Below are 141,768 nucleotides of genomic sequence, written 5' to 3'. Positions count from 1 at the left end.
TCTGCATAGCGAAGTCATGGAGGTGATTTGTGGGACTCTGTCCTGTCCTGGTAAGGCCCCCTGTTCGGTCGTAATATCTGTTTTGAAATTCTGTGTGTCTTTATTTAATGAACTCGAATATTCCGGTGTACAGATAACCTTGTATGGACAGCCATCTATTCTCTCTGAACACAGATCTCTAGTTATGTCCTCCTAAACAATGGTCCAATTCGCTGGAATTTTTCACTAAAATTTTCCCCAAGTGCCAACACAGCATAGCTGAGCTCCATTGAGTTTCTAATGTAGCTCACTAGGTGCAACATTGGGCATTCTGGGCTTTGGGAAGACACGTCCGAATATTCCCTCTTAGTTTATCCTTTTTCCTAGACCTGGAGCAGAGTGGTGGCAGTGCATCCTACTATTTGGGGGAGAGGAGGACTGTTTTAAGACTGGGGTAGCCAACATGGTGTGCTCCACAGAGTTTCGGACTCTCACTCCCATAAGTGGTGACCATTATCCATGCTGACTGGGGCTGATGGGAATGGGATTCCAACAAGCTCTGGAGAGCACCATGTTGTTATAGGGAAAGGGACTCAGACGGCAAGAAAAGCCTTCCCTATATCTGCACATTTCCTATATTTCAACACTTCAAGTCCACTTCTTCCGGGGTAGTACAAGATTTGTAGGAAAGTGGACTTGGCCAGTGCAGAGCCACCCTCCCGTAGGTTTTCTACGTGTGTGTGTGTTTGTGCACATACCCACCACATTTTTTCACACTTTAAGAGTTGCAGGAAATACAAATACACCCGAGAACAATCTTAAGAGTCCCAGAAGCCTGACTCAACAGCCCTGCCATAGTTCATTGCCCAACTAATCCAGGAAAGTCTGCTCTGACTGGCAGCACATGTGAGGTCTCCCTCTGTGGTCCTCTAATTGCTGCAGTGTGGGATTGATCTTGGGACCTTCTCCTTGCAATCGACTTGCTCTGCCACTGAAGGATAAAGCCTTCCTTTTTCATTTTCTCACTTCACTTGCTCCAAAGAGTTCAGAAGAGAATACCCGTGGTTGTTCTATTTACCTGTACAACCTTGTATGCTAGACAGAAAGACAGTGATTGGCCCAGGACCACCCAATGGGATTAACCTCTGACTGGGAGCTGAACCCAGATCACCGTGGTCCAAATCCAGCAGTCTGTATCACTCCAATTGTCAGGGAATGCCAGACAACAGAGACTGTTCAACCTGGGGTAACCTCCGCCTCTCATCTAAGTCCTGTCAATTCTTCCTTTATCACAAAAGTTATTTGGGATTGTTCAGTGATTTGAGGATCCATTTCTTCCCTAATGGTCTTATCAGTTTCTCTCTTCTTTGCAGAAGATGACAAGTGGAAAGCCAAGAAGAAGGGAGAACTATGTGGAAAAGAGAGACGGGAAAGAGACAGATCTGAACAGAGAAGGAAGCCTGAAGCAGAAGAGGAAAGGAGGAATCAATCTTGCACTTCTCAGGGCTACCATAAAACTTCCATCCGAGAAAAAAGTGATAAAAGAAGCAAAGGAAGTAAATATTGTGGTTATGTGAAAAGTCTCGGTTCCAAAAGAAAATGGAAAGCCCATGACAAAAATCAGAAAGGGGAGAAACGAAATAAACGCCTGGAATGTGGAAAGGGCTTCAGTAGAAGTTCCTCTCTCACTTTGCATCGAAGAATTCACACTGGGGATAAACCATATAAGTGCTTAGAATGTGGAAAAAGCTTCACTGGGAAGGTATCTCTCATTGCCCACCAAACAATTCACACTGGGGAGAAACCATACAAGTGCTTAGAATGTGGAAAAAGTTTCAGCTGGAAGGTATCTCTCACTACCCATCAACGAATTCACACTGGGGGAAAACCATATAAATGCTTTGAATGTGGAAAGAACTTGAGTACCAAGAGAAGTCTCACTTCCCATCAAACAATTCACACTGGGGAGAAACCATATAAGTGCTTAGAATGTAGAAAAAGTTTCAGCTGGAAGGCATCTCTCACTACCCATCAAAGAATTCACACCGGGGGGAAACCATATAAATGCTTTGATTGTGGAAAGAACTTGAGCAGCACAAAAAGTCTCACTTTGCATCAAATGATTCACACTGGGGATAAACCATATAAGTGCTTAGAATGCGGAAAAAGCTTCACTGGGAAGGTATCTCTCACTGCCCATCAAACAATTCACACTGGAGAGAAACCATATAAGTGCTTAGAATGTGGAAAAGGTTTCAGCTGGAAGGTATGTCTCACTACCCATCAAAGAATTCACAGTGGGGGGAATCCATATAAATGCTTTGAATGTGGAAAGAACTTAAGTAGCAAGAGAAGTCTCACTTCCCATCAAACAATTCACACTGGAGAGAAACCATATAAGTGCTTAGAATGTGGGAAAAGTTTCAGCTGGAAGGTATCTCTCACTACCCATCAAAGAATTCACACTGGGGGGAAACCATATAAATGCTCAGAATGTGGAAAGAACTTGAGTACCAAGAAAAGTCTCACTTTCCATCAAACAATTCACACTGGGGAGAAACCATACAAGTGCTTAGAATGTGGGAAAAGTTTCAGCTTAAAGGTATCTCTCACTACCCATCAAAGAATTCACACTGGGGGGAAACCATATAAATGCTCAGAATGTGGAAAGAACTTGAGTACCAAGAAAAGTCTCACTTCCCATCAAAGTATTCACACTGGGAAGAAACCATATCAATGCTCAGAATGTGGAAAGAACTTGAGTAGCAAGAAAATTCTTACTTCTCATCAAAAAATTCACACTGGGAAGAAATCATATCAATGCTCAGAATGTGGAAAGAACTTGAGTAGCAAGAATATTCTCACTTCCCATCAAAGAATTCACACCGGGGAGAAACCATATAAGTGCTTAGAATGTGGAAAAAGCTTCAGCTTCAAGGAATACCTCATTGCCCATCAAAGAATTCACACTGGGGAGAAACCATATAAGTGCTTAGAATGTGGGAAAAGCTTCAGGTGGAAGGTATCTCTCACTGCCCATGAAACAACTCACACTGGGGAGAAACCATATAAGTGTTTAGAATGTGGAAAGAACTTGAGTAGTAAGAAAAGTCTCAGTTCCCATCAAAGAATTCACACCGGGGAGAAAAAGCCTCACTAGGAAGGTTTCTCTCTCCATCAAACAATTCACACCGGGTAGACACCATTTAAATGCCTGGAATGTGGAAAGAACTTCAGTAGAAATTCCCATCTCACTGCCCATCAAAGAATTCACACTAGGAAGAAACCATATAAGTGCTTCGAATGTGGAAAGAGCTTCAGGTGGAAAATCCAACTCGCTTCCCATCAAAGACGTCACACTGGGGAAAAAACATATCAGTGCTTAGAATGTGGAAAAAGCTTCACGTGCAAGAAAAATCTTAACTTCCCATTAAAAAATTCACACAGGGAAGAAACCATAAAAAATGCCTGGAACGTGGAACGGGTGACATGCCTAGAATGTGGAAATGGTGTGGTCTGTATAATCAGAGTAGTAGGCAGGGCTGTGGAGTCGGAGTTGTGGAGTCGGAGTCGGAAGCAATTGTGGGTAGAGTCGGAGTCGGTAGAAATGTACCGACTCCGACTTCAAAATAAATTTTGATTGACAGATTTTTTAAAATATAAATTCAAAATGTCAGAGAAGCTTCCCATGAAGTCAGCTGTAGTTGAGCATTTCACCATAACTCAAGATGGAAAACATTTTGTGTGTCAGTGTATGACACAGGACCCAGATGAAGACAAATGCTGTGATGCCAAGATCAGCGCATATTCAGGCAGCGATAAAAATGCTCCTATGAGAGCTTCCAATTTAAAAAGACATTTACAGCCCTTTCCAGGGCTGTGGAGTTGGAAGCAATTCTGGGTGGAGTCGGACAGTAGAAAAATAGAGGAGTTGGAGCCAAAGGTTTGGCATACCGACTCCACAGCCCTGGTAGTGGGCCCAGGAAATGCTCCCATTGTTCTTGACAGACGTGCTGTGGACTACAGCAAGAAGCTCACAGACCATTTGTAGTCCACAGACCACAGTTTGGGAACCCTGTTCTAAAAGATAAAAATAAGGACTTCTACCAATAAGATATTTGGGTCTGTTGAGGTGTAGTGGGCTGGCAGGCAAAACCTAGCGAATAGCTGCCTGTAGGCATGGGGGGGCCTGTATTCCCCCCCCCCCAGCCTTGGGCTTCAAGAAGAGTCTAGCATTTAGCTTCTTCCTAGCAGCTTGGAAAATGGGATCAAATTGATGGTCAATGTCAGCAGTTAGCTCAGAGCTAGCACCTGGTACCTTATCTAAGATTGCTAACGATTCCCTGTAGCAGTTAGATGCCTTGCCAAGGATCAATTATGCCTATGCTGTGTGATGCTGAGAAAGTGCTTCGTTTAACCAAATGCTCTGAGATCATGCTCTGTAGCAATTAATTACTCACTGCTGTGTCTGTAAACAAGTATCCTATATAACCTTTGCTGGTAGCCCAGTTCGGGGTTCAGACTGGTCAGCGTTTGTGCAGTCTGTTCCATGTTTTGGATACACGTGTATGCTGAAAGTTACTCAATAAACTCCTTTTAAGCAAACCTGGATCTTGCATATCAGTATCCCAGCAACCTGGAAGCCCATGGCCGGGGCAGACATGAGGCTAGCATCATGGCTCCTGCTGCAAAATGTATGCTATGTAAATACTGGCAGTTAATTAAAGGTATTATCGTGAGCCATGCTAGCAGGGGGTGGATCGATGAGCTGGAGGGGTGTGAGGAAGACTTGGACTGGGACTTTCCAGTCAGGGAAGGATTCAGCGAGGGGAAGGGCACTGAAGCACCCCCGCTGTGGACTTTGATGGGTCACCTCCAGTGGTCCCAGACACACACACCCCAACCACCAGATTGGCCGCACACTCCTCCACCTGATGCAGCGCCTCTACCCATGTCACTGCCAGACAGCTCTCCTCCCATAGAGGGAGACGACAGGATAGAGACTGAGGCCCCGACTTTGCCCCAGTCCAGGAGGCAAATGCGGCGGGAGAGTCAACAAACCCAGCCCAGCTTACGCACACTTCTTCAGCCATTTCTCGGGGTCACACAAGGATGTTATTGTCTAATCTTCAACTGGGTGAGAGGGAAGGGTTAGTTGTTGAGTCAACGTCTTAATGCTGCCAACTTGTGCCTAGTTAGGTAGAGAGGGATGCTGAGTTCTGAGTAAGTCATAGGTAGGTTCATGAAGTACACTGAATGGAAACTTTTACTTCAATAAAACAAAAAAGTACAGCGATGTCTGAGTTTTTCAAGTTCGGGCAGGACGCATGTCAGGATCCTCTAGTTAAAGGCTTTTGCAGAGCAGCCACTGTGAAAGACAAGGTAATCCATTCTGATTTAAGTTGTTACAGGAGTAGATCTACCACTAGGGGAAACTTTAAATGTTGGAAATGTCCATGCTGCTGCTCCACACCATTACAAGTAAAACTGTACATTCACCGTAATGGTGGAGGGAAATTTATTTTAAACAGTTACACCAGCTGTCAGTCTTTACTCATACCAGCATCATGGAAGGCCCATTAGCTACACATTCTGTAGATTGGAAACATACTCCAGAAAAGCTAAATAGTTTAGCCATAGAACAAATCCATATGTCTTCTTACAAAGGGCAAGATTTGCATCTACCATTACCTGTTTAAACTCTAAATCCAACCACTCATTGAGAAGTTTGAGTTTTCCTCCTATTGTATAGCATCTATTTGTAACTTTATCATGATGAATCATCTTTTAAAAAATTCTTTGATTCATTATATATATTAGTCTTTCAGGAAGTTGAGTTTATTCTGTTGTTCCCTGAGAGGAGGTATTTGTGTGAAAGTTTTAATTGTGGTAAGTGCAATAACTGGCTATTATTTATATGTTTGTAGCCTAATGATGCTAGATGGTTAACTGTGTATTGTTCTTAATAGTTTAAATTACTGTAGAAGATGAATTGGAGAGATTTTACACAGAAGTACAGGAAGAAATTGAACTCACACCAAAACAAGATATGATGGTAATCATGGGGGACTGGAATGCAAAAGTAGGAGACTATGAATTGTGGGGAAATGGGGCTTAGGAGACAGAAATGAAGCAAGAGAAAGACTTACTGAATTCTGTGAAGCCAATAATTTGTTTCTTGCAAACATTTTTTCAACAACCAAAAAGACGACTGTACATGTAGACATCACCAAATGGTCAATATAGGAATCAAATTGATCATATAACTGGTAGCAGAAGATGGAGAAGTTCCATACTTTCTGCGAAAACAAGACCAGGAGCAGACTGCGGTACAGATCATGAACTGGTCGTATCAAAAATCAGAGTAAAGCTAAAGAAGACCAAAAAAGCAATCATAATGCCAAAGTACAATTTAAATAACATCCCAGAAGCATATAAAGATCAAATAAGAAATAGATTTGAGGCTTTAAACTTAGTTGACAGAGAACAAGAAGAACTATGGATTGAAGTCAGAGACATGATCAGGGAAGAATGCAGAAAGACAATACCTCTAGTTAAAAAGAGAGAAAGACCTCAATGGATGACTGAAGAAACTCTTAAAATGGTTAAAGAGAGAAGGAAAGCAAAAGCAAAAGGAGACAGAAACAGTCAGAACCCTAAATGCAACAATACCCAGATGAAATAAAAGGAAGATGGAAGCAATACACTGAAGAACTCTATAAAAGAGATGCCAGGATGACAGATTCATTCACGGAGGCACAGAAATTTTAGAATGCGAGGTGAAAGCTGCTCTTCAAATACTTGGAAGAAACAAATCACCGGGAACAGATGGCATGCCAATAGAGTTGCTACAAGCTACTGAGACTGAATCTGTCCAAATTTTGACAAATATTTGTCAAGAAATATGGAAAACTAAACAATGGTCTACAGACTGGAAGCATTCCATATACATCCCAATTCCAAAGAAAGGGGATCCCAGGGAATGCAGTAATTATCAAACTATTGCCCTAATATCCCATGCAAGTAAAGTAATGCTCAAGATTCTACAACAAAGGCTTTTACCATATATGGAGCGAGAAATGCCAGATGCCCAAGCTGGATTTAGAAAGGGAAGAGGCACCAGAGATCACATCGCAAACATACGTTGGATAATGGAACGGAGCAAGGAATTTCAGAAGAAAATCACCCTGTGCTTTGTAGATTACAGCAAATCCTTTGACTGTGTAGATCATGAAAAACTATGGAATGCTTTAAAAGAAATGGGGGTGCCACAGCATCTGATTGTCCTGATGCACAACCTATACTCTGGACAAGAGGCTACTGTAAAGACAGAATATGGAGAAACCAATTGGTTCCCCATCGGAAAGGGTGTGAGACAGGGGTGTATTTTATCACCCTATTTGTTTAATCTGTACGCAGAACATATCATACGGAGTGCAGGATTGGCCCAAGATGAAGGAGGTGTGAAAATTGGAGGGAGAAATATCAATAATTTAAGATATGCAGATGATACCATACTACTAGCAGAAACTAGTAATGATTTGAAACAAATACTTATGAAAGTTAAAGAGGAAAGCGCAAAAGCAGGACTGCAGCTGAATGTCAAAAAGACTAAAGTAATGACAACAGAAGATTTATGTAACTTTACAGTTGACAATGAGGACATTGAACTTGTCAAGGATTGTCAATACCTTGGCACAGTCATTAAGCAAAATGGAGACAATAGTCAAGAAATCAGAAGAAGGCTAGGACTGGGGAGGGCAGCGGTGAGAGAACTAGAAAAGGTCCTCAAATGCAAAGAGGTATCACTGAACACTAAAGTCAGGATCATTCAGACCATGGTATTCCCGATCTCTATGTATGGATGTGAAGGTTGGACAGTGAAAAAAGCAGATAAGAGAAAAATCAACTCATTTGAAATGTGGTGTTGGAGGAGAGCTTTGTGCATACCATGGACTGTGAAAAAGACAAATAATGGGTGTTAGAACAAATTAAACCAGAACTGTCACTAGAAGCTAAAATAATGAAATTGAGGTTATCATACATTGGACACATAATGAGAAGACCTGATTCACTAGAAAAGACAATAATGCTGGGAAAAACAGAAGGGAGCAGAAAAAGAGGAAGGCCAAACAAGAGATGGATTGATTCCATAAAGGAAGCCACAGACCTGAACTTACAAGATCTGAACAGTGTAGTTCACGACAGATGCTCTTGGAGGTTGCTGATTCATAGAGTCGCCCATAAGTCGCAGTAGACTTGATGGTACATAACAACAACACTTGCTGTAAACCGCCCAGAGAGCTTCGACTATGGGGCAGTATATAAATGTAATAAATAAATAAATATTGTACAGCTGAGAAATCATCTAAAAGCATCTCCGTATAAAAAAGTACCGACTAGAGAAGCACAACAGGGACTTATTTCTTCAAGAGAGAATTGTTATCAATCCTCCCCAGGACAGCTGATAAAATTTATAGATAGGATTGGAAAAGACCAGAAGAAGCTGAAATAGATTGTTCTAGAGTTTCTTAATTTGGACTTACTTCGCTTGCTGTTGTTTCATAGGAATATATTCACATTGATAGTATTCCTATGAAACAATAGCAATAACAATAATACAAGTCCAAATCAAGAAATGGCAAAACAATCTATTTCAGCTTCTAGTCTTTTCCAGTTTTGAGTACAATGGAACCTTTTCTTATCCTTTGGGTCTTGTTATTGCTTATATTTTGACGTTTCACATTGCCTGGCTCAGTGGACTAAGTAAGCAGATGGAATCAGAGTTCATTCCCTTTTATTAATTACCCTTTGCAGGACAGCCATTGCATAAAATGGAGATTTAAGGGCAGGGTCATCCCTCAATAGGAGGCATGCTGTTTCTCAGGCTTTCAGAACATCCTTTTGGACTTTGTAGTGAAGCCCTACCCTGGGCCTGACTCTCTTGCCTTCCCACAGAGGGCTGGTTCTTTTTCTGTTTCAACTTAGAGAAATTTTTTTTAGAAAAAATTAAGTGACAAAAGTAGCTGAATTGACTTGGCCTTCAGATTGCATTCCTCTTCCAGAACAACTCCAGCTTAGAGTCTTCTCTTAGAGCTCCCTCATGTTTTTGAGGGGTGGGGAGTTTTGAGGAGAAGCCAAATCTCCAGGGAGGGGCTGCAGGTGGCTTAGTGGCTAGAGCAGCTGCTTGGCATGCAGAAGGTCCCAGGCTCAGTCCCCAATGCTATCTCCAGGTAGGGCTGGGAAATACTGAAACCCTGGAGAGTTGCTGCTAGTCAGTGCAGCCAGCACTGAGCTAGATGGATCCCAAAGGTCTGTACAGGGCAGGAGCTCCATGTCTTCCTCTGTTCAGTGTAATGCCTCCTTCTTCCTTGGCTCCCCCTTTGAAAGATCATCTGGGTGCCTGTCTTCGTAAGGGTTAAAATAAACAAAACCAGTTTGCTAGAGAGGAAGGATGTAGGAGGAGGATGGGGGGCATCTGTACCCTTCAAAGGGAAAGCGCATCCTCTCCTCCCAATGTCATTTTTAGCCTGGCTCTTCCCTTGGAGGAAAAAACAGCTCCAGTTCACTTCTCTCTCCCAAGGGCGGCTGTATCATGGCCCCTTCTGGGGTCTGGTGAGTCCCTCCTCCCTGATTGTGCATTGGGGCAAAGTGGAGTCCCTCTGGGGCAACTGCAGAGGAGGAACTGCAAGGCAGGGGAGCGAGGAGGGAGCTGGGAGACCCCTGAGTGTGGGAGGGAAGACCCAGATTGCAGACCCAGCCAGTGAAGGCAGAGAAAAGGCTGGAGCAATAGCAAGGGAGACCCTCACCCCACCCCATACAGACCTAGTCAGTAAAACGTGCAGATAATGGTGGTAGACTGCAGCTGGATGGAGAGGTGGTGTGGTTGTCTCTGGCTGAGGAGTCTGAGTAATAACCGATATACAAAGGAAAAAAAGGGAAGAAAAAAGATAGGCAAGGCCTTGATACAATGAGTGAAATCATGGGGGCAGAGATCATACTGCAAATGGGTGGTGAGTTGGATGGGAGTAGTTTTGGGTGGGAAGTGAAACTTCCATGTATAGAAACAGTGTAGCAGACCTCAGTGTGTTAAATGACATGAACTGGATTCCTATACAGGAAGGGAATTCTGGGGGGGGGGGTTTCCCCCGAAGCATTGCATGGGCTGCCCCCTCTGAAATCCTGTGAGCCCTCTCCGCCTTTGCACATTTGGTTGAAGGGTTTTCCCAGGGCCACAGGTGAGGGTGCATAGGAGGCCAGATGATCCATCCAAATCAGGGCGGAGAGCTTCCCCCCCACACACACACAAGGCTAGGACACCACTTTGAATTAAGGGGGAATTGAATGTATGCCTGTGAATGGCCCCATTACTCAAACACTGACTGGTGTTATCAGTCCTCCTGGTTGACACACATGTGCCCATCCAGACAGGCATCCCCTGAGACACAGAAGGGGCTTTTTAAGAGTGAATAGGAAGTGCTACTGAAAACTGTCAATCGTTTCATCAAAGGAATCAGACTAGGAAGTACCAGAGTACCCTCAATACAAGGCATACTGTGTGGAGTCTCAGGCTTTCAGAGCATCATTTTAGACTTCATAGCAAAACCATACGCTGGATATGAGTCTCTTGGTCTCCTGTGGAGAACTTTTTTTTCTTTCTGTTTTAACTGAGTTTAACCTTTAACTGACAAAAGTAGCTGAACTGTCTTCCAGATGGTCACAGATATCACCACGTCTTCCCTCCTCACGCAAGCAAATCTAACTTTAGAGTCTTCCCTGTCAGCTCCCTCATACTTTTCAGGGATTCGGAGTCTTGAGCCCCCAGGAGAGGCCAAACCCTCAGGGAGGGGCCACAGCTCAGTGGGTAGAGCAGCTGCTTTGTTCAGTCCCAAAAGACATCTCCAGGTAGGGCTGGGACTAGGAAAGACTCCTTGTCTGAAACAGTTGAGAGCTGCTACCAGTCAGTGCAGACAGCACTGAGCTAAATGAGCCCCAATGCTCTGACTCAGGACAGGGCAAGAGCTGCATGTCTTCCTGTGTTCTGTGCAAGGGATTTTGGCAGGACAGCCACTCCTGGGAAGATTCACTACTGTCCCAAACCTTCTCCATTTGGTGAATATGGCTCTGACTGTGGTTCGGTGGAGCCCCAGAGCCTTAGAAATGGCTTTGTAACCCTTTCCAGACTGATATGCATCAACACCTGTTTTCCGGAGGCGTTCAGGAATTTCTTTTGATCGTGGCACGATGTGGCTTTGGAACCTGTGTGCTGGCAACTTCAATCTGATGGCAAAGGCCAAAGTTAGTCAGATTTATATTGGGCAGGGCTGGCCCAAATCAGGCCTGATTGTTTACCAAGGTATTCAAACACCTAGCCACACTAATCACTTTCATTGGGTTGGGTTTTTAGGGGGCAATTACTTTTTGACACTGGGGCATTGAGTGTTGCCTAACTTTCTTTAATAAATAAATATCAAAATTTTGTGTTGTTCACTCAGCTTCCCTTTTTTCTAATGTTAGGTTTTGGTTCAAGATCTGACAACATTCAGTGACAAAAATATGCAATGCAGAAAATCAGACAGGGGACAAATACTTTGTCATGGCACTGTATATGGAGTGAGAAATGCCAGTTGCCCAAGCTGGATTTAGAAAGGGAAGAGGTACCAGAGATCATACTGCAAACATACGTTGAATAACAGAACGGAGCAAGGAATTTCAGAGGAAAATCACCCTATGCTTTATAGATTACAGCAAAGCCCTTGATTGTGTAGATAACTATGGAATGTTTTAAAAGAAATGGGGTGCCACAGCATCTGATGGTTCTGATGCGCAACCTATGCTCTGGACAAGAGACTACTGTAAGGAGAAAATATGGAGAAATGATTGGTTCATCTGTAAACAAATTCTCAGATTCATTATATGTTTTGGTATTTCAGGAAGTTGTGTTTATTCTGTTGTTCCCTGAGAGGGGATATTTGTGTGAAAGTTTTCACACTCACTTGTAGTAAGTGCAATAACTGGCTATTATTTATATGCTTGTAGCATGATGATGCTAGATGGCTAATAGTGTATTGCAATTTAGTATGTGATACATTCCTAATGAAACAACAGTAACTAATACAAGTCCAAATTAAGAAGCAGTAGTGGTGTAGTGGTTAAGGTGTTGGACTATGACCTGGGAGACCAGGGTTTGAATCCCCACATAGCCATGAAGCTCGCTGGGTGACCTTGGGCCAGTCACTGCCTCTCAGCCTCATGAAAACCCTATTCATAGGGTCGCCATAAGTCAGAATCAACTTGAAGGCAGTACATTTACATTTAGAACAATCCATTTCAGCTTCTTGTTCAATTTGTAACCTTTTTTTATCCTTTGGGTCTTCTTATTGTTTATATTTTGACAGCTAGGCATTCAACATTGCCTGGCTCAGTGTAGTAAATAAGCAGATGGAATTAGAGTTCACTTCCTTCTATTAATTCCTTTTCACAGGACCGCCATTGCATCAAATTCAGATGTAAGGGCAGAGTCATCCCTCAGCCATCCCAGATGGTTTTTCAGGCTTTCAGAGCATCTTTTTGGACTCTCTTGCCTTCCCACAGAGGGCTGGTTTTTTTTCTGTTCTGACTGAACTTAAATTTCTCCAAGTGACAAAAGTAGCTGAACTGACTTGGCCTTCAGATAGAGTCACTGATGCCCTCCCATCTTCCCTTTTCAGGGAATCAGCTCCAGCTCAGAGCCTTCTCTGCCAGCTCCCTCAAACTATTCAGGGGTGGGGAGTCTTGAGCAGAGGCCAAACCCCCAGGGAGGCCCAGTGGATAGAGCAGCTGCTGTGCATGCAAAGGTCCCAGGGACAGTCCTGAAAGGCATCTCCAGGTAGGGCTGGGAGTGGGAGAGACTCCTTTTTTGAAACCGTTGAGAGCTGCTGCCAGTCAGTGCAGCCAGTACTGAACTAGATGGACCCCAGTGCTCCGAGTCAGTACAGGGCAGGAGTTCCCCGTCTTTCTCTGCTCTTTGCAATGCCTCTTTCCTCCGCTTTGGGAGATCATCACGCTGATTGACTTCGTGAGGGTTAAAATATAGAAATGAGATTCCTAGACAGCAGGAGGAGGAGGTGCGGGAGCCTTCAAGGAAAATGCGGCTCCTTTCCTCTGATGTCACTTCCTGCCTGGCTCCTCCCTTGAAGTAATGGGGGGCCCTGGTCAAGCTCTGCAGTTTGATCCGCCGTTAAACACCAGCAGCAGCGCTGCAGCGTTGGTGGCCCCTTCTGGGGTCTGGTAAGCCCCTTCTCCCCCGTTGGGCATTTGGGCGAAGGGGAGTCCCAGGGCTACTGAGGAGGGTGCAGAGGAGGAACTGTAAGGCGGGGGGGGCGAGGAGGGGGCTGGGAGACCCCTGAGTGGGGAGAGATGCTCCAGATTGGAGCCCCCATCGGTGAAGGGAGAGAACAGGCTGGAAGGCCCACAACTGCAAGGGAGACCCTCCTCCGTTGAGGATAAGAGCAGAGCTTTCTTTTCCCCTCCTCATTGAGTCCAACCCTAGTTAGTGAGAAGTGCATGTAATGGTGGTAGACTGCAGCTGGATGGAGAGGTGGTGTGCATTTCTCTGGTCAACGAGTCTGCATAATAACAGATGGACAAAGCAAATAAAACGGAAGAAAAAAGATAGAGAAGCCCTTGGTACAATGAGTGAGATGTTTATTTATTTATTTATTAAATTTCTATACCGCCCCATAGCTGCAGCTCTCTGGGCGGTTCACAACAAGCAAGACAACAAAATACAATTAAAACCATGTTGGGGGCAGGAATCATATTGCAAATGGGTGGGGCGTATGAAGGGAGTACTTTTGGATGGAAAGTGGAGCTTCCATATACAGAAGCAGTGTACAATATTCCTGGACAGGAAGGGATTTCCGGGGCCTGGGAAAGCTCTGAGGGGGGGGGAGATCCCCCAGTTTGCATCCACAGCCGCTGAAGGGAGAGAAGAGGCTGGAGCAATAGCAAGGGAGACCCTCGCTCCATATGGAGGTGGACCGTGTTCAGATTGACCCTTCAGGATCCCCCATCACAACATTCACCAAGTTTGTGTAATAACCGGTGGGCAAAGCAAATGAAATGGAAGAAAAAAGGCCTTGGAACAATGAGTGAAACCTTGTCACTGGGGATCATATTGTAGGTGGGTAGTGCATGTGACGAGAGTACTTCTGGGTGGAAAGTGGAGCTTCCTTATACAGAAGCAGTATACCAGACCTAGTGTGTTAAACAATCTCAATTTGATTCCTAGACAGAAAGGGAATTCCGGGAGGGGAGTTGTATCCCTGAGAGCAAAAGCACCTCTGTTTAAAGTCACTTGCATTCTCACATGGGGGAAAGTACCTGCTGTTTCCCCCCAAGCACTGCATGGGCTGCCCCTGTGAAAGTTTGTGAGACCCCTCTGCCTTTGCACATTTGGTTGAAGGGTTCTCCTGGGGCCACAGGTAAGGGCGCACAGGAGGCCTGTTCAGCTGATGCATCCAAATCAGGGACAGGAGCTTCGCCGCCCCCCCCCCCCAGCTCTCTGCAAGGCTAGGACACAACTTTGAATTAAGGGGGGACTGAAAGTAAGCCTATGAATGCCCCCATTACTCACACACTGACTGATCATATTATACAGCCACGGAGGTGGCTGTATACTATAGCCAGCATGGATTTTTCACATTCCGCAGACTTAAATTGAAAATACCCCCATGCCATTCTGATGCTTCCCATAAGCTCATTACAAAACAAAACCTTACAAAACGTATAGTCCTGAACTCAGAAACGCTTGCTTAACAACCCTGTCAATTTTCATGGCGATACACAAAACAGTCAGAGAGAAAAGAGAGAGTTCAGAGTCTAAAAAGAGAGAAAATAGCTCCAGAGCCATATTGGACTTTTTTCTGTCAGAGTTCTCCTAATCTGTTGAAATTCATTAAAAATCATCCCGTTCACAGAGTACCTGTAATCCTATTACTAACCTTGCCCCATACTCTGACCTTCATATTCTGCAGTTTAAAAGATGCCTGGCTGATTTTTAATTAATTTAAGAAATTTTGGCTTGAAGCCAATGATAACACGGGGCATGCTTAGTAAGAACCAACTGTCAGTGTTCTAAAAGCCAGACACAGCTGCTGGGCTTGCCTAATCAGGGGGCCCCACCCACACCAGATTTCATTTCATGTGTCACAGTCATGCCTTCCCCCAGAGAATTCTGGGAAGTGTAGTTTGTGAAGGGTGCTGAGAGGAGACTCCTATTCCTCTGACAGAGTCTGTGAGAGGAACAGGGCATCTCCTAGCAACTCTGAGCACCCTTCACTAACTACACTTCCCAGGATTCTTTGGGAGAAGCCATGACTGCCTAAAGTGAAATAAAGGCCTGGTGTGGATGTGGCCAGGGACAGCTTTGGTTTACATTTGGGTGAGAGACTACATGTGCCTTTTGTAGAATAAAAAGGTGGGGGGAAACACTGAAAAATGATACTGTTAACAAAGTTTTCCTTTTGGAAAGGAAAGGTGCTTCCCCTCTGCCCAGAGCCCGGCCACCCAATCTCCTCCCCTCTCCCTCCTTCTACCCTCCCTGCCCCTCCCACAGGTCAGTGTTGGACTACGACCTGGAATACCATGGTTCGAATCCCCACACAGCCATGAAGCTCCCTGAGTCACCTTGGGCCAGTCACTGCCTCTCAACCTCAGAGGAAGGCCATGGTAAACCCCCTCTGAATACCGTTTACCATGAAAACCCTCTTCATAGGGTCGCCATAAGTTGGGATCGACTTGAAGGCAGTCCATTTCCATCTTCAAACATGATTGCACAGAAATAAATCCCATTGAACTCAAAAAGTATGCATATGATCAAACCCACTCTCCCTTCTCCCTCCTATACCCTCCCTCTTGACCCTTCCCTCCCCCTTCCTTTGCCCTTCCCTCCCCATCCCCTTCCAGTCTCCTTCGTCTCCTTCCTCCTCCCCATGGTAAGTTTTACCTATCTTAAGCATGATTGCACAGGAGTAAATACGATTGAACTCTATAAGCATGCAAATGATCAAACCTGCCCTCCCCCTTCCTTTGCCCTCCTCCAATCCTCTCCTTCCCCATCCCCTTCCTCCTCCTCCATGGTCAGTTTTTCCTGTCCTAACCATGACTGCATAAGAGTAAATCCCGTTGAACTCAATATGCATGCAAATAATCAGACCTGCCTTTTCCCTCCTTCCCTTCTCCTCTCCCTTCTCTCCCTTCCTCCTCCCCTCCCCTCTTCCTTCTTCCTCCTCCCCTGCCCACTCTAGCCCTCCCTCCCTCCCCCCCCCGGTTCAGTTTTACCTATCCTAGGCATGATTGCAGGGGAGTAAATCCCACTGAACTCAATAAACATGCAAATAATCAAATCTGTCCTTCTCCCCTCCCCCTCCTGCCTGCTCCCATCCCCCTTCTCCCCTCTGCCCTCCCTGCCTTTCCTCCTCTTCCTCCTCCTCCCTTCCCCATCCCCATCCCCTGTGGTCAGTTTCCCCTATCCTAAGCATGATTGCAAGAGAGAAATCCCACTTAACTCAATAAGCATGCAAATGATCAATCCATTATCAGCAAACTTGCACAGGATCCCATTTATTACCTCCCGGATTAAAAAGCAGAGAAATTCACTAATAGGCAAACAACCTTGCGGTTGCATATGGTGAGTGGTGGCAACACCTGCAATCAGCCCAGATAATAGAAAGAAAACGTGCTGTGCTGATCTTGTTTTAGCAGGGAGGAAGCAACAAGACAGTTGATATAGTTCAGATGGTCACTTTAAATATGTCTGATTTACTTTGCAATTTTAGTGAAGTTTCCTATAGTAAAACATTCTTCTTTGCTTCTGTTTCTGTGAATACGTGAAGTACAACACTTTGCAACACTAAGAAAAAGTTCCAAAAACAATTGTGGAATAATGGCACTGACTGTTCTGCAGAATAGTTTCCAATGGACATCAGGAGTGTCTCAGTTTGCACAAGATTAAAACAGTGGGAGGTGAAATATATTCTAGCAAAATTCTAGGTGTGCTCTACGTTTTTAATTGACCATGCCCACCTTGCCTTAAATGAAGTGGTTGAAACATAGCAGGCTGAAAACATGCATCCTCTTTTTTCCAACAGCTAGAGTCGTTGCTGAAGTAGCAACATATTGTAATCAGTCTGATTTTACATTAAACTGCAGTTTCAGATTCAACTGTTAATGCACGCAAAATTAAAAAAAACATAACCTCCAATCTGAAACACAAAAGGCTGTCTTCACCATCATATGACATTGACCAATAAAAAGGCTTTGAAATTAATAAAAATAAATTTGACACAGATTTCTAGGATGAATAATGAGGGAAATAAAATTTTCTAGATTAGATTCTGTGTAGAAACATTAGTAACCCAGGAAAGAAGCGAAGTAAGAAGAACACCAACAAACATACACAAATATAATTCTCCAACTTTGGAGATGGTAAGTTGCCACCACTCACGATATGCTCAGAGGAACATGTTACCAAATTTTTCCAAGCTACACAGCAAGTGGACTGGACTGTGAAAGACCAACCCAAATTGTGTTTGCACTTTGACAAATTTGTAGGGCAGTACAATGTCTCAGAGGAGGTCAGGTCTCCTGCTCCCCTGGTGCATTCACTATAGCTGCCCAATTTCCCTGCTTTTAAAAGTTGGATAGAAATATCTGTGGGCTATAGGTACGTTCTTAAACCGCAAGGTTTTTTGCACATTAATGAATTAGTCCTCCTGGTTGACACGCATGTGCCCATCCAGACATTTATCCCCTGGGATACAGAAGGGACCTTTTAAGAGTGAATAGAGCTACTGAAAACTGGCAATCTTTTCATCGAATGAATCAAACGACTGAAAGTAAGCCACTGTGTTTTACTAAAAGGGTAAAGGTGAAGAGAGCAATCCAAATGCCACAGGGCAGGGCAACCACCACCCGCATCCATTTCCCATCACTCATGCCGGCTGAGGTGAAGGTAAACTTAGTCCCTCCTTAATTTAGGATGACAATCCCAAAAATGTAGATTCTTTGCTTTCTTTCCCCACATTACACCCAAAGATCTTTCTATTTCCTTATCACGACTCCCAAGAACTGCAGAGTTTCAATTTAATTTAATAAGCAACAGTATAGCTCACGTTTCACTCTGAAAGGGGACAGTTCAAAAGATAAGCAAATCTATCTGTGGATCAAAGTAATAACATATTCATTCAATATTAAACCAAAATTCTGTATTCCGGGAGAGGCTTGGAAAAGTTCAGAGAAAAGTTAGGGAGTATAGGATCTTATATTAAATTAGACAATTGTTCCATCTAGATCAGTATTGTCCGCACTGACTGGCAGCGTCTCTCCAGGATTACAGGCAGGGAGTCTTTCCCAGCCCTACCTGGAGATTCAAAGTGGGACCTTCTGTGTACAAAGCAGCAGCTCTACCACTTGAGCTACAGCCTGTCCTCTGAAAGCTTGTTTAATTAAGAATAAGGGGGTAATGAGGATGATGCTGGTCCCTGGGGCCCTTTGGAGCTGCTGTCAGAGATGTGTCAGCCATCCAGGGATCCATCTTCAAAGGAAGACATAGGCCCCATCATTGGGTTTTTATCAAAGGTTATATGGTAGAAACAATAATCCTCATATTTGACTATTCTTACCCAGCACCTTTCCTGCTCTGCAAGCCTTCGGCCTGGGCATAGTGATCCCTGTTTGGCTTCGCTCATAGAATAAGTGGACCTGCTCCTTCTGAACGTGGCCTCAGAAGGCAATTCCCAGAAGCAGAGAAGGGATGAGGACCCCATGAAAGGCCAAGAGATCAAATATGGAACAGCAAGACCCAGCTACTCCTGAAGCAGGGCTTGGCCCTGATGCCATCAAGACTGAGACCCATGCGGAGGAATTCCTGGGGGAAAATGTGCAGAAGATCTTGGGGGAGAATCCCCTCAGCTCAGATGTGCAGCGCCAGCAGTTCCGGCGTTTCCGTTACCAGGAGGCTGAGGGGCCCCGAGAGGCTTGCAGCCGACTCCACCTTCTTTGCCGTGAGTGGCTGAAGCCAGAGCGGCATGCAAAGAACCAGATCGTGGACAAGGTGATCCTGGAGCAGTTCCTGGCTGTCCTGCCCCCAGAGATGGAGAGCTGGGTGAGGGAATGTGGGGCTGAGACGAGTTCCCAGGCAGTGGCCCTGGCAGAAGGTTTCCTCCTGAGCCGGGCAGAGGACGAGAAGCAGGCAGAGCAGCAGGTGAGAGGGCTTCATGTAGAACAGGGATAGCCAATGTGGTGCCTTCCAGATACTGAAGTAAAAGTCCTATAATCGCTGACCATTGTATTGGCTGAGGCTGATTTGAATTGGAGTCCATTTCCATCTGAAGGGCACAGTGTTGGCTACCCCGATATCAAGTGTTTTGCCTCTCTCCTTCCTTTTCTATATCAAATACTCCTCTGAGTTTTCCCTCTCTCAGTCCTCTTTTAATCCTCATCCCCATTATGTGACTTGAGTTCTTATTATGCTGTTTCAGGAAAAGGGTCTCTATGCAGAAATAGGAACGGATTTCCCTGAGGCAGAGAGGACTCCATCGGACCACAGCCACAGGCTTCTGGGTAAGGATGTATGGGCCATATCTCCATTTGGTCTTTCTCTGTTGATTTTGACTCCTTTACTATTTTCTCTGAGAGCCAATGTGTAGTGGTTAAGGTGTTGGACTATGACCTGTGAGCCCAGGGTTCAAGTCCCCACACTCCCATGAAGATCACTTGGTGATCTCAGGCCAGTCACTGCCTCTCAGCCCCAGAGGAAGGCAATCATAAACCTCCTATTCATAGGGTCACCATAGGTCGGAAACGACTGGAAGGAAGTCCATTTCCATTTTCCACTCATGTCTCCAGCCTTTTCCACATCTCAGAAATGCTCCTACTTACATCATGATTTTTTACGTGGGAACCATCACTTTGATTTCCGGCCTAGAGCTCAAATGAGAAGAGATGTTTTATCACACAACTGAAACATAAACTGTGAATAAATACCTGAAACTCGCTCAGCTGATAAGACCTTCATGTAGTTAGACCTATATATTTTAACTTCTAAGAATAGCATACTGTATATTACAGGCTTTTGGGCCCATTTTCTTTCTCACAGGTGATGGAATCATATCAGCAAGACCTAGTAAACCATTTCCCCTTTCTGGTGGAGGAGAAGCTCTTGCTATCGCCCCAGATCAGGTAGGGGAAAGACTCAGAAGTGGGTGCCTCTCTGTTCCTGAGTCTGAATGAATTTCCCACCAACTCTTTGCGTCTCCCAAAGCCATCCTCAACAAAAGCTGTGAATGCCATTTAAGAAGGTTTCTCTCCTTAGAACAATGACCAGCCACCTCACCTTAACTATGTTTTCCATGTAGGTAGCAGATAATCTTTTTGCTTTCTGTGAAGACAAAATGTATTGTTTCTCTTTTAGGATCCAGTGTCTTTGGAGGATGTGGCTGTGAATTTCACAGAAGAGGAGTGGGCTTTGCTGAATCCTGACCAGAGAGCTCTACATAGCGAAGTCATGGGGGGGATTTGTGGGACTCTGTCCTATCTTGGTAAGGCCCCCTGTTCAGACGTAACTTGTTTTGTTGTTGTAGTTATGTGCATTCAGGTCGATTACGACTTATGGCGACCCTATGAATCAGTGACCTCCAATAGCATCATCAACCACCCTGTTCAGATCTTGTAAGGGCAGGTCTGTGGCTTCCTTTCTGGAATCAATCCATCTCTTGTTTGGCCTTCCTCTTTTTCTACTCCCTTCTGTTTTTCCCAGCATTATTGTCTTTTCTAGTGAATCATGTCTTCTCATTATGTGTCCAAAGTATAACTCAGTTTCATCATTTTAGCTTCTAGTGACAGTTCTAATTAGTTCTAACACCCAATTATTTTTCTTTTTGTGGTCCATGGTATGCGCAAAGCTCTCCTCCAACACCACATTTCAAATGAGTTGATCTTTCTCTTATTTGCTTTTGTAACTGTCCAACTTTCACATCCATACATAGAGATCGGAAATACCATGGTCTGAATGATCCTGACTTTAGTGTTGAGTGATACATCTTTGCATTTGAGGACCTTTTCTAGTTCTCTCACAGGTGCCCTCCCCAGTCCTAGCCTTCTTCTGATTTTCTTGACTATTGTCTCCATTTTGGTTAATGACTGTGCCGAGGTATTGATAATCCTTGATAAGTTAAATGTCCTCATTGTCAAATTTAAAGTTACATAAATCTTCCGTTGTCATTACTTTAGTCTTTTTGACGTTCAGCTGTAGTCCTGCTTTTGTGCTTTCCTCTTTCACTTTCATCAGCATTCGTTTCAAATCATTACTGGTTTCTGCTAGTAATATGGTATCGTCTGCATATCTTAAATTATTGATATTTCTCCCTCCAATTTTCACACCTCCTTCATCTTGGTCCATTCCCGCTTTCCATATGACATATTCTGCGTACAGATTAAACAAATAGGGTGATAAGATACACCCCTGTCTCACACCCTTTCCAATGGAGAACCAATTGGTTTCTTCATATTCTGTCCTTACGGTAGCCTCTTGTCCAGAGTACAGGTTAGGCATCAGGACAATCAGATGCTGTAGCACCCACATTTCTTTTAAAGCATTCCATAATTTTATGATCTACACAGTCAAAGACTTTGCTGTAATCTATAAAGCACAGGCTGATTTTCTTATGAAATTCCTTGGTCCTTTCCAGTATCCAATGTATGTTTGCAATATGATCTCTGGTGCCTCTTCGCTTTCTAAATCCAGCTTGGACATCTGGCATCCTAGGCTTAATAGACAATATAAAAACTGACAGATCACCGGGCCCGGATGGCATCCACCCGAGAGTTCTCAAAGACCTCAAATGTGAAATTGCTGATCTGCTAACTAAAATATGTAACTTGTCCCTCAGGTGCTCCTCCGTGCCTGAGGACTGGAAAATGGCCAATGTAACACCAATCTTCAAAAAGGGATCCAGGAGGGATCCCGGAAATTACAGGCCAGTTAGCTTAACTTCTATCCCTGGAAAACTGGTAGAAAGTATTATTAAAGCTAGATTAACTAAGCACATAGAAGAACAAGCCTTGCTGAAGCAGAGCCAGCATGGCTTCTGCAAGGGAAAGTCCTGTCTCAGTAACCTATTAGAATTCTTTGAGAGTGTCAACAAGCATATAGATAGAGGTGATCCAGTGGACATAGTGTACTTAGACTTTCAAAAAGCGTTTGACAAGGTACCTCACCAAAGGCTTCTGAGGAAGCTTAGCAGTCATGGAATAAGAGGAGAGGTCCTCTTGTGGATAAGAAATTGGTTAGAAAGCAGAGAGTAGGAATAAATGGACAGTTCTCCCAATGGAGGGCTGTAGAAAGGATCGGTATTGGGACCTGTACTTTTCAACTTGTTCATTAATGACCTAGAATTAGGAGTGAGCAGTGAAGTGGCCATGTTTGTTGACGATACTAAATTGTTCAGGGTCGTTAAAACAAAAAGGGATTGCGAAGAGCTCCAAAAAGACCTCTCCAAACTGAGTGAATGGGCGGAAAAATGCAATTCAATATAAACAAGTGTAAAATTATGCATATTGGAGCAAAAAATCTGAATTTCACATATACGCTCATGGGGTCTGAACTGGCGGTGACCGACCAGGAGAGAGACCTCGGGGTTGGAGTGGACAGCACGATGAAAATGTCGACCAAGTGTGCGGCAGCTGTGAAAAAGGCAAATTCCATGCTAGCGATAATTAGGAAAGGTATTGAAAATAAAACAGCCGATATCATAATGCCATTGTATAAATCTATGGTGCGGCCACATTTGGAATACTGTGTATGGTTCTGGTCTCCTCATCTCAAAAAGGATATTATAGAGTTGGAAAAGGTTCAGAAGAGGGCAACCAGAATGATCAAGGGGATGGAGCGACTCCCTTATGAGGAAAGGTTGCAGCATTTGGGGCTTTTTAGTTTAGAGAAGAGGCGGGTCAGAGGAGACATGATAGAAGTGTATAAAATTATGCGTGGTGTTGAGAAAGTGGATAGAGAAAAGTTCTTCTCCCTCTCTCATAATACTAGAACTCGTGGACATTCAAAGAAGCTGAATGTTGGAAGATTCAGGACAGACAAAAGGAAGTACTTTACTCAGAGCACAGTTAAACTATGGGATTTGCTCCCACAGGACGCAGTAATGGCCACCAGCTTGGATGGCTTTAAAAGATTAGACAAATTCATGGCGGACAGGGCTATCAATGGCTACTGGCCATGATGGCTGTGCTCTGCCACCCTAGTCAGAGGCAATATGTTTCTGAAAACGAGTTGCCGGAAGCCTCAGGAGGGTAGAGTGCTCTTGCACTCAGGTCCTGCTTGCGGGCTTCCCCCAAGCATCTGGTTGGCCACTGTGAGAACAGGATGCTGGACTAGATGAGCCACTGGCCTGATCCAGCAGGCTCTTCTTATGTTCTTATTTCTCGCTCCATATATGGTAAAAGCCTTTGTTGTAGAATCTTGAGCATTACTTTACTTGCATGTGATATTAAGGCAATAGTTTAATAATTACTGCATTCCCTGGGATCCCCTCTCTTTGGAATTGGGATGTATATTGAACGCTTCCAGTCTGTGGGCCATTGTTTAGTTTTCCATATTTGTTGACAATTATCAGTTTCAGTAGTTTGTAGCAACTCTATTGGTATGCCATCTGTTCCTGATGATTTGTTTCTTCCAAGTATTTTAAGAGCAGCTTTCACCTCACATTCTAAAATATCTGGTTCTTCATCATAAGGTTCCTCCATGTAATTTGTTGTGCCTTCAAGTCGATCACGACTTATGGCAACCCTATGAATCATCCTCCAATAGCATCTGTTATAAATCACCCTGTTAAGATCTTGTAAGTTCAGGTCTGTGGCTTCCTTCATGGAATCAAACCATCTCTTGGTTGGTCTTCCTCTTTTTCTATTCCCTTCTGTTTTTCCCAGCATTATTGTCTTTTCTAGTGAATCATGTCTTCCCATTCTGTGTCTAAAGTATGATAACCTCAGTTTCATCATTTTAGCTTGTAGTGGTAGTTCTCGTTTAATTTGTTCTAATACCCAATTATTTGTCTTTTAGGTGGTCCATGGTATCGGTCATAGTATTCTGTTTTCAAATTCCATATTTCTATATTTAATGAACCTGAATATTCTGATATACTGCCACCTATTTCAACTGGGATTCTTAATCTTCTCCAGATAAACTTCTATGACAGCCATCTATTCTCTCTGAACACAGATCTCTAGTTATGCCCTTCTAAAACGATGGTCAAATTCAGTGGAATTTCTCACTAAAATTTTTCCCCAAGTGCTAACACAGCATAGCTGAAATCCATTTGAGTTTCTACTATAGTCCACTAGGTGCAACATTGGGCATTTTGGGCTTTGGGAAGACACATCCAAAGCTCTCCTCTTAGTTTATCCTTTTTCCTAGACATGGAGCAGAGTGGTGGCAGTGCATCCTACTCTTTGGGGGAGAGGAGGACTGTTTTAAGACTGGGGTAGCTATCATGGTGTGCTCCACAGATTGCTGGACTCTCACTCCCATAAGCGGTGACCATTGTCCACGCTGACTGGGGCTGATGGGAATGGGATTCCAACAAGTTCTGGAGAACACCACGTTGTTATGGGGAAAGGGACTCAGACGGTAAGAAAAGCCTTCCCTGTATCTGCACATTTCCTATATTTCAACACTTGAAGTCCATTTCTTCCAGGCTAATACAAGATTTGCTGTCTTTTTTTTGGGAGGGGGAGGAGGAACCCTTGTAGGAAAAGGGACTTGGCCACTGCAGAGCCGCCCCTCCCGCAATTTCTCCACATATGAGTGTGTGTTTGTGTGCATACCCTTCCACCCACATTTTTTCACACTTCCTAAATTTCAGCATTCCAAGCCCTCTTCTTGCACCCTAGTAGAATTTGTCTATTTTTATTGATTTAAAACATGTACATCTCCATTTTATTCTAAACAAAAATTCATAAGGTGTATAAAGAAATGGTTAGAGATCAATACAAGATGCTAGAATCACAACATAATCAAAACAGCAGTACATGAATCAGCACAAAGAAACTTTAAGAGTCACAAGAAATACAAATATAGATGAGAACAATGTTAGAATCCCAGAGGTCTGACTCAGCAGCCCTGCTATAGTCATTGGCCAACTAATCCAGGAGTATTTGCTCTGATTGGCAGCACATCTGAGGGCTCTTTCTGAGGTCCTTTAACTGCTGAAGTGGGGGATTCGCTTTGGGACCTTCTCCTTGCAGTGGACTTTCTCTGCCACTGAAGGATGGAGCCTCCCCTTTTCATTCTCTCACTTCACTTGCTCCAGAGTTCAGAAGAGAATATCTGCAGTTGCTTTATTTACCTTGTCAACTTTGTAGGCTAGGCCGAATGAGAGTGATTGGCCCAGGACCACCCAATGGGATTAACCTCTGACTGGGAGCTGAACCCAGATCACCGTGGTCCAAATCCAGCAGTCTGTATCACTCCAATTGTCAGGGAATGCCAGACAACAGAGACTGTTCAACCTGGGGTAAGATCCGTCTCCCATCTAAGTCCTGTCAATTCTTCCTTTATCACAAAAGTTATTTGGGATTGTTCAGTGATTTCAGGATCCATTTCTTCCCTCATGGTCTTATCAGTTTCTCTCTTCCTTGCAGAAGGTGATGAATGGAAAGCCAAGAGGAAGGGAGAACTATGTGGGCAAGAGAGACGGGAAAGAGACAGATCTGAAAAGAGGGAAGAGCAGAGAAGGAAACCTGAAGCAGAAGAGAAAAGGAGGGATAAACCTTGCACTTCTCAGGGCAGTGGCTACCATAAAACTGCCATCCGAGAAAAAACAGATCAAGGAAGAAAAAGAAATAAATATTTTGGTTGTTGGAAAAGTCTGAATTCTAAAAGAAAATGTAAAGCCCACTACAAAAACCAAAAAAAGGAGAAACCATATCAATGTTTGGAATGTGAAAGGAGGTTTAGCTGCAAGGCAAGTCTCATTTTGCATCAAAGAATTCACACTGGGGAGAAACCATATAAGTGCCTAGAATGTGGAAAGAGCTTCAGATGGAAAACCCAACTCACTTCCCATCAAAGTATTCACACCGGAGAGAAACCATATAAATGCTTGGAATGCGGAGAGAGCTTCAGCTGGAATCACCAATTCAATTCCCATCAAAGTATTCACACCGGGGAGAAACCATTTAAGTGCTTAGAATGTGGAAAGAGCTTCAGATGGAAATATCAGCTCACTTCCCATCAACGTATTCACACTGGGGAGGAAGCATATAAGTGCTTAGAATGTGGAGAGAGCTTCGGTCAGAAGAGAAATCTGACTTGCCATCAAAGAATTCACACTGGAGAAGAACCATATAAGTGCTTAGAATGTGGAAAGAGCTTCATTTGGAAACAGCAACTCACTGCCCATCAAAGTAATCACACTGGGGAGGAACAGTATAAATGCTTGGAATGTGGAAAGAGCTTCAGTTGGAAAAATCTACTCACTTCCCATAAAAGTATTCACACTGGAGGGGAACCATATAAGTGCTTGGAATGTGGAAAGGGCTTCCGTCAGAAGAGACATCTGACTTGCCATCAAAGAATTCACACCGGAGAGAAACCATATAAGTGCTTAGAATGTGGAAAGAGCTTCTCCTGGAAACATCAACTCACTGCCCACCGAAGAATTCACACCAGGGAGAAACCATATAAATGCTTAGAATGTGGAAAGAGCTTCAGCAGGAAAGAACCACTCAATGACCATCAAAGAATTCACACTGGGGAGAAACCATATAAATGCTTAGAATGTGGAAAGAGCTTCCGTCAGAAGATAAATCTGACTTCCCATCAAAGAATTCACACTGGGGAGAAGCCATATAAGTGCTTAGAATGTGGAAAGAGCTTCAGTAGGAAAGACCAACTCACTGCCCATCAAAGTAAACACACTGGGGAGAAACCATATAAATGCTTGGAATGTGGAAAGAGCTTCAGCTGGAAACAGAGTCTCACTGCCCATCAAAGTATTCACACTGGGGAGAAGCCATATGAATGCCTGGAATGTGGAAAGGGCTTCAGCAGCAAAGAAGCACTCACTTCCCATCAAAGTATTCACACTGGGGAGAAACCATATAAGTGTTTAGAATGTGGAAAGAACTTCCGTCAGAAGACAAATCTGACTTCCCATCAAAGTATTCACACTGGGGAGAAACCACATAAGTGTTTAGAATGTGAAAAGAGTTTCCGTCAGAAGACAAATCTGACTTCCCATCAAAGAATTCACACTGGAGAAGGACCATATAAGTGCTTAGAATGTGGAAAGAACTTCGGTTGGAAACACCACCTCACTGCCCATCAGAGTATTCTCTGTGGGCAGAAGCTGTATAAATGCTTGGAATGTGGAAAGAGCTTCACTAGAAATTCCTCTCTCACTTTGCATCAAAGAATTCACACAAGGGAGAAACCATAGAACTGCTTGGAATGTGGGAAGAGCTTCAGAAGTAGCACAAGTCTCTATTGTCGTGAAAGATTTCAGAAAAGGGGAAACCATATTATGAGTGTAGAACAGGGGGCTGCCAACCTGTTGCCTGTGTTTTGGAGGCCTGTGAAGACCTTCAGTAGCGTCCCCCAACGCCCCTGCACTCTGGGATGTTAGAGAAGAGATCCTGGCCTTCCTCTGTGTGATCCTGGTCCCTCTCCTCTTTTCAGATGACACTGCCCTCATGCAGAACCTATCTGCCCTTTCTTTGTAGAGTGAGTTTGGATTTTCCCAATCTTGTGGGAAAATCCTAAAATAAAAATACAAATTCAATCCACTGCTCCCTTGTTGGTGCTGCTGGTTGCATTCTCTTCAGTTGAGGTGGAACCAGAAAGAGTTATGAACTATTAATATTAAGGGGCCTGAGTTTGTCATGTCCATTAATTTTAATGGTCCACTCTGAGGTGAAAGTTGGGTGCAACCCACATACTATGTTTTGACCCTTTTCTGCACACCTGTGTTATTTGCCCCAGCTCAGTCAGCTTTCCTGTACTGAGCAGGATGGATGCTGGTAGATGTTAGATTGCATGCATTGCTGGGGAGGAGAGTATACACACACACACAAAGAGAACTCAAGTGATTTCTCCTCCTCTGTAAACTCCAACCAGCATGTTGGTGGGGGCAAGCCTTGCCCTCCAGCACGACAATAATACGTTACTAAGAAATTCTGTACAGTTTGAAGACAAGCCGTGAGCGCTTCGCTGGTGGAGCTCACTGTTGTTTTTCCACATGAACTGGGTGGGAGGGGACATTGGCGGGAACTAGCGTGTCTCACTCTGGATGAACCTAGGCAGACTGGGGCGAAACCATATAAATGCCTGGAAGATGGAAAGAGGTTCAGTACAAATTCCTTTCTCACTGCTCATCAAAGAATAGTAGAGTTGGAAGGGGCCTACAAGGCCATCGAGTCCAACCCCCTGCTCAATGCAGGAATCCAAATCAAAGCATTCCCGACAGATGGCTGTCCAGCTGCCTCTTGAATGCCTCCAGTGTCGGAGAGCCCACTACCTCTCTAGGTCATTGGTTCCATTGTCGTATGGCTCTAACAGTTAGGAATTTTTTCCTGATGTTCAGTCTTAATCCGGCTTCCTGCAACTTGAGCCCATTATTCCGTGTCCTGCACTCTGGAACGATCGAGAAGAGATCCCGGCCCTCCTCTATGTGACAACCATTTATGTACTTGAAGAACGCTATCACATCTCCCCTCAGTCTTCTCTTCTCCAGGCTAAACATGCCCAATTCTTTCAGTCTCTCCTCATAGGGCTTTGTTTCCAGGCTCCTGATCATCTTTGTTGCCCTCCTCTGAACCCGTTCCAGTTTGTCTGCATCCTTCTTGAATGTGGAGACCAGAACTGGAAGCAGTAAGCAGTCCTACCTTTCACTCTTTATAGTAATAGGGTCCTTTAATCTCTTTAAAGTTATGAATGGGTTAGGATATTAATGATTAATGCTGCCACGCACCCAAGTAATTCTGTAATGCATTTCTATTCTTTCTCTCAATAAAATCAAGCTTTGCTTTATTTTGGTTTGGACCTGCATTTCTTGGGGAAAATATAGATACACCATTTAGGCACATTTCAGGACAAAGCGTTTGTTTTATCCCTAGCAAGAGATCCCCTCTCAAGGAGGTGTGTTTCATGGGACATGAGGGTGGCAAATTCACACACTCAGGTTCCCAAGAGCACGTGTTGTAAAAGTGGTTGGAAGGGAATCCATGCCCTTCAAAGAAATGTTCCTCTCCCTCCAATGTCACTTCCTGTCTGGCAATAGCACGGGAGAACCTCACCCTGTAAGGAGATGGCCCATGTTGAGCTGACCCTATCGGGATCCCCCATCACAACATCCACCATCAGGGAGCGGAGCTTCCTTCCCCTCTCCTCTTGAAAATGAATCGTACTTAGTGAGATGTACAAATAATGGTGGTAGACTGCAGCTGGATGGAGAGGTGGGGTGTTTTTATCTGGCTGAGGAATCTGCATAACAACCAATGGGCGAAGAGAAGAGATAGGCAAGGCCTTGGTACAATGAGTGAAATCTTGGGGCAGGGATCATATTGCAAATGCATGCTGTTTGATGGGAGTAGGTTTGGGTGGGAAGTGGAGCTTTCCTATACAGAAGCAGTGTGTCAGATCTCAGAGTGCTGAATGACCAGAACTTGATTCCCAGAGAGGAAAGGAATTTGAGGGTGGGAGGGGTCTGTGTACCCCAAAGCAAAAGCACCTCTGTCCAAAGCCCCTTCCTGCCAGGGTCCTAACTTGAGGGAACGTAGCTGCTGTTTGCCCCAAGTGCGGCATGGGTGGCCCCCTCTGAAATCTCATGAATCCCCTTCCCCTTTGTGCATTTGGCTGAAGGGTTTTCCCAGGGCTGCAGGGGAGGGCTGATAGGAAGCCTGTTCAGCTGATCCATCCCAATCCAGGAGGGGACCCTTTTCCTTTCCTCTCTTGGCAAGGCCAAGACACCCTGCAGTGAGTGAGGAGAGAGTGAAAGTAGGTCTTGAATGCCCCCATTACTCACACACTAACTGGTTTTATCACTTGTCATGAGCCAGGCTAGGAGGGGGCAGATGGACGAGGGAGAAACATGATGAGGAACCCGGAGAGGGAGCAAGTGGAGGGGTGGACTCACAGGGTGCCCCAACTCCTGTCTTTGACAGCTCAGCCCCCTCAGCCCCAGACTCCTCTGTTGAAGCACTGCCTGGCCTGTCGGACCCTCTCCAACTGAACCATGCCACCCACACCAGGCACTCAGCCTTGCATGTCAGACGTTTCCCAGCTGAGTGCTGTCCAGCTTCCCACGCCCAAACGGACAGTTAGCAGCCCCGTTCAGTCGGAGAGGGAAGCTGAGATCAAACCACCTTCACCCTGCGCTCAGAGGTGCTTCAGGTGCGAAGTTCAGCTGTTTGCATGTGGAATCCAGGCCTACTTAAGCCGACTTCAGGGGGGACCCAGTTGCTGAGTCAATGTCTTGGAGTCGTGAACCCGTGCTTAGTTAGCCCTAGATCAGAGCAAAGTGCTTTGGATCTGTCTATAGCTTTAATAACAAGAGAAAACACCAGAGCCTGTCTTTCTCTGACTCCTTCGACTTCAGGCATGACATCACTCCTACCCCCTTCCTATCCTCCCCCCCACCTCTGCAAGGCCAAGATGCCGCTTTAAGTGAGGAGGGATTGAAAGTAGGTCTCTGAACGCCCCCATTACTCTCACACTGACTGTTGTCATCACTCCTCCTGGCTGACACACGTGGGCCCATCCAGGCTGGCAACTCCTGGGATGCAGAAGGGATCTTTCAACATTGAATGGAAAGTGCTACTCGAAAAGTGGCAACCTTTGAATCAAAGGAATCAACTTCAGCAGAACCCAACTGAAAATAACTGTTGTATTAAAAGGGTAAATAGGTGGAGACCACAATCCAAATGTTAATGTAACATATTGCCTGTCTGCTCAGACACTGTATCTTGTACCGTACTCTGCTTTATAAGAAAACAATGCTTTGTCTAGAAGGGAGAGTTTAAGAAACCCATTTTCAGAAGAGAACTTTTTTCCTCTGTGCACTACTAAACTACAAGCGAAGCCATTATAAGCTTATGTAAATGATTTTAGCACACTCTTTGCACATTTTAAGCCATTATTTGGGCTATCCCATCACACTGTGCTGGGTTTGTCTGAGTGCCTGTAGCGCCCAGGTGTTATTTTCTGCAAACACTACTACACAGTAAGTGTTAGTGAATGTTAACAAAGCCCCTTCCCCTCACCTGAAGGGAAAAGTGAAAACTTTGCAAAGAGGCTTTGGGAGGTCTCCTGATTTGCAACAGCTATAGACCAGGGAGTCATGAAGAATTCCACTTACAGTGCAATGCAGAGCAGCCATTATTCAAGGGAAGGTGGTCCGTTCTGATTTACGTAGTTACAGGATTAGATCCATCTCTAGGGGAGATTTGAAATGTGGCAAATGTTCATGCTGCTCACAAGCATTACAGATAAAACAGCACGTTCATCCAAAAGATGGAAGGAAATTCAGATTGAACAATTTCACTAAGTGTCAATCTATTGATGTATGTTATATTTGTACCAACACCATCAACTACACAATTTATAGATTATATACTCCAGAAGAGATAAAATATTTCACTAGAGAATTGATCCATATGTCTTGTGACAAAGGCCAAAATCTGCATATTGTGTTACATTTTAGATTTTTGGTTTAAATGGACTCACTGACAAGTTTAGCTTATCCTACATACAGTATAGGATAAGCCAGTGTGGTGTAGTGGTTAGAGTGTTGGACTAGGACCTGGGAGACCAGGGTTTGAATCCCCACATAGCCATGAAGCTCACTGGGTGACATTGGGCCAGTCACTGCCTCTCAGCCTCATGAAAACCCTCTTCATAGGGTCGCCATAAGTCAGAATTGACTTGAAGGTAGTACACTTACTTACACACATATAGTATAACATCTTTTTGAAATTAGTGATGATTAATGATGATAATCACCCGTAAAAGTATAATCTTATTTATTATATATCTTGGTCTTTCGGAAAGATGAGTTTATATTGTTGTTTCCTGAGGTGAGTGCAAGGGAGATACATTTATTTATTTATTTATTTAATATACCGCGCCCTTCTTCCAAGGAACTCAGGGTGGCTCACAATTAAAACAATAAAATAATAATAATGATAATTTAATTTTTAGGCCGCCTATCTGGCCGAAGACACTCTAAATAAACAATAAATAAACAATCAGAACAACCAATATGCATGTTAAAAACAATTTAAAATAAATTAAATCAAATAGATTAAAACTGTAACATTTTCAGTTAAAAGCCCGCCTAAATAAAACAGTCTTCGCCTGGCCGCGAAAGGACGATAGCGAGGAAGCAAACCGAACCTCGCTAGGGAGGGAATTCCACAATCTAGGGGCAGCCATCGAAAAGGCCCTATTCTGTGTGTCAGCAAGAAAAACTTGCGAGAAAGATGGAATAGTAAGGAGGGCCTCACCGGATGATCTTAAAATCCGGGCAGGTTCATAGAGGGAGACACGGTCTAACAGATAGCCTGGACCTAAGCCGTATAAGGCTTTATAGGTCAAAACCAGCACTTTGAATTGTGCCCGGAAACAGATTGGCAGCCAGTGGAGCTGGTAAAGCAAAGGAGTAGTATGTTCTTTGAACCCAGCTCCAGTTAACATTCTGGCTGCCACACTTTGTACCAATTTAAGTTTCCGAGCAGTCTTCAAAGGCAGCCCTACGTAGAGCGCGTTACAGTAGTCTAATCGGGATGTAACTAAGGCATGTGTTACCGTAGTCAAGTCTGACAGGTTAAGGAACGGGCGCAGCTGGCGCACTAATCTTAATTGAGCGAAGGCACTCCCAGCCACAGCAGAGACCTGCGCCTCCAGGCTCAAAGTCGAGTCCAGGAGTACTCCCAAACTGTGATTTCAGGGGGAGTGTAACCCCGTCCAGCACAAGTTGAATCCCTATTCCCTGGTCTGCCCTCCGACTGACAAGGAGCACCTCTGTCTTGTCAGGATTTAGTTTCAGCTTGTTCGTCCCCATCCAGTCCATCACTGATACCAGGCAGCGGTTTAGGACCTGGACGGCTTCCTTGGTTTCATTAGGTGGAAAGGAGAGATAGAGTTGGGTGTCATCCGCATATTTATTTATTTATTTATTTATTTATTTATTTATTTGGTTACATTTATATACCGCCCTTAGCAAATAGCTCTCAGGGCGGTAAACAGCATAGGGTAAAATACATACATGGCAATAATAAAATCACAAAAACATATATGACATAAAAACAAATACAGTTAAACAGAAAATAAAAATAAAGACTTAGTATACAAGATTAAAAAGCTAAAAAGATTAGAGTGATTAAAATGCCTGGGAGCATAAAAAGGTCTTTACCTGGCGCCGAAAGGATAATAGTGTAGGCGCCAGGCGTACCTCTTCGGGGAGGCTATTCCACAACTCGGGGGCCACCACGGAAAAGGCCCTAGATCTAGTAACCACCCTCCGGGCTTCACAATGAGTTGGTACCCGGAGGAGGGCCTTCGATGACGAACGAAGCGAACGGGTAGGTTCACAGTGGGAGAGGCGTTCCACCAGGTATTGCGGTCCCACGCCATGTAAGGCTTTATAGGTCATAACCAACACCTTGAATCTTGCCCGGAAGCAAATGGCCAAGGGGTCGAGCAGGTATCCCCCATAACCACCTAATGGGTTCGCCCCTCTAGGAAGGATCGGAGCCACCATAGCACCATGCCTCCAAGTCCCATCCCAGCGAGGCGACCCAGGAGGATACCATGGTTGATGGTATCGAAAGCGGCTGAGAGATCCAGTAGAACCAACAGGGACACACTCCCCCTGTCCAGTTCCCTGCGTAGGTCATCCACCAAGGCGACCAAAGCCGTCTCAGTCCCATAGCCGGGCCTGAAACCAGATTGAAATGGATCTAGATAATCCATCTCATCCAAAAATCTCTGGAGCTGGGCGGTTACCACTCGTTCTATTATCTTGCCCAAGAAAGGAATATTGGAGACTGGACGATAATTAACTAATAATGAGGGGTCAAGGGAGGATTTTTTCAGCAAAGGTCTTATTACAGCCTCCTTTAGACAGGGTGGTAATCTGCCCTGTTCTAGAGAGGCGTTGATCACTTCCTTGACCCACTCGACCAGTCCCTTTCTGGCATTCTGTATAAGCCAGGATGGGCAAGGATCTAACATACAGGTGGTAGGACGCGCCTCTCCAAGGATTTTGTCCACATCCTCGGGTTGAACAAGTTGAAAGGAATCCATTCTAATTATACAAGTAGAGGCCGAAGTTACATCCACAGAGACTGTATAAATTTTGGCGTCTAAGTCAGAGCGAATCTGAGCGACTTTATCTGCAAAATATCGAGCAAACTCGTGACAGCGGGCTGTTGAGTGGTCAGCATCATATTTATGTGGGTCAGAACTTAAACGACTCTTGACCACTTGGAACAGTTCCGCAGGACGAGAGCTAGCAGATGCAATGGTGGCGGAGAAGAAAGATTTCTTCTGAGCCCACATTGCTGCGGAATAGGTCTTTAAATAGCTTCTAGCCCATTTTCGGTCAGATTCGCTCAGAGTTTTTCACCAACGTCGCTCTAGTCTCCTTCTTTCGCATTTCATCGCCGTCAGCTCTCCAGTAAACATGTGTGGAATATTTAATTGTGGTACATGCTGTAATTAGTTATACATTTGCAGCATAAGGATGCTAGATGGTTAATAGTGTATTGTACTTACAGCTATGAAATCACCATCTAAAAGCATCTCTGTATAGAAAAGTATTCTTATCGACTAGAGAAGCACAACAAGGACTTAATTCTTCAAGAGAGAATTGTTATCATTCCTCCCAAGGACAGCTGAGAAAATGAACAGGGGAGATTGGAAAAGACAACAATACTTATTTATTTATTTTATTTATATTTATTTATTAGATTTATATACCACCCGACTAGCAACAGCTCTCTGGGCGGTGAACAACAGAAATACAATAAAATCACACAGTATAGTACAAAAGATATAAAGATAAAACAGTCTAAAAACATTACAGCGAATTTAAAATTAAATGGACTTGAATTAAATGAAATTAAAATGCCTCAGAGAAGAGGAAGGTTTTAACTTGGCGCCGAAAGGATAACAATGTTGGCGCCAAGCGTACCTCCTCGGGGAGACTTGAAACAGATTGTCCTGCTGTTTCTTAATTTGGACTGTGTAATGTAAGTCTAACTTAAGAAATGGGAATCTTTCAACTTCTAGACCTTTTCAATTTTGAGTTCAATATGGAACCTTTTTACACTTTGGGTCTTGCTAGTGCTTATATGTTGATGGCTAGGTGTTTGGCATTGCGCGCCTCAGTGTACAAAGTAAGCAGATGGGTTTCGAGTTCCCGCCCTCCTCTTAATTCCCATTCACAGGACCTCCATTGCATCCCATTGAGACTTCAGGACAAGGTCATCCCTCAATACAAGGCATGCTGTATAGTGTCTCAGGCTTTCAGAGCATCATTTTAGACTTCATAGCAAAGCCATACGCTGGGCAGGAGTCTCTTGCACTCCAGTGGAGGCGTTTTTTCTTCCTTTCTGTTAAACTGAGTTTAACCTTCTCTAAGTGACAAAAGTAGCTGAACTGACTTGGCTTTCCGGTTCCATTCATCTTCCAGATACAGCAACATATATAATCACATCTTGCCTTCTCACGCAAGCCAAACCAGTTTGGGAGCCTTGTCTGCCACCCTCCCCATATTTCTATGATCTATATATTTGTCTTGAACCCCCAGGAGGGTCCGAACCCCCAGGAAGGAGCCACAGCTCAGTGGGTAGAGCAGCTGCTTTGCATGCAGAAGGTCCCAGGTTCAATCTCCAAGGACAGACTCCCTGCCTGAAACGCTGGAGAGCTGCTGCCAGTCAGTGCAGATACCACTGAGCTAGATCGACCACCATGCTCTGACTCAGTACAGGGCAGGAGCTCCGTGTCTTCCTCCATGCTGCGCAACGCCTCTTTCCTTCTTGGCTCCTGCTCTGTGAGATCATCAGGAGGCTTGACTTCCTGAGGGTTAAAATAAACGAAACCAGATTCCTAGAAAGGAAAGAGGAGGAGGAGGTGCGGGAGGGTTCAAAGAAAATGCGGCTCCTCTCCCTCTGACGTCACTTCCTGCCGGGCTCTTCCCTTGGAGGAAAGTGGCTCCCTGGTCAAGAGCGCAGTTTGATCCGCCATTAAACGCCAGAAGCAGCAGCAGTGCTGCAGCGTCGGTGGCGCCTTCTGGGGTCTGGTAAGCCCCTTGTCCCTGCTGTGCATTTGGGCGAAGGGGAGTCCCAGGGCCGAGGGGAGGAGCTGCAGGGCGGGGGAGCCAGGAGGGGGCGGGAGACCCCAGATTGGAGCCCCACCCGGTGAAGGCAGAGGAGCGGCTGGAGAGCCCACGACAGCAAGGGAGACCCTCACCCTGTAAGGAGGTGGCCTCTGTTCTGCGACCCTTCAGGATCCCCCGTCAGAACATCCCCCATAATAACAGATAGACAAAGCAAATAAAACGGAAGAAAAAAGATAGGCAGGGCCTTGGTACATACAATGAGTGGAAAGTGGAGCTTCCTTATGCAGAAGCAGTATACCAGGCTTAGTGTGTTAAATGGCCTCAGTTTGATGGCTAGACAGGAAGGGAATCCGGGGGGGGGCGCTGTATCCCTCAGACCAAAAGCTCCTCTGTTCAAAGTCCCCTTCATTCTCACTTGGTGGTAAATACCCAAGCCCTGCATGGGTGGCCCCCTCTGAAATCTTGTGAGCATCCTCTGCCTTTACACATTTGGTGGAAAGGTTTTCACAGAGCAGGGCGCCCAGGAGGCCTGTTCAGCTGATCCATCCAAATCAGGGAGGAGAGCTACCTCTCCCTCCCCTGCAAGGCCAGAACACCACTTTGAATTAAGGGGCAATTGAAAGTATGCCTATCAATGCCCCCGTTATTCACACACTGACTGGTGTTATCACACATGTGCCCATCCAGGCAAGTAACCCCTGGGATACAGAAGGGACCTTTAAGTGTGAATAGAAAGTGCTACTGAAAATTGGCAATCTTTTTTTTCATCAAAGGAATCAAACTTGGAAGACCCTGACTGAAAGTGAACATCCGTGTTTTATTAAAAGGGTAAATAGGTGAAGAGAGCAATCCAAATGCCTACAGGGCAGGGCAGCCCCACCCGCATCCATATCCCATCACTCAATGCTGGCTCAGATGAAGGTAAAGTCAGTCCTTCCTTAATTTATGATGACAATCCCAAAAATGTAGATTCTTTGTTTTCTTCCACCACGTTATACTCAAAGATCTTTCCATTTCCTTACCACAACCAAGTCATAAACTCCAGGAACTGCAACATTCCAATTTAATTTAATATGCAACTATATAGCTCACATTTAACTCTGAAGGGGGACAGTTCCAAAGATAAGCAAATCTATCAACAGATGAAAGGAATAACATATTTCATTCACAATTAAACCAAAATTCTGTATTCAAGGAGAGGCTTGTAAAAGTTCAGAGATAAGTTAGGGAGTGTAGGATCTTATATTAAATTAGACAATTATTTCATAGTGATCTTTATTTGGCATAGTGATCTCTATTTGGCTTCGCGTCTAGAATAAGTGAACCTGCTCCTTCTGAACGTGGCCTTAGAAGACAATTCCCAGAAGCAGAGAAGGGATGAGGACCCTGTGAAAGACCAAGAGATCAAATATGGAACAGCAAGACCCAGCTACTCCTGAAGCAGGGCTTGGCCCTGATGCCATCAAGACTGAGACCCATGGGGAGGAATTCTTGGGGGGAAATGTGCAGAAGATCTTTGGGGAGAACCCTCTCAGCTCAGATGTGCAGCGCCAGCAGTTCCGGCATTTCCGCTACCAGGAGGCTGAGGGGCCCCGAGAGGCTTGCAGCCGACTCCACCTTCTTTGCCGTGAGTGGCTGAAGCCAGAGCGACGCTCAAAGAACCAGATCCTGGACCTGGTGATCCTGGAGCAGTTCCTGGCTGTGCTGCCCCCAGAGATGGAGAGCTGGGTGAGGGAGTGTGGAGCAGAGATGAGTTCCCAGGCGGTAGCCCTGGCAGAAGGTTTCCTCCTGAGCCTGGCAGAGGACGAGAAGCAGGAAGAACGGCAGGTGAGAGGGCTTCATCCAGACCAGGGTCAGCCAACGTTGTGCCTTCCAGATGTTGAAGTAAAAGTCCTATAATTGCTGGCCAGTGTATTGGTTGGGGCTGATGTGAATTGGGGTCCACTCCCATCTGAAGGGCACCACGTTGGCTACCCCGATATCAAGTATGTCTAATGGTTTTCCGTCTATCCTTCCTTTTCTATATCAAATACTCCTCTGGGTTTTGCCTCTGTCAGTCCTCTTTTAATCCTGATCCCCATTATGTGACTTGAGTTCTTATTATGCTGTTTCAGGAAAAGGGTCTCTATGCAGAAATAGGAACTGATTTCCCTGAGGCAGAGAGGACTCCATCGGACATCAGGCAAAGGCTTCTGGGTAAGGATGAATGGGGTGTGTTTCCATGATTTTGACTCCATTACTCTTGTCTCCAGCCTATTCCACAGCCCAGAAATGTTCCTACTGATTTTGTGATTTTTTACTGATAAGCTGATAAGACCCTTCCACAGTTTTACCTATATGGTTTAACCTCTGAGAATAGCATACTGTATACTATAGGCTTTCAGGCCCATTTTCTTTCTCACAGGTGATGGAATGATGTCAGCAAGACCTACTAAAGCATCTCCCCTTTCTGGTGGAGGAGGAGCTGTTGCTATTGCCCCAGATCAGGTAGGAGGAAGACTCAGAAGTGGGAGAGGCTTGGGGCAGCCTCGGTGCCTCTCTGTCCCTGAGTCTGAATGAATTTCCCTCCAACTCTTTGCGTCTCCCAAAGCCATCCTCAACAAAAGCTGTGAATGCCATTTAAGAAGGTTTCTCTCCTTAGAACAATGACCAGCCACCTCACCTTAACTACATTTTGCATGTAGGTAGCAGATAATCTTTATGCTTTCTGTGATGACAAAATGTATTGTTTTTCTTTTAGGATCCAGTGTCTTTGGAGGATGTCGCTGTGCAGTTCACGGAAGAGGAGTGGGCTTTGCTGAATCCTGACCAGAGAGCTCTGCATAGCGAAGTCATGGAGAAGATTCGTTCGACTCTGTCCTGTCTTGGTAAGGCCCCCTGTTTGGTCGTAATTTGTTAGACCCTATGAATCAGCGACCTCCAATAGCATCTGTTATAAACCACCGTGTTCAGACCTTGTAAGTTCAGGTCTGTGGCTTCCTTTATGAAATCAACCTATCTCTTGTTTGGTCTTCCTCATTTTCTACTCCCTTCTGTTTTTCCCAGCATTATTGTCTTTTTTAGTGAATCACGTGTTCTCATGGTGTGTCCAAAGTATGATAACCTCAGTTTCATCATGTTAGCGTCTAGTGACAGTTCTGGTTTCATTTGTTCTAAGACCCAATTATTTCTCTTTTAGACGGTCCGTGGTATCGGTCGTAATATCTGTTTTCAAATTCCATATTTCTATATTTAATGAACCCAAATATTGTGATGTAGTGCCACCTATTTCAACTGGGATTCTTAATCTTCTGCAGATAACCTTGAATGGACAACTGTCTGCTGTATTCTCTCTGAACGCAGATCTTTAGTTATGCCCTTTTAAACAATAGTCCAATTTGCAATAATGTTTCCCCAAGTGCTAACACAGCATAGCTGAGCTCCATTTGAGTTTCTACTAAAACCCACTAGGTGCAACATTGGGGATGCTGGACTTTGGGAAGACACGTCCAAAGCTTCCCTCTTAGTTTATCCTTTTTCCTAGATCTGGAGCAGAGTGGTGGCAGTGCATCCTACGATTTGGGGGAGAGGAAGACTGTTTTAAGACTGGGGTAGCTGTCATGGTGTGCCCCACAGATTGCTGGACTCTCACTCCTATAAGCGGTGACCATTGTCCACGCTGACTGGGGCTGATGGGAATGGGATTCCAACAAGCTCTGGAGAGCACCACGTTGTTATAGGGAAAGGGACTCAGATGGTAAGAAAAGCCTTCCCCGTATCTGCACATTTCCTATATTTCAACATATTAAGTCCACTTCTTTCAGTGTTGTACAAGATTTGCAGGCTCTGAGGAACCCTTGTAGGAAGGTGGACTCAGAGCCACCCCTTGCAATTTGCCAGCATATGTGAGTGTGTCTTTGTGATTGGCCTAGGACCACCCATTGGGATTAACCTCTGACTGGGAGCTGAACCCAGATCTCCATATTCTAATTCCAACAGCCTATATCACTCCAGTTGTCTGTGAATGCCAAACCACAGTGGTTATTCAGCCTGGCTTAAGATTGATCTCCCACCCAAGTCCAGTTCTTCCTTTGTCACAACAGTTCATTGGGATTGTTCAATGATTTGAGGGTCCATTTCTTCCCTCACGCTCTTAATCAGTTTCTCTCTTCCTTGCAGAAGATGATGAGTGGAAAGCCAAGAGGAATGAAGAACTATGTGGGAAGGAGAGACGGGAAAGAGACAGATCTGAAAACAGGGAAGAGCAGAGAAGGAAACCTGAAGCAGAAGAGAAAAGGAGGAATAAATCTTGCACTTCTCAGGGCAGTGGCTACGATAAAACTTCCATTCAAGAAAAAACAGCTGAAAGAAGCAAAAGAAGTAAATATTTTGGTTATTGGAAAAGTCTCAATTTTAGAAGAAAACGCAAAGCCCATGGCAAAAACCAGAAAGGGGACAAACCACATAAATGCCTTGAATGTGGAAAGAACTTTAGTAGTACTTCCTCTCTCACTTCACATCAAAGAATTCACACTGGGGAGAAACCATATAACTGCTTAGAATGTGGAAAGAGCTTCAGATATAAGGAAAATCTAAGAGTCCATCAAAGAATTCACACTCGGGAGAATCCATATAAGTGCTTAGAATGTGGAAAGAGCTTCAGCACGAAACAATCACTCACTTCCCATCAAAGAATTCACACTGGGGAGAAACCATATAAGTGCTTAGAATGTGGAAAAAGCTTGAGCAACAAAACCATTCTCACTTCCCATCAAAGAATTCACACTGGGGAGAAACCATATAAGTGCTTAGAATGTGGAAAAAGCTTCAGATGTAAGGAAACCCTTGCTGCCCATCAGAGAATTCACACTGGGGAGAAACCATATAAGTGCTTAGAATGTGGAAAGAGCTTCAGATATAAGGAAAATCTTATTGTCCATCAAAGAATTCACACTCGGGAGAATCCATATAAGTGCTTAGAATGTGGAAAGAGCTTCAGCCGGAAATTCGAACTCACTTCCCATAGAAGTATTCACACCGGGGAGAAACCATATAAGTGCTTAGAATGTGGAAAGAGCTTCACCTGGAAATACCAATTCACTTCCCATCAAAGAATTCACACTGGCGAGAAACCATATAAGTGCTTAGAATGTGGAAAGAGCTTCAGCATGAAACGATCACTCACTTCCCATCAAAGAATTCACTCTGGGGAGAAACCATACAAGTGCTTGGAATGTGGAAAGAGCTTCAGGAGCAAAACCAAACTCACTTCCCATCAAAGAATTCACTCTGGGGAGAAACCATATAAGTGTTTAGAATGTGGAAAGTGCTTCAGCATGAAACAACAACTCACTTCCCATCAAAGAATTCACTCCAGGGAGAAACCATATAAATGCTTAGAATGTGGAAAGAGCTTCAGGTGGAAAAATCAACTCACTTCGCATCAAAGAATTCACACTGGGGAGAAACCATATAAACGCTTAGAATGTGGAAAGAGCTTCAGCACGAAAAAATCACTCACTTCCCATCAAATAACTCACACTGGGGAGAAACCATATAAGTGCTTAGAATGTGGAAAGAGCTTCAGCACGAAAACCCAACTCACTTCTCATCAAAGAAGTCACACCGGGGAGAAACCATATAAGTGCTTAGATTGTGGAAAGAGCTGCAGATATAAGGAAAATCTTATTGTCCATCAAAGAATTCACACTGGGGAGAAACCATATAAGTGCTTAGAATGTGGAAAGAGCTTCAGTTGGAAAGACCAACTCACTTCCCATCGAAGTATTCACACCGGGGAGAAACCATATAAGTGCTTAGAATGTGGAAAGAGTTTCAGCATGAAATCCCAACTCACTTACCATCAAAGAATTCATACCGGCGAGAAACCATATAAGTGCTTAGAATGTGGAAAGAGCTTCAGAATGAAACAACCACTCACTTCCCATCAAAGAATTCACACCGGGGAGAAACCATATACCTGCTTAGAATGTGGAAAGAGCTTCAGGTGGAATAACCAACTCACGTCCCATCGAAGAATTCACACTGGGCAGAAATCATAGAACTGCTTGGAATGTGTAAAGAGCTTCAGGAGTAGCACAAGTCTCTATTCTTATGAAAAAATTCAGAAAGGGGGATAACCATGTTATGAGGGGTTGCCAGCCTGTTGCCTGTGGGTATTTTGGAGCCTGTGGTGACCTTCAGTAGCGTTCCCCAATGCCCCTGCACTCTGGGATATTTGTGAAGAGATCCTGGCCTTCCTCTGTGTGATCCTGACCCTCATACTCTTTTCACACAACACTGCCCTCACCCAGACCCATCCGCCCTTTCTTTTTAGAGTGAATTCATATATTCCCAATCGATGTCCTCTAAGCATAAAATTGGGTGCAACCGTCATATTATTTTTACCACCGTTTTGTGCAAATCTGGTATAGTGGGAAAACGTATTTTTTAAAAAAAAATATTCATGCCTACAATGGACTTCACGTTTCTAGAGCTTATGGTGGTCAGGGACGAAGTACTAATCAAGGGGAGAGAACAACACTTAGTGTGAATACATCCCATGAAGCACAACCAACTAATGTGGAGGGGAAAGATATTTTGGAGACCTAAGTCCCTGGGCCTCCAACAGATAGGAAAAAGGGTCTGCTTCTAGGAGGACCAGGACTAGCAGGTGGCCCAGACACTTAGCTTTTTCCCCAAAATTTAAAAAGTTTGTATGTGGTCTAAAAAAAGAGATATAGATCTGGGAGATGAGCTAGCCTGCTACTGAAAGTCCCCGTCCCTCCAGGTTTTTAACTAATGAGTAAAGTCACTCCAGAGAGAGAGAGAGAGAGAGAGACCAGGCTGGATCTTGGGAGGGGGCCACACTGCTGAACAGCTGCTGCTGCTGCCCTGGTTACACACACACTTTCTCCTCCTTTGCCCCTCACTCTTCTGTTTTAAACTCCAACCAGCATGTTAACGGGAGAAAGGCTTGCCTCCAGCACGGCAAAAACACATTAATTAGAAATGCTGTACAGTTTGAAGACGAACCATGAGGGCTTCGCTGGTGGAGCTCTCTGTCGTTTCTTTTTCCACGGTGAACTGGGTGGGAGGGGAAATTGGCGGGAACTAGCGCTGGGGAGAACCATGTAATGTGGAAAGAACTTCAGTACAGATTCCTTTCTCACTGCCCATAAAAGAATTTACGCTGGTAAGAAGTTATATGAATGTTTGGAATGTGGAAAGGGCTTTAGCTGCAAAAGTAAACTTGTGTCCCATCAAAGAATTCACACCACAGAGAAACCATATAAATGCTTGGAATGTGGAAAGGATGTGGATGGGAACGTTGGGGGCCCAGTCTTATGTATGGCATAGTGGGCCCAGGAAATCCTCCTCCTGAGCTGCTGCTCCCATCATTCATCACAGATGTGGTGCAGACCAGCACCTTGATGCTCGTGGACCACAGTTTGGGAATCTCTGTTCTGGAAGATGAGTTCTCCCAATAAGATATTTTGGTGTATTGCTGCAAAATGTATGCTATGTAAATACTGGCATTTAGTTAATGCTATCTGTGTATGTCAGGATCCAGTAGTTAAAGGCTTTTGCAAAGCAGCAACTGGAAGATGAGGCAATCCATTCTGATTTAGGTAGTTACAGGAGTAGAGCTATCACTAGGGGAAACTTGAAATGTGGGAAATGTTCGTGCTGCCAGTCCACAAGCATCACAAGTACTGCTCAAGTTTCCTTTAATTCCAGCCCAGTCTGTGCAAACGTTTTTCCCCACTGGAGTTTCCTGAGCTTTGCTGTGGCCTGACAATTGCCTGTCACTTCACTGCTGTGGCTTTGCTACCAAACCATTTCCTTATAGCTTCCTTATATCTTTCCCTAATGAATTCTGGCGACTAATTTGGTGAGGTGCTGAGAAAACTCCTTTTGCGATCCCAGAAGCTTTGAGGAAAGGTCTGTCAGTTAAAGTGGAATAGATCCAGAATAGCGCTGCTGTGTGGATAGGCTGTATCATCTGTGAAGGGGGCTTAGTGTGACTATTATGAAGGGACCTGGCACTTCTCAGATTGCCACTCCACTGCTGCCCCCAACCCTGCCAACTCAGCTGCCAGCCCACCACCCCAGAGAGAGTGAGAGTGGGGCAGGACTCAATCTCTGGGCAAGGGACCCTTCTGGGCTCCTCCTGCATGTGACTGGCCTGCCTTGCAACTCTCGAGTGAGGGGGGCAGCAGCAGCCATGCAGCTTAGTCCACTCAGCTCCTGGGGGTTGTCAGACCCCGAAGGGATTCCTCCTCTTGCTGCTGAATAAGTGGGGCAGTAGCAGCAGAAGGAATCTTGGAGCACCCAGAGCCCCAGGAGTTGCAAAGTGAGGAAGAAGGTGCTGGAGAGGCCAGGCCCTGGCAGGTGGTGCTCTGAAGGGCCTCTCTGAGCCTGACCTTGCCATCTTAGCTGCTAACTCAATGCTCCAGAGAGGGTGAGAGTGGTCCCACCAGAGCTGCTTACATATGTGCTGCTTCCTGCATCCCAGAAATTGCATGTTGGGTAATGTGTGCGTGTGCACATGAGTTGAGTGAGCTCATGGGGTTAAGACGTGTCTATTGGGAACCTGTGTGTGTGAACTTGCCACCCACATGTCCCATTAAACACACCTTCAGAGCAGGGGGGTCTTTTCCTAGGGATAAAACAAACACTTTGCCCTGAAATGTGCCTAAACAGTATGTGTATAACCCAAAAAATTGCAGATCTGAGAGGTAGAGGTTAGGCTGAGAGTTGGTTCAGTCAAACTGCACACGTTTGTTTAGCTGCTCTATCTTTTTAATGTTATTTTAATGTTTACATGTTATTTGATAATTACATGATGATGGATTTTGATCTATGTATAACCATTGTAAAACACTTTGTGAGGGCAGAAACTCTGAAAGGCAGGCTAAACATCTGTTAAATAAATGCATCTTCAATCAAGACTGGATACAAAATAACTTCATATTGGCAAGCGGCAGTTCTTGTCAATAGATTGCTGGGAGGTGAGGGCGGATGGGAACGTAGGGGCCAATTCATATACAGAGTACCGGGCCAGGAAATCCTCTACCTCCCCTCGAGCTGCTGCTCCCATCGTTCTTCACAGATACGCCGCAGACCAGCAGCATGAAGCTTGCGGACCAGTTGTAGTCCACAGACCACAGTTTGGGAATCTCTATTCTAGAGGGAAAGAACTGCATCTACCATTACCAGTTTAAACTCTGTAAATCCAAACACTCATTGAGAAGTTTGAATTACCTCCTAAGTATAACATCTGCTTGTAATTCATAATTTTATCATGATGAATCATCTGTAAAAATATTCTCAAATTCATTATATATGTCAGTCTTTGGGAAGTTGAGATTATGTGTGTAGTGTAGTGTAGTGGTTAAGGTGTTGGACTACAACCTGGGAGACCAGGGTTTGAATCCCCACACAGCCATGAAGCTCACTGGGTGACCTTGGGCCAGTCACTGCCTCTCAGCCTCACAGGAAGGCAGTGGTGAACCACCTCTGAATACCGCTTACCATGAAAATCCTATTCATAGGGCCACCATAAGTCAGAATCAACTTGAAGGCAGTCCATTTACATTTTAGTTAGCATAATAGTGCTAGATGGTTGACACAGTCATTGTACAACTAAGAAATTACCACCTAAAAGCAACTGCATATATAAAAATATTCTTATCGACTAGAGAAGCACAACAAGGACTTATTTCTTCAAGAGAGAATTGTTAATAAATCAATTTAAGAAACGGTGGAACAATCCATTTCAGTGTCTTTTCCAGTTCTGAGTTCAATACGGAAACTTATCCTTTGGGTCTTGTTATTGCATATATTTCGACGGCTAGGCGTTTAGCATTGCCTGACTCAGTGTACAGTTTTTCAGGCTTTCACAGCACCTTTTTGGAGTTTGTAGCTAAGCCATATGTCTGGGCCTGACTCTCTTGTCTTCCCACAGAGGGATGGTTTTTGTTCCTCTTCTGACTGAACTTTTTTTTTTTTGAGGGTTGGAGAGTCTTGAGGAGAGAACAAACCACCAAGTAGCTCAGTGGGTAGAGCAGCTGCTTAGCATGCAGAAGGTCCCAGGTTCAATTCCAAAAGGCATCTCCAGGGAGAGCAGCTGCCAGCCGGTGTAGACGGCACTGAGGTATTTGGACGCCAATGCTCTGTACAGGGCAGGAGCTCCCTGTCTTCCTCTGTCCTCTGCAAGGTGTCGTTCCTCCTTGGCTCCCACTTTGAGAGATTATTCAGCTCCCTGACTACTTAAGGGTGAAAAGAAACGATTCGAGATTGCTAGAGAAGGAGGGTGGAGGGGCACCTGTATCCTTCCAAGGAAATTTGGCGCCTCTGCCTCTGATGTCATTTCCTGCAGAGGAGGAACTGCCTGAGCATAGCCAAGGATGAGAAGCAGGAAGAGCAGCAGGTGGGAGGGTTTCATCTAGACATGATGCGCTCTAGATGTTGAAGTAAAACTCCCATCATCGCTGGCCATTCATATTGGTAGGGGCTGATGCGGGCTGGAGCCCAGCAACCTCTGGAGGGTACCACCCCACCTTGGCTACTTCTGATACCCAATACCCCCCTGGGCTTTGCCTCTGTCAGTCCTCTTCTCATCCTGCTCCCCATTATATGACTTGAGTTCTTACTATGCTGTTTCAGGAATACGGTCTCTGTGCAGAAATAGGAACTGATTTTCCTTAGGCAGAGAGGACTCCATTGGACACCAGACAGAGGCCGCTGGGTAAGGATGAATGGGGCGCATCTGCACTTGGTCCCTTTCTGTTGATTTGGACTCCTTTAAACTTATCTCCAGCCTTTTCTGCAGCTTGGAAATGCTTCTACTTATATGATGACAAGAATTTGTACATGGGAACCAGCTCTTCGATTTGTGGCCAAGAGTCCAAACGGGGAGAGGTGTTTTGTCACACAATGGAAATATAAACTCTGAATAAAGACCTGAAACTCATTCAACTGATAAGACCCTTGCACGGTTAGACATATAATCACTTAAGCTCTGAGACAGGCATACAGTAATGGCTACTGGGCCCATTTTGTTTCTCACAGCCGATGGAATGATGTACCAATTACTTAGTCAGCTCACCCTGATCCACCCAGCTGGGACGGCTTTGGTATGTCCCACGTGATGGACCGGCATCCAGAGAAAATGAACCGTTGGTTCTCATCTGAAGGGGGGATGCCAGTCCATCATGGCCCACCCGGTTCGGTCTTCAGGGCACAGCCGCTATGTCAGCTCAAGATTTAGCTTTTTCTTTTCTTTTTTAAATCTACTAATGTCAGTAGGCTGAACATTTGTATGTACATATATATATGTATATAACACTGCAATCTAGGACTGAGCTTGGCACTGTGTTCTGTTTTCAGTTCACAAACTTTCAGCTCCTAACTAGCATGGTGAGGAAGTAGCTTCAGGTTAAGCTAAGACGTCACTTTCTTGCAGCATTGGTTTTCTGTGGTGGGGGCATTGTTTTTTCTTCCTCCTTTTCTGGCAGAACTGTCACAAGTTCTTCAATGACAGATCGCGGAGGACTGCGTCCAAAAGCGAATTGGGTTCTGCCAGCCGACGACGCCTAACTATTTCCTCAAAGCTGCAAGCTTCAGTGCATTGCCTGTCCTTGGACACCGGATGGCAGAATAGAATAGAATAGATGGAGGGTTCTGTCCTGCTTTCTTTGACCCCCATCCACTGAGCTGAAGGGGTCCTGAGTGCTATAAAACCTGGCCTTTTATACACCTTCTTTTCAAAGGGAAGGCATGTTCCTATGGCTTTATTGATTAAGCTGCCCATTGGAAACAGCATTTGCTGCCTCCCAGAAGCACTCCATATCTTCCTCTTATGTCATATTGACAGATAACATAACATATTGACTGTCTGCCCAGACATTTTATTTACTTATTTATTTTATATTTTATTTATTTATTTATTATTTTATTTAATATATTTATAACCCGCTCTATTTCAGAAGAATTCAGAGCGGCGAACAGAAACTACCGTATATACATACAATTAAAATAACATAATAAAAACATAGTTATGTAATTAGTATTTCCTCCCTTCCTCCCAGTAGGAGTCCAGGGTGGCAAACAAAAACACTAAAAACACTATAAGACTTCATAAAAACAGATGTTCAAATATATTAAAATAAAACATCTTTATTTAAAAAAAAAAGCTTTAAAAACATCTCAAAAGGAATTCCAACACAGATGCAAGACTGGGATAAGATCTCTACTTAAAAGGCTTGTTGAAAGAGGAAGGTCTTCAACAGGTGCTGAAAAGATAGTACAGTTGGTGCCTGTCTAATATTTAAGGGGAGGGATTTCCAAAGGGTTGGTGCCACTACACTAAAGTTCTGCTTCCTATGTTGTATGGAACGGACTTCCTGATACAGGAGGCTCTCACCTGCAGAGCGTAGTGACTGACTTGTGCCCTACTCTGCTTTATAAGAAAGCAATGCTTTGTCTAGAAGGGAGGGTTTAAGAAACCCATTTTCAAAAGAGAACTTTTTTCGTCTGTGTGCTACTAAACTGCAAGCTAAGCCATTATAAGCTTATGTAAGCCTGTGTAGCTTGGAAGAATTTGGTAACGTGCCTCTGAGCATATGGCGAGTGGTGGTGACTCTTCCAGACAGAGTCACAGATACCATCACATCTTCCCTCCTCACGCAAGCAAAACCAGCTTTAGAGCCTTCCCTGACGGCTCCTTCATACTTTTCAGGGGTTGATAGTCTGGAGTCCCCCCGAGCGGCCAAACCCCCTGGGAGGATCACAGCTCAGTGGGCAGAGCAGCTGCTTTGCATGCAGAAGGCCCCACGTTCAGTCCCCAAAGGCATCTCTGGGTAGGGCTGGGACTGGGAGACTCCTCGTCTGAAACAGTAAAGAGCTGCTGCCGCTCAGTGCAGTCAGCACTGAGCTAGATGGGCCCAATGCTCTGACTCAGTACAGGGAGGAGCTCCGTGTCTTCCTCTGTTCTGTGAACGGCCTCTTTCCTCCGCGGCTCCTGCTTTGAGAGACCATCCGGCTGCTTGACTTCGTGAGGGTTAAAATAAAGAAAATGACAATTCCTAGAGAGGAAAGACAGGAGGGGAGGATGTGCGAGAGCCTCACTTCCTGTCTAGCTCTTGTCTTGGGGAAATATGGCTCCACCCCCTCCTCTCAATGGCGGCAGCGTCTGTGGCCCCTTCTGGGATCTGGTAAGCCTCCCGCTCCGCGATGGGCATCTGGGAGAAGGGGAGTCTCAGGGCTGCAGGGGAGGGTGCAGAGGAGGGAGCTGGGAGGCTCCTTGAGGGGGAGAGAAGATGCCCCAGATTGCAGTCCCAGCTGGGAAAGGGAGGGGAAAGGCTGGAGCAATAGCAAGGGAGACCCTCACCCGTCAGGAGGTAGCCCGTGTTCAGCTGACTCTTGGAGGATCCCCCATAAGAACATCCAGCATAAGGGAGCAGAGCTTCCTTTTTCCCTTCTCTTAAAAAACAGTCCTAGTTTTAGCGAGAGGTGAATGTGATGGTGGTAGACTGCAGCTGGATGGAGAGTTGGTGTGCTTTTTTCTTGCGGATGAGTCTGCGTAATAACAGATGGACAAAGCAAATAAAACGGACGAAAAAAAGGGAAGGCCTTGGTACAATGAGTTAAATATGGAGGGCAGGGATCATATGGGTGGTGTGTGTGAAGGGAGCAGTTTTGGGTGGGAAGTGGAGCTTCCATATACAGAAGCAATGTACAAGATTCCTGGACAGGAAGGGATTTCCGGGGGGGGCTGTATTCCCCAGAGCAAAAGCACCTCTGTCCAAAGGCCCTTTTGTTCTTGGTTTCTTGCTTGGGGGAAAGTAGCTGCTGTTCCTCCTCTCCCAAGCACAGCATGGGCTGCCCCCTCTGAAATCTTGTGAGTCCCCTCCGCCTTTGCACATTTGGTTGAAGGGTTTTCCCAGGGCCACGGGGGAGGGCGCACAGGAGACCCGTTCAGGTGATCCATCCAAATCAGGGAGGAGAGGTTTTTCACCGCTGCACGGCTCTCCACAAGGCTAGGATACCACTTTGAATTAAGGGGGGATTGAAAGTAAGTCTATGAATGCTCCCATTACTCACACACTGACTGGTGTTCTTAGTCCTCCTGGTTGACACACATGTGCCCATCCAGACAGGCATCCCCTGAGACACAGAAGGGACCTTTTTACAAGTGAATAGGAAATGCTACTGAAAGTTGGCAATCTTTTAATCAAAGGAATCAAACTCGGAAGACCCCGAGTGAAGGTAAACAACCACGTATGAAAAGACTAAATAGCTGAAGAGAGCAATCCAAATGCCCACAGGGCAGCACAGCCACCACCCGCATCCATATCCCATCACTCATGCCTGCTGGGGTGAAGGTAAAGTTAGTCTTTTCATTAATTTATGATGACAGTCCCACAAACTTAGAGTCTTTGCTTTCTTCTACCACATTACACCCAAAGATCTTTCCATTTCTTTATCACAACCAGGTCAAAAACTCCAGGAACTGCGAAGTTCCAATTTAATTTAATAAATAACAACATAGCTCACATTTAACTCTGAAAGGGGACATTCAATTCAAAACATAAGAAAATCTATCAGTGGATCAAAGTAATAACATATTTCAGTCACAATTAAACCACCAGGAGAGGCTTGAAAAAGTTCACAGAGATAAGTTAGGGAATGTAGGAAGCTGCTTTATAATGAGTCAGACAATTTGTCCATCTATCTCAGTATTGTCTGCACTGACTGGCAGCGTCTCTCCAAGATTACAGGCAGGGAGTCTTTTCCAGCCCTACCTGGAGATGCTGGGGATTGAAAGGGGGACGTTCTGTGTACAAAGTAGCTGCTCTACAGCTGAGCTACAGCCCATCCCCGAAAAGCTTTAGCTTCTTTTTAAATAAGAATAGGGGGTGTCTGGGCCCTGTTGGAGCTGCTGTCAGAGATCTGTCAGCCACCCAGATACCCATCTGCAGAGGAAGACGTAGGCCCCATCACTGGGTTTTTGTCAAAGGTTATATGGTAGAAACAATAATCCTCATATTCCACTATTCTTAGGCAGCAGCCTTCCTGCTCTGCAAGCCTTCGGCCTGGGCATAGTGATCCCTGTTTGGCTTCGCTCATAGAATAAGTGGACTTTCACTCTGAAAGGGGACAGTTCAAAAGATAAGCAAATCTATCAATGGATCAAAGTAATAACACATTTCATTCACAATTAAACCAAAATTCTATATTCCAGGAGAGGCTTGGAAAAGTTCAGAGATAAGTTAGGGAGTGTAGGATCTTATATTAAATTAGAGCCAGCCTTTCCCAACCAGTGTGCCTCCAGATGTTGTTGGACTACAACTCCCATCTTCCTGATCATTGGCAATGCTGGCTGAGGCTGATGGGAGTGGTGGTCCAACAACGTCTGGAAGCACACTGGTTGGGAAAGGCTGAATTAGACAATTGTTCCATCTAGCTCAGTATTGTCCACACTGACTGGCAGAGTCTCTCCAGGATTACAGGCAGGGACTGTTTCCCAGCCCTACCTGGAGATTCAAAGTGGGACATTTCGTGTACAAAGCAGCAACTCTACCACTGAGCTACAGCCCGTCCCCTAAAAGCTTGTTTTTAATTAAGAATAAGGGGGTAACGAGGATGATGCTGGTCCCTGGGGCCCTTTGGAGCTGCTGTCAGAGATCTGTCAGCCATCCAGACACCCGTCTTCAAAGGAAGACGTAGGCCCCATCATTGGGTTTTTATCAAAGGTTATATGGTAGAAACAATAATCCTCACATTTGACTATTCTTACCCAGCACCTTTCCTGCTCTGCCAGCCTTCGGCCTAGGCATAGTGATCTCTATTTGGCTTCGCTCATTCGATGAACTTCACTCCTTCTGAACACGGCCTCAGAAGGCGCAGAAGGGATGGGGACCCCGTGAAAGGCCAAGAGATCAAATATGGAACAGCAACACTCAGCTACCCCTAAAGCAGGACTTGGCCCTGATGCCATCAAGACTGAGACCCATGTGGAGAAATTCTCAGGGGAAAATGTGCAGAAGATCTTGCGGGAGAACCCCCTCAGCTCAGATGTGCAGCACCAGCAGTTCCAGTGTTTCCTCTACCAGGCACCTGAGGGGCCCCGAGAGGCTTGCAGCCGACTCCACCTTCTTTGCCGTGAGTGGCTGAAGCCCGAGCGACACACAAAGAACCAGATCCTCGACCTGGTGATCCTGGAGCACTTCTTGGCTGTCCTGCCCCCAGAGATGGAGAGCTGGGTGAGGGAGTGTGGAGCAGAGACGAGTTCCCAGGCAGTGGCCCTGGCTGAAGGGCTCCTCCTGAGCTGGGCAGAAGATGAAAAGCAGGAAGAGCAACAGGTGAGAGGGCTTCATCTAGTCTAGGGACATCCAACATGGTGCCTTCCAGATGTTGAAGTAAAACTCTCATTATTACCAATCATTCATCACTTTGGCTGAGGCAGATGTGAATTGGAGTCCATTCACATCAGAAGGGCACCACCTTGGCTACCTCTGATATCCAATACTCTGGGTTTTCCCTCTGTCAGCCCTGTTCTAACCCTGCTCCCTGTTATATGACTTGAGTTCTTATTATGCTGTTTCAGGAAAAGGGTCTCTATGCAGAAATAGGAACTGATTTCCCTGAGGCAGAGAGGACTCCATCGGACATCAGGCAAAGGCTTCTGGGTAAGGATGAATGGGGTGTGTCTCCATTTGGTCTCTCTGTTACGTTTGTCTTCCATAATCTTATTTTCCACAACTCCTGTTTACATCAAGATTTTGTACGTGGGTATCATCACTTTGATTTATGGCCAAGGACTCTAATGAGTAGAGATATTTTGTCACGCACCTGAAACAGAAACTGTGAATAAACACCTGAAACTCACTCAACTAATGGCTTTTGTGCAGTTAGACCTATGTCGTTTCACCACTGAGAATAGTATATATTTTCGGGCCGATTTTGTTTCTCACAGGTGATGTAACGATGTCGGTAAGACGTACTAAAGCATCTTCTGTTTGTGGTGGAGGAGAAGCTGTTGCTGTTGCCCTGGATCAGGTAGGGTGAAGACTGACTAGCGGGAAAGACTGGGCCAGTCTTTGTGCCTCTCTGTCCCCTGTTCACCTCCCTGAGTCTGAATGACTTTCCCTCCTCCTCTTTGCTTCTTTCAAGGTCATCCTCAACAAAAGCTGTGAATGCCATTTAAGAAGGTTTCTGTCCTGAGAATAATGAACAGCCACCTCACCTGAACTAACTTTTGCATGTAGGTAGCAGATAATCTTTATGCTTTCTGTGACGACAAAATATTTTATTTTTATTTTAGGATCCAGTGTCTTTGGAGGATGTGACTGTATATTTCACGGAAGAGGAGTGGGCTCTGCTGGATCCTGACCAGAGAGCTCTGCATAGTGAAGTCATGGAGGAGATTTGTGGGACTCTGTCCTGTCTTGGTAAGGCCCCTTGTTCGGTCGTAATATCTGTTTTGAAATTACATATTTCTTTATATATTGAACCCGAATATTCCTATGTAGTGCCACCTATTTCAACTGGGATTCTTAATCCTCTGCAGATAACCTTGAATGGCCAGCTATCTACTGTATTCTCTCTGAACAGAGATCTCTAGTTGTGCTGTTCTAAACAATGGTCCGATTCGCTGGAATTTTTCACTAAAATGTTTCCCCAAGTGCTAAAACAGCATAGCTGAGCTCCATTTGAGTTTCTAATACAGCCCACTAGGTGCAACATTGGGCACTCTGGGCTTTGGGAAGACACATCCAAAGCTTCCCTCCTAGTTTATCCTTTTTCCTAGACCTGGAGCAGAGTGGTGGCAGTGCATCCTACGATTTGGGGGAGAGGAGGACCGTTTTAAGACTGGAGTAGCCATCTTGGTGTGCTCCACAGATTGCTGGACTCTCACTCCCATCAACGGTGACTATTGTCCACGCTGACTGGGGCTGATGGGAATGGGATTCCAATAAGCTCTGGAGAGCACCATGTTCTTATTGGAAAAAGAACTCATACGGTAAGAAAAGCTTTACCCTATATCTGAACATTTCATATATTTCAACACTTTAAGGCCATTTCTTCCAGGCTAGTACAAGATTTGCTATCTCTCTTTTTCTTAGAGGGAGAGAGAGGGGGGATGAGGAACCCTTTAGGAAAAGGGACTTGGCCAGTGCAGAGCCACCCCTCCCTCAATTTGTCTACATATGAGTGTGTGTATTTGTGGTCATACCCACCCACATTTTTCATACTTCCCATGTTTCAGCATTTCACGCTCTCTTCTTCCACTCTAGTAGAATTTGCCTGTTTTTATTGATTTAAAGCACATACATCTCTACTTTATACTGAACAAAAATTCACAAGTAAAAAAAAAGTTAGACTTGATTTACAAGAAGTTAAAATCACAACATAAGCAAAACAACAGTACACCAATCAGCACGAGGAAACTTTAAGAGTTGCAAGAAATTATACAGCCATGAGAGCGGCTATATACTATTGTCAGCATGGATTTTTCACATTCCACATTCTTAAATTGAAAATACCCCCCATGCCATTCTGATGCTTCCCATAAGCTCATTCCAAACAAAACCTTACAAAACTTATAGTCCTGAACTCAGAAACGCTTGCTTAACAACCCTCTTAAATTTTCATGGCGATACACAAAACAGTCAGAGAGAATCGAGAGTTCAACGTGTAAAAAGAAAGAAAAAAACCAGATCCCTTTTTGACTTTTTTGTCAAGAGTTCTCATAAGTTGTTGAAATTAATTAAAAATCAGCCATGTTCACAGAGTACCTGTAATGCTATTACTGACCTTGCCCCATATTCTGACCTTCATCTTCTGCAGTTTAAAATTTTAAAAATGCTGATTTTTAATTAATTTACAAAATTTTACATTGAACTCAATGAAAAGGCCTGGCACACTCAGTAAGAACCAACTGTCAATCTTCTAATAGCCAGAATCACAGCTGCTGGTCTTGCCTAATCGGGGCCACACCCACACCAGACTTTCATTTCACTTTAGACAGTCATGGCTTCCCCCAAATAATCCTGGGAGGTGTAGTTTGTGAAGGGTGCTGAAAGAAGACTTCTATTCCCCTGACAGAGCTCCAGTGGCCAGAGTGGTTTAACAGTCAGGCACTCTGATTGAAGGTCTGTGAGGGGAACAGGGCGTCTCCTAGCAACTCTCAGCACCCTTCACTAACTACACTTCCCAGGATTCTTTGGGAGAAGCCATAACTGTTTAAAGTGAAATAATGATCTGGTGTGGATATGGCCAGGGGCAGCTTCGGTTTAAATTTGGATGGGAGAATAAATGTCCCTGCTGTACGATGGGGGAAACTCTGAAAAAGAATGAGGCTGTTCACAATGTTTTCCTTTTGGAAAGTAAAGGGGCTTCTCCTCTGTCCAGTTCCTACCCATCCAATCTCCCCCCTTTCCTCCTTCCCCTTCCTGCCCCTCCCCCAAGTCAGTTTCATGTATCGTAAGCATGATTGCACAGGAGTAAATTGCACTGAACTCAAAAGCATGCAAATGATCAAACCTGCCCTCCCCCTCCCTCTTGCCCCTTCCCTCCCCTCCCTTCCCCCCATCATCTTCTAGCTCCACGAGCTAGAGGGAGCCCCAGCTGACGAATCGTCAAGGCCCCAGCTGACAAAGCGTCAAGGCGAGTTAAGCAGCAGAGCGACTTTGGCAGCAGGGCGAGGAGGCCAGGGCCCCCCACTCTGCCTGCCTGTTCCCTGACCTCAACTAAACCGCAGTCTCCAACCCATTGACGTAATAAACCTTAAACAAAACTATGCAGGTAAGAAGCCAGCAGGGGTGTGGGGACTTTCCAGTGTTTTGCACCGCCTGCAGCATGTACGACTATCGTGCCTGTTGGACAGAAGTCGTGGGTGTGCTCTCGGTGCAATGAGCTCCTGGCTCTCCGGGAACGACTTCATTTCCTTGAGGCCAAAGTGGCGGACCTGGAAAAGCTGAGAGAGGCAGAGAGGTGTGTGGAGGAGGCCTTCAGGGATGTTATAGCTGTGTCCCACTCCAACGATGATAGCTCTCCTGCTATCATGGAGAACGATGGTCTCGGGGAAGGAGAGCATCCAGCTGAGGAAGAGGGAAACGATCCCTTAGAAGGGACCCATTCCTTGGGCGATGAGCAGCTATCCTCTCGTGCCGAGGATATATCTCCAGGGGGTGGAGGGATCCTTGTAGTGGGTGATTCGATCATTAGGAACATAGACAGTGGGGTGTGTGATGGGCGTGTAGACCGCAAGGTGTTTTGCCTGCCTGGTGCGAAGGTTGCGGATATCGCCCGTCGTTTAGATAGTTTGGTAGACAGTGCTGGGAAGGAGTCAGTGGTCGTGGTGCACGTTGGCACCAACGACATGGGGAAATGCAGCCGTGAGGTCCTAGAAGCAAAATTTAGGTTGCTAGGTAGGATGCTGAAAGCCAGGACCTCCAAGGTGGCTTTCTCTGAAATGCTACCGGTTCCACGCGCAGGACCAGGCAGACAGGCCCAGCTTGTTAGGCACTGGGGAACATTTTGGGACAAGCCGGGCCTGTACAAAAGGGACGGGCTCCACTTGAACCAGAATGGAACCAGACTGCTGGCACTTAAAATTAAAAAGGTAGCAGAGCAGCTTTTAAACTGACTGAGGGGGGAAACCAGACAGGAGCTGAGAAAGGTCCGGTTCAGAATAAATCTCCCCCTGGGATAAAAACCAAAGAAATGATGAAATTTTAAAAGGGGTAGGCCTAGAAGTAGGCATTGTGAGAGCAGGGGCACAGGATATCAATTCAGAAGAGCAAAATTACCACAGGCCTAACCACAAGTGCCAAAGACACTTGAAGAGAGACACTGCTTACAAGTGCCTGTACGCTAATGCTAGGAGCCTGCGAACCAAGATGGGAGAACTGGAGTGTTTGGTCTTAGAGAAGAGCATTGATATAGTGAGCATAACGGAGACCTGGTGGAATGGAGAAAACCAGTGGGATACGGTTATCCCTGGATATAAACTATATCGGAAGGACAGGGAAGGACGTATTGGTGGCGGAGTCGCTCTATACGTGAAAGAAGGCATTGAATCCAGCAAGCTCGAAACCCCAAAAGAGGCAGACTCCTCCACAGAATCGTTGTGGGTGGTGATACCGTGCCCCAGGAGGGACTTAATACTGGGAACGATCTATCGTCCCCCTGATCAAAATGCTCAGGGAGACCTTGAGATGAGATATGAAATTGAGGAAGCATCCAAACTAGGAAATGTGGTAGTAATGGGTGACTTCAACTACCCGGACATAGACTGGCTGCATATGTGTTCCAGTCATGACAAAGAAGCAAAGTTTCTAGATATTCTAAATGACTATTCCCTAGACCAGTTGGTCATGGAACCGACCAGAGGGACGGCAACCCTGGACTTAATCCTCAGTGGGGACCGGGACCTGGTGCGAGATGTAAGTGTTGTTGAACCGATTGGGAGCAGTGACCACAGTGCTATTAAATTAAACATACATGTAACTGGCCAATTGCCAAGAAAATCCAACACGGTCACATTTGACTTCAAAAGAGGAAACTTCACAAAAATGAGGGGATTGGTAAAAAGAAAGCTGAAAAACAAAGTCCAGAGGGTCACATCACTCAAAAATGCTTGGAAGTTGTTTAAAAACACTATATTAGAAGCTCAACTGGAGTGCATACCGCAGATCAGAAAAGGTACCGCCAGGGCCAAGAAGATGCCAGCATGGTTAACGAGCAAAGTCAAGGAAGCTCTTAGAGGCAAAAAGTCTTCCTTCAGAAAATGGAAGTCTTGTCCAAATGAAGAAAATAAAAAAGAACACAAACTCTGGCAAAAGAAATGCAAGAAGACAATAAGGGATGCTAAAAAAGAATTTGAGGAGCACATTGCTAAGAACATAAAAACCAACAACAAAAAATTCTATAAATACATTCAAAGCAGGAGACCATCTAGGGAGACAATTGGACCCTTGGATGATAAGGAGTCAAAGGTGTACTAAAGAATGATAAGGAGATTGCAGAGAAGCTAGATGAATTCTTTGCATCTGTCTTCACAGTGGAAGATATAGGGCAGATCCCTGAACCTGAACTAACATTTGCAGGAAGGGATTCTGAGGAACTGAGACAAATAGTGGTAATGAGAGAGGAAGTTCTAAGCTTAATGGCTTCTGCAAGGGAAAGTCCTGTCTCAGTAACCTATTAGAATTCTTTGAGAGTGTCAACAAGCATATAGATAGAGGTGATCCAGTGGACATAGTACTTAGACTTTCAAAAAGCGTTTGACAAGGTACCTCACCAAAGGCTTCTGAGGAAGCTTAGCAGTCATGGAATAAGAGGAGAGGTCCTCTTGTGGATAAGGAATTGGTTAAGAAGCAGAAGGCAGAGAGTAGGAATCAACGGACAGTTCTCCCAATGGAGGGCTGTAGAAAGTGGAGTCCCTCAAGGATTGGTATTGGGACCTGTACTTTTCAACTTGTTCATTAATGACCTAGAATTAGGAGTGAGCAGTGAAGTGGCCAAGTTTGCTGATGACACTAAATTGTTCAGGGTTGTTAAAACAAAAAGGGATTGCGAAGAGCTCCAAAAAGACCTCTCCAAACTGAGTGAATGGGCGGAAAAATGGCAAATGCAATTCAATATAAACAAGTGTAAAATTATGCATATTGGAGCAAAAAATCTGAATTTCACATATACGCTCATGGGGTCTGAACTGGTGGTGAGCGACCAGGAGAGAGACCTCGGGGTTGTGGTGGACAGCACGATGAAAATGTCGACCAAGTGTGCGGCAGCTGTGAAAAAGGCAAATTCCATGCTAGCGATAATTAGGAAAGGTATTGAAAATAAAACAGCCGATATCATAATGCCATTGTATAAATCTATGGTGCGACCGCATTTGGAATACTGTGTACAGTTCTGGTCGCCTCATCTCAGAAAGGATATTATAGAGTTGGAAAAGGTTCAGAAGAGGGCAACCAGAATGATCAAGGGGATGGAGCGACTCCCTTACGAGGAAAGGTTGCAGCATTTGGGGCTTTTTAGTTTAGAGAAAAGGCGGGTCAGAGGAGACATGATAGAAGTGTATAAAATTATGCATGGCATTGAGAAAGTGGATAGAGAAAAGTTCTTCTCCCTCTCATAATACTAGAACTCGTGGACATTCAAAGAAGCTGAATGTTGGAAGATTCAGGACAGACAAAAGGAAGTACTTCTTTACTCAGCGCATAGTTAAACTATGGAATTTGCTCCCACAAGATGCAGTAATGGCCACCAGCTTGGATGGCTTTAAAAGAAGATTAGACAAATTCATGGAGGACAGGGCTATCAATGGCTACTAGCCATGATGGCTGTGCTCTGCCACCCTAGTCAGAGGCAGCATGCTTCTGAAAACCAGTTGCCGGAAGCCTCAGGAGGGGAGAGTGTTCTTGCACTCGGGTCCTGCTTGCGGGCTTTCCCCAGGCACCTGGTTGGCCACTGTGAGAACAGGATGCTGGACTAGATGGGCCACTGGCCTGATCCAGCAGGCTCTTCTTATGTTCTTATGTTCCTCCTCCTATAGGAAACTTAACTAAAATTGCAAAGTAAATCAAACTTATTTAAAGTGACTATCTGAACTATATAAACTGTGTTAGTATTGTTGCCTCCTCCCTGCTAAAACAAGATCAGCACAGCACATGTCTTGTTTCTTTTATTTGGGCTGATTGCAGGTATTGCCACCACTCGCCATATGCTCAGAGGCACATGTTACCAAATTCTTCCAAGCTACACAGGAAATGGATTGGACTGTGAAAGACCAACCCAAATTGTGCTTGCATTTTTCCAAATTTGTAGGGCAGTACAATATCACAGAGAGGAGGTCAGGTCTCCTGGTCCCCTGGTGCATTCACTATAGCTGCCCAATTTCCCTGCTTTTTAAAGTTTTATAGAAGTATCTGTTGGCACAGGTATGTTCTTAAACCACAAGGTTTTTTGCCTATTAGTGAATACAAATACAGACGAGAGCCATCTTAGAGTCCCAGAAGCCTGACTCAACAGCCCTACCATAATTCATTGCCCAACCAGTCCAGGAGTATCTGCTCTGATTGCTAGCACATCTGAGGGCTCCTTCTGTGGTCCTTTAACTGCTGAAGTGGGGGATTCACTTTGGGACTTTCTCCTTGCAATGGACTTTCTGTGACACTGAAGGATGGAGCCTTCCCTTTTCATTCTCTCACTTCACTTGCTCCAAAGAGTTCCAAAGAAAATATCTGTGGTTGTTCTATTTACCTGTACAACCTTATAGGCTAGGCTGAAAGAGAGCGATTGGCCCAGTGGGATTAACCTGTCACTGAACCCAGATCTCCATGGTCCAAATCCAACAATCTGTATCACTGCAATTCTCTCTGAATGCCAGACGACAGGGATTGTTCAACTTGGGGTAAGACTGGTCTCCCATCTAAGTCCTTTGGGATTGTTCAATGATTTGAGGGTCCATTTCTTCACTCACACACTTATCAGTTTCTCTCTTCCTTGCAGAAGGAGAGAAGTCAAAAGCCAAGAGGAAGGGACAACTTTGTGGGAAACAGAGATTGGAAAGAGATAAATCTGACAGCAGTGGCTACCATAAAACTGCCATCCAAGAAAAAACAGACCAAAGAAGGAAAAGAAGTAAATATTTTGGTTGTTGGAAAAGTCTCAATTCTAAAACAAAAAGCAAAGCCCACTACAAAAACCAGAAAGGGAAGAAACCAAATAAATGCCTGGAATGTGGAAAGAGCTTCAGTAGAAATTACTCTCTCACTTTGCATCAAAGAATTCACACTGGGGAGAAACCATATCAGTGTTTGGAATGTGGAAAGAGCTTCAGCTACAAGGAAAGTCTCACTTTGCATCAAAGAATTCACACTGGAGAGAAACCATATCAATGTTTGGAATGCGGAAAGAGCTTCAGCTGGAAAAACAAACTCACTTCCCATCAAAGAATTCACACTGGGGAGAAACCATATAAATGCTTAGAATGTGGAAAGAGCTTCAGCTACAAGAAAAGTCTCAGTTTGCATCAAAGAATTCACACTGGGGAGACACCATATCAGTGTTTGGAATGTGGACAGAGCTTCAGCTGGAAAAACAAACTCACTTCCCATCAGAGAATTCACACTGGGGAGAAACCATATAAATGCTTAGAATGTGGAAAGAACTTCAGCTACAAAAAAAGTCTCACTTTGCATCAAAGAATCCACACTGGGGAGACACCATATCAGTGCTTGGAATGTGGAAAAAGCTTCAGCTGGAAAAACAAACTCTCTTCCCATCAAAGAATTCACACTGGAGAGAAACCATATAAATGTCTGGAATGTGGAAAGGCCTTCAGTGATCGTTCTAACCTTTCTTCCCATCACAGAATTCACACCGGGGAGAAACCATATAAATGCCTGGAATGTGGAAGGAGCTTCAGCAGAAATTCCTTTCTTACTGCCCATCAAACAATTCACACTGGGGAGAAACCATATAAATGCCTTGAATGTGGCAAGGGCTTCAGAAGAAATTCTTTTCTCACTGCCCATCAAATAATTCACACTGGGGAGAAACCATATAAATGCCTGGAATGTGGCAAGGGCTTCAGAAGAAATACCTTTCTCACTGCCCATCAAAACATTCACACTGGGGAGAACCCATATGAATGATTAGAATGTGGAAAGAGCTTTAGCTGGAAAAATAAAGTCGCTTCCCATCAAAGAATTCACACTTGGGAGAAACCATCTAAGTGCTTAGAATGTGGAAAGGGCTTCAGTAGAAATTCTTCTCTCACTTTACATCAAAGAATTCAAACTGGGGAGAAACCATAGAACTACTTGGAATGTAGAAAGAGCTTCAGAAGTAGTACAAGTCTTTATTGTCTTGAGAGAATTCAGGAAGGGGGATGTTAACAGGGGGCTGCCAGCCTCTTGCTTGTGGGTGTTTTGTAGGCCTGTGAAGACCTTCTGTGTTGCCAACAGGCAAGAAAATGTAAAAGATCCCAGAGGCAATCAACCCTCAGGTGGGAAAAATGTTACAGTGCTTTATTTGAAAGGTTTAGTGGTTCCTGGCAGGCAGGCAGGCAATAGACAGATAAAGCAGCGAATTAATCTTACATCTCCTTTCAGCCGTTGGGAGCCTTGGGCAAGCAACGGCAGAGAGATCCCCAGCTGGCCTCTACACAGCACCCCAACCAACCTGAGTCTGTGCTGAGACTCCTCAAGCGGGAGTTAGGGACCCTTATTTATACCCAAAAGAGCCCCTACACTTGGCTGCTGGTTTGCACCTGTGACTTTAACTAGCTATACCTGTGGGATGTTTTTTAATTTGAGTCTCACACTTCTGCATTTGTTTATTAATCCTGCTGGTCAGTGTAGCAGCCTGATTCATTGCAGCTGCCTTCAAAGGCCAAGTTCCCAGCGCTTTGCAGTGTGTGTGAAAATATCCTCCCTAATGATCTGTTGGCATCCACTATCTATTTTTGCCAATTAAAAGCCTCTCTTTATCTCATCTGTGTTACATCAACAAAGCTTCTCAACCTACGTACTATTGTATTCTATATAGGCTGGGTTAGGAAGAAAGCAACAAGCTCACCTGGCTGGGATGCAGGGGAGTGAGAAAGGACTATGACAGGGGGATGGAACATGCCACACTAAGCCTCATCACATTGAGATGCCTTGTGGTCATTTCCCATACACCTTCAGAAACGTCCCTCAATGCCCCTGCACTCTGGGATGTTTGAGAAGAGAACCTGGCCTTTCCAGCTAATGAGTAAAGTCACTCCAGCGAGAGAGAGGAGACCAGGCTGGGTCTTGGGAGGGGCCCACACTGCTGAACAGCTGCTGCCACTGCCCCACTCACGGCAAGCAAGCTGACCCTGTAAGGATGAGCAGAGGAAGAAGGCCTCTCAACCCACCCCAAACAGTGGTGTAGTTGTCATGGGCTGCGCAGGGTCATCGTCCCTTTCTTTTTGGGGATGTGCATCCCTCCCGGGTCCCTCTGTTTCCGCAGCCGACTGCATGACTTTCAAAAGGCCTCTTTCCCCCTCACTGTTGCCACCTGCACAGAACTGCTTGCGAGTGCCTGTAGCACCAACCGCGGCTGCTCCCCGAGAGAGCAAAGCCTTCCGCCTCCCAGTGCAGCAGCAGCACCTCTGCACACCGGCGTTATTTCCCCCGCCTCAGCCAGCTTTCCTGTACTGAGCAGGAGGGACGCTGGTAGAGGTTGAATTGCATGCAGGGCGGAGGAGGAGGAGGATATATATACACACACATGTGAAGTGATTTCTCCTCCTTTGTAAACTCCAACCAGCATGTTAGTGGGGGTAAGGTTTGCCCTCCAGCACGGCAATAATACATTAATAAGAAATGCTGTACAACTTGAAGACCAGCTGCGAGGGCTTCGCTGGTGGAGCTCCCTGTCATTTAGTTTTCCACGGTGAATTGGCTGGAGGGGAAATTGGCGGGAACTAGCGCTGCCTCGCTCCGGATGGACCCAGGCAAGTGGTACCTGAGGGGAGAGGTGAATGGCGACAGGAGGGAAAGCTTCTGCAGGGAGGGAGCAGGAAAGACAGATTTCCTTTTATTCCATCCCAGTCCATGTAAACATGTTCCCCAGTGTGGTCAACAGGACTTGCTTTCTGTTGTGTGCACCCACTTCCAGTCCTGAAGGATCACACGTGAACAGAAAGGGGGTCAAAGACTGAATCCAGTCTCCCTTGTACAGGAGAGGGAGAGCCTTCCCATATCCACAGTGTGGCTGCATCATCTTCAATGCCATCCCCTCCATCTGGCCCTTTGCATCACCTGCCTGCAGCAGAAGTGGACCCCCAGCTAGCCATGGACCCCTCAGGCTGTTGCTGAGCTTTGCTGTGGCCTGACAATTGCCTCCTTGACAGGCCTTATCCCTGTCACTTCACTGCTGTCGCTTTGCTGCCAAACCATTTCCTCATAGCCTCGCTATAGCTTTCCCCAAAGAATTCAGGCAACTAATTGAGTGAGGTGCTGAGAAAACTCCTTTTGGGATCCCAGAACTACGTTTCCCATGAAGCTTGAGGAAAGGTCTGCCAGTTAAACTGGCATAGATCCAGAATAACACTGCTGTGTGGATAGGTTGTATAATCTGTGAAGGAGGCGTAGTGTGATTATTGTGAAGGGACCGTGAACTTCTGACATTGCCACAACACTGCTGCCCCCAACCCTGCCATCTCAGCTGCCAGCCCACCACCCCAGTGAGAGTGAGGTGGGACTCATCTCGGGCTAAGAGCCCTTCTGAGCTCCTGCAAGTGACTGGCCTGCCTTGCAACTCTTGAGTGAGTGGGGTAGCAGCAGCAGTAGGAAACGCTTGAACCTGTTGTCTGCTTAGTCTTCACTCTGCACCTGCTCCTGGGGGTTGCCAGACTCTCCAAGCGATTCCTCCTCTTGCTGCTGGATAATAAGCGGGGCAGGAGCAATAGAAGGAAACTCTTGGAGCGCCCAGAGCCCCAGGAGTTGTGGCGTGAGAAAGAAGTGCCAGGCAAGGCAGGTCCTGGCAAGTGGTGCTCTGAAGGCCTCTTTGACCCTGACCCTGACCTTCGTCTCAGCCGCTAACCCAACACTCCAATCCAGAGAGGGTGAGAGTGGTCCCACCAGAGCTGCTTATGTATGTGCGGATGCATGCAGCCCAGAAATTGCATGTTGGGTAATGTGTGTGTGTGCACATCATGTGAGTGGAGTGAACTCATGGCTTTCAGCAATTCCACACCATGCCTGCCTGCCCGCTGTTCTCTCTGTCTCTGCATGCGTATCCAGCATGTCAAACACAGTGGGTTCACAGCAGCTAGCAACTAATTAACAGATGCCAGCTGCCAGCCAGACCCTCAATCTGCCAAGCAGGAGGAACCAGGGGGCTAGCCAGCATGTTTGCCATTTGGGAGGCACTAGATGAGGCAGAACACTCCTTAAGGGAGTCCAAATGTCCAGAAACCAAGAGATCTGATCAGGCACAGGTTAACAGGAGAGACGGAGTAATGTCTGCAGCAAGGCTTGACGTTGACACTAGCAAGGATTCTCCCTTTCCTTCCAGTCTTTTATGCTCGGCATGCGAGGCCAGGTGCTTACAATCAGCCTGCGTTCTTGCGAACTCTCCTGCTCCTTAATTGCCTTTGTTGCTGGAACACCTGTTGGTGTCTTCTCTCTGCTGGGAAAAGGGGCAGCCTCCTGGTCACTTCCTGACTCTGACAGGCAGTCTCCTTCAGGGGCTTGCCCTTGGTCTGGTGAAGAATCCTGAGCTGTTTCCCTGTTTGTCCCCTCTTCTGGGTCTGTGGTCTCCCATTCCTCTTCCTCCTCAGATGAGTCCTCTGAGCAGGGTATGACATAGCATGAGGTCTCGAAGATCAAGGAAGTGCACAGCACTGCTGCAATAGGATCTTAGTAGGAATGCACATTAAACAGTTTCAGTGGTGGGGACCTTTTATTCCCCTTTTATCTTTGCAACATCCCTGAGAGGTAGAGGTTAGGCTGAGAGTTGGTTCAGTCAAGCTGCACAAGTTTGTTTAGCTACTTTATTTTTTTAATATTATTTTAATGTGTACATGTTATTTGATAATTACATGATAATGGTTTTTAACTGTTGTAAAATGCCTTGTGAGGGCAGAAACTCTGAAAGGCAGGTTAAACACCTGTTAAATAAATGCATCTTCAATCAAAATAACTGTTCATATCGGCAAGCGGCAGTTTTTGTCAATAGATTGCTGGCAGGTGAATGGGAATGTAGGGGACACAATCTATATACAGAGTAGCAGGCCCTGGAAATCCTCTTCCCCCCTCCCCCAGTTACTGCTCCCATTGTTCTTCACACATATGCTGCAGACCACCAGCATGAGACTCCCGGACCACTGGTTGTCCACGGACTACAGGTTGGGAACAGTTCTAGAAGTTAAAAAAAAAATTGAAAAAAAATTGAATTGTTAAAAGAAAGACTACTACCAATAAAATATTTGGGTTTGTTGAGTATAGCACCATCTCTCCTGCTGCAAAATGTACACTGTATGAATACTGACATTTAATTAAAGATATCTCTGCATGTCAGGATCCTCTAGTAAAAGGCTTTTGCAGAGCAAAAGATAAAGATAAGGTAATCCATTCTGATTTAAGTAGTTGCAGGAGTAGATCTACCACTAGGGGAAACTTTACATGTGGGGAATGTTCATGCTGCTGCTCCACAAACATTACAAGTAAAACAGGACATTCATGCTAAAGGTGGAAGTTCATTTCGAACAATTTCATCAGCTGTCAAACTATTACTCATACCAACACCATAGGAGCCCCATTAGCTACGTATTTTGTAGATTGTAAACCTAAATAAATAAATATATAAATTTACGTAATGGTGGAACAATCCATTTCAGCTTCTCGTCTTTTCCCTTTTCAAGTTCAGTAGGGAACCTTTTCTTATCCTTTGGGTCTTGTTATTGCGTATATTTTGACAACTAGGCGTTCAACCTTGCCTGGCTCAGTGTACTAAGTAAGCAGATGGAATTAGAGTTCCCTCCCTTTTATTAATTCCCGTTCATAGGACTGCCATTATATCAAATTGAGATTTAAGGGCAGAGTCATCCCTCAATACAAGGCATATGTTTTTTTCAGAGCATCTTTTTAGAGTTGGTAGCAAAGTCATTCAAGATGAGATAGAGCTTATATTATTGATGGAAGATGAACATTACAATACTTGGTGCGAGTGAATTAAAATGGATGGGAATGGGACATTTTCAATCTGGCAACTACAAAATACTTTATGCAGGAAATGAGAATTTAAGAAGAAACGGGGTTGCTTTAATAGTGAGAAGTGATGTAGTAAAAGCAATTAGGACCTATAACGCAAGGTCTGAGCAAGTTATATCAATGAGATTAAATGGGAAACCTATTAACATAACCATCATCCAAGTCTATGCAACAGCAAACCTAGAAGAGGAATTGGAGAGATTTTATGCAAAGGTACAAGAAGAAATTCTTCACACGTTGAAACAAGATGTGCTGATAATTATGGGGGACTAGAATGCAAAAGTAGGGAACAGAGAACTAGGAATTGTGGGGAAATGGGGCTTAGGAGACAGAAATGAAGCAGGAGAAAGACTTATTGAATTCTGTGAAGCCAGTGATTTGTTTCTTGCCAACACATTTTTTGAGCAACCAAAATGACGACTTTACGTGTGGACATCACCAAATGGTCAATATAGGAATCAAATTGATTATATAATTGGAAGCAGAAGATGGAGAAGTTCCATACTTTCTGCAAAAACAAGACCAGGAGCAGACTGCGGTTGTTGTTGTTATGTGACTTCAAGTCGACTACGACTTATGGCGACCCTATGAATCTGTGACCTCCAAGAGCATCTGTCATGAACCACCCTGTTCAGATCTTGTAAGTTCAGGTCTGTGGCTTCCTTTATGGAATCAATCCTTCTCAACACAACAACAAAACTTTATTGCGTATGGCCATAGAGGCCTTTGCAAAATACGACATAACACAAATACACATCGAAAGGCTAAAATGTTTGTACAAATTTAAAACAATTATAAGATGTTAAAAGTCTTAATGTGGTTCGCCCGTAATTTCCTAGCAGCAAAGGCGAAGTTGGCTGCTGCAACTGTTGTTTGTTTACCGCTATCGGCCAGTAAGTCAACGACCATATCTCGGGGGCTTTTCCCTGCGCGCATAAGCAGGCGGATACGGTAAGCTAGGAATTTCCTTCTTGGGTCCTCATATAGGGAGCAGAATAGCAAGTAGTGGATGATGTCCTCAGCCTGCTCCACGAGCTAGACGGAGCCCCAGCTGACGAAGCGTCAAGGCCCCAGCTGACAAAGCGTCAAGGCGAGTTAAGCAGCAGAGCGAAAAGAGGGTAAGTAGCTCCCATTTATGTTATTTAATTGAAGTAAAACAGCTCAGAGCAATAACTAATAAGGGCAGCCCAAGGTCACCCTGAGCTAGGAGCCAAATCCTGAAAGAACCTATATCTTAGGAGACAGATCCTAGAAGAAGGAAGTGTATAGAAAGCTAGCTTTCAACACCACCCTAGCAGGAAAGCTTCAGGGGACACTGTAAACAAGGCTAAATTCCAGTTGGAGAGAAGGGGGAAAAGGAAACTCCACCGATACATACAGGGAGAGAGTCAGCTCAGTCCTTGCTAAAAAGGGCAGCTTCAGCCTTCCTGAAACACAACTACAAGCTCTGTTTCCCTAGGTTAAAGAAAGGTCAGGCTGTTCTAGGTGGGAAAACAACAAACACAAAAGACTTGCCTGGAAGGCGCAGCCCCTTGTTGAGATTAAAAGCAGCCAAAAGCTTAAACAGCCCCGCCCCTCGCTCAGGAAGGAAGCCTGAGAATACTAAAGAGTTAAGCCCCAGCTGATAGCCATCAGCCTCAAGTAACACATCATTGGCTGGCAGCAGTAGCTGAGAGGAACCAGCCACACATATAAAGTCAGAGCACCCTAGCGAGGGAGCCTGCTCCACGAGCTACAGGGAGCCCCAGCTGACGAAGCGTCAAGGCGAGTTAAGCAGCAGGGCGAGGAGGCCAGGGCCCCCCACTCTGCCCGTCTGTTCCCTGACCTCAACTAAACTGCAGTCTCCAACCCATTGACGTAATAAACCTTAAACAAAACTATGCAGGTAAGAAGCCAGCAGGGGTGTGGGGGCTTTCCAGTGTTTTGCACCGCCTGCAGCATGTACGACTATCTGCCTGTTGGACAGCAGTCGTGGGTGTGCTCTCGGTGCAATGAGCTCCTGGCTCTCCGGGAACGACTTCATTTCCTTGAGGCCAAGGTGGCGGACCTGGAAAAACTCAGAGAGGCAGAGAGGTGTGTGGAGGAGGCCTTCAGGGACGTTACAGCTGTGTCCCACTCCAACGATGATAGCTCTCCTGCTATCATGGAAAACGATGGTCTCGGGGAAGGAGAGCATCCAGCTGAGGAAGAGGGAAACAATCCCTTAGAAGGGACCCATTCCTTGGGCGATGAGCAGCTATCCTCTCGTGCCGAGGATATATCTCCAGGGGGTGGAGGGATCCTTGTAGTGGGTGATTCAATCATTAGGAACATAGACAGTGGGGTGTGTGATGGGCGTGTAGACCGCAAGGTGTTTTGCCTGCCTGGTGCGAAGGTTGCGGATATCGCCCGTCGTTTAGATAGTTTGGTAGACAGTGCTGGGAAGGAGTCAGTGGTCGTGGTGCACGTTGGCACCAATGACATGGGGAAATGCAGCCGTGAGGTCCTGGAAGCAAAATTTAGGTTGCTAGGTAGGATGCTGAAAGCCAGGACCTCCAAGGTGGCTATCTCTGAAATGCTACCGGTTCCACGCGCAGGACCAGCCAGCCAGGCACAGCTTCGCAGTCTCAATGCGTGGATGAGACAATGGTGTCGGGTGGAAGGGTTTGGATTTGTTAGGCACTGGGGAACATTTTGGGACAAGCTGGGCCTGTACAAAAGGGACGGGCTCCACTTGAACCAGAATGGAACCAGACTGCTGGCACTTAAAATTAAAAAGGTGGCAGAGCAGCTTTTAAACTGACTGAGGGGGGAAACCCGACAGGAGCTGAGAAAGGTCCGGTTCGGAATAAACCTCCCCCCGGGATAAAAACCAAAGAAATGATGAAATTTTAAAAGGGGTAGGCCTAGAAGTAGGCATTGTGAGAGCAGGGGCACAGGATATCAATTCAGAAGAGCAAAATTACCACAGGCCTAACCACAAGTGCCAAAGACACTTGAAGAGAGACACTGCTTACAAGTGCCTGTACGCTAATGCTAGGAGCCTGCGAACCAAGATGGGAGAACTGGAGTGCTTGGTCTTAGAGGAGAGCATTGATATAGTGAGCATAATGGAGACCTGGTGGAATGGAGAAAACCAGTGGGATACGGTTATCCCTGGATATAAACTATATCGGAAGGACAGGGAAGGACGTATTGGTGGCGGAGTCGCTCTATACGTGAAAGAAGGCATTGAATCCAGCAAGCTCGAAACCCCAAAAGAGGCAGACTCCTCTACAGAATCGTTGTGGGTGGTGATACCATGCCCCAGGAGGGACTTAATACTGGGAACGATCTATCGTCCCCCTGATCAAAATGCTCAGGGAGACCTTGAGATGAGATATGAAATTGAGGAAGCATCCAAACTAGGAAATGTGGTAGTAATGGGTGACTTCAACTACCCGGACATAGACTGGCTGCATATGTGTTCCAGTCATGACAAAGAAGCAAAGTTTCTAGATATTCTAAATGACTATTCCCTAGACCAGTTGGTCATGGAACCGACCAGAGGGACGGCAACCCTGGACTTAATCCTCAGTGGGGACCGGGACCTGGTGCGAGATGTAAGTGTTGTTGAACCGATTGGGAGCAGTGACCACAGTGCTATTAAATTAAACATACATGTAACTGGCCAATTGCCAAGAAAATCCAACACGGTCACATTTGACTTCAAAAGAGGAAACTTCACAAAAATGAGGGGATTGGTAAAAAGAAAGCTGAAAAACAAAGTCCAGAGGGTCACATCACTCAAAAATGCTTGGAAGTTGTTTAAAAACACTATATTAGAAGCTCAACTGGAGTGCATACCGCAGATCAGAAAAGGTACCGCCAGGGCCAAGAAGATGCCAGCATGGTTAACGAGCAAAGTCAAGGAAGCTCTTAGAGGCAAAAAGTCTTCCTTCAAAAAATGGAAGTCTTGTCCAAATGAAGAAAATAAAAAAGAACACAAACTCTGGCAAAAGAAATGCAAGAAGACAATAAGGGATGCTAAAAAAGAATTTGAGGAGCACATTGCTAAGAACATAAAAACCAACAACAAAAAATTCTATAAATACATTCAAAGCAGGAGACCATCTAGGGAGACAATTGGACCCTTGGATGATAAGGGAGTCCAAGGTGTACTAAAGAACGATAAGGAGATTGCAGAGAAGCTAAATGAATTCTTTGCATCTGTCTTCACAGTGGAAGATATAGGGCAGATCCCTGAACCTGAACTAACATTTGCAGGAAGGGATTCTGAGGAACTGAGACAAATAGTGGTAACGAGAGAGGAAGTTCTAAGCTTAATGGACAATGTAAAAACTGACAAATCACCGGGCCCGGATGGCATCCACCCGAGAGTTCTCAAAGAACTCAAAGGTGAAATTGCTGATCTGCTAACTAAAATATGTAACTTGTCCCTTGGGTCCTTCTCCGTGCCTGAGGACTGGAAAGTGGCCAATGTAACGCCAATCTTCAAAAAGGGATCCAGAGGGGATCCCGGAAATTACAGGCCAGTTAGCTTAACTTCTGTCCCTGGAAAACTGGTAGAAAGTATAATTAAAGCTAGATTAACTAAGCACATAGAAGAACAAGCCTTGCTGAAGCAGAGCCAGCATGGCTTCTGCAAGGGAAAGTCATGTCTCAGTAACCTATTAGAATTCTTTGAGAGTGTCAACAAGCATATAGATAGAGGTGATCCAGTGGACATAGTGTACTTAGACTTTCAAAAAGCGTTTGACAAGGTACCTCACCAAAGGCTTCTGAGGAAGCTTAGCAGTCATGGAATAAGAGGAGAGGTCCTCTTGTGGATAAGGAATTGGTTAAGAAGCAGAAAGCAGAGAGTAGGAATCAACGGACAGTTCTCCCAATGGAGGGCTGTAGAAAGTGGAGTCCCTCAAGGATCGGTATTGGGACCTGTACTTTTCAACTTGTTCATTAATGACCTAGAATTAGGAGTGAGCAGTGAAGTGGCCAAGTTTGCTGACGACACTAAATTGTTCAGGGTTGTTAAAACAAAAAGGGATTGCGAAGAGCTCCAAAAAGACCTCTCCAAACTGAGTGAATGGGCGGAAAAATGGCAAATGCAATTCAATATAAACAAGTGTAAAATTATGCATATTGGAGCAAAAAATCTGAATTTCACATATACGCTCATGGGGTCTGAACTGGTGGTGACCGACCAGGAGAGAGACCTCGGGGTTGTGGTGGACAGCACAATGAAAATGTCGACCCAGTGTGCAGCAGCTGTGAAAAAGGCAAATTCCATGCTAGCGATAATTAGGAAAGGTATTGAAAATAAAACAGCCGATATCATAATGCCGTTGTATAAATCTATGGTGCGGCCGCATTTGGAATACTGTGTACAGTTCTGGTCGCCTCATCTCAAAAAGGATATTATAGAGTTGGAAAAGGTTCAGAAGAGGGCAACCAGAATGATCAAGGGGATGGAGCGACTCCCTTACGAGGAAAGGTTGCAGCATTTGGGGCTTTTTAGTTTAGAGAAAAGGCGGGTCAGAGGAGACATGATAGAAGTGTATAAAATTATGCATGGCATTGAGAAAGTGGATAGAGAAAAGTTCTTCTCCCTCTCTCATAATACTGGAACTCGTGGACATTCAAAGAAGCTGAATGTTGGAAGATTCAGGACAGACAAAAGGAAGTACTTCTTTACTCAGCGCATAGTTAAACTATGGAATTTGCTCCCACAAGATGCAGTAATGGCCACCAGCTTCTAAAAGAAGATTAGACAAATTCATGGAGGACAGGGCTATCAATGGCTACTAGCCGTGATGGCTGTGCTCTGCCACCCTAGTCAGAGGCCGCATGCTTCTGAAAACCAGTTGCCGGAAGCCTCAGGAGGGGAGAGTGTTCTTGCACTCGGGTCCTGCTTGCGGGCTTCCCCCAGGCACCTGGTTGGCCACTGTGAGAACAGGATGCTGGACTAGATGGGCCACTGGCCTTATCCAGCAGGCTCTTCTTATGTTCTTATGTAACCGGTTGCATCCAAAGATGCATCTCCGCTCCTTAACTGGGATGCCCAGGTATCTCCCATCCAGATAGGCCGAGGGCATCAGTTGGAACCTGAGTTCCGTGAACGCCCTGCGCAGGTGGGCTTGCGTCAGGACTTCAAAATAAAAGGGTCTAGCGTGATTGAGTTTGACTAGGGGGAACCAGGTGGAGAAAGGGGCTACTGCAATTACTGCCCGATCCTGACTCGCGTCGTGATTGAAGACCCAGTTTCTGAGCGCGTGCAGGCTGAGGCTCAGATATTTCCCCATGGAGAGATTTTAGGTGTCTAGTTTTGCTTGGATCATGTGTGCCCATCCCCTAGTCTTATGTTGCTCCGTCCAACAAAGTACGGGTAAGGAGCATTCATCCAACCTAAGTAGTTTCCGCCAGAATCTGAAATGTGCTAGGTCTATTCTTGCTGTGAGGGAGGGGAATCCAAGCTCCGCTCTCGGATGGGCTGCCGGGACCCCCTGAGGCAAACCCAAGATCTGCCGTAAGAACTTGTTTTGGAGGACTTCCACTGCCTGCTTCACCGACTCCCCCCACAGTTCGGCCCCATAAAGGATTTGGGGTAGGATTTTTGCCACGTAGACTTTAAGCACGGGGTTAATTAGTTGCCCACCTTGGGTATAAAAGAAACGTCTAATGTGGCCGATTGACCTGGAGCAAGAGAGTTTAGTTGCCACCAGGTGGTGTTTCCATGAGAGTTTCTCGCTGAAATGCACACCCAGGTATTTGAATGAGTGCGCCTGCTCTAATTTGTGCCCATTCAGAGACCAGGTCGACTTGGGGCTCTTCTTGCCAAAGATCATAATCTTAGATTTGGAATGGTTAATGGTCAGGTGATGAGCATCCTTTTTAGACCGATTTTATTCAGAGAGAGTAAAACCAGATCGTCGGCATAAAGCAGGGACGAGATCTTACAATTCCCAGCCAATGGTGGGAAAAAGGAAGGGGAAGCCAACTCTGGAATAATGTCATTGAGAAAAAGCAACTAATTTGAAATGTGGTGTTGGAGGAGAGCTTTGTGCATACCATGGACTGTGAAAAAGACAAATAATTGGGTGTCAGAACAAATTAAACCAGAACTGTCACTAGAAGCTAAAATGATGAAACTAAGATTACCATACTTTGGACGCATCATGAGAAGACATGATTCACTAGAAAAGACAATAATGCTGGGAAAAACAGAAGGGAGTAGAAAAAGAAGAAGGCCAAACAAGAGATGGATTGATTCCATAAAGGAAGCCACAGACCCGAACGTACAAGATCTGAACAGGGTGGTTCAGGACAGATGCTCTTGGAGGTCACTGATTCATAGGGTTGCCATAAGTCATGATCGACTTGAAGGCACGTAACAACAACAGCAACCCCATCCAAAGCAGGCAACTGACCAATTATCTGAACTCGGGAACCACCAACCCACAGCGCCTCTGTCTTGCTAGGATTCAAACTCAGTTTATTGGCCCTCATCCAGCCCACCACAGAGTCCAAGCAGCAGTCCAGGGCTTGCACGGCCTCTCCTGATTCAGATGTTACAGAGAAATAGAGCCAGGTATCTTCAGCGTACTGCTGACACCTCACCCCAAATCTCCAGACGACCCCGAGAGGCCAAACCTCCAGGGAGGGGCCATAGCTCAGTGGGTAGAGCAGCTGCTTTGCATGCAGAAGGTCCCACGTTCAGTCCCCAAAGGCATCTCCAGGTAGGCCTGGGACTGGGAGACTCCTTGTCTGAAACAGAGAGCTGCTGCCAGTCAGTGCAGCCAGCACTGAGCTAGATGGGCCCCATGCTCTGACTCAGTACAGGGCAAGATCTCCGTGCCTTCCTCTGTTCTGCGCAATATCTCTTTCCTCCTTGACTCCTGCTTTGAGAGACCATCAGGCGGCTTGACTTCGTGAGGGTTAAAATATACAATATGAGATTCCTAGAGAGGAGGAGGAGGTGCGGGAGCCTTCAAAGAAAATGCAGCTCCTCTCCCTCTGGCGTCACTTTCTGCCTGGATCTTCCATTGGAGGAAAGGGGCTCCCTGGTGAAGCGCGTAGTTTGATCCGCCATTAAACACCAGCAGAAGGAGAAGAAAAAGCAGCGCGGCAGCGTCGTTGGGCATTCTGTGGTCTGGTAAGCCTCTAGTCCCTGTTGTGCATTTGGCCGAAGGGGAGTCCCAGGACAGCTGGGGAGGGCAGAGAGGAGGAATTGCAAGGCGGGGGAAGCCCCAGATTGCAGCCTCAGCCGGTGCAGGCAGAGAAAAGGATGAAGGAATAGCAAGGGAGACCCTCACCCTGTAAGGAGGTGGCCCGTGTTCAGCTGACCCTTGCAGGATCCCCCATCAGGATATCCACCACCAGGGAGCAAAGCTTCCTTTCCCCCCTCCTCTTAAAAAGTCTTCATAATAACTGATGGACAAAGGGAATACAACGGGGGGGGGAAAGATAGGCAACGCCTGGTTACAATGAATTAAATATTGGGGGACAGCGGTCCTATTGCAGGTGGGTGGTCTGTGTGAAGGTAGTTATTTTGGGTGGAAAGTGGAGCTTCCATATACAGAAGCAGTATATTTATTATGTCATTTACACAGAGCTTGGAAAAGTTACTTTTTTGGACTACAACTCCCATCAGCCCCAGCCAGCATGGCCACTGGATTGGGCTGATGGGAGTTGTAGTTCAAAAAAGTAACTTTTCCAAGCTCTGCATTTACATCCCGCTCGTCCTCCCAGCAGGAGCCCAGGGCGGCAAACACAAGCTTAAAACACTCTAAAAAATAATAAAAACAGACCTTAAAATACATTAAAACAAAACGTTAAGGCTTTCAAAACATCTTTAAAAAAGGGTTAAAAACATATTAAAAAAAATTAAAAAGCAATTCCAACACAGACGCAGACTGGAATAGGTCTCAACTTAAAAGGCCTGTTGAAAGGAAAGACTTCAAAAGGCGCTGAAACGATAACAGAGATGGAGCCTGCCTAATATTTAATCGGAGGGAATTCCACAGGGTACGTGCTGCCACACTAAAGGTCCATTTCCTATATGGTGCAGAACGGACCTCCTGATACGATGGTATCTGCAGGAGGCCCTCACCTGCAGAGCACAGTGATCGACTGCGGATATAAGGGGTAAGACGGTCTTTCAGGTATCCTGGTCCAGAGCTGTATAGGGCTTTGTACACCAAAACTAGAACCTTAAACTTGGCCCGGTAGCAGATGGGCAGCCAGTGCTATTATTTCAGCAGCGGGGTGACATGTTGGCGATACCCTGCTCCAGTAAGCAGTCTCGCCGCCACATTTTGCACCAGCTGCAGCTTCCGGACCAGCCTCAAGGGCAGCCCCACATAGAGCGCATTACAGTAATTCAGCCTGGAGGTTACCAGTGTGTGGACAACAGTGGTCAGGCTATCTCGGTCCAGAAACGGCTGCAACTGTCTCACCAGCCTAAGCTGGTAAAAGGCACTCCTAGCCACAGAGGTCACCTGGGCCTCTAGTGACAAAGATGGATCCAGGAGCACCCCCAGACTATGGACCTGCTCTTTCAGAGGGAGTATGACCCCATATGAGACTTAGTGTGCTAAATGATCTCAATTTGATTCCTAGACAGTAAGGGAATTCCAGGGGGGGTAGCTGTATCCCCTGGAGCAAAAGCACCTCTGTTCAAAGTTCCTAGTAGTTGCTAGGACACCACTTTGAGTTAAGGGGGGATTGAAAGTATGCCTGTGAATGCCCCCATTACTCACACGCTGACTGGTGTTATCAGTCCTCCTGGTTGACACATATGTGCCCATCCAGACAGGCATCCCCTGAGACACAGAAGGGACCTTTTAAGAGTGAATAGAAAGTGCTACTGAAAATTAGCAATCTTCTCATCAAATGAATCAAACTTGGAAGACCCCAGTTGAAAGTAAAGCACCAAGTTTTATTAAAAGGGTAAATAGGTGAAGAGAGCAATCCAAATGCCCACAGAGCAGGGCAGCCACCACTCGCATCCATATCCCATCACTCATGGTGGCTGGGGTGAAGGTAAATTTAGTCCTTCTTTAATTTATGATGACAATTCCAAAAATTTAGACTCGTTGCTGTCTTCCACCACATTACACCCAAAGATCTTTCCATTACCTTATCATAGTCAGGTCATAAACTCCAGGAACTGCAGCGTTCCAATTTAATTTAATAAGCAACAATATATCTCACGTTTAACTCTGAAGGGGGACAGTTCTAAAGATAAGCAAATCTATCAAGAGATGAAAGGAATAACGTATTTCATTCACAATTAAACCAACATTCTGTATTCCAGGAGAGGCTTATAAAAGTTCAGAGATAAGTTAGGGAGTATAGGATCTTCTATTGAATTAGACAATTGTTCCATCTGGCTCAGTATTGTCCGCACTGACTGGAAGCGTCACTCCAGGATTACAGGCAGGGAGTCTTTTCCAGCCCTACCTGGAGATTCAAAGTGGGACGTTCTGTGTACAAAGCAGCTGCTCCACCACTTGAGCCCCGTCCCCTAAAAACATGTTTAGCTTGTTTTTAATTAAGGATATGGGAGTAATGAGGATGACGCTAGTCCCTGGGGCCCTTTGGAGCTGCTGTCAGAGATCTGTCAGCCATCCAGACACCCATCTTCAAAGCAAGACATAGGCCCCATCACTGGGTTTTTATCAAAGCTTATATGGTAGAAACAATAATCCTCACATTCTACTATTCTTAGCCAGCACTTTTCCTGCTCTGCAAGCCTTCAGCTGGGCATAGTAATCCCTATTTGGCTTTGTTCATAGAATAAGTGGACCTGCTCCTTTTGAACACGGCCTGAAAAGGCAGAAAATATTTCCCAGAAGCAGAGAAGGGATGAGGACCCTGTGAAAGACCAAGAGATCAAATATGGAACAGCAAGACCCAGCTACCCCTGAAGCAGGACTTGGCCCTGTTGCCATCAAGACTGAGACCCATGTGGAGGAATTCTTCCGGGACAATGTGCAGAAGATCTTGGGGGAGAACCCTCTCAGCTCAGATGTGCAGTGCCAGCAGTTGCGGCGCTTCCGCTAACAGGAGGCTGAGGGCCCCCGAGAGGCTTGCAGCCGACTCCACCTTCTTTGCCGTGAGTGGCTGAAGCCCGAGCAACACACAAAGAACCAGATCCTGGACCTGGTGATCCTGGAGCAGTTCCTGGCTGTCCTGCCCCCAGAGATGGAGAGCTTGGTGAGGGAATGTGGAGCTAAGACCAGTTGCCAGGCAGAAAGTCTCCTGCTGAACATGGCAGAGGACGAGAAGCAGGCAGAGCAGAAGGTGAGAGGGCTTCATCCAGACCAGGGACTGCCAACGTGGTGCCTTCCAGATGTTGAAGTAAAGGTCCTATAATTGCTGGCCAATGTATTGGCTGGGGCTGATGTGAACTGGTGTCCCCTCCCAACTGAAGGGCACCACTTTGGCTACCCCGATATCAAGTATCTCTAAGGGATTTGCCTCTATCCTTCCTTTTCTATATCAAATACTTCTCTGGGTTTTGCCTCTGTCGGTCCTCTTCTCATCCTGCTCCCCGTTATATGACTTGAGTTCTTATTATGCTGTTTCAGGAAAAGTCTCTTTATGCAGAAATAGGAACTGATTTCTCTGAGGAAGGGAGGACTCCATTGGACATCAGGCAGAGGCTGCTGGGTAAGGATGAATGGGGTGTATCTCCATTTGGTCTTTCTCTGTTGATTTTGGCTCTTTTACTCTTGTCTCCAGCCTTTTCCACACCTCAGAAATGCTCCTACTTACATAATAATTTTGTACGTGGGAACCATCACTCTGCTTTCTGGCCTAAAGCTCAAATGAGGAGAGATGTTTTATCACAGAACTGAAACATAAACTGTGATAAAACACCTGAAACTCACTCAGCTGATAAGACCCTTGTGCAGTTAGACCTATATGGTTTATCCTTTAAGAATACCATATACTAATCGGGCCTATTTTCTTTCTCATAGGTGATGGAATTATGTCAGCAAGACCTAGTAAACCATTTCCCCTTTCTGGTGGAGGAGAAGCTGTTGCTATCGCCCCAGATCAGGTAGGGGAAAGACTCAGAAGTGGGTGCCTCTCTGTCCCTGGGTCTGAATGAATTTCCCGCCTCCTCTTTGCGTCTCCCAAAGCCATCCTCAACAAAAGCTGTGAATGCCATTTAAGAAGGTTTCTGTCCTTAGAACAATGACCAGTCACCTCACCTTAACTACATTTTGCACGTAGGTAGCAGATAATCTTTATGCTTTCTGTGATGACAAAATGTATTGTTTTTCTTTTAGGATCCAGTGTCTTTGGAGGATGTGGCTGTGCATTTCACGGAAGAGGAGTGGGCTTTGCTGAATCCTGACCAGAGAGCTCTGCATAGCAAAGTCATGGAGGACATTCGTTCGACTCTGTCCTGTCTTGGTAAGGCCCCCTGTTTGGTCATAATTTGTTATGTGCCTTCAAGTCGGTCACGACTTATTGCAACCCTATGAAACAGCAACTTCCAGTAGCATCTGTTATAAACAACCTTGTTCAGATCTTGTAAGTTCAGGTCTGTGGCTTCCTTTATGGAATCAATCCATCTCTTGTTTGGTCTTCCTCTTTTTCTATTCTCTTCTTTCCTCCCCAGTATTATTGTCTTTTCTATTGAATCATGTCTTCTCATTATGTGTCCAAAGTATGATAACCTCAGTTTCATCATGTTAGCTTCTAATGATAGTTCTGATTTAATTTGTTCTAACACCCAATTATTTGTCTTTTTCACAGTCCATGGTATCGGTTGTAATATCTGTTTTCACATTCCACATTGCTAGATTTAATGAACCCGAATGTTCTGATGTAGTACCACCCATTTCAACTGGGATTCTTAATCTTCTGCAGATAACCTTGAATGGACACCCATCAATTCTCTCTGAACAGATCTCTGGTTATGCCCTTCTAAAACAATGGTCCAATTAGCTGGAATTTTTCACTAAAAAGTTTCCCCAAGAGCTAACAGAGCATATCCAAGTTTATCTGAGTTTCTACTATAGCCCAAAAGGTGCAACATTTGGCATTCCCGGCTATGGGAAGACATGTTTTTCCTACATCCGGAGCAGAGTGGTGGCAGTGCATGATACTATTTGGGGGAGAGGAGGACTGTTTTAAGATTGGGGTAGCCATCATGGTGTGTTCCACAGATTACAAGACTCTCACTCCCATAAGTGGTGACTATTGTCCACGCTGACTGGGGCTGATGGGAATGGGATTCCAACAAGCTCTGGAGAGCACCATGTTGTTATGTGGAAAGGGACTCAGATGATAAGAAAAGCTTCCATATATCTGCACATTTACTATATTTCAATACTTGAATTCCACTTCTTCCAGGCAGTCTATGCTGGATTTGCAGTCTATGAGGAACAATTGTAGGAGAGTCGACCTGGCCAGTGCAGAGCCACCCCTCTTGCAATTTGCCTATATATGTGTGTGTGTTTTTGTGCATTGGCCTAGGACCACCCATTGGGATTAACCTCTGACTGGGAGCTGAACCCAGATCTCCATAGTCTAAATCCAACAGCCTATATCACTCCAATTATCTGTGAATGCTGAACCACAGAGATTGTTCAACTTGGGTTAAGATCAAGGTCCCACCCAAGTCCTTTTAGCCAACAGTGTGATGTGGCTGCAAAAATGGCAAATGCTATATTAGGCTGCATTAACAGAAGTATAGTTTCCAAATCGTGTAAACTACTAGTTCCCTTCTATTCAGCACTGGTTAGGCCTCATCTTGAATACTGCATCCAGTTCTGGTCTCCGCACTTTAAGAAGGATACAGACAAACTGGAACGGGTTCAGAGGAGGGCAACAAACATGATCAGGGGATGGGAAACAAAGCCCTATGAGGAGAGACTGAAAGAACTGGGCATGTTTAGCCTGGAGAAGACTGAGAGGAGATATGATAGCACTCTTCAAGTACATGAAAGGTTGTCACATAGAGGAGGGCTGGGATATCTTCTTGGAGAGTGCAGGACACGGAATAATGGGCTCAAGTTGCAGGAAGCCAGATTTTGACTGGACATCCGGAAAAACTTCCTAACTGTTAGAGCCACACGACAATGGAACCAATGACCTAGACAGGTAGTGGGCTCTCCGACACTGGAGGCGTTCAAGAGGCAGCTGGACAGCCATCTGTCGGGAATGCTTTGATTTGGATTCCTGTATTGAGCAGGGGGTTGGACTCGATGGCCTTGTAGGCCCCTTCCAACTCTTGTGTGATTCTTCCTTTATCACAACAGTTAATTGGGATTGTTCAATGATTAGAGGGTCCATTTCTTCCCTCACGCTCTTATCAGTTTCTTTCTTCCTTGCAGAAGGTGACGAGTGGAAAGCCAAGAAGAAGGGAGACCTTTGTGGGAAAGAGATACAGGAAAGAGGCAGATCTGAAAACAGGGAAGAGCAGAGGAGGAAACTTGAAGCAGAAGAGAAAAGCAGGAATAAATCTTGTGCTTCTTGGGGCAGTGGCTATGATAAAACGTCCATGCAAAAAAAAATAGATAACCGAAGCAAAAGAAGTAAATATTTTGGTTGTTGGAAAACTCTCAGTTCTAACAGAAAATGCAAAGTCCACTACAAATACCAGAAATGGAAGAAACCAAATAAATGCCTGGAAGGTGGAAAAGGTTTCAGTAGAAATCGTTCTCTCACTTGGCATCAAAGAATTCAAACTAGGGAGAAACCATATAAGTGCTTCGAATGTGGAAAGAGCTTCAGCTGGAAATACCAACTGACTTCCCATCAAAGAATTCACACCGGGGAGAAACTGTATAAATGCTTAGAATGTGAAAAGAGCTTCAGCAGAAAAGCCCATCTCACTGCCCATCAAAGTATTCACACTGGGGAGAAACCATATAAGTGCTTAGAATGTGCAAAGAGCTTCAGCAGGAAAGACAAACTCACTGCCCATCAAAGAATTCACACTGGGAAGAAACCTTATAAATGCCTGGAGTGTGGAAAGAGCTTCAATAAAAATTCATCTCTTACTTCCCATCAAAGAATTCACACTGGGGAGAAACCATATGGATGCCTGGAGTGTGGAAAGAGCTTCAATAAAAATTCCTCTCTCACTTCCCATCAAAGAATTCACACTGGGAAGAAACCTTATAAATGCCTGGAGTGTGGAAAGAGCTTCAATAAAAATTCCTCTCTCACTTCCCATCAAAGAATTCACACTGGGGAGAAACCTTATAAATGCCTGGAGTGTGGAAAGAGCTTCAGTAGGAATTCCTCTCTCAGTACCCATCAAAGAATTCACACTGGGTAGAAACCATAGAACTGTTTAGAATATGGAAAGAGCTTCAGCTGGAAAATCCAACTCACTTCCATCAAATTATTCACACTGGGGAGATGCCATATGAATGCCTGGAATGTGGAAAGGGCTTCAGTAGAAATTCCTGTCTCACTTTGCATCAAAGAATTCGCACTGGGCAGAAACCACAGAACCGCTTGGAATTTGGAAGGAGCTTCAGAAGGAGCACAACTCTCTATTGTCATGAAAGAATTCAGAAAGGGGAAACTCATATTATGAGTGTAGTACAGGGGGCTGCCAAACCCTTCATGTGGGTGTTTTGGAGGCCTTTAAAATGTAAAAGATTGTAGAGGCAATGAACCCTCAGGTGGGAAAAAAGTTACAGTGCTTTATTTGAAAGATTTAGTGGTTTCTGGCAGGCAGGCGATAGACAGATAAAGCTGCAAATGAATCTTACATCTCCTTTCTGTCGGGAGCCCTGGACAAGCAATGGCAGAGAGATCCACAGCTGGCCCCTACGCAACACCCCCAAATAGTTCCCATGAAGCTTTGGGGAAAGGTCTGCCATTTAAAGTGGAATAGATGCAGAATAACACTGCTGTGTGGATAGGCTGTATAATCTTTGAAGGGGTTGTGGTGTGATTATTATGAAGGGACCTTGCAGTGCTGAATTTGCCACTCCACTGCTGCCCCCAACTCTGCCATCTCAGTTGCCAGTGACCATCCCAGAGAGCATGAGAGTGTGGCGGGACTCAATCTTGGGCCTTTCTGAGCTCTTCCTACAAGTGACTGGCCTGCCTTGCAGCTTGCTTGCCTTGCACAACTCTCAAGGGAGTCAGGCAGCAGCAGCAGGAGGAGGCAATTCGTGAACCTGCCATGCAGCTTAGTCTTCACTCTGCACCTGCTCCTGGGGTTTACCAGACCCTTCAAGGGATTCCTCCTCTTGCTGCTGAATAAGCAGGGCAGTAGCAGCAGAAGGAATCTTGGAGCGCCCAGAGTCGTGGAGTGAGAATGAAGTGCCAGGCAAGCCAGGTCCGGGCAGGTGGTGCTCTGAAGGGCTTCTTTGACCCTGAGCCTGACCTTGTCGTCTCAGCTGCTAACCCAACCTTCCACTCCAGAGAGGGTGAGAGTGGTCCCACCAGAGCTGCTTACATATGTGTGGATGCACGCAGTCCAAAAATTGCTTGTTGGGTAATGTGTGGATGTACACATCACATGAGTTGAGTGAGCTCATGGCTTTTAGGAATTCCTCAGCATGCCTGTCTGCCTGCCCGCTGTGCTCTCTCTGTGCACATCCAGCATGAGGTCTCGAAGATCAAGGAAGTGCACATAGCTCTGCTCAAAATAGGATCTTAGTAGGCAAGCACATTAAGGTAGAGGTTAGGCTGAGAGTTGGTTCAGTCAAGCTGCACAAGTGTGTTTAGCTGCTCTATCATTTTAATGTTATTTTAATGTTTACATGTTTGATAATTACATGATGATGGATTTTGATCTGTGTATAACCGTTGTAAAACATTGTGTGAGGGCAGAAACTCTGAAAGGCAGGTTAAACATCTGTTAAATAAATGCATCTTCAATCAAGACTAGATTCAAAATAACTGTTCAGATCGGCAAGCAGCATTTCTTGTCAATAGATTGGCAATTTAGAACGTGGGGGCATAATCTATATACTTAGCAGCGGGCCCAGGAAATCCTCTCCCCCCTCCCCCAAATTCCTGCTGCCATTGTTCGTTGCAGACATTGCCACAGACCACCAGCATGAAGCTTGTGGGCCACTGGTTGTCCATGGACCACAGGTTGGAACCCCTGTTCTAGAAGATAAAAGAAAGACTTCTAACAAGAAGATATTTGGGTCTGTTGAGTATAGCACCATGTGTCCTGCTGCAAAATGTATGCTATATCTCCTTCAGGGGCTTGCCCTTGGTCTGGTGAAGAATCCTGAGCTGTCTCCTGAGCTGTCTCCCTGCTTGTCCCCCCTTCTGGGTCTGTGCTCTCCCATTCCTCTGCCTCCTCGGATGAGTCCTCTGAGCAGGGTATGACATAGCATGAGGTCTCGAAGATCAAGGAAGTGCACACAGCACTATAACCCATTGACTATAATGGGCCACGTAGTGCAAAAATGACGCCAAAATGCCATAAAATCACAAAATTGGCTTTAAAATGGGGAATTTCCCCGAATTGAAAGCCGCTGCATCAGCGGAACGCCGCAAAACGGAACGTTGGTAAGCGGGGCCCTACTGTACTCCAGAAAAGCTAAATTGTTTAGCCACAGAACAGATCCATATGACTTGTTATAAAGGGCAAGATCTGCATCTACCATTAAGTTTGGATTTTCAGTTTAAACTCTGTAAATCCAAACAGACGCAGTGACACATTTGAGATGTATAACATCTGCTTGTAATTCGTAATTTTATCATGATGAATCATCTGTGACAATATTCTCAGATTCATTATATATTTTAAATTGGCGAGTGCAATAATTGGCTATTATTTGTATGTTTGTAGCATAATGATGCCAGATGGTTAACAGGGTATTGTAGAACTAAGAAATTACCATCTAAAAGCATCTCCATATGCTTATGTCTTACTGACTCAATCCTCCTGAGGACAGCTGAGAAAATAGATATTTATTCATTATTTATTTATAAATACTGGGAGGAAGGGCAGGATATAAATCAGGATATAAATCAAATAAATTTAAGAAATGGTGGAACACTCCATTTCAGCTTCTTGCTTGTTCCAGATCAATATGGAACCTTTTCTTATACTGTGGGTCTTATTATGGCTTATATTTTGACAGCTAGGTGTTCAACATTGCCTGGCTTAGTGGACTAAGTAAACAGATGGAATTAGAGTTCCCTCCCTTTTATTAAATCCTGTTCACAGGACTGTCATTGGATCAAATTGAGATTTAAGGGCAGGGTCATCCCTCAGGACGAGACAGATGGTTTTTCAGGCTTTCAGGGCATCTTTTTGGACTTCATAGCAAAGCCATACGCTGGACCTGACTCTCTTGCCTTCCCTCAGAGGGCTGGTCCCCCCCCCCGTTCTGTTTGAACTTAATTTTCTCTAACTGTCCCGTTCAAAGTGGGATCCACAAGGCTGAGACACAGGTGTAATTAACTCTTGTTTTATTAAAGTAATTGATACATCAAAAGCAGTGCGCTTCATAAGAATCTCTACGTTGGCTCACTAGAATTCCCTAACTACACTCTAGACATGCTCTGCAACGTGTGAAGGAAGTTGACTCAGCAGCTTAAACCAGAAAGCTGCAGTCTTAAGTAGGGAAAGTCTTTGATCGTAATCTCTGACTCCGGCACAAGTCTGACCTCTGTCCTGTCCGTTTCTCACGGCGTCGCGAGCGGGATGACAGGGGACATGCCTCCAATGGCTCATCCAAAAGAACCAGCTCCTTAGCAACAGGCTCTAGGTCGGGGGGTGGAGACACACTTAGAGGCTCCCTTGAGCCGCTCATTGAAAAGAGATTTAATGCATGCTCAGAGGCAACCTCCGACGGCTCGTCTGATCTGTCTAGGGGTGGCGCGCTCTCTTTTTCGGATATCGCACCATCTGTGGGAATTGACCCTAACTCAGCCTCACACTCCCTCCCAAGGTATTGTTGAGACTCCACCGCTCCTGCGTCTTCAGCGCCTCCTGGCAGCTGGGGAGTCTGAAGCTCTTCCCTCTCCCAAGCCCTCGTGGATGAGCAGAACACTAACTGACAAAAGTAGCTGAACTGACTTGGCCTTCAGATAGTCACCGATACCCTCCCGTCTTCCCTTCTCAGGGAAACAGCTCCAGTTTAGAGCTTTCTCTGCCAGTTCCCTCAAACTATTCAGGGTGGGGAGTCTTGAGGAGAGGCCAAAGCCCCAGGGAGGGGCTGCAGGTGGCTCAGCAGAGCAGCTGTTTTGTACACAGAAGGCCCCACTTTCAATCCCCAGTATCTCCAGGTAGGGCTTCAAAAGACTCCCTGCCTGTAAGCCTGAAGAGACTCTGCCAGTCAGTGCGGACAATATTGAGCTAAATGGATCGGTGTTCTGACTCAGTGTAAGGCGGCTTCCTATATTCCCCAACTTTTCTCTGTGAATTATTTCAAGTCTCCTGGAATACAGAATTTTGGTTTAATTGTGAATGAAATATGTTAGTACTGTGATCCACTCATAGATTTGATCCACTGATAGTTTATTTCCTTTTATTAATTCCCAATCACAGGACTGCCATTGCATCCAATTGGGATTTAAGGGCAGGGTCATCGCTCAATACAAGGTAGAAAGTTTTTCAGGCTTTCAGGGCATCTTTTCGGACTTCATAGCAAAGTCATATGCTGGGCCTGACTCTCTTGCCTTCCCACAGAGGGCTGGTTCTTTTCCTGTTCTGACTGAACTTAATTTTCTCCAAGTGACAAAAGTAGCTGAACTGACTTGGCCTTCGGATTCTATTCCTCTCCTGGACAGTCACCAATACCATCCCGTCTTCCCTTATCACGAGTCTCGAGGAGAGGGAGTACGACCCCATCCAAAGCAGGCAACTGACCCAATTATCCGAACTCAGGAACCACCAACCCACAGCGCCTTGCTAGGATTCAGACTCAGTTTATTGGCCCTCATCCACCCCCTTCACGAAGCCCCCTCACACAAGCCAAATGTGAAAACTTTGCAAAGAGGCTTTGGGATGTCTCCTGATTGCAATCTTGAGTCCAATATGGAACCTTTCTTACATGTTGGGTCTTGCTAGTGCTTATATGTTGACGGCTGGGCGTTTGACATTGCGCAGCTCAGTGTACAAAGGAAGCAGATGGGTTTCGAGTTCCCTCCCTCCCTCTTAATTCCCGTTCACAGGACCTCCATTGCATCCAATTGAGATTTAAGGGCAGGATCATCCCTCAATACAAGGCATACTGTATGGTGCCTCAGGCTTGCAGAGCGTCATTTTAGATTTCATAGCAAAGCCATATGCTGGGCATGAGTCTCTTGCTCTCCCTTGGAGGCCTTTTCTTTTTTTCGTTTTTAACTGAGTTTAACTTTCTCTAACTGCCAAAAGTAGCTGAACTGACTTGGCCTTCAGATTCCATTCATCTTCCAGACACCATCCCGTCTTCCCTGACAACTTTAGAGCCTTGTCTTCCTTGCCTCTCGCCCTGAGAGACCATCTGGATGTTTGACTTTGGGAGGGTTAAAGGAAACGAATCGTGATTCCTAGAGAGGAAAGAGAGGCAGAAGAGGGGCGTGAGCCTTCAAACAAAATGTGGCCCATCTCCCTCTGATGTCACTTCCTGCCTGGCTCTTCCCTTGGAGAAAAGTGGCTCCCTGGTCAAGCTCTGCAGTTTGATTCGCCGTTAAACAGCAGCAGCAGCAGCGTTGGTGGCCCCTTCTGGGGTCTGGTAAGCCTCTGATCCCCCGTTGGGCGTTTGGGCGAAGGAGAGTCCCAAGGCCGCTGTGGAGAGGGCAGAGGAGGAACTGCAAGGGGCGAGCGAGGAGGGGGATTAGGAGTCCCCTTTGGGGGGGAGAAGATGTCCTGGATTGCAGCCCCAGCCGGGGAAAGGAGAGAAAAGTGTGGAGCAATCGCATGGGAGACCCTCAGCCGGTAAGGAGGTGGCTTCTGTTCAACTGCTCCTTGCACGGTCCCCCATCACACTACCCACCAAGTCTGTGTAATAATAACCGGTGGACAAAGCAAATAAAATGGAAGAAAAAAGACAGAGAAGGAATTGGTACAATGATTTAAATATTGAAGGCAGGGATCAAATGGCATTTGGGTGGTGTGTGTGACGGGAGTAGTTTTGGGTGGGAGTGGAGCTTCCATATGCAGAAGCCGTATACCAGATTCCTAGACAGGAAGGGATTTCCGGGGGGGGGCTGTATTCCCCACAAGAAAAGCACCTCTGCCCAAAGTCCCTTTCATTCTCACTTGGGGGAAAGTACCTGCTGTTTCCGCCAAGCACTGCGTGGCCTGCTCCTTCTGAAATCTTGTGAGCTCCCTCTGCCTTTGCACATTTGGTTGAAGGGTTCTCCTAGGGCCACAGGAGGCCTGTTCAGCTGATCCATCCAAATCAGGGAGGAGAGCTTCTTCCCCCTCCCCAACTCTCTGCAAGGCTAGGTCACCACTTTGAATGAAGGGGGGATTGAAAGCATGCATCTGAATGCCCCCTTTACTCACACACTGGCTGGTGTTATCAGTCCTCCTGGTTGACAAGCATGTGCCCATCCAGACAGGTAACCCCTGGGATACAGAAGGGACCTTTTAAGGGTGTATAGAAAGCGCTACTGAAAATGGGCAATCTTTAATCAAACGAATCAAACTCGGAAGACCACGACTGAAAGTAAACCACCAAGTTTTATTAAAAGGGTAAATAGATGAAGAGAGCAATCCAAATGCCCACAAGGCAGCTCAGCCACCACCTGTGTCAGTAGCCATGTCAGTTGTCGCAGTTGGGATGAAGGCAAAGCTAGTCTTTCATTAATTTGTGTTGACAATCCCAAAATTCTGAATTCTTTGTTTTCTTCCTCCACAAAATGCCATAAGGTCCTTCCACTTCCTTACCACGAGGTCATCAACTCCAAGAACTGTGGCATTTTAGTTTAATTAAAGAACAACACCAACATTGGTAACTCTAAATTCTGAAAGGAGGCAGTTCAAATCAAAGGATAACCAAAATTATAAATGGATCCAAATATAAAGATATTGCATTCTGAATTGAAAAGAAAGGTCTATACTTATTTATTAAATTTTTGTCCTGCTCTTCCTCCCAGAAGGAGTACCAGCACCTTTTCTTACCCAGCACCTTTCCTGCTCTGCAAGCCTTCGGCCTGGGCATAGTGATCCCTGTTTGGCTTCGCTCATAGAATAAGTGAACCTGCTCCTTCTGAACGTGGCCTCAGAATGCTGAAAACAATTCCCAGAAGCAGAGAAGGGATGAGGACCCTGTGAAAGACCAAGAGATCAAATATGGAACAGCAGGACCCAGCTACCCCTGAAGCAGGATTTGGCCCTGATACCATCAAGACTGAGACCCATCCGGAGGAATTCTGTGGGGGAAATGTGCAGAAGACCTTGAGGGAGAACCTCCTGAGCTCAGACGTTCAGCGCCAGCAGTTCCGGTGTTTCCGCTACCAGGAGGCTGAGGGGCCCCGAGAGGCTTGCAGCCGGCTCCACCTTCTTTGCTGTGGGTGGCTAAAGCCGGAGCGACACACAAAGAACCAGATCCTGGACCTGGTGATCCTGGAGCAGTTCCTAGCTGTCCTGCCCATAGAGGTGGAGAGATGGGTGAGGGAATGTGGGGCCGAGAGGAGTTCCCAGGCGGTGGCCCTGGCAGAAGGTTTCCTCCTGAGCTGGGCAGAAGATGAGAAGCAGGCAGAGCGGCAGGTGAGAGGGCTTCATGTAGAAGAGGGACAGCCACTGTGGTGCCTTCCAGATGTTGAAGTAAAAGTCCTGTAATCGCTGGACATTCCTGGTATTTCCTGGGGCTGATGTGAATTGGAGTCCACTTCCATCTGAAGGGCACCACGTTGGCTACCCCTAATACCAAGTATCTTCTTCCTTTTCTATATCAAATACTCCTCTGGGTTTTGCCTCTGTCAGTCCTCTTCTAATTCTGCTCCTCGTTTTATGACTTGAGTTCTTATGCTGTTTCAGGAAAAGGGTCTCTGTGCAGAAATAGGAATGGATTTCCCTGAGGCAGAGAGGACTCCATTGGACACCAGGAAGAGGCTTCTGGGTAAGGATGAATGGGGCGTATTTCCATTTGGTTTCTCTCTGTTGATTTTGACTCCTTTACTCTTGTCTCCAGCCTTTTCCACAGCTCAAAACTGCTCCTACGTACATCATGATTTTGTACGTGGAAATCATCACTTGACTCCTTTATTCTTGTCTCCGAGAGCCAGTGTGGTGTAGTGGTTAAGGTTTTGGACTATGACCTGGGAGACCAGGGTTGAAATCCCCACACCGCCATGAAGCTGTCTGGGTGACCTTGGCCCAGTCGCTGCCTCTCAGCCCCAGAGGCAGGCAATCGTAAACCTCCTCTGAACACCGCTTACCGTAAAAACCCTATTCATAGGGTTGCCATAAGTCGGAAACGAGTTGAAGGCAGTCCATCTCCATTTTCCACTCTTGTGTTCAGCCTTTTCCACACCTCAGAAATGCTCCTACTTATGTCATGATTTTGTACGTGGAAACCATCACTTTGCTTTCTGGCCTAGAGCTCAAATGAGGAGAGATGTTTTATTGCACAACTGAAACATAAACTGTGAATAAACACCTGAAACTCACTCAGCTAATAAGAACCCTTGTGCAGTTATACCTATACGGTTTAATCTCTGAGAATAGCGTACTACGTACTATAGGCTTTTGGGCCTATTTTCTTTCTCACAGGTGATGGAATTATGTCAGCGAGACCTAATAAGTCATCTCCCCTTTCTGGTGGAGGAAAAGCTGTTGCTGTCGCCCCAGATCAGGTAGGGGAAAGACTCAGAAGTGGGAAAGGCTGGGGGCAGCCTGGGTGCCTCTCTGTCCATGGGTCTGAATGAATTTCCCGCCTCCTCTTTGCGTCTCCCAAAGCCATCCTCAACAAAAGCTGTGAATGCCATTTAAGAAGGTTTCTTTCCTTAGAACAAGAACCAGCCACCTCACCTTAACTTCGTTTTGCACGTAGGTAGCAGATAATCTTTATGCTTTCTATGATGACAAAATGTATTGTTTTTATTTTAGGATCCAGTGTCTTTGGAGGATGTGGCTGTGCATTTCACGGGTGAGGAGTGGGCTTTGCTGTATCCTGACCAGAGAGCTCTGCATAGCGAAGTCATGGAGGTGATTTGTGGGACTCTGTCCTATCTTGGTAAGGCTCCCTGTTTGGTCATAATTTGTTGTGTGCCTTTAAGTTAATCACGACTTATGGTGACCCTATGAATCAATGACCTCCAATAATATCTGTTATAAACCAGCCTGTTCAGATCTTGTAAATTCAGGACTGTGGCTTCCTTTATGGAATCAATCCATCTCTTGTTTAATCTTCCTCTTTCTCTACTCCCTTCTTTTCCCCCCAGCATTATTGTCTTTTCTAGTGAATCATGTGTTCTCATTATGTGTCGAAAGTATGATAACCTCAGTTTCATCATTGTGGCTTCTAATGATGAAAAAATGTGTTCTAACACCCAATTATTTGTCTTTTTCACGGTCCATGGTATCAGTCGTATTGGAATGGTCCAATTTGCTGGAAGTTTTCCCTAAAATGTTTCCTCACGTGCTAACACAGCATACCTGAGCTCCATTTGAGTTTCTAATATAGCCCACTAGGTGCAACATTTGGCATTCTGGGCTTTGGGAAGACTTCCAAAGCTTCTCTCTTAGTTTCTCCTTTTTCCTAGACCCGGAGCAGAGTGATGGAAGTGCATCATACTATTTGGGGGAGAGGAGGACTGTTTTAAGACTGGGGTAGCCTTCATGGACTCTCACTCCCATCAGCGGTGACCATGGTCCACGCTGACTGGGGCTGATGGGAATGGGATTCCAACAAGCTCTGGAGAGCACCACGTCGTTATAGGGAAAGGGACTCAGACGGTAAGAAAAGCCTTCCCTGTATCTGCCCATTTCCTATATTTCAACACTTCAAGTCCACTTCTTCCAGAGTAGTAGAAGATTTGCAGCATATGAGGAACCCTTGTAGGAAAGTGGACTTGTCCAGTGCAGAGCCACCATCCCACAATTTCCCTGTATACGTTTGTGTGTGTTTGTGATTGTGTTTGTGACCACCCAATGGGATTAATCTCTGACTGGGAGCTGAAACCAGATCTCCATAGTCTAAATCCAACAGCCTATATCACTCCAATTGTCCGTGAATGCCAAACCAGAGAGATTTTTCAACCCGGGGTAAGATCGATCTCCCACTCAGTCCTTTCGGTTCTTCCTTTCTCACAACAGTTAATTGGGATTGTTCAATGATTTGAGGGTCCATTTCATCCTTCATGCTCTTATCAATTTCTCTCTTCCTTGCAGAAGATGATGAGTGGAAAGCCAAGAGGAAGGGAGAACTCTGTAGGAAAGAGACACTGGAAAGAGGCATATCTGAAAACAGGGATGAGCAGTGGACGAAACATGAAGCAGAGGAGAAAAGCAGAAATAAATCTTCTTCTTCTTGGGGCAGTGGCTACCATCAAACTACCATCCAAGAAAAAACAGACCAAAGAAGCAAAAGTAGTAAATATTTTGGTTCTTGGAAAAGTCTCAGTTCTAACAGAAAATGCAAAGCCCACAATGAAAATCAGAAAGTGAAGAATCCAAATAAATGCCTGGAAGGTGGCAAGGGCTTCAGTAGAAATTACTCTCTCACTTTGCATCAAAGTATTCACACTGGGGAGAAACCATATAAGTGCTTGAAATGTGGAAAGAGCTTCAGGTGGAAAAATCAACTCACTTCCCATCAAAGAATTCACACCGGAGAAAAACCATATAACTGCTTAGAATGTGGAAAGTGCTTCAGCACGAAAACCCAACTCACTTCCCATCAAAGAATTCACACTGGGGAGAAACCATATAAGTGCTTAGAATGTGGAAAGAGCTTCAGTTGGAAACACAGACTCACTGCCCATGAAAGAATTCACACTGGAGAGAAACCATATAAGTGCTTAGAATGTGGAAAGAGCTTCAGCAGGAAAACCCAACTCATTTCCCATCAAATAATTCACACCGGGGAGAAACCATATAAATGCTTAGAATGTGGAAAGAACTTCAGTTGGAAACACAAACTCACTTCCCCTGAAAGAATTCACACTGGGGAGAAACCATATAAGTGCTTAGAATGTGGAAAGAGCTTCAGTTGGAAACACAAACTCACTGCCCATGAAAGAATTCACACTGGAGAGAAACCATGTAAGTGCTTAGAATGTGGAAAGACCTTCAGCATGAAAGGCCAACTCACTTCCCATCAAAGAATTCACACCGGGGAGAAACCATATAAATGCTTAGAATGTGGAAAGAGCTTCAGCAGGAAAACCCAGCCCATTTCCCATCAAAGAATTCACACCGGGGAGAAACCATATAAATGCTTAGATTGTGGAAAGTGCTTCCATCAGAAGATACATCTGACTTCCCATCAAAGAATTCACACTGGGGAGAAACCATATAAGTGCTTAGAATGTGGAAAGAACTTCAGTTGGAAACACAAACTCACTGCCCATGAAAGAATTCACACTGGGGAGAAACCATATAAGTGCTTAGAATGTGGAAAGAGCTTCAGTTGGAAACACAAACTCACTGCCCATGAAAGAATTCACACTGGAGAGAAACCATGTAAGTGCTTAGAATGTGGAAAGACCTTCAGCATGAAAGGCCAACTCACTTCCCATCAAAGAATTCACACCGGGGAGAAACCATATAAATGCTTAGATTGTGGAAAGAACTTCCATCAGAAGATACATCTGACTTCCCATCAAAAAATTCACACTGGGGAGAAACCATATAAGTGCTTAGAATGTGGAAAGACCTTCAGCTGGAAAAAACAACTCACTTCCCATGAAACAATTCACACTGGGGAGAAGCCATATAAATGTCTGGAATGTGGCAAGGGCTTTTGTAGAAATTTCTCTCTCACTTTGCATCAAAGAATTCACACCGGGGAGAAACCATATAAATGCTTAGATTGTGGAAAGAACTTCCATCAGAAGATACATCTGACTTCCTATCAAAGAATTCACACCGGGGAGAAACCATATAAATGCTTAGATTGTGGAAAGAACTTCCATCAGAAGATACATCTGACTTCCCATCAAAAAATTCACACTGGGGAGAAACCATATAAGTGCTTAGAATGTGGAAAGACCTTCAGCTGGAAAAAACAACTCACTTCCCATGAAACAATTCACACTGGGGAGAAGCCATATAAATGTCTGGAATGTGGCAAGGGCTTTTGTAGAAATTTCTCTCTCACTTTGCATCAAAGAATTCACACCGGGGAGAAACCATATAAATGCTTAGATTGTGGAAAGAACTTCCATCAGAAGATACATCTGACTTCCCATCAAAGAATTCACACCAGGGAGAAACCATATAAATGCTTAGATTGTGGAAAGAACTTCCATCAGAAGATACATCTGACTTCTCATCAAAAAATTCACACTGGGGAGAAACCATATAAGTGCTTAGAATGTGGAAAGACCTTCAGCTGAAAAAACAACTCACTTCCCATGAAACAATTCACACTGGGGAGAAGCCATATAAATGTCTGGAATGTGGCAAGGGCTTTTGTAGAAATTTTTCTCTCACTTTGCATCAAAGAATTCACACCGGGGAGAAACCATATAAATGCTTAGATTGTGGAAAGAACTTCCATCAGAAGATACATCTGACTTCCCATCAAAAAATTCACACTGGGGAGAAACCATATAAGTGCTTAGAATGTGGAAAGACCTTCAGCTGGAAAAAACAACTCACTTCCCATGAAACAATTCACACTGGGGAGAAGCCATATAAATGTCTGGAATGTGGCAAGGGCTTTTGTAGAAATTTCTCTCTCACTTTGCATCAAAGAATTCACACCGGGGAGAAACCATATAAATGCTTAGATTGTGGAAAGAACTTCCATCAGAAGATACATCTGACTTCTCATCAAAAAATTCACACTGGGGAGAAACCATATAAGTGCTTAGAATGTGGAAAGACCTTCAGCTGGAAAAAACAACTCACTTCCCATGAAACAATTCACACTGGGGAGAAGCCATATAAATGTCTGGAATGTGGCAAGGGCTTTTGTAGAAATTTCTCTCTCACTTCCCATCAAAGAATTCACACTGGGGAGAAACGATAGAACTGCTTGGAATGTGGAAAGCGCTTCAGGAGTAGGACAAGTCTCTATTGAACTGAGAAAGGAGGAGAATCATGGGTGGAGAATGGGGGTTGCCCATCTGTTGCCTGTGAGTGTTTTGGAGGCCTGTGGAGACCTTCAGTAGCGTCCCCAACACCCCTGCACTCTGGGATGTTTGAGAAGAGATCCTGGCCTGCCTCCTCTTTTTACATGATGTTGCCCTCACCCAAAACCCCTTTCTTTGTAGAGTGAATTTGGATTTTCCCAATCCTGAGAAAATCCTAAAATAAACAAACTGAATCCACTGCTGCCTGGCTTGCTGCTGCTGCTCTTTAGCTGAGGTGGAATCAGAAAGAGCTGTGAACCATTAATATTAAGGAGCCTAAGTTTGTCATGTCCAATACTTTTAATGGATCTACTCTGAGCTGAAAGTTGGGTGTAACCCATATATTATTTTTTACCACCCTGTTGTGTAAGTTTGATATATTGCAAAAACTTGTATTTTGTTTTTAAAAAAATCATGCCCATAATGGACCTCAATTTTGTAGAACTTATGGTGGTCAGGGAAGAAGTACTAATCAAGCGGAGAGAAGAACACTTAGTGTGAATATATCCCATCAAGCACAACCCACTAATGTGGGAGGGAAACATATTTTGGACACCTAAGCACCTTTGCCTCCAACAGATAGGGGAAAGGGTCTGTTTTTAGTGGGCCCATGACCAGCACGTGGCCCAGACAGTTCGCTTACATTTTTTTAAAAAAGGTTTTTTTTACAAAATTTAAAAATTTTGTATGTGGTCTAGGAAAAAAGGTATAGACCTGGGAAATGAGCTAGCCTGCTGCTGAAAGCTCCATCTCTCCAGGTTTGTTGTTAAGGAGTAAAGTCACTCCAGAGAGAGAGAGGGGAGACCAGGCTGGGTCTTGGGAGGGGCCCACACTGCTGAACAGCTGCTGCCACTGCCCCACTCACTCACAGCAAGCAAGCTGATCCTGTAAGGATGAGCAGAGGAAAAAGGCCTCTCAACCCACCCACAACAGTGGTGCAGTTGTCATGGGCTGTGCAGGGTCCTCGTCCCTTTCTTTTTGGGGATGTGCATCCCTCCCGGGTCCCTCTGTTTCCGCAGCCGACTGCATGACTTTCAAAAGGCCTCTTTCCCCCTCACTGTTGCCACCTGCACAGAACTGCTTGCGAGTGCCTGTAGCACCAACCGCGGCTGCTCCCCGAGAGAGCAAAGCCTTCCGCCTCCCAGTGCAGCAGCAGCACCTCTGCACACCGGCGTTATTTCCCCCGCCTCAGCCAGCTTTCCTGTACTGAGCAGGAGGGACGCTGGTAGAGGTTGAATTGCATGCAGGGCGGAGGAGGAGGAGGATATATATACACACACACCTGAAGTGATTTCTCCTCCTCTGCTCCTCACTCTTCCTTCGTAAACTCCAACCAGCTTTCCATCCAGCACGACAGTAATACATTAATAAGAAATGCTGTACAATCTGAAGACCAGCCGCGAGGGCTTCGCTGGTGGAGCTCCCTGTCATTTAGTTTTGCTTCTGCAGGGAGGGGGCAGGAAAGGCAGGTACTGCTCAGGTTTCCTTTTATTCCAGCCGAGTCTATGCAAACATTTCCCCCAGTGTGGTCAGCAGGACTTGCTTTCTGTTGTGTGCACCCACTTCCGGTCCTGAAGGATCACACATGAACAGAAAGGGGGTCTAAGACTGAATCCAGTCTCCCTTGTACAGGAGAGAGAGAGACTTCCCATATCCACAGTGTGGCTGCATCATCTTCAATGCCATCTCTTCCATCTGGCCCTTTGCATCATGTGCCTGGACTAGATCTGGCCCCCAGGCAGCCCTAGGACCCCTCAGGCTGTTGCTGAGCTTTGCTGTGGCCTGACAATTGCCTCCTTGACAGGCCCTGTCACTTCACTGCTGTGGCTTTGCTACCAAACCATTTCCTTACAGCTTCCCTATAGCTTTCCCCAAAGAATTCTGGCGACTAATTTGGTGAGGTGCTGAGAAAACTCCTTTTGGGATCCCAGAACTACACTTCCCATGAAGCTTTGGGGAAAGGTCTGCCAGTGGAATAGTCCCAGAATAACACTGCTGTGTGGATAGGCTGTATTATCTGTGAAGAAGGCATTGTGTGATTATTACGAAGGGACCCTGCACTTTTGACTTTGCCACTCCACTGCTGCCGCCAACCCTGCCATCTCGGCTGCCAGCCCACTACTCCAGAGAGAGTGAGAGTGGGGTGGGACTCATCTTGGGGTACGAGCCCTTCTGAGCTCCTCCTGCAAGCGACTGTCTTCCCTTGCAGCTTGCTCTTGAGTGAGTCCGGCAGCAGCAGGAAACTCTTGAACCTTAAGTGCTTCGATTGTGGAAAGGTTCAGCTGGAAAATCCAACTCACTTCCCTTCAAACATTTCACACTGGGGAGAAACAATATAAGTGCTTAGAAAGTGGAAAGAGCTTCAGTTACAAGAAATGCCTCATTATGCATCAAAGAATTCACACTGGGGAGAGTCCATATCAATGTTTGGAATGTGGAGAGTTTCAGCTGGAAAAACCAACTCACTTCCCATCACACCGAGGAGAAACCATGTAAGTGCTTGGAATGTGGAAAGGGCTTCAGTAGAAATTCCTCTCTCACTTTGCATCAAAGAATTTGCACCAGGGAGAAGAGCTTCAGAAGTAGCACAAGTCTCTTGTCATGAAAGTATTCAAAAAGGGGAAACCATATTATTAGTGTAGAACAGGGGCTGACAAGCTCTTGCCTGTGGGTGTTTTGGAGGCCTGTGAAGACCTCCTGTGTTGCCAACAGGCAAGATAATTTAAAAGATCCCAGAGGCAATCAATCCTCAGGTGGGAAAAATGTTACAGTGCTTTATTTGAAAGGTTTAGTGGTTTCTGGCAGCAAGGCAATAGACAGATAAAGCAGCTAATGAATCTTACATCTCCTTTCAGTCATTGGGAGCCCTGGGCAAGCAACGGCAGAGAGATCCCCAGCTGGCCTCTACACAGCACCCCAACCAACCTGAGTCTGTGCTGAGACTCCTCGAGCGGGAGATAGGGACCCTTATTTATATTCAAAAAGGAAACCATATTATGAGTGTAGAACAGGGCGCTGTGAAACTCTTGCCTGTGGGTGTTTTGGAGGCCTGTAAAGACCTTCTGTGTTGCCAACAGGGAAGAAAATTTAAAAGGTTCCAGAGGCAATCAACCCTCAGGTGGGAAAAATGTTCCAGTGCTTTATTTCAAAGATTTAGTGGTTTCTGGCAGCAGGCAACAGCAGATAAAGCTGCAAATGAATCTTACGTCTCCTTTCAGACATTGGGAGCCCTGGATAAGCAATGGCAGAGAGATCCACAACTGGCCCCTACGCAACACCCCAAATAGTTCCCATGAAGCTTTGGGGAAAGGTCTGTCAGTTAAAGTGGAATAGATGCAGAATAACACTGCTGTGTGGATAGGCTGTATAATTTTTGAAGGAAGCGTAGTGTGACTATTATGAAGGGACCCTGCACTTCTGACTTTGCCACATCACTGCTGCCCCCAACCCTGCCATCTCAGCTGCCGGCCCACCACCCCAGCGAGAGTGAGAGTGAAGCGGGACTCATCTCGGGGTAAGAGCCCTTCTGAGCTCCTCCTGCAAGTGACTGGCCTGCCTTGCAACTCTCGAGTGAATGGGGCAGCAGCACCCATGCAGCTTAGTCTTCACTCTGCATCTGCTCCTGGGGGTTGCCAGATCCCCCAAGGACTTCCTCTTGCTGCTGAATAAGTAGGGCAGTAGCAACAGAAGGAATCTTGGAGTGCCCAGAGCCCCAGGAGTCGTGGAGTGAGGAAGTAGTGCCAGGCAGGCCAAGTCCTGGCAGGTGGTGCTCTGAAGGGCCTCTCTTGACCCATGCCTGAGTGCCGTCTCAGCTGCTAGCCCAACACTCCCCTCCAGAGAGGGTGAGAGTGGTCCCACCAGAGCTGCTTATATAGGTGCTGCAGCACGCAGCCCAGAAATTGCATGTTGAGTAATGCGTGCGTGTGCACATCACATGAATTGAGAGAGCTCATGGCTTTCAGCAATTCTGCAGCATGCTGGTCTGCCTGCCCGCTGTTCTCTCTCTGTGCACATCCAGCATGAAGTCTAGAAGATCAAGGAAGCGCACATAGCACTGCTTCAATAAGATCTTGGTAGGCATGCACATTAAACAGTCTCAGTGGTGGGGACTTGCCTGTAATTCATAGTTGTATCATGATGAATCATCTGTAAACATATTCTCAGATTCATTGATATTTCAGGAAGTTGAGATATTTGTGTGAAAGTTTTAATTGTGGTAAGTGCAATAATTGGCTATGTGTTTGTAGGGTGTAGTGGAGTGGTTAAGGTGTTGGACTATGACTTGGGAGACCAGGGTTAAAATCCCCACACAGCCACAAAGCTCACTGGGTGACCTTGGGCCAGTCACTGCCTCTCAGCCTCAGAGGAAGGCAACGGTAAACCCCCTCTGAATACCACTTACCATGAAAACCCTATTCGTAGGGTCGCCATAGGTCAGAATTGACTTGAAGGCAGGTCATTTCCATTTTAGTTAGCATAATAGTGCTAGATGGTTGACACAGTATTGTACAACTAAGAAGTTACCATCTAAAAGCATCTCCATATGCTACATCTTATCGACTAGAGAAGCACAACAAGGACTTATTTCTTCAAAACAGAATTGTTATCAATCCTCCCGGAGATAGTTGAGAAAATTAACAGATATTTATTTTTTATTTATAAATACTGGGAGGAACGGCAGGATATAAATCTAATAAATTTAAATGGTGGAACAATCCATTTCAGCATCTTGTCTTTCCCAATTTTGAGTTCCATTTGGAACCTTTTCTTATCCTTTGGGTCTTCTTATTGCTTATATTTTGACGGCTAGGCGTTCAACATTGCCTGGCTCAGTGGACTAAGTTCCCTCCCTTTTATTAATTCCCGTTCACAGGACCATCATTACATGAAACGGAGATTTAAGAGCAGGGTCATCCCTCAAAACAAGGCAGATGGTTTTTCAGCCGTTCAGAGCATCTTTTCGGACTTCAAAGCAAAGCCATACGCTGGGCCTGACTCTCTTGCCTTCCCACAGACGGCTGGATCTTTTTCTGAACTTAATTTTCACCGAGTGACAACAGTAGTTGAACCAACTTGTCCTTCAGATTCCATTCTTCTTCCAGGTAGAGTCACTGTTACCATCCAGTCTTCCCTTCTCAGGGAAACAGCACCAGCTAAGAGCCTTCTCTGCCAGCTCCCTCAAACTATTCAGGGGTGGGGAGTCTTGAGGAGATGCCAAAGCCCCAGGGAGGGGCTGCAGGTGGCTCAGTGGGTAGTAGGGTTGCCAGGTTCAAGGCCTGAGACTGATCCTGTATCTTTAGGAGAGGAGAAAGTCAGCCAAGTGTTCCCATTACAATGTTGCAAGAACACCTGCACTTGGCTGACTTTCTCCTCTCCTAAAGATACAGGATCAGTCTCAGGCCTTGAACCTGGCAATCCTAGCAGGTAGAGCAGCTGCTTTGCAAGCAGAAGGCCCCAGTTCAGTCCCCAAAGGCATCTCCAGGGAGGGTTGGCAGAGACTCCCTTTGTCTTCCTCTATTCTGCGCAAGGCGTCGTTCCTCCTTGGCTCCCACTTTGAGAGATCATCCGGATGTCTGGCTCCATAAGGGTTAAAAGAAACGATTTGAGATTGCTAGAGAGGAAGGATAGAGAAGGAGGGTGGAGGGGCACCTGTGTCCTTCCAAGGAAATGTGGCGCGTCTCCCTCTGATGTCACTTCCTGCAGAGGAGGACCTGCAAGGCGCAGGGGCCCTGGCAGAAAGTTTCTGCCTGAGCATGGCGGAGAACGAGAAGCAGGTGGGAGGGCTTCATGTAGACGCGATGCGCTCTAGATGTTGTTGAAGTATAACTCCCATCATCGCTGACCATTCCTCATATTGCCAGGGGCTGATGCGGGCTGAGTCCAGCAACCTGTGGAGGGCACCACCTTGGCTACCACTGATATCCAATACCCCTCTGGGTTTTGCCTCCCTCAGTCCTCTTCTCATCCTGCTCCCCGTTATATGACTTGAGTTCTTATTATGCTGTTTCAGGAAAAGGGTCTCTATGCAGAAACAGAAACTGATTTCCCTGAGGCAGAGAGGACTCCGTCGGAGACCTGGCAGAGGCTTCTGGGTGAGGATGAATGGATCATATCTGCATTTGGTTTCTCCCTGTTGATTTTGACTCCTTTATTCCTCTCTCAAGCCTTTTCTAAGGCTCAGAAATGCTCCTGTTTATATCACGTTAAAAATTTGTACATGAGAACCAGCACTTTGATTTGTGGCCACCAGTCCAAATGGGGAGAGGTGTTTTGTCACACAACAGAAATATAAACTCTGAATAAAGACCTGAAACTCACTCCTGATAAGACCCTTGTGCAGTTAGACATATAATCACTTAAGCTCTGACACAAGCATATGGTTTCCAGGCACATTTTGTTACTCATAGGTGATGGAATGATGTTGGCAAGACCTGCTACACCATCTCCTCTTTCTGGTGGAGGAGAAGCTGCTGCTGTCTCACCAGATCGGGCAGGGTGCAGACTCAGAAGGGGAAGAGACTGGGGACAGCCTGGGTGCCTCTGTCCCCTGTTCACCTCCCTGGGTCTGAATGAATGTCTTTCCCCCTCTTCGCTTCTCGCAAAGCCCTTATATGAGCTCTAATTAAGGTGTTTCAGGAGTAGGGTCTCTGCAGAAATAGAAACTGATTTCCATGAGGTATAGAGGATCCCATCAGACCCCAGGCAAATGCCGCTGGGTAAGGATGAATGGGGAGTATCTGCATTTGGTTTCTCTCTGCTCATTTTGACTCCTTTACTCTTGTCTCCAACCTTTTCTAAGGCTCAGAAATGCTCCTAGTTATATATGTTAACAATTTGTACGTGGGAACCAGCACTTTGATTTTTGGCCACCAGTCCAAATGGGGAGAGGTGTTTTATCACACAACGGAAATATAAACTCTGAATAAACATCTGAAACTCACTCAACTGATAAGACCCTTGTGCAGTTAGACATATAATTGCTGAAGCTCTGAGAAATACAGTAATGGCTTGTGGGCCCATTTTGTTACTCACAGGTGATGGAATGATGTTGGCAAGACCTACTAAACCCTCTTTGTGGTTGAGGAGAAGGTGCTGCTGTCACCCCAGATCAGGTGGTGGGAAGACTCAATAGGGGAAGAGGCTGAGGGCAGCCTAGATGCCTCTGTCCCCTGTTTATCTCCCTGGGTCTGAATGCATTGCTCTCTTCCACTTCTCGCAGAGCTGCCTTCAACTTTATTCTCTCCTGAGAATAATGACCAGGCACCGCTCCTGAACTAACTTTTGCATGTAGATCATCTTCCTGTTTTCTATGAGGAGGAAATATTTTCTTGCCTTTAATGTGTCTGTCTATTTACTGTATTTTCTCGGCAATGGCCCAAGTGGTTTAAGCTGTCCAGATCATTTGAGAAGCTTTACATTTGCTATGGAGGTGGAACAAGCCTCTTAGTCATTTTCTGGTGGGCCAGAAGGCATGTGCCCATCCAGACAGGCAACCCCTGAGATGCAGAAGGGACCTTTTAAGAGTGAATAGCAAGTGCGACTAAAAACTGTTTTTCAGGCTTTCAGGTCATCTTTTCAGACTTCATAGCAAAGCCATACACTGGGCCTGACTCTCTTGCCTTCCAACAGAGGGCTGGTTCTTTTCCTGTTCTGACTCAACTTAATTTTCTCCAAGTGACAAAAGTAGCTGAACTGACTTGGCCTTCAGATAGTCACAGATACCCTCCCGTCTTCCCTCCTGAGGGAAACAGCTCCAGCTAAGAGCCTTCTCTGCCAGCTCCCTCAAGCTATTCAGGGGTGGGAGTCTTGAGGAGAGGGCAAAACTCCAGGGAGGGGCTGCAGGTGGCTCAATGGGTAGAGCAGCTGCTTGGCATGCAGGAGGTCCCGGGTTAAGTCCCCAAGGGCATCTCCAGGGAGGGCTGGACTGGGAAAGACTCCTTGTCTAAAACTGTTGAGATCTGCTGCCAGCCAGTGTAGACAGCACTGAGCTAGATGGACGCCTATGCTTTGTTCAGGGCTTTGTCTTCCTCTGTTCTGTGCAAGGCATCTTTCCTCCTTGGCGTCCACTTTGAGAGATCATTTATTTTTATTTATTGATTTTATTACATTTTTAGACCGCCCTATAGCAATAAGCTCCCAGGGCGGTGTACAGCATAATAAAACAGGTTAAAATACAAGTGGATGTAAATACAATACACAATAAAACATAATTAAAAATTTTCAATTTTAAATTCAAATTTTTAAATTTTTAAAATGCCTGGGCGAAGAGGTAGGTCTTTACCTGGCGCCGAAAAGATAACAAAGAAGGCGCCAGGCGTATCTCATCAGGGAGGGCGTTCCATAGTTCGGGGGCCACCACTGAGAAGGCCCTAGCTCTAGTTATCGTTCTCCGTGCCTCCCTATGCGTTGGGACACGGAGAAGGGCCTTCGACGTCGAGCGCAGCGACCGGGTAGGTACATAGCGGGAGAGGCGTTCCGCCAGGTATTGCGGTCCGATGCCGTTAAGGGCTTTATAGGTAAGAACCAACACTTTGAATCTGGCCCGGAAACATATTGGTAGCCAGTGCAGCTGGGCCAGGACAGGTGTTATATGATCAAATTTTTTTGTCCCAGTAAGAACTCTGGCCGCAGCATTCTGCACCAGCTGAAGTTTCCGAACCGTCTTCAGAGGTAACCCTACGTAGAGTGCATTACAGTAGTCCAATCTAGAGGTTACCAGAGCATGGATAACTGTGGCAAGGTTCTCCTTATCCAGATAGGGTCGTAGTTGGGCTACCAGCCGAAGCTGGTAGAACGCATTCCGTGCCACCGAGGCTACTTGAGCCTCCAGTGACAGGAGCGGATCTAATAAGACCCCCAAACTACGGACCTGCTCCTTTAGGGGGAGTGTAACCCCATCTAGGGCAGGTCGGACATCAACCATCTGGGCAGAGAGCCCCCCCACCAGCAGCATCTCAGTCTTGTCAGGATTGAGTCTCAGTTTATTAGTTCTCATCCAGTCCATTATCGCGGCCAGGCAGTGGTTTAGTACATTAACAGCCTCACCTGAAGAAGATGAAAAGGAGAAGTAGAGCTGCGTATCATCAGCATATTGCTGGAAACGCACTCCAAATCTCCTAATGACCTCGCCCAGCGGCTTCATATAGATATTAAAGAGCATGGGGGACAGAACTGAACCCTGTGGGATCCCATATTGGAGTACCCAGGGACTCGAGTAATGCTCCCCAAGCACCACCTTCTGGAGACGATTCTCGAGGTAGGAGCACAGCCACTGCCAAGTAGTGCCTCCAACTCCCAAGTCCGCAAGTCGCCCCAGAAGGATACCATGGTCGATGGTATCAAAAGCCGCTGAGAGATCAAGGAGAACCAACAGAGTTACACTCCCTCTGTCTTTCTCCCGACAGAGGTCATCATACAGGGCGACCAAGGCTGTTTCTGTACCAAACCCCGGCCGAAAGCCCGATTGACATGGATCCAGATAATCAGTTTCATCCAAGAGAGCCTGGACCTGGTGAGCGACCACACGCTCTAAAACCTTGCCCAGGAACGGAACATTTGCTACCGGTCTATAGTTGTCAAGATTTTCAGGGTCCAAGGAGGGTTTCTTTAGGAGCGGTCTCACCACCGCCTGTTTCAGGCAGGGTGGTACCACTCCCTCTCGTAAAGAGGCATTGATCACCTCCTTGGCCCATCCGGCTGTTCCGTTCCTGCTAGCTTTTATTAGCCATGAGGGGCAAGGATCCAGAGCAGAAGTGGTCGCCCGCACCTGTCCAAGCACCTTGTCCACGTCCTCGAGCTGAACCAACTGAAATTCATCCAATAAAACAGGACAGGACTGTGCTCCGGACACCTCATTAGGCTCAACTGCTACAATATTGGAGTCAAGGTCCCGGCGGATGTTTGTGATCTTATCTTGGAAGTGTCTCGCAAACTCATTACAGCAGGCTATTGATGGTATTATTGCGTTCTGAGGACCAGAGTGTAAAAGTCCCCGAACAACCTTATAAAGTTCTGCTGGGCAGTTAGAAGATGACTGAATGGAGGCAGCAAAGTACTGCTTCTTCGCTGCCCTCACCGCCTTCACATAGAGCTTGGTAGAGATCTTCACAAGTGCAAGACCACAGCCGTCGGGAGTTCGTCTCCATTTGCACTCAAGCCGTCTCCTTTCTTGCTTCATCACTCTTAGCTCTGGGGTAAACCACGGAGCCAATTGAGCTCTGCAGAGGAGAGGGCGCACCGGGGCGATCGTGTCAACTGCCCGGGTCATTTCCGTATTCCACAGATTGACCAGGGTTTCGACAGGAGCGTCAGTTTTATCAGCCGGAAAACTCCCCAGAGCCTTCTGAAAACCTTCAGGATTCATTAGTCTCTGGGGGCGGACCATCTTAATTGGTCCTCCACCCTTGCAGAGGGGAGAAAACATTGTGAGCCTACACCTCAATAGGCGATGATCTGTCCATGACAGAGGAATAGATGTAAAATCCCTCACTCCCAGATCACCATCCCCTGCTCCAGTAGCAAAAATTAAGTCTAGAGTGTGCCCCGAAGTATGCGTAGGGCCAGTATCATCTGGCTCCATAAGGGTTAAAATAAACAAATTGAGATTGCTAGAGAGGAAGGATAGAGAAGGAGGGTGGAGGGGTATCTGTTTCTTTCAAAGGAAATGCGGCACCTCTCCCTCTGATGTCACTTCCTGCAGAGGAGGAACTGCAAGGCAGGGGCCCTGGCCAAAGGTTTCCGCCTGAGTGTGGCAGAGGAGAAGCAGGAAGAGCCGCAGGTGGGAGGACTTCAGTCATGTAGACATGATGCACTCTAGATGTTGTTGAAGTAAAACTCCCATCATTGCTGACCATTCCTCATATTGGCTGCGGCTGATGTGGGCTGGAGTCCAGCAACCTGTGGAGGGCACCACCTTGGCTACCCCTGACATCCAATACCCCTCTGGGTTTTGCCTCCGTTGGTCCTCTTCTCATCCTGCTCCCCATTATATGACTTGAGTTCTTATGCTGTTTCAGGAATAGGGTCTCTTTGCAGAAATAGAAACTGATTTCCATGAGGTATAGAGGATCCCATCAGACCCCAGGCAAATGCCGCTGGGTAAGGATGAATGGGGAGTATCTGCATTTGGTTTCTCTCTGTTCATTTTGACTCCTTTACTCTTGTCTCCAGCCTTTTCTAAGGCTCAGAAATGCTCCTATTTATATCACGCTAAAAATTTGTAAGTGGGAACCAGAACTTTGATTTTTGGCCACCAGTCCAAATGGGGAGAGATGTTTTGTCACACAACGGCAATATAAACTCTGAATAAACATCTGAAACTCATTCAACTGATAAGACCCTTGTGCAGTTAGACATATAATCGCTTAACCTCTGAGAAATACAGTAATGGTTTCTGGGCCCGTTTTGTTACAGGTGATGGAACGATGTCAGCAAGACCTACTAAACCATGTCCTTTGTGGTGGAGAAGAAGGTGCTGTTGTCGCCCCAGATCAGGTGGGCGGAAGACGCAGTAGGGGAACAGACTGGGTGTCTCCGTCCCCTTTTCATTTCCCTGGGTCTGAATGAATTTCTCTCCTCTTCGCTTCTCACAAAGCTGCCTTCAACCTTGTTCTCTCCTGAGAATAATGACCAGGCACCTCTCCTGAACTAACTTTTGCATTAGATCGTCTTCATGGTTTCTCTGAGGAGGAAATATTTTCTTGCCTTTCTGAATACCTCTTACCATGAAAACCCTATGAACAGATCCAAAAAATATTCATAGGGTCGCCATAAGTTGTAATCAACTTGAAGGCATATAACAACAAGCATAATGATGCTAAATAATGTACTGTACTTACAGCTATGAAATTACCACCTAAAAGCAGCTGCATACTGTATACAAAAGTATTCCTACTAACTAGAAAAGCACAAGAAGGACTTATTTCTTTAGGAAATAATTGTTATCATTCCTCCCAAGGAAAATAAACATAGTTGAAACAGATTGTTCTACCGTTTCTTGAGTTAGACACATATTATACACTCCAAATTAAGAAACGGCAGACCAATCCATTTCAACTTCTAGACTTTTTCAATCTTATAATAATAATAATAATAATAATAAATTTAATTTATGAGTCGCCTATCTGACCAATGGCCACTCTAGGCGACTTACATATGGAAAATTAAAACACAATATAATAAATACAATTACAAATTAGAACGATGCAGCAGCAAAAGCAATAATAATACAGGGCATGAGGCATTTAATCATAGCAGTTAGCCCTCCCCGGAAATCCCGAAGGCCTGTTGAAAGAGCCAGGTCTTTAAGGCTTTGCGGAAGACATTTAGGGAAGAGGCGTGCTGTAGATCTTGTGGGAGGGAGTTCCAGAAGGTGGGGGCCGCCACTGAGAAAGCCCTCTCTCTAGTTCCCGCCAGTCTAGCTGTTTTTGTTGGCGGGATTGAGAGAAGGCCCTGTGTGGCTGATCGTGTCGGGTGGCATAATTGGTGGCGTTGAAGGCGCTCCTTTAGATAGACTGGGCCGAAACCGTATAGGGATTTAAAGGTTAATACCAACACCTTGAATTGGGCCCGGAAAACAACAGGAAGCCAGTGTAGATCGAACAACACGGGTGTGATGTGTTCCCGGCGGCGACTATTCGTAAGTAATCGAGCCGCCGCGTTTTGTATACGTTGTAGTTTCCGGACCGTTTTCAAGGGTAACCCCACGTAGAGCGCATTACAGTAATCCAATCAAGAGGTGACCAGGGCGTGTACTACCAGTGGGAGCTGATGAACAGGAAGGTAGGGTTGCAGCCTTCGTATGAGGTGTAGTTGATACCAGGCTGCCCGGCTCACTGCCGAAATCTGAGCCTCCATGGACAGCCTGGAGTCACAACCCCAAGGCTACGGACCTGGTCCTTCAGGGGAAGACTCACCCCGCTGAACTTCAGGTCAACATCTCCCAACCTTCTCTTGTCCCCCACAAGCAGCACCTCGGTCTTATCGGGGTTCAGCTTCAGCCTGTTCTTTCCCATCCATCCACTCACGGATTCCAGGCACTTGGACAAGGTCTCCACAGCCAACTCTGGTGAAGATTTAAATGAGAGATAGAGCTGAGTGTCATCTGCATATTGGTGACACTGCAGCCCAAATCTCCTAGTGATTGTCCCTAGCGGCTTCATGTAAATGTTAAATAGCATGGGAGAGAGGATAGAACCCTGTGGCACACCACAATTGAGAGGCCAAGGGTCTGAAACCTCCTCCCCCAATGCTACCTGTTGGCACCTATTGGAGAGAAAGGAACAGAACCACTGCAATACAATACCTCCAATTCCCAATCCCTCCAGGCGATGTAAAAGGATACTGTGGTCAACAGTATCAAAAGCCACCGGCGCTCTAGTCATCTCACCACCTGTCTCAGCGAACGCAACCGTGGTGTATACCACGGCGCTAACTGAGTTCTATTCAGGGGGAGAGGACGTTTCGGAGCCACCCGGTCTAATGCCCCGGTGATCTCATCATTCCACTCCCTCACCAGGTTTTCGACCGGGTGGCCTTCAGCAGGTTCCAATTCCCCTAGCGCAGTTAGGAATCCATCCGGATCCATCAGGCGCCTGGGGCGGACCATTCTAATAGGTCCTTCGCCCCTGCGGAGGGGGTGCGGCATTGAGAGGTCTATGTTTACCAGATAGTGATCTGACCATGACACAGGAGTGGAATTAACCACTCCCAACTTCAGAGCACTTCTCTCCTCTTCCAGGACAAACACAAGGTCGAGAGCATGACCGGCTACATGGGTAGGCCCCCTATTACTAAGGTGCAGTTCCCAGGAAGCCATGGTTTCCAGGAAATCCCGAGGGGCTCCAGTGAGAGTGGACTCGGCATGCACGTTGAAGTCACCCAGCACTAACCATTCTGGGGACAACGCCCGTACAGCCGAGACCACCTCCAGCACCTTGGCCAGGGAGTCTGCTGTGCAGCGGGGTGGGCGGTACACTAGCAGGATCCCTAAACTGCCCTTCAAGCCCAACCTCTAGTACATGCAGTCAACACATTGAGTCCTATGGAGAGGGAGTCTGGCAAAAACCAATGACTCTCGATAGATGACTGCCACGACCCCTCCCCGCCTACCCACCCTTGGCTGCTGTGCATAACGGAAACCTGGTGGACACATGGCCTCAAGAATGGGAGCAGAGGCCTCATCCATCCAAGTTTCCGTAATACATGCCAGGTCTGCCCGCTCATCCAAGATCATATCATGGATGAGCGAGGTCTTTTGTACCACAGACCTGGCATTACACAACAGTCGAAGGTCGGTAGGAACCTTGCGTCCCCCAGTTTTCGTCTGGTTCTGGACAGACCCGGAACAGGGGATGGGTATAATGCATCTATCCCCTGTTCCCCTATTCTGGCGTGGTCTGCCAGCAGCACGCCAGCACCTGCCGCCCAATCTTCCAATAACTTGGTCCCCCACCTCCCTCCCTGACTTGCACATGTCTCTTCCCCTGTCTATCAATCAACAGGCCACCCACCCTAAAGCAATACTGGTCCGGAGACCCGCCTCAATACCCTAAAGCAACTATAAATTTATAAATTAAATTAAATAAATTAAATCTTGAGTTCAATACGGAACATTTTACACTTTGGGTCTTGCTAGTGCTTTTATGTTAACGGCTGGGCGTTTGACATTGCACAGCTCAGTGTACAAAGGATGGATTTAGAGTTCCCTCCCTCTTCTTAATTCCCATTCACAGGACCTCCATTGCATCCAATTGAGATATATGGGCAGGGTCATCCCTCAATACAAGGCAGGTGTGTTCTGACTCAGTACAGGGCAGGAGCTCCCTGTCTTCCTTCCTCTGCTCTGTGCAATGCCTCCTTCCTCCTTGGCTCGCACTTTGAGAGATCATCTGACTGTTTGACTTCGTTAGGGTTAAAATGAACAACTCGAGCTTCCTAGAGAGGAAGAGGAGGGCCAGGAGCCTTCAAAGAAAATGCGGCGGCTCTCCCTCTGACGTCACTTCCTGCCGGGATCTTCCCTTGGAGGAAAGTGGCTCCCTGGTCAAGAGCGCAGTTTGATTCGTCATTAAACGCCAGAAGAAGCAGCAGAGCTGCAGCGTCAGTGGCCCCTTCTGGGGTCTGGTAAGTCCCTTGTCCCGCGTTGTGCATTTGGGCGAAGGGGAGTCCCAGGGCCGCTGGGGAGGGGAGCAAGGAGGGGGATTAGGAGACCCCTTTGTGTGGGTAGGGAGATGCCCCAGATTGCAGCCCCAGCCGGTGAAGGGAGAGAAAAGGCTGGAGCAATCGCACGGGAGACCCTCGCCCCGTAAGGAGGTGGCCTCCGTTCAGCTGATCCTTGCAGGATCCCCCATCACAACATCCACCTAGTCTTCGTAATAACTGATGGAGAAAGCGAGTAAAACGGAAGAAGAAAGATAGGCAGGTCCTTGATACAGAGAGTGAAATCTTGGGGGCAGGGGTCATATAGTAGATGGGTGGTGCGTGTGAGGGGAGTACTTCTGGGTGGGAAGTGGAGCTTTCCCCAGAGCATATTTATTCTCACTTGGGGGAAGGTAGCTGCTGTTTTCCCTCCAAGCACTGCATGGGCTGCCCCCTCTGAAATCTGTTCAGTCCCCTCCGCCTCTGCACATTTGACTGAAGGGTTTTCCCAGGGCCACCGGGGAGGGCGCGCAGGAGGCCTGTTCAGCTGACCCATCCAAATCAGGGAGAAGAACTTCTTCCCCCCCCCCTGCACTTCCTGCAAGGCTACGACACCGCTTTGTATTAAGGGGGGGATTGAAAATATGCCTGTGAATGCCCCCATTACTCACACGCTGACTGGTGTTACCAGTCCTCCTGGTTGACCCACATGTGCCCATCCAGACAGGCATCCCCTGAGACACAGAAGGGGCTTTTTAAGAGTGAATAGGAAGTGCTACTGAAAACTGGCAATCGTTTCATCGAATGAATCAAACCGGGAAGACCATGACTGAAAGTAAATCACCGTGTGTTACTAAAAGGGTAAAGGTGAAGAGAGTAATCCAAATGCCCCCAGGGCAGGGCAGTCCCCACCTGTGTCAGTAGCCCTGTCACTCGTCCCAGCCTCCACAGTATGCCTCCTATTGAGGGATGACCTTGCCCTTAAATCTCAGTGGGATGCAATGGAGGTCCTGTGAACGGGAATTAAGAAGAGGGAGGGAACTCTAAATCCATCTGCTTACTTTGTACACGGAACCGTGCAATGTCAAACGCCCAGCTGTCAACATATAAGCACTAGCAAGACCCAACATGTAAGAAAGGTTTCATATGGAACTCAAGATTGAAAAAGTCTCTAAGAAGTTGGAATGGATTGGTCTGCCGTTTCTTAATTTGGACTGCATAATACGAGTCTAACTCAAGAAACGGTAGAACAATCCATTTCCACTATTCTTGTCATTTTCAATCTTCTGTTTATTTTTTCAGCTGTCCTTGGGAGGAATAACAATTCTCTCTTGAAGAAGTCCGGAATACTGTTATATATGCAGCTGTTTTTAGGTGGTAATTTCATAGCTGTAAGTACAGTACATTATTTAGCATCATTTTGCTTGTTGTTATATGCCTTCAAGTTGATTACAACTTATGGCGACCCTATGAATATTTTTTGGATCTGTTCATAGGGTTTTCAGGGTAAGAGGTATTCAGAGGTGGTTTACCATTGCCTTCCTCTCAGCCTACAGCACCCGGTATTCCCAGGTGGTCTCCCATCCAAGTACTAGCCAGGCCTGACCCTGCTTAGCTTCCGAGATCAGACGAGATCGGGTGCTATAAACATATAAATAATATCTAATTATTACACTTATCACAATTATCTCCCTTGCACTCATCTCAGGGAACAACAATATAAACTCATCTTTCCAAAAGACCAAAATACATAATGAATAAGAAAATACTTGTGTAGGTGATTATCATTAATTACAAAAAGATGTTATATATAGAATAACCCAACTTGTCAGTCCGTCCATTTAAACTGAAAATCCAAAATATAATACAAGATGCAATTTTGCTCTTTGTAAAAAGACATATGGATCTCTAGCGAAATATTTCATCTCTTCTAGCGTATGTTTACAAATTACCTAGTTAATGAGGCTTCCATTGTGCTGGTACAAATATAACATAAATCATATCAGTAGACTGACACTTAGTGAAACTGTTCAATGTAAATTTCCTTCCATCTTTAGGATGAATATTCTGTTTTATTTCTAATGCTTGTGAACAGCATGAACATTTCCCAATATTTCAATGGTCCCCTAGTGACAGGAGATCAAATCCTGTAACTACGTAAATCAGAACGGAGCCCCTTCCCTTGAATAGTGGCTGCTCTGCATTGCACTGGAAGTGGAATTCTTTATGACTTTCGCTCATGCAAATCAGGAAACATCCCAAAGCCGCTCTGCAAAGTTTTTACATTTGGCTTGTGTTAAGGTAAGGGGCTTCGTTAACGTTCAGTATCACTTACTGTGTAGTAGCGTTTGCAGAAAATAACTTCTGGGCGCTACCGGAACTCAGACAAACCTAGTACAGTGTAATGGGATAGCCCAAATAATAGCTTAAAATGTGCAAGGAATGTGCTAAAATCATTTACATTAGCTTATAATGACTTAGCTTGTCATTTAGTAGTGTACAGAGGAAAAAAGGTCTCTTCTGAAAATGGGTTTCTTAAACCCTCCCTTCTAGACAAAGCATTGCTTTCTTATAAAGCAGAGTATGGTACAAGTCAGACACTATGCTCTGCAGGTGAGGGCCTCCTGCAGATACCATCTTATCAGACCCAGTGTATTCCCTGGCAAGTGGGATAGTCTTTCCGGTATCAACAGGAAAGACTCATCCTGGTTGCTAGGGAAAAGAAAGAGCAAGCTATGAACATTGTAGGTGTGATGACTGTCGGGGGTCCTTCCCCCACCCTTCACTGTCCCAGGAGACAATTCCCCACCCTGGGCAATTGATCCTGACAAAATATCCTTCCCTGCCAAGGCTGTGCACGCTTACAACAGCCCTGCATGCCACCACCCTTATACTGGTTAACCACTCTGAGCCAAGGGGAAACTCTGAGCCCAGAAAACTTGCCAGGAACTCCGAAGGGCAAGAGCTGAAGAGACACTCCTTGCCCTAGAGCCTTAAGCAAACCCCCAGTTTACACAGTGGTCATGGTCAATGGTACAACTCTGAAGTTGGTTCCTAGTTCCCAGTTCCTTATTTGCTTGAAAGTTCAAACCACTAAAAAAGAAGAAAAGTTGACAGCTACAGCAACTTCAAGCCAAACTTAACATGTCTCTGAACCCCAAAATATAGTTAGGGGTACCCTATATGATATTTCACTGTGATCAGGAGACTCTCCCCATCAAGAATAACAATGCATTTATGCAATCAAAATTATCAGGCTTCTGATATTATAATAAATACATAATGATGTCATAAAATTATAAATAAGGGGTGTCCACCCCAAAATCTGCTCTGGGCCAGGACAAATCATATACCCCAGGAAAGCGGAGGGTGTCCTCTATGAGATGCCGCTTCTTCCCGCCTGGCCCAGAGCTTCTACTGGGCGCAGGGCATGGATGAGTGCATCTATGCAAAATCAAAATAGACAAAAACATGAAGGGAAAAATAAGTAACTGGGGGTAATCATCCCAAAATCTGCTCTGGGCCAGGGCAAAAATGGTCAGACAATACACCCTAAGATCTTTCCATTTCCTTATCACAACCAGGTCATAAACTCCAGGAACTGCAGCGTTCCAATTTAATTTAAAAACAGCTCACATTTAACTCTGGAACGGGACAGTTCAAGAGATAAGCAACTCTATCGATGGATCAAAGTAAAAACATATTTCATTCACAAAAGTTCAGAGATAAGTTAGGGAGTGTAGGATCTTATATTAAATTAGACCATTGATGCATCTAGCTCAGTATTGTCCTCACTGACTGGCAGAGTCTTTCCAGGATTACAGGCAGGGAGTCTTTCCCAGCCCTACCTGGAGATGCTGGGGATTGAAAGGGGGGGCCTTTTGTGTACAAAGCAGCTGCTCTACCACTGAGCTACAGCCCATCCCCTGAAAGCTTGTTTAGCTTGATTTTCATTAAGATAAGGGGGTAATGAGGATGATGCTGGTCTGTGGGGCCCTTTGGAGCTGCTGTCAGAGATCTGTCAGCTATTCAGACACCCATCTTCAAAGGAAGACATGGGCCCCATCACTGGGTTTATATCAAAGGTGACATGGTAGAAACAATAATCCTCACATTCCGCTATTAGCCAGCACCTTTCCTGCTCTGCGAGACTTCAGCTGGGCATAGTAATCCCTGTTTGGCTTTGTTCATAGAATAAGTGGACCTGCTTCTTCTAAACACGGCCTGAAAAGGCAGAGAAGGGATGAGTACCCCGTGAAAGACCAAGCAGTCAAATATGGAACAGCAAGACCCAGCTACCCCTGAAGCAGGACTTGGCCCTGATGCCATCAAGACTGAGACCCATGCGGAGGAATTCCTGGGGGAAAATGTGCAGAAGATCTTGGGGGAGAATCCCCTCAGCTCAGATGTGCAGCGCCAGCAGTTCTGGCGCTTCCGCTACCAGGAGGCTGAGGGGCCCCGAGAGGCTTGCAGCCGACTCCACCTTCTTTGCCATGAGTGGCTGAAGCCAGAGCGACACACAAAGAACCAGATTCTGGACCTGGTGATCCTGGAGCAGTTCCTGGCTCTCCTGCCCCCAGAGATGGAGAGCTTGGTGAGGGAATGTGGAGCGGAGACCAGTTCCCAAGCAGTGGCCCTGGCAGAAGGTTTCCTCCTGAGCTGGGCAGAAGATGAGATGCAGGACGAGCAGCAGGTGAGAGGGTTTCAGTTTCAATATTTTTCCTTTTCTGTATCGAATATTCTGGGTTTTGCCTCTGTCAATCCTCTTCTCATCCTGCTCCCCATTATATGACTTGAGTTCTTATTATGCCGTTTCAGGAAAAGGGTCTCTTTGCAGAAATAGGAACTGATTTCTCTGAGGCAGAGAGGACTCCATCGGACCCCAGCCACAGGCTTCTGGGTAAGGATGTATGGGCCGTATCTCCATTTGGTCTCTCTTTGTTGATTTTGACTCCTTTACTCTTGTCTCCAGCCTTTTCCACAGCTCAAAAATGCTCCTACTTACATCATGATTTTTTATGTGGAAACCATCACTTTGATTCCTGGCCTACAGCTCATATGAGGAGAGATGTTTTATCACACAACTGAAACATAAACACCTGAAACACACTTAGCTGATAAGTGACCCTTGTGCACTTAGATCTAGATATTTTAACTTCTGAGAATAGCATACTGTATACTAATGGCTTTTGGGCCCATTCTCTTTCTCACAGGAAATGAAATGATGTCAGCAAGACCTACTAAAGCATCTCCCCTTTCTGGTGGAGGAGAAGCTGTTGCTGTCGCCCCAGATCAGGTAGGGGTGCCTCTGTCCCTGAGTCTGAATGAATTTTCCTCCTCCCCTTTGCATCTCCCAAAGCCATCCTCAACAAAATCTGTGAATGCCATTTAAGAAGGTTTCTCTCCTTAGAACAATGACCAGCCACCTCACCTTAACTACATATTGCATGTAGGTAGCAGATGATCTTTATACTTTCTATGATGGCAAAATGTATTGTTTTTCTTTTAGCATCCAGTGTCTTTGGAGGATGTGGCTGTGAATTTCACGGAAGAGGAGTGGACTTTGCTGAATCCTAACCAGAGAGCTCTGCATAGTGAAGTCATGGAGCTAATTTGCAGGACTCTGTCCTATCTTGGTAAGGCCCCCTGTTTGGTCATAATATGTTATGTGTCTTCAAGTCGATTACGACTTACAGTGACCCTATGAATCAGCGACCTCCAAGAGCATCTCTTATAAACCACCCTGTTCTGATCTTGTACGTTCAGATCTGTAGCTCCCTTTATGGAATCAATTCATCTCTTGTTTGGTCTTCCTCTTTTTCTATTCCCTTCTGTTTTTCCCAGCATTATTCTCTTTTCTAGTGAATCATTTCTTGTCATTATGTGTCCAAAGTATGATAACCTCAGTTTCATCATGTTAGCTTCTAATGATAGTTCTGGTTTACTTTGTTCTAAAACCCAATTATTTGTCTTTTCTCGGTCCATGGTATCAGTCGTAATATCTGTTTTCAAATTCCATGTTTCTATATTTAATGAACCCAAATATTCTATGTAGTGCCACCTATTTCATCTGGGATTCTTAATCCTCTGCAGATAACCTTGAATTGAGAGCCATCTATTCTCTCTGAACAAAGATCTCTCGTTATGCCCTTCTAAAACAATGGTCCAATTCGCTGGAATTTTTCACTAAAATGTTTCCCCAAGTGCTAACACAGCATAGCTGAGCTCCATTTCAGTTTCTACTATAGCCCATTAGGTGCAACATGTGGACACGTCCAACACTTCCCTCTTAGTTTAACTTTTCTCCTAGAAAGTGGGGCAGAGTGGTGGCAGAGCATCATGCTATTTGGGGGAGAGGAGGACCATTTTAAGACTGGGGTAGGCATCATGGTGTGCTCCACAGATTGCTGGACTCTGACTCCCATCAGTGGTGACCACTGTCCACACTGACTGGGGCTGATGGGAATGGGATTCCAACAAGTTCTAGAGAGCACGACTTTGTTATAGGGAATGGGACGAGACAGTAAGAAAAGCCTTCCCTATATCTGCCCATTTCTTATATTTCAACACTTCAAGTCCACTTCTTCCACGGTAGTACAAGATTTGCAGGCTATGAGGAATCCTTGTAAGAAAGTGGACTTGGCCAGTGCAGAGCCACCCTCCCGCAATTTGTCTATGTATGTATGTGTGTCTTTGTGATTGGCCTAGGACCACCCAATGGGATTAACCTCTGACTGGGAGCTGAACCCAGGTCTCCATTGTTTAAATCCAAAAGTCTAACAGTTGTCAGTGAATGTCAGATGACAGAGACTATTCAACCCAGGGTAAGCTCGGTCTCCCATCCAAGTCCTTTCAGTTCTTCCTTTATCACAACACTTAATTGGGATTGTTCAATAATTTGAGATTACATTTCTTCCCTCGTGCTCTTATCAATTTCTCTCTTCCTTGAAGAAGATGACGAGTGGAAAGCCAAGAGGAAAGGAGAACTCTGTGGGAAAGAGATACAGGAAAGAGGCAGATGTGAAACTCGGGAAGAGCAGAGGAGGAAACCTGAAGCAGAAGAGAAAAGCAGGAATAAATCTTGCACTTCTCAGGGCAGTGGCTACTATAAGATTGCCATCCGAGAAAAAACAGATCAAAGAAGCAAAAGAAGTAAATTTTTTGAATGTTGGAAAACCGTCAATTCTAACAGAAAATTGAAAGCCCACGACAAAAACCAGAAAGGGGAGAAACCAAATAAATGCCTGGAAGGTGGAAAGAGCTTCAACACGAAAACTCAACTCACGGCCCATCAAAGAATTCACACTAGGGAGAAACCATACAAGTGCTTAGAATGTGGGAAGAGCTTCAGCAGGAGAAACCATCTCACTTCCCATCAAAGAATTCACACCGGGGAGAAACCATACAAGTGCTTAGAATGTGGAAAGAGCTTCAGCTGGAAGGAATCTCTCACTCCCCATCAAAGAATTCACACTGGGGAGAAACCATACAAGTGCTTAGAATGTGGAAAGAGCTTCAGCTGGAAAAACCATCTCACTTCCCATCAAAGAATTCACACTGGGGAGAAACCATACAAGTGCTTAGAATGTGGAAAGAGCTTCAGCTGGAAAACCCAACTCACTTCTCATCAAAGTATTCACACCGGGGAGAAACCATACAAGTGCTTAGAATGTGGAAAGAGCTTCAGCTGGAAAAACCATCTCACTTCCCATCAAAGAATTCACACTGGGGAGAAACCATACAAGTGCTTAGAATGTGGGAAGAGCTTCAGCTGGAAAACCCAACTCACTTCTCATCAAAGTATTCACACTGGGGAGAAACCATACAAGTGCTTAGAATGTGGAAAGAGCTTCAGCTGGAAAAACCATCTCACTTTCCATCAAAGAATTCACACTGGGGAGAAACCATACAAGTGCTTAGAATGTGGAAAGAGCTTCAGCTGGAAAACCCAACTCACTTCCCATCAAAGTATCCACACTGGGGGAAAACCATATAAATGCTTAGAATGTGGAAAGAGTTTCAGGAGGAATGACAAACTCACTTGCCATCAAAGAATTCACACCGGGGAGAAACCATATAAATGCTTAGAATGTGGAAAGAGTTTCAGGAGGAATGACAAACTCACTTGCCATCAAAGAATTCACACCGGGGAGAAACCATATAAATGCTTAGAATGTGGAAAGGACTTCCATCAGAAGATACATCTGACTTCCCATCAAAAGATTCACACTGGGGAGAAACCATATAAGTGCTTAGAATGTGGAAAGAGCTTCAGCTGGAAGGAATCTCTCACTTCCCATCAAAGAATTCACACCGGGGAGAAAGCACATAAGTGCTTAGAATGTGGAAAGAGCTTCAGCTGGAAGGAATCTCTCACTTCCCATCTAAGTATTCACACTGGGGAGAAAGCACATAAGTGCTTAGAATGTGGAAAGAGCTTCAGCTGGAAAACCCAACTCACTTCTCATCAAAGTATTCACACCGGGGAGAAACCATACAAGTGCTTAGAATGTGGAAAGAGCTTCAGCAGGAAAACCCAACTCACTTCTCATCAAAGTATTCACACTGGGGAGAAACCATACAAGTGCTTAGAATGTGGAAAGAGCTTCAGCAGGAAAACCCAACTCACTTCTCATCAAAGTATTCACACCGGGGAGAAACCATATAAGTGCTTAGAATGTGGAAAGAGCTTCAGCTGGAAGGAATCTCTCACTTCCCATGAAAGAATTCACACCGGGGAGAAGCCACATAAGTGCTTAGAATGTGGAAAGAGCTTCAGCTGGAAAACCCAACTCACTTCTCATCAAAGTATTCACACCGGGGAGAAACCATACAAGTGCTTAGAATGTGGAAAGAGCTTCAGCAGGAAAACACAACTCACTTCTCATCAAAGTATTCACACTGGGGAGAAACCATGTAAGTGCTTAGAATGTGGAAAGAGCTTCAGCTGGAAAACCCAACTCACTTCTCATCAAAGTATTCACACTGGGGAGAAACCATACAAGTGCTTAGAATGTGGAAAGAGCTTCAGCTGGAAAAACCATCTCACTTGCCATCAAAGAATTCACACTGGGGAGAAACCATACAGGTGCTTAGAATGTGGAAAGAGCTTCAGCTGGAAAAACCATCTCACTTGCCATCAAAGAATTCACACTGGGGAGAAACCATACAAGTGCTTAGAATGTGGAAAGAGCTTCAGCTGGAAAAACCATCTCACTTGCCATGAAAGAATTCACACTGGGGAGAAACCATACAAGTGCTTAGAATGCGGAAAGAGCTTCAGCTGGAAAAACCATCTCACTTCCCATCAAAGAATTCACACTGGGGAGAAACCATACAAGTGCTTAGAATGCGGAAAGAGCTTCAGCTGGAAAAACCATCTCACTTCCCATCAAAGAATTCACACTGGGGAGAAACCATACAAGTGCTTAGAATGTGGAAAAAGCTTCAGCTGGAAAAACCATCTCACTTGCCATCAAAGAATTCACACTGGGGAGAAACCATACAAGTGCTTAGAATGTGGAAAGAGCTTCAGCTGGAAAAACCATCTCACTTCCCATCAAAGAATTCACACCGGGGAGAAACCATACAAGTGCTTAGAATGTGGAAAGAGCTTCAGCTGGAAAAACCGGCTCACTTCCCATCAAAGAATTCACACCGGGGAGAAACCATACAAGTGCTTAGAATGTGGAAAGAGCTTCAGCTGGAAAACCCAACTCACTTCTCATCAAAGTATTCACACCGGGGAGAAACCATATAAGTGCTTAGAATGTGGAAAGAGTTTCAGCAGGAAAAACCATCTCACTTCCCATCAAAGTATTCACACCGGGGAGAAACCATACAAGTGCTTAGAATGTGGAAAGAGCTTCAGCTGGAAAACCCAACTCACTTCTCATCAAAGTATTCACACCAGGGAGAAACCATATAAGTGCTTAGAATGTGGAAAGAGCTTCAGCTGGAAAACCCAACTCACTTCTCATCAAAGTATTCACACTGGGGAGAAACCCTATAAGTGCTTAGAATGTGGAAAGAGCTTCAGCTGGAAAACCCAACTCACTTCTCATCAAAGTATTCACACCGGGGAAAAACCATATAAGTGCTTAGAATGTGGAAAGAGGTTCAACACGAAAATCCAACTCAATTCCCATCAAAGAATTCACACCGGGGAGAAACCATATAAGTGCTTAGAATGTGGAAAGAGGTTCAGCTGGAGAATCCAACTCGCTTCCCATCTAAGTATTCACACTGGGGAGAAACCACATAAGTGCTTAGAATGTGGAAAGTGCTTCAACACAAAAAACCAACTGACTGCCCATCAGAGAATTCACACTGGGGAGAAACCATATAAGTGCTTAGAATGTGGAAAGAGTTTCAGGAGGAAGAACCATCTCACTTACCATCAAAGTATCCACACTGGGGAAAAACCATATAAATGCTTAGAATGTGGAAAGAGTTTCAGGAGGAATGACCAACTCACTTGCCATCAAAGAATTCACACCGGGGAGAAACCATATAAATGCTTAGAATGTGGAAAGAGCTTCAGCAGGAATGAGAAACTCACTTCTCATCAAAGTATTCACACCGGGGAGAAACCATATAAATGCTTAGAATGTGGAAAGAGGTTCAACACGAAAATCCAACTCACTTCCCATCAAAGTATTCACACCGGGGAGAAACCATATAAATGCTTAGAATGTGGAAAGAGGTTCAGCACGAAAATCCAACTCACTTCCCATCAAAGAATTCACACCGGGGAGAAACCATATAAATGCTTAGAATGTGGAAAGAGTTTCAGGAGGAATGACCATCTCACTTACCATCAAAGAATTCACACCGGGGAGAAACCATATAAGTGCTTAGAATGTGGAAAGAACTTCAGGAGGAAGGACCATCTCACTTGCCATCAAAGAATTCACACTGGGGAGAAACCATAGAACTGCTTGGAATGTGGAAAGCGCTGCAGGAGTAGCACAAGTCTCTATTGGAGTTTCCCACCTGTTGTGTGTGAGTGTCTTGGGGGATGCTACTGAAAGACTTCACAATCCTCCAACGCCCCTGCACTCTGGGATGTTTGAGAAGAGATCTTGACCTTCCTCTGTGTGATCCTGGCCCCCCTCCTCTTTTCACACGATGTTGCCCTCATCCAGAACCCATCCGCCCTTTCTTTGTAGAGTGAATTCTGATTTTCCCAATCCTGAGTGTATACCCTGTACCAGTCTAATATGTCCAGCAAGCAGGTAAAGGCCTATAGCAAGCAAAATATTATAGCCTTATGTTAAGCATAGATTTAGTGAGCCTAAAGGCTTGTATTTCCCTTTTTAGGCCCCTTCTCATAATCATCCGAAAAACCTAAGCTAGGAAAGGGCATGATGACCTGCCCAGTATGATGCTGGGAATGTACCTTGTTAGAGAGGCATCAAAGGGATCCAATTAGGCATATATCCAAGAATATGTTATGAGCAAGGTGTTTCATAGTTGGCTTAAGCATAGGTTAAAACTCCCAAAGTAGGGTAATAAATCAAGCGATAGCTAATGAGCAAATTGCTTGTTAGTATAGCCAGGTGGATAAGTCAAAGTACGGTCAATAATGGGAGTTGCTTATATGGCCAACATATAGCTTGCCAAAGAATGCCAGGGAGTTTCCATATAGTTTTCTAGCAATTAGTTGGCTTTTGAAGCTGCTTTGTGAGAAGGTCAGAAAACCCAGTTATCGGTGTTATGCTGTGATGTTTGATGCATGCAAAATATCATTTGTGTATGTAATTCTGCCAAATGCTGTATGTAATCATGCCACTGCCACATGCTAGCTTCAATACTATAAAAGTGTTGCGTGTGCCCAATGGGGTGTTCAGTCTGACCCAGCTACTGCAGAGCTGTGGACTGTTCCACTTTTATTGGGCTACTTGGCTGTATGCTGTAAGTTACTCAATAAATTTTAACTCTTTGTAAGCAAATCTCTTGTCTGCATCTCATCTCTGGTAATCCAAAACAACCCGAAGGTACACACTGAGAAAATCATAAAATAAACAAGCAAACTGAATCCGCTGCTGCCTCGCTTGCTGCTGCTGGTTGCCTTCTCTTCAGCTGAGGTGGGATCAGAAAGAGCTGTGAACCATTAAAGTTAAGGAGCCCAAGTTTGTCCTGTCCATTGATTTTAATGGATCTACTCTGAGCTGAAAGTTGGGTGCAACCCACATATTATTGTTTACCACCCTGTTGTGTAAGTTTGATATATTGGAAAAACTTGTATTTTTTTAAAATATTCATGACCATAATGGACCTCAATTTTCTAGAACTTTTTGTGGTCTGGGAAGAAGTACTAATTAAGGGGAGAGAACAACACTTATAATACATCCTAATGTGGAGAGGAAACATATTTTGGAGATCTAAGCGCCTGGGACTCTAACTGATAGGGGGAAAGGGTCTGTTTCTAGCAGGACAGGACCAGCACGTGGCCCAGAGAGTGAGCTTTCATTTTTTAAAAAAGTTTTTTTACAAAATTTAAAAAGTTTGTATGTGATCTAGAAAAAAAAAGATACAGACCTGGGAAGTGAGCTAGCCTGCTGCTGAAGGTCCCCGTCCTTCCGGTTTTCTAGCAAATGAGTAAAGTCATTCCAGAGAGAGAGAGAGAGGAGACCAGGCTGGATCTTGAGAGGTGCCCACACTGCTGAACAGCTGCTGCCACCGCCCCACTCGCTCATGGCAAGCAAGCTGATACTGTAAGGATGAGCAGAGGAACAAGGCCTCTCTCAACCCACTCTCAACAGTGGTGTAGTTGTCATTGGTTGCGCAGGGTCATCGTCCCTTTCTTTTTGGGGATCTGCATCCTACCCGGGTCCCTTTGTGTCAGCAGCCCACTGCATGACTTTCAAAAGGCCTCTTTCCCCCTCACTGTTGCCACCTGCACAGAACTGCTTGCGAGTGCCTGTAGCACCAACCGCGGCTGCTCCCCGAGAGAGCAAAGCCTTCCGCCTCCCAGTGCAGCAGCAGCACCTCTGCACACCGGCGTTATTTCCCCCGCCTCAGCCAGCTTTCCTGTACTGAGCAGGAGGGACGCTGGTAGAGGTTGAATTGCATGCAGGGCGGAGGAGGAGGAGGATATATATACACACACATGTGAAGTGATTTCTCCTCCTTTGTAAACTCCAACCAGCATGTTAGTGGGGGTAAGGTTTGCCCTCCAGCACGGCAATAATACATTAATAAGAAATGCTGTACAACTTGAAGACCAGCTGCGAGGGCTTCGCTGGTGGAGCTCTCTGTCATTTAGTTTTCCACGGTGAATTGGCTGGAGGGGAAATTGGCGGGAACTAGCGCTGCCTCGCTCCGGATGGACCCAGGCAAGTGGTACCTGAGGGGAGAGGTGAATGATGACAGGTGGGCAGCTTCTACGAAGAGGGGGCAGGAACAGCAGGTTTCCTCAGGTTTCCTTTTATTCCAGCCCAGTCTATGCAAACATGTTCCCCCACTGTGGTCAGTAGGACTTGCTTTCTGTTATGTGCACCCACTTCCAGTCCTGAAGGATCACACGTGAACAGAAAGGGGGACTAAGACTGAATTCAGTCTCCCTTGTACAGGGGCGAGGGAGCCTTCCCATATCCACAGTGTGGCTGCATCATCTTCAGTAACATCACCATCTGGCCCTTTGCATCATGTGCCTGGACTAGATCTGGCCCCCAGCCAGCCCTGGACCCCTCAGGCTTTTCCTGAGCTTTGCTGTGGCCTCCAATTGCCTCTTGGATAGGCTCTATCCCTGTCATTTCACCATTGTGGCTTTGCTACCAAACTATTTCCTTATAGCTTACCTATGGCTTTCCCCAAAGAATTGTGGCAACCCATTTGGTGAGGTGCTGAGAAAAGTGCTTTTGGGATCCCAGAACTACACTTCCCATGAAGCTTTGGGGAAGGGTCTGCCAGTTAAAGTGGAATAGATTCAGAATAATACTGATGTGTGAGTAGGTTGTATAATTGTAGAAGGGGGTGTGTGTGACTATTATGAAGGGACCCTACACTTCTGACTTTGGCACTCCAATCCTGCCACCTCAGCTGCCAGCCCACCATCCCAGAGAGAGAGAGAGAGAGTGGGCGGGACTCAATGTCGGGGTGAGGAGCCCTTCCGAGCTCCTCCTGCAAGTGACTGGCCTGCCTTGCAACTATCAAGCGAGTCAGGCAGCAGCAGGAAACCCGTAAACCTGCCGTGCAGAGTAGTCTTCACCCTGCATCTGCTCCTGGCGGTTGCCAGACAGAAATGAGCAGCTGCATATATAAAAGTATTCCTATTAATTAGAGAAGCACAACAGGGACTTCTCCAGGAGAGAATTGTTATTCCTCCCAAGGACAGCTGAGAAACAGAAGATTGAAAAAGTCTCTAAGAACTGGAAACAGATTGTTCTACCATTTCTTGAGTTAGACGCATATTATGCACTCCAAATTAAGAAATAGCAGAACAATCCATTTCAACTTCTAGCCTTTTTCAATCTTGAGTTCAATATGGAACCTTTTTACACGTTGGGTCTTGCTAGTGCTTATGTGTTGACGGCTGGGCGTTTGACACTGCGCGGCTCAGTGTACAAAGTGAGCAGGTGGATTTAGAGTTCCCTCCCTCCTCTTAATCCCCGTTCACAGGACCTCCATTGCATCCAATTGGGATTTACGGGCAGGGTCATCCCTCAATACAAGGCAGACTGTATGGTGCCTCAGGCGTGCTCTGACTCAGTACAGGGCAGGAGCTCCCTGTCTTTGTTCTCTGCAAAGCCTCTTTCCTCCTTGGCTCCCGCTTTGAGAGACCATCCGGCTGTTCGACTTCACTAGGGTTAAAATAAACGACTCAAGATTCCGAGGGGGGAAGAGGAGGGCCGGGAGCCTTCAAAGAAAATGCGGCTGCTTTCCCTCTGATGTCACTTCCGGCCTGGCTCCTTCCTTGTAGATAATAGGCTCCCTGGTGAAGCGCTGCAGTTTGATTCGTCATCAAACACAAGCAGCAGAAGAAGCGGCGTCAGTGGCGCTTTCAGGGGTCTGGTAAGCCCCTTGTCCCGCGTTGTGCAGTTGGGCGAAGGGGAGTTCCAGGGCCGCTGTGGAGGGGAGCGAGGAAGGGGATTAGGAGATCCCTGTAGTGTGGGTGGGGTTTCCCCAGGGCCACAGGGGAGGGCGCGCAGGAGGCCTGTTCAGCTGATCCATCCAAATCAGGGAGGAGAGCTTCTCCCCCTCCCCCCCCCTCTCTGCAAGGCTAGGACACCACTTTGAACGAAGGGACGATTGAACGTATGCCTCTGAATGCCCCCATTACACACACACTGACTGGTGTTATCAGTTCTCCTGGTTGACCCACATGTGCCCATTCAGACAGGCGATACAGAAGGGACCTTTTAAGAGTGAATAGAAAGTGCTACTGAAAACTGGCACTCTTTTCATAGAATGAATCAAACTGGGAAGACCATGACTGAAAGTAAACCACCGTGTTTTACTAAAAGGGTAAAGGTGAAGAGAGCAATTTAAATGCCCCCAGGGCAGGGCAGTCCCCACCTGCCTCCGTATCCCATCACTCATGCCGACAGGGGTGTAGATAAAGTTAGTCCTCCAATAATTTATGACATCATCAAAAATATAGATTCTTGCTTTCTTCTGCCACATTGCACCCAAAGATCTTTGAATTTCCTTATCACAACTCCAGGAACTGCAGCTTTCCAATTTAATAAACAACAACAGAGCTCACATTGAATTCTGAAAGGGGACAGTTGAAAAGGTAAGTGAATGGATCAAAGTAAAAACATATTTCATTCACAATTAAACCAAAATGCTCTATTCCAGGAGAGGCTTGAAAAAGTTCAGAGATAACTTAGGTAGTATAGGATCTGCTCTATCACTGAACTACAGCCCAACCCCTAAAAGCTTGTTTAGCTTGTTTTTAATGAAGAATGGGGGATAATGAGGATGACTCTGGGCTCTGTTGGAGCTGCTTTCAGAGATCTGTCAGCCATCCAGACACCCATCTTCAAAGGGAGACATAGACCCCATAACTGGGTTTATATCAAAGGTTATATGGTAGAAACAATAATCCTCACATTCAACCATTCTTAGGCAGCAACTTTCCTACTCTGCAAACCTTCGCCCTAGGCATATTAATCCCTATTTGGCTTTGTTCATAGAATAAGTCGACCTGCTCCCTCTGAACACGGCCTGAAAAGGCAGAAAACAATTCCTGAAAGCAGAGAAGAGATGAGGACCCTGTGAAAGGACAAATATGGAACAGCAAGACCCAGCTACTCCTGAAGCAGAACTTGGCCCTGATGCCATCAAGACTGAGACCCATGCGGAGGAATTCCTGGGGGGAAACGTGCAGAAGATCTTGGGGGAGAATCCCCTCAGCTCAGATGTGCTTCGCCAGCAGTTCCGGCGTTTCCGCTACCAGGAGGCTGTGGGCCCCCGAGAGGCTTGCAGCCGACTCCACCTTCTTTGCCGTGAGTGGCTGAAGCCAGAGCGACACTCAAAGAACCAGATCCTGGACCTGGTGATCCTGGAGCAGTTCCTGGCTCTCCTGCCCCCAGAGATGGAGAGCTGGGTGAGGGAATGTGGGGCCGAGAGGAGTTCCCAGGCGGTGGCCCTGGCAGAAGGTTTCGTCCTGAGCTGGGCAGAGGACGAGAAGCAGGAAGAGCAGCAGGTGAGAAGGTTTCAATTAGACCACGGGCAACCAACTTGGTGCCTTCCAGATGTTGAAGTAAAACTCCTGTAATCGCTGGCCATTCATTGTATTGGCTGAGGTTGATGTGAATTGGAGTCCAGTTGCATCTGAAGGGCACCACTTTGGCTACCCCTAATAGCAAGTATATTTAAGGGATTTGTCTCTATCCTTTCTTTTCTATATCAAATCCTCCTCTGGGTTTTGCCTCCCTGAGACTTCTTTTAATCCTGCTCCCCATTATATGACTTGTTTTTATTACGCTGTTTCAGGAAAAGTCTGTCTATGCAGAAATAGGAACTGATTTCCCTGAGGCAGAAAGGACTCCATCGGACACCAGGCAGAGGCTGCTGGGTAAGGATGAATGAGGCGTATCTCTGGTCTCTCTCTGTTGATTTTGACTCTTTTACTCTTGTCTCCAGCCTTTTCCACAGCTCAAAAATGCTCCTACTTACATCATGATTTTGTACGTGGAAATCATCACTTTGCTTTCTGGCCTAGAGCTCATATGAGGAGAGATGTTTTGTCACACAACTGAAACATAAACTGTGAATAAACACCTGAAATAGACCCTTGTGCAGTTAGACCTAAATGGTTTCACCTCTGAGAATAGCATACTGTATACTCATGGTTTTTGGCCCCATTTTCTTTCTCACAGGTAATGAAATGATGTCAGCAAAACCTACTAAACCATCTCCCCTCTCTGGTGGAGGAGAAGCTGTTGCTATCACCCCAGATCAGGTAGGGGAAAGACTCAGAAGTGGGAGAGGCTGGGGGCAGCCTGGGTGCATCTCTGTCCCTGAGTCTGAATGAATTTCCCTCCAATTCTTTGCGTCTCCCAAAGCCACCTCAACAAAATCTGTGAATGCCATTTAAGAAGGTTCCTCTCCTTAGAACAATGACCAGCCACCTCAACTTAGCTACTTTTTGCATGTAGGTAGCAGATAATCTTTATGCTTTCTGTGATGACAAAATGTATTATTTTTCTTTTAGGATGCAGTGTCTTTGGAGGATGTGGCTGTGCATTTCACGGAAGAGGAGTGGGCTTTGCTGAATCCTGACCAGAGAGCTCTGCATAGCGAAGTCATGGGGGGGATTTCTGGGACTCTGTCCTATCTTGGTAAGGCCCCCTGTTTGGTCATAATTTGTTATGTGGCTTCAAGTCAATCATGACTTTTGGCGGCCCTATGAATCAATGACCTCCAGTAGCATCTGGCATGAACCACCCTGTTCAGATCTTGTAAGTTCTGGTCTGTGGCTTCCTTTATGGCATCAATCCATCTCTTGTTTGGTCTTCCTCTTTTTCTATTCCCTTCTTTTCCCCCAGAATTATTCTCTTTTCTGGAGAATCATGTCTTCTCATTATGTGTCCAAAGTATGATAACCTCAGTTTCATCACTGTGGCTCCTAATGATAGTTATGGTTTAAGTTGTTCTTACACCCAATTATTTGTCTTTTTCATGGTCCATGGTATCAGTCGTATTGGAATGGTCCAATTTGCTGGAATTTTTCACTAAAATGTTTCCCTAAGTGCTAACACAGCATAGCTGAGCTCCATCTGAGTTTCTAATGTAGTCCACTAGGTGCAACATCTGACATTCTGGGCTTTGGGAAGACACGTCCGAAGATTCCCTCTTAGTTTATCCTTTTTCCTAGACCTGGAGCAGAGTGGTGGCAGTGCATCATACGATGTGGGGGAGAGGAGGACCGTGTTAAGACTGCAGTAGCCGTCATGGTATGCTCCACAAATTGCTGGACTGTCACTCCCATAAGCCGTGACCATTGTCCACGCTAACTGGGGCTGATGGGAATGGGATTCCAACACGTTCTGGAGAGCACCACATTGTTATAGGGAAAGGGACTTAGACGGTAAGAAAAGCCTTCCCTATATCTGCCCATTTCCTATATTTCAACACTTCAAGTCCACTTCTTCCACGGTAGTACAAGATTTGCAGGCTATGAGGAACTCTTGTAGGAATGTGGACTTGGCCAGTGCAGAGCCACTCTCCTGCAATTTGCCTATGTACGTTTGTGTGTCTTTGTGATTGGCCTAGGACCACCCAATGGGATTAACCTCTAACTGGGAGCTGAACCCAAGTCTCCATGGTCCAAATCCAAAAGTCTATCATGCTCCAGTTGTCAGTGAATGCCAGACGACAGAGGCTGTTCAACCCGGGGTAACCTCGGTCTCCCGTCTAAGTCCTTTCAGTTCTTCGTTTACTGCAAGAGTTTATTGGGATTGTTCAACAATTTGAGGTTCCATTTCTTCCCCCTTACCAATTTCTCTTTTCCTTGCAGAAGAAGATGAGTGGAAAGACAAGAGGAAGGGAGAACTATATGGAAAAGAGTTATGGGAAAGAGGCAGATCTGAAAACAGGGAAGAAGAGAAAAGGAGGAATAAGTCTTGCACTTCTCAGGGCAGTGGCTATAATAAAATTGCCAGCCAGGAGAAAACAGATCAAAGAAGCAAAAGAAGTAAATATTTTGGATGTTGGAAAAGTCTCAATTCTAACAGAAAATTGAAAACCCATGACAAAAACCAGAAAGGGAAGAAACCAAATACATGCCTGGAATGTGGAAAGAGCTTCAGCTGGAAACACCGACTTACTTCCCATGAAAGAATTCACGCCGGGGAGAAACCATATAAATGCCTGGAATGTGGAAAGGGCTTCCATCAGAATAAACATCTGAATTTCCATCAAAGAATTCACACTGGGGAGAAAGCATATAAATGCTTGGAATGTGGAAAAAGCTTCAGGTGCAAGAGCATTCTCACTTCCCATCAAAGTATTCACACCGGAGAGAAACCACATAAGTGCTTAAAATGTAGAAAGACCTTCAGTTGTAAACACAAACTCACTTGCCATCAAAGAATTCACACCGGAGAGAAACCATATAAGTGCTTAGAATGTGGAAAGAGCTTCAGAATGAAAACCCAACTCACTTCCCATCAAAGAATCCACATTGGGGAGAAACAATATAATTGCTTGGAATGTGAAAAGAGCTTCAGGTGGTATTACCAACTCACTTCCCATCAAAGACTTCACACTGGGGAGAAGCTATATAAGTGCTTAGAATGTGGAAAGAGCTTCAGATGGAATTACCAACTCACTTCCCATCAAAGAATTCACACTGGGGAGAAACCATATAAGTGCTTAGAATGTGAAAAGAGCTTCAGGTGGAATTCCCAACTCACTTCCCATCAAAGTATTCACCCCGGGGAGAAACCATATAAGTGCTTAGAATGTGGAAAGAGCTTCAGTTGGAAAAACCAACTCACTGTCCATCAAAGAATTCACACTGGGGAGAAACCATATAAGTGCTTAGAATGTGGAAAAAGCTTCAGAAGGAAAAACAAACTCACTTCCCATCAAAGAATTCACACTGGGGAGAAACCATATAAATGCCTGGAATGTGGAAAGAGCTTCAGCTGGAAACACCGACTCACTTCCCATGAAAGAATTCACACTGGGGAGAAACCATATAAATGCTTAGAATGTGGAAAAAGCTTCAGGTGCAAGAGCAATCTCACTTCCCATCAAATAATTCACACCGGGGAGAAACCACATAAATGCCTGGAATGTGGAAAGGGCTTCCATCAGAAGAAACATTTGAATTCCCATCGAAGAATTCACACTGTGGAGAAACCATATAAATGCATCGAATGTGGAAAAAGCTTCAGGCGCAAGAGCAATCTCACTTGCCATCAAAGAATTCACACTGGGGAGAAACCATATAAATGCCTAGAATGTGGAAAGGGCTTCCATCAGAAGAATCATCTGAATTCCCATCAAAAAATTCACACTGGGGAGAAACCATATCAATATTTAGAACGTGGAAAAAGTTTCAGGTGCAAGAGCAATCTCGCTTCCCATCAAAGTATTCACACTGGGGAGAAACCATATAAATGCCTGGAATGTGGAAAGGGTTTCTGTCAGAAGAATCATCTGAATTCCCATCAACAAATTCACACTGGGGAGAAACCGTATAAATGCTTGGAATGTGGAAAGGCCTTCAGTAGAAATTCCTCTCTCACTTTTCATCAAAGAATTCACACTGGGGTGAAACCATATAAGTGCTTAGAATGTGGAAAAAGCTTTAGGGGGAAACACCATCTCACTTCCCATCAAAGAATTCACACTGGGGAGAAACCATATAAGTGCTTAGAATGTGGAAAGAGCTTCAGCTGGCCAGACAAACTCACTTCCCATCAAATAACTCACACTGGGGAGAAACCATATAAATGCGTGGAATGTGGCAAAGGCTTCACTAGAAATTACTCTCTCACTTTGCATCAAAGAATTCACACTGGGGAGAAACCATAGAACTGCTTGGAATGTGTAAAGCTCTTCAGGAGTTTGTTGTTATGTGCCTTCAAGTCAATTACGACTTATGGCAGCCCAAAGAATCAGTGACCTCCAAGAGCATCTGTCATGAACCACCCTGTTCAGACCTTGTAAGATCAGGTCTGCAGCTTTCTTTATGGAATCAATCCATCTCATTTGGCCTTCCTCTTTTTCTACTCCCTTCTGTTTTTCACAGCATTATCGTCTTTTCTAGTGAATCATGTCTTCTCACTATGTGTCCAAAGTATGATAACCTCAGTTTCATCATCTTAGCTGCTAGTGACAGTTCTGGTTTAATTTGTTCTAACACCCAATTATTGGTCTTTTTCGCAGTCCATGGTATCCGCAAAGCTCTCCTCCAACACCACATTTCAAATGAGTTGATTTTTATCTTATCCACCTTTTTCACTGTCCAACTTTCACATCCATACATAGAATTCGGGAATACCATGGCCTGAATGATCCAGACTTTAGTGTTCAGTGATACATCTTTGCATTTGAGGACCTTTTCTAGTTTTCTCATAGCTACCTCCAGTCCTAGCCTTCTTTTGATATCTTGACTATTGTCTCCATTATGGATAATGACTGTGCCGAGGTATTCATAATCCTTGACATGTTCTCTTGGTCCAATCCCTCTTTCCGTGTGATATGTTCTGTGTACAGATTAAAGAAATAGGCCCTGTCTCACACCCTTTCCGATGGGGAACAAATCAGTTTCTCCATATTCTGTCCTTACTGTAGCCTCTTATCCAGAGTATAGGTTGCGCATCAGGACAATCAGATGCTGTGGCACCCCCATTTCTGTGAAAGCATTCCATAGTTTTTCATGATCTATACAGTCAAAGGCTTTGCTGTAATCTATGAAGCACAGGATGATTTTCTTCTGAAATTCCTTGCTCCGTTCCATTATCCAACATATGTTTGCAATATGATCTCTGGTGCCTCTTCCCTTTCTAAATCCAGCTTGGACATCTGGCATTTCTTGCTCCATATATGGTAAGAGCCTTTGTTGTAGAATCTTGAGCATTACTTTACTTGCATGGGATATTAAGGCAATACTTAAGTAATTACTGCATTCCCTGGGATCCCCTTTCTTTGCAATTGGGATATATATTGAACGCTTCCAGTCTATGGGCCATTGTTTAGTTTTCCATATTTCTTGACAAATTTTTGTCAAAATTTGGACAGATTCAGTCTCAGTAGCTTGTAGCAACTCTACTGGTATGCCATCTGTTGCTGGCGATTTGTTTCTTCCAAGTATTTTGAGAGCAGCTTTTACCTCACATTCTAAAATTTCTGGTTCTTCATCATACGGTTCCTCTGTGAATGAATCTGTCATCCTGGCATCTTTTTCTATAGAGTTCTTCAGAGTATTGCTTCCATCTTCCTTTTAGTTCAGCTTGGTTAGTCAGTGTGTTCCCCTGTTGATTATTCAACATCCTTATTTGTGGTTTAAATTTCCCTTTAATTTCTCTAATCTTTTGGAATAGGCTCTTGTTCTTCCCTTTTGTTGTCCTCTTCTATTTCTATACAATAACTATTGTAATAGTTTTGTTTGTCTCAACGTACTAGTCGCTGTATTGTTGCATTTAGGGTTCTGACCGTGTTTTTATCTCTTTTTGCTTTTGCTTTCCTTCTCTCTTTAACCATTTTAAGAGTTTCTTCAGTCATCCATTGAGGTCTTTCTCCCTTTTTAACTAGAGGTATTGTCTTTTTGCATTCTTCCCTGATCATGTCTCTGACTTCACTCCATAGTTCTTCTGGTTCTCTGTCAACTAAGTTTAAAGCCTCAAATCTGTTCCTTATTTGATCTTTATATTCTTCTGGGATGTTATTTAAATTGTATTTTGGCATTATGATTGCTTTGTTCTTCTTTAGCTTTACTCTGATTTGCGATACGACCAGTTCATGATCTGTACCACAGTCTGCTCCTGGTCTTGTTTTTGCAGAAAGTATGGAACTTCTCCATCTTCTGTTGCCAATTATATAATCAATTTGATTCCTATATTGACCATCGGGTGATGTCCACGTGTACAGTCGTCTTTTCGGTTGCTCAAAAAATGTTTTTGCAAGAAACAAATTATTGGCTTCACAGAATTCAATAAGTCTTTCTCCTGGTTCATTTCTGTCTCCTAAGCCCCATTTCCCCACAATTTCTAGTTCTTCTCTGTTCCCTACTTTTGCATTCCAGTCCCCCATGATTATCATATGTTGTGTTGGTTTGTGATCAATTTTCTCCTGTACTTCTGCGTAATATATATGCTATTTGGACCTTGTCTTCTGTGCTAGACGAGATGTTTGTGATCTTGGTGTGGAGGGACTTTCATTAGTTCCGTTGTCATGGACAGATCACTACCTGGTTAGTTTTCAACTCACTACAACTCAGAACCTCCGCAGGGGTGGGGGACCAATTAGAATGGTCCGCCCCAGGAGTCTGATGGATCCGGATGGTTTTCTGATGGCCCTTGGGGATTTTCCGGTCACCTCGGTAGGTGATTCTGTCGAAGCCTTGGTCGACCTTTGGAATGAAGAAATGACCAGGGCGGTGGACACAATCGCCCCTAAGCGCCTCCTTTCGCGGATTGGAACCAAATCGGCTCCTTGGTTTACTGGAGAACTGGTGATGGTGAAACGCGAAAGACGGAGACTAGAGCGACGTTGGCGGAAAACTCTGAACGAATCTGATCGAACACGGGCTAGAACCTACTTAAAAACCTATTCCATAGCAGTGAGGACCCAGAAGAAACTCTTCTTCTCCGCCTCTATTGCATCCGCTGAATCTCGCCCAGCGGAATTGTTTTGAGTTGTCAAGGGTCTTTTAAATTCTGACCCTCATGAATATGTTGACCGCTGTATAACCCGTTGTCATGAGTTTGCATGTTATTTTGCAAACAAAGTCGCTCAGATTTGTTCTGACTTAGACGCCAAGATTAATACAGTCTCTATGGATGTAACTTCAGCTCCTGCTTGCTTAATTAGAATGGATTCTTTTCAGCTTGTTCAACCCGAGGATGTGGACAGAATCCTTGGAGAAGTACGTCCCACCACGTGCATGTTAGATCCTTGCCCTTCCTGGCTTATAAAAACTGCCAGAGAGGGACTGGTTAAGTGGGTCATGGAAGTGATTAATGCCTCTTTGGGACAGGGCAGCATACCGTCCTGCCTAAAGGAGGCAGTAATAAGACGTTTACTGAAAAAACCTTCCTTGGACCCCCTATTATTAGGTAATTACCGCCCAGTATCTAATATTCCTTTTCTTGGCAAGATAATAGAGCGGGTGGTGACTGCTCAGCTCCAGGGATTTTTGGATGAGATGGACTATCTAGATCCAGCTCAGTCTGGTTTCAGGCCAGGTTGTGGAACTGAGACGGCCTTGGTCGCCTTGGTGGATGACCTTCGCAGAGAGCTGGACAGGGGAAGTGTGTCCCTGTTGGTTTTACTGGATCTCTCAGCTGCTTTCGATACCATCGACCATGGTATCCTTCTGGGCCGCCTCGCTGGGATGGGACTTGGAGGCACGGTAATACCGTGGCTCCGGTCCTTCCTGGAGGAACGAACCCAGAAGGTGGTTATGGGGGACTCCTGTTCGACCACCTGGCCATTGACCTATGGGGTCCCACAGGGTTCAGTTTTGTCCCCCAAGTTATTTAATATCTACATGAAACCGCTGGGAGAGGTTATCCGGAGTTTTGGGGTTCTGTGCCACCAATATGCAGATGACACCCAACTCTAGCTCTCCTTTCCACCTGATGAAACCAAGGAAGCCGTCCAGGTTCTCAACCGATGCCTGGTATCAGTGATGGACTGGATGGGAGCGAACAAGCTGAAATTAAATCCTGACAAGACAGAGGTGCTCCTCGTCAGTCGGAAGGCGGAGCAGGGAATAGGGATTCAACTTGTGCTGGATGGGGTTACACTCCCCCTGAAATCACAGGTTCGCAGTTTGGGAGTGCTCCTGGACTCGGCTCTGACTCTGGAGGCACAGGTCTCGACTGTGGCTAGGAGTGCTTTCGCTCAATTAAGATTGGTGCGCCAACTTCGCCTGTTCCTTGACCAGGCAGACTTGACCATGGTGACACATGCCTTAGTTACATCCCGATTAGACTACTGTAACGCGCTCTACATGGGGCTGCCCCTGAAGACTGCTCGGAAACTGAAATTGGTACAAAGAGCTGCAGCCAGGATGTTAACTGGGGCGGGATATAGAGAACATACAACCCCGCTGTTGTATCAGCTCCACTGGTTGCCCATTTGTTTCCGGGCACAATTCAAGGTGCTGGTTTTGACCTATAAAGCCTTATACGGCTTAGGTCCAGGCTATCTGTCAGAGCGCCTCTCCCTCTATGAACCTACTCGGACTTTAAGATCCTCCAGCGAGACTCTACTTATTACCCCTTCCTTCCTGCAAGTTCATCTTGCAGAGACACAGAATAGGGTTTTTTCGGTGGCCGCCCCTAGACTGTGGAACTCTCTCCCTATTGAGGTCCGGTTGGCTTCCTCATTATCAAATTTTCATGCACAGGTGAAGACTGTTCTATTTAGACGGGCTTTTAACCAATGTAGTTAGTTTTAACCTATGTTTATTTAATTCCATTTTAAATTGCTTAAACTGAATATCATGTTTATTAATTATTGCTGTTTTAATGTTTTAATGTAAGCCGCCCTGAGTTCCTCGGAAAAAGGGCGGGGTATAAATATTTTAAATACATAAATATTTAAATAATGACATTTCATTGTAATGGGAAAAACCACAAGATGGAATTCTCCCTCCCCCCTGCACGGGGGAAAGGGAGAATTCCACCTTGTGGTTTTTCCTGTTACAGTGTTGCAAGAACACCTGCACTTGGCTGATTATCTCTTCTCCTAAAGATACAGGATCAGTCTCAGGCCCTGAACCTGGCAACCCTAGTCAGGATCCTCTAGTAAAAGGCTTTTGCACAGCAGCCACTATTAAAGATAAGGTAATCCATTCTGATTTAAGTAGTTACAGGAGTAGATCTACCACTAGGGGAAACTTTACATGTGGGAAATGTTCATGCTGCTGCTCCACAAGCATTACAAGCAAAACAGGACATTCATGCTAAAGGTGGAAGTTCATTTCGAACAGTTTCACCAGCTGTCAAACTATTACTCATACCAACACCATAGGAGCCCCATTAGCTACGTATTTTGTAGATTGTAAACCTACTCCCATCTCTCATAATGTTTTGGGTTTTCAGTTTAAACTCTGTAAATCCAAACAGACGCAGTGACACATTTGAGTTATCCTCCTAAGTAAAATATCTGCTTGTAATTTGATCTTGATCAACCATTTTTTAAAATTTCTCTGATGCATTATATATTTTGATCTTTCGGGCTCAAGTGGCAGGAAGCCACTTCCTAACTGTTAGAGCCATATGACAATGGAACCAATTACCTCGAGAGGTAGTGGGCTCTCAGACACTGGAGGCATTCAAGAGGGAAATGGACACCCATCTGTCGGGAATGCTTTGATTTGGAATCGGAGATGCATCGTGATTTTGTCCAGGATTGCTACTGTCCAAATGTTCCTGTACCCAGGGCAGGTGCTGGCGTGTTCAGCGGCCCCCTGCAAATTATAAATCGGCGCCCTTACGTTTTATATTTTTTTTTGTTCATTTTTCAATTCAAATGTTATAAAAAATGTAGCAAGGCAAATAAGGCCAAAAATGAAAATCATTGTGGAGTAGGAAAATGTTTTGTGTGAACAGTAAAATAAAGTAAAAAGAAAGTGACCTTTTTGTACTGTCTTTATTTAGCAAAAAGACACATAGTTACACGAATTTAGCCTTACGTGCTTTCATGTTTGTGAACTTATGAATTAGTTCACTAATGTTTAAGTGGGAACACACATCATTTTCAATTGCAATCATAGCTAGGTTTACAAGTCTATCTTGTGAAATACTTGACCGTAAATAATTTTTAATTATTTTTAATCTAGAAAAAGATCTCTCGCCACTTGCCATGCTCACTGGGTGTCAGTAAAATTCTTAGTGCAATACTCATATTCGGGAATGACAGATGATTGGTCTGAATGGATTTCAGAGTTACGTAAGGATACAAAATGGACACAATTCAGATTTAAAGAGACCTTTAAAGGCCGAAAGTTCATCGGATAATTCAGTTCCACTTACGTCTCTTTTGTCACCGTCCGACAGATGGGTTTGCAAATCACTGCAATTCTGTCGAAGTTCATCTTTATTTATATCTGTAAGTTGATTTATACGATACAAGCCCAGCTGATGTCACCCAGTGGGGCTAGCTTCTAGGTAAATTGCCATTGCACCCAGGCTTCTTTAGACGTGAGCCCTGTTTGAACTCTGCGGGGCTTCCTTTTGAGTGACAGCACAATTGATGATCCACTAGCAATAGAGACTGATGTTGGGAAGGAGAGACTTTAGAAGATCTTGGTCTCCCAAAAGCAAATGTTATAAGGGATGTGTGTGTTTGTGTACATATCTCACGCCTCCATATTCCTAGGGAATCGGGATCAGTCTGAGTTGTATCCAAGGTTAGTCCTACTCAGGGTAAACCCACTGAAGTTACTGGACATGGCTAACTCAGGTCCGTTAATTTCAAGAGGTTGGATCCAATGCTAGCTCTACTGAGAGTAAACCCATTAATGTTAATGGATGTGGCTAACTCAGGTCCATTAATTTCTACAGGCTGGAACCAGCGCTAGTGTGACTTAGGGTATACCCACTGAGGTTAAGAGAGATGGCTAACTTAGGTCTTTTCATTTCAGTGGTTCCAGTGCTAATTCTACATTGAAGTCAATTGGCGTAAGAACATCAGAAGAGCCTGCTGGATCAGGCCAGTGGCCCATCTAGTCCAGCATCCTGTTCTCACAGTGGCCAACCAGATGCCCATTACGGGAAGCCCAAATGCAAGACCTGAATGCAACAGTGCTCTCCCTGCCTGCAAATGGCATCCAGAGGCATACTGCCTCCCCCTGTGGAGGCAGAGCATAAAAGCCATCATGGCTAGTAGCCCTTGATAGCCTTCTCTGCCATGAATTGGTCTTTGTTGTTATTTGCCTTCAAGTCGATTATGACTTACGGCGATCCTATGAATCAGTGACATCCAGTAGCATGAGTATGGCTAGCATTTAAGGCTTTTGTTATCGTCTAAGTCCCTTTCCCTATAACAAAGTGGTGCTCTCCAGAGCTTGTTAGAATTCCATTCCCATCAGCCCCAGTCAGCGTGGACAATGGTCACCGCTGATGGGAGTGAGAGTCCAGCAACCTGTGGAGCACACCATGATGGCTACCCCATTCTTAAAATGGTCCTCCTCTCCCCCAAATCGTATGATGCACTGCCACCACTCTGCTCCAGGTCTAGGAAAAAGGATAAATTACGAGGGAAGCTTTGGACGTGTCTTCACAAAGTCCAGAATACCCAATGTTGCACCTAGTGGGCTATAGTAGAAACTCAAATGGAGCTCAGCTATTGTGTGTTAGCACTTGGGGAAACATTTTAGTGAAAAATTCCAGCAAATTGGACCATTCCAATATGACTGATACTATGGACTGTGAAAAAGACAAATAACTGGGTGTTAGAACAAACTGAACCACAACTATCATTAGAAATCACAATGATGAAACTGAGGTTATCATACTTTGGACACATAAGGAGAAGACATGATTCCCTAGAAAAGACAATAATGCTGGGAAACAAGAAGGGAGTAGAACAAGAGGAAGACTAAACAAGAGATGGATTGATGCCATAAAGGAAGCCACAGACCTGAACTTACAAGATCTGAACAGGGTGGTTTATAACATTGATTCATAGGGTCACCATAAGTCATGATTGACTTGAAGGCACATAACAAATTATGACCAAACAGGGCCTTACCAAGACAGGACAGAGTCCTACAAATCTCCTCCATGACTTCGCTATGCAGAGCTCTCTGGTCAGGATTCAGTAAAACCCACTCCACTTCTGTGAAATTCACAGCCACATCCAAAGACACTGGATCCTAAAAGAGAAACAATACATTTTGTCATCACACAAGCATAAAGATTATCTGCTACCTACATGCAAAATGTAGTTAAGATGAGGAGGCTGGTCCAGGATCTGGTTCTTTGAGTGTCGCTCTGGCTTCAGCCACTCACGGCAAAGAAGGTGGAGTTGGCTGCAAGCCTCTCGGGGCCCCTCAGCCTCCTGCTAGCGGAAATGCAGGAACTGCTGGTGCTGCACATCTGAGCTGAGGGGGTTCTCCCCCAAGATCTTCTGCATGTTTCCCCCCGAGAATTCCTCCACATGGGTCCCAGTCTTGACGGCATCAGGGCCAAGCCCTGCTTCAGGGGTAGCTGGATCTTGCTGTTCCATATTTGATCTCTTGGTCTTTCACAGGGTTCTCATCCCTTCTGTGCTTTTGGGAAATATTTTCTGCCTTTTCAGGACGTGTTCAAAAGGAGCAGGTCCACTTAATCTATGAACAAAGCCAAATAGGGATTACTATGCCCAGCTGAAGGCTTGCAGAGCAGGAAAAGTGCTAGCTGAGAATAGTGGAATGTGAGGATTATTGTTTCTACCATATAACCTTTGATAAAAATCCAGTGATGGGGCCTATGTCTTCCTTTGAAGATGGGTGTGTGGATGGCTGACAGATCTCTGACAGCAACTCCAAAGGGCCCCACAGACCAGCGTCATCCTCATTATCCCCCATTCTTATTTACAAACAAGCTTTCAGGGGACAGGCTGTAGTTCAGTGGTAGAGCAGCTGCTTTGTACACAGAAGGTCCCACTTTCAATCCCCAGCATCTCCAGGTAGGGCTGGGAAAGACTTCTTGCCTGTAACCCTGGAGAGACTCTGCCAGTCAATGCGGACAATACTGAGCTAGATGGAACAATTGTCTAATTGAATATAAGATCCTATACTCCCTAACGTATCTGTGAACTTTTTCAAGCCTCTCCTGGAATACAGAATTTTGGTTTAATTGTGAATGAAATATGTTTTTACTTTGATCCCCCCGTTACTTAATGATTTTATGACATCATTATGTATTTATGATAATATCAGAAGCCTGATGATTTTGATTGCATAAATGTATTGTTATTCTTGACAGGGAGAGTTCCCCGATCACAGAGATATATCATACAGCATACCTCAAATTTGAAAAGAGAACATTTTTCCTCTGTGTGCTACTAAACTACAAGCTAAACCATTATAAGCACATGTAGATTATTTTAGCACATTATATGCACATTTTAAGCCATTATTTGGGCTATCCCATTACACTGTGCTGGGTTTGTCTAAGTTCCTGTAGTACCCAGCAGTTATTTTCTGCAAACACTACTACACAATAAGTGTTAGTGAATGTTAAAGCACCTTCCCCTCCCCCCAAGCCAAATGTGAAATCTTTGAGAAGAGGCTTTGAGATGTCTCCTGATTTGCATGAGCTAAAGACCAGGGAGTCATTAAGAATTCCACTTACAGTGCAATGCAGAGCAGCCACTATTCAAGGGAAGGGGCTCCATTCTGATTTACGTAGTTACAGGATTTGATCTATCACTAGGAGACATTTGCAATATTGGGAAATGTTCATGCTGTTCACAAGCATTAGAAATAAAACAGAATATTCATCCTAAAGATGGAAGGAAATTTACAAACAGTTTCACTAAGTGTTAGTCTACTGATATGATTTATGTTATATTTGTACCAGCACAATGGAAGCCCCACTAACTAGGCAATTTGTACACATACTCCAGAAGAGGTAAAATATTTCACTTGAGATCCATATGTCTTTTTCCAAAGACCAAAATCTGCATCTTGTATTATATTTTGGATTTTCGGTTTAAATGGACTCACCGACAACTTGGGTTATTCTATATATAACAACTTTTGTAATTAATAATAATAACCTGTACAAGTATTCTCTTATTCATTATGTATTTTGGTCTTTTGGAAAGATGAGTTTATATTGTTGTTCCCTGAGATGAGTGCAAGGGAGATAATTGTGATAAGTGTAATAATTAGATATTATTTATATGTTTATAGCACCCGATCTCGTCTGATCTCGGAAGCTAAGCAGGGTCAGGCCTGGCTAGTACTTGGATGGGAGACCACCTGGGAATACCGGGTGCTGTAGGCTGAGAGGAAGGCAATGGTAAACCACCTCTGAATACCTCTTACCCTGAAAACCCTATGAACAGATCCAAAAAATATTCATAGGGTCGCCATAAGTTGTAATCAACTTGAAGGCATATAACAACAAGCAAAATGATGCTAAATAATGTACTGTACTTACAGCTATGAAATTACCACCTAAAAACAGCTGCATATATAACAGTATTCCTATTAACTAGAG

The 141,768-nt window shown here is 45.4% G+C and overlaps 6 protein-coding genes and 3 pseudogenes across 10 annotated transcripts in view; 8 read left to right on the top strand and 1 right to left on the bottom strand.

Moving 5' to 3' along the window:
- Nucleotides 1-4,565, top strand: part of LOC133381415 (zinc finger protein 665-like) — an 8,712-nt gene extending 4,147 nt beyond the window's left edge. For all 3 annotated transcript variants that reach the window (XM_061620510.1, XM_061620509.1, XM_061620511.1), the window contains 2 exons: nucleotides 1-50; nucleotides 1,353-4,565. The exon at nucleotides 1-50 is cut by the window's left edge and continues 77 nt beyond it. In XM_061620510.1, coding sequence (XP_061476494.1) covers nucleotides 1-50; nucleotides 1,353-3,139 — 1,837 coding nt within the window. In that variant the 3' untranslated portion in view covers nucleotides 3,140-4,565. The remainder of the gene's footprint in view (nucleotides 51-1,352) is intronic.
- Nucleotides 4,566-13,126: 8,561 nt separating this feature from the next.
- Nucleotides 13,127-46,064, top strand: LOC133378939 (zinc finger protein 850-like). The gene is made up of 12 exons (XM_061613552.1): nucleotides 13,127-13,248; nucleotides 18,649-19,225; nucleotides 19,503-19,584; nucleotides 20,120-20,202; nucleotides 20,435-20,561; nucleotides 25,672-27,466; nucleotides 28,330-28,414; nucleotides 37,767-38,198; nucleotides 38,486-38,567; nucleotides 38,776-38,858; nucleotides 39,112-39,238; nucleotides 40,530-46,064. The coding sequence occupies exons 2-12, from the start codon at nucleotides 18,809-18,811 to the stop codon at nucleotides 42,410-42,412; spliced, it is 5,196 nt and encodes a 1,731-aa protein (XP_061469536.1). The 5' UTR covers nucleotides 13,127-13,248; nucleotides 18,649-18,808; the 3' UTR covers nucleotides 42,413-46,064.
- Nucleotides 46,065-49,497: 3,433 nt separating this feature from the next.
- Nucleotides 49,498-68,091, top strand: LOC133381435 (zinc finger protein 883-like). Its single transcript, XM_061620542.1, has 7 exons — nucleotides 49,498-49,570; nucleotides 50,596-50,740; nucleotides 52,160-52,720; nucleotides 52,966-53,047; nucleotides 53,335-53,417; nucleotides 53,683-53,809; nucleotides 60,882-68,091. The coding sequence occupies exons 3-7, from the start codon at nucleotides 52,304-52,306 to the stop codon at nucleotides 62,027-62,029; spliced, it is 1,857 nt and encodes a 618-aa protein (XP_061476526.1). The 5' UTR covers nucleotides 49,498-49,570; nucleotides 50,596-50,740; nucleotides 52,160-52,303; the 3' UTR covers nucleotides 62,030-68,091.
- A 4,539-nt stretch (nucleotides 68,092-72,630) lies between these two features.
- Nucleotides 72,631-83,925, top strand: LOC133381449 (zinc finger protein 501-like). The gene is made up of 6 exons (XM_061620577.1): nucleotides 72,631-75,248; nucleotides 77,893-78,400; nucleotides 78,688-78,769; nucleotides 79,081-79,163; nucleotides 79,396-79,522; nucleotides 81,451-83,925. Exons 2-6 carry the CDS (start codon nucleotides 78,302-78,304, stop codon nucleotides 82,398-82,400), a joined length of 1,341 nt encoding a protein of 446 aa, XP_061476561.1. The 5' UTR covers nucleotides 72,631-75,248; nucleotides 77,893-78,301; the 3' UTR covers nucleotides 82,401-83,925.
- A 3,448-nt stretch (nucleotides 83,926-87,373) lies between these two features.
- LOC133381473 (zinc finger protein 208-like) lies at nucleotides 87,374-122,360 on the top strand (annotated as a pseudogene).
- LOC133381459 (zinc finger and SCAN domain-containing protein 31-like) lies at nucleotides 110,295-117,422 on the top strand. Of its 2 annotated transcripts, XM_061620606.1 has the most exons (5): nucleotides 110,295-110,401; nucleotides 114,610-115,109; nucleotides 115,235-115,316; nucleotides 115,630-115,712; nucleotides 115,926-117,422. In XM_061620606.1, the coding sequence occupies exons 2-5, from the start codon at nucleotides 114,693-114,695 to the stop codon at nucleotides 116,121-116,123; spliced, it is 780 nt and encodes a 259-aa protein (XP_061476590.1). In that variant the 5' UTR covers nucleotides 110,295-110,401; nucleotides 114,610-114,692; the 3' UTR covers nucleotides 116,124-117,422. The 2 variants fall into 2 exon arrangements, with proteins under 2 accessions (XP_061476590.1, XP_061476591.1); XM_061620607.1 differs by lacking the exons at nucleotides 115,630-115,712; nucleotides 115,926-117,422 and adding an exon at nucleotides 115,389-115,623.
- Nucleotides 111,964-112,079, bottom strand: LOC133382588 (5S ribosomal RNA; annotated as a pseudogene).
- A 2,991-nt stretch (nucleotides 122,361-125,351) lies between the features above and the next one.
- Nucleotides 125,352-137,164, top strand: LOC133381411 (zinc finger protein 420-like). Of its 2 annotated transcripts, XM_061620501.1 has the most exons (7): nucleotides 125,352-125,434; nucleotides 126,087-126,158; nucleotides 126,562-127,073; nucleotides 127,364-127,445; nucleotides 127,750-127,832; nucleotides 128,085-128,211; nucleotides 129,390-137,164. In XM_061620501.1, the coding sequence occupies exons 3-7, from the start codon at nucleotides 126,657-126,659 to the stop codon at nucleotides 131,414-131,416; spliced, it is 2,736 nt and encodes a 911-aa protein (XP_061476485.1). In that variant the 5' UTR covers nucleotides 125,352-125,434; nucleotides 126,087-126,158; nucleotides 126,562-126,656; the 3' UTR covers nucleotides 131,417-137,164. The 2 variants fall into 2 exon arrangements, with proteins under 2 accessions (XP_061476485.1, XP_061476486.1); XM_061620502.1 differs by lacking the exon at nucleotides 126,087-126,158 and having other exon boundaries at nucleotides 125,364-125,434.
- A 4,272-nt stretch (nucleotides 137,165-141,436) lies between these two features.
- On the top strand, nucleotides 141,437-141,552 carry LOC133382587 (5S ribosomal RNA; annotated as a pseudogene).
- The last annotated feature ends 216 nt before the right edge of the window (nucleotides 141,553-141,768 follow it).

The sequence above is a fragment of the Rhineura floridana genome, chromosome 3, assembly GCF_030035675.1.
Source record: "Rhineura floridana isolate rRhiFlo1 chromosome 3, rRhiFlo1.hap2, whole genome shotgun sequence".
NCBI lineage: Eukaryota > Metazoa > Chordata > Lepidosauria > Squamata > Rhineuridae > Rhineura > Rhineura floridana.
Note: the sequence above shows the minus strand (reverse complement) of the source record. Positions and strands in the feature narration are given on the sequence as shown.

Bases quoted from the DNA above. Each gene is read 5' to 3' on its own strand.
- LOC133378939 (XM_061613552.1), top strand. From the start codon at position 18,809: ATGGAACAGCAAGACCCAGCTACTCCTGAAGCAGGGCTTGGCCCTGAT. The intron at 20,203-20,434 runs GTAGGGGAAAGA...TTTCTCTTTTAG, and splicing joins TTGCTATCGCCCCAGATCAG to GATCCAGTGTCTTTGGAGGA. The intron at 39,239-40,529 runs GTAAGGCCCCCT...TCTTCCTTGCAG, and splicing joins TTCGACTCTGTCCTGTCTTG to AAGATGATGAGTGGAAAGCC.
- LOC133381435 (XM_061620542.1), top strand. From the start codon at position 52,304: ATGGAACAGCAACACTCAGCTACCCCTAAAGCAGGACTTGGCCCTGAT. The intron at 52,721-52,965 runs GTGAGAGGGCTT...ATGCTGTTTCAG, and splicing joins AAAAGCAGGAAGAGCAACAG to GAAAAGGGTCTCTATGCAGA. The intron at 53,048-53,334 runs GTAAGGATGAAT...TGTTTCTCACAG, and splicing joins CATCAGGCAAAGGCTTCTGG to GTGATGTAACGATGTCGGTA.
- LOC133381449 (XM_061620577.1), top strand. From the start codon at position 78,302: ATGGAGAGCTTGGTGAGGGAATGTGGAGCTAAGACCAGTTGCCAGGCA. The intron at 78,770-79,080 runs GTAAGGATGAAT...TCTTTCTCATAG, and splicing joins CATCAGGCAGAGGCTGCTGG to GTGATGGAATTATGTCAGCA. The intron at 79,164-79,395 runs GTAGGGGAAAGA...TTTTTCTTTTAG, and splicing joins TTGCTATCGCCCCAGATCAG to GATCCAGTGTCTTTGGAGGA.
- LOC133381459 (XM_061620606.1), top strand. From the start codon at position 114,693: ATGGAACAGCAAGACCCAGCTACCCCTGAAGCAGGACTTGGCCCTGAT. The intron at 115,110-115,234 runs GTGAGAGGGTTT...ATGCCGTTTCAG, and splicing joins AGATGCAGGACGAGCAGCAG to GAAAAGGGTCTCTTTGCAGA. The intron at 115,713-115,925 runs GTAGGGGTGCCT...TTTTTCTTTTAG, and splicing joins TTGCTGTCGCCCCAGATCAG to CATCCAGTGTCTTTGGAGGA.
- LOC133381411 (XM_061620501.1), top strand. From the start codon at position 126,657: ATGGAACAGCAAGACCCAGCTACTCCTGAAGCAGAACTTGGCCCTGAT. The intron at 127,833-128,084 runs GTAGGGGAAAGA...TTTTTCTTTTAG, and splicing joins TTGCTATCACCCCAGATCAG to GATGCAGTGTCTTTGGAGGA. The intron at 128,212-129,389 runs GTAAGGCCCCCT...TTTTCCTTGCAG, and splicing joins TGGGACTCTGTCCTATCTTG to AAGAAGATGAGTGGAAAGAC.